The 134,628-nt window shown below is 46.6% G+C and overlaps 2 protein-coding genes across 18 annotated transcripts in view; one reads left to right on the plus strand and one right to left on the minus strand.

Annotated features, from left to right (window-relative positions):
* FHL1 (four and a half LIM domains 1) overlaps positions 1-54,313 on the plus strand; it is a 58,775-nt gene extending 4,462 nt beyond the window's left edge. The window contains exons 1-7 of one of the 6 annotated variants that reach the window (XM_073885675.1): positions 41,924-42,071; positions 49,493-49,674; positions 50,009-50,183; positions 50,803-50,972; positions 51,445-51,631; positions 52,210-52,409; positions 52,782-54,313. In XM_073885675.1, coding sequence (XP_073741776.1) covers positions 42,050-42,071; positions 49,493-49,674; positions 50,009-50,183; positions 50,803-50,972; positions 51,445-51,631; positions 52,210-52,409; positions 52,782-52,865 — 1,020 coding nt within the window. In that variant the 5' untranslated portion in view covers positions 41,924-42,049 and the 3' untranslated portion in view covers positions 52,866-54,313. Of the gene's footprint in view, positions 1-15,211; positions 15,286-41,724; positions 41,801-41,923; positions 42,072-46,954; positions 46,980-48,060; positions 48,210-49,492; positions 49,675-50,008; positions 50,184-50,802; positions 50,973-51,444; positions 51,632-52,209; positions 52,410-52,781 lie in introns of those variants that run through there. The other 5 variants (XM_025861557.2, XM_073885671.1, XM_073885672.1 and 2 more) reach the window with 5 other exon arrangements.
* Positions 54,314-58,024: 3,711 nt separating this feature from the next.
* Positions 58,025-118,864, minus strand: MAP7D3 (MAP7 domain containing 3). 12 transcript variants are annotated; one of them, XM_073885683.1, is made up of 20 exons: positions 118,735-118,864; positions 106,772-106,963; positions 86,285-86,383; positions 86,103-86,186; positions 84,860-85,023; positions 80,367-80,481; positions 79,743-79,847; positions 76,715-76,810; positions 75,085-75,210; positions 71,264-71,982; positions 70,363-70,490; positions 69,888-70,093; positions 67,934-68,063; positions 65,823-65,955; positions 64,711-64,815; positions 63,689-63,742; positions 62,342-62,429; positions 61,144-61,342; positions 60,226-60,275; positions 58,025-59,420 (listed from the first exon to the last, which is right to left on the minus strand). In XM_073885683.1, the coding sequence occupies exons 2-19, from the start codon at positions 106,806-106,808 to the stop codon at positions 60,263-60,265; spliced, it is 2,601 nt and encodes an 866-aa protein (XP_073741784.1). In that variant the 5' UTR covers positions 106,809-106,963; positions 118,735-118,864; the 3' UTR covers positions 58,025-59,420; positions 60,226-60,262. The 12 variants fall into 12 exon arrangements, with proteins under 12 accessions (XP_073741784.1, XP_073741788.1, XP_073741783.1 ...); XM_073885687.1 differs by lacking the exon at positions 86,285-86,383; XM_073885682.1 differs by lacking the exons at positions 106,772-106,963; positions 118,735-118,864 and adding an exon at positions 92,744-92,941 and having other exon boundaries at positions 69,888-70,090.
* Between the last annotated feature and the right edge of the window lie 15,764 nt (positions 118,865-134,628).

The raw sequence follows: 134,628 nt of genomic DNA on the forward strand, positions 1-134,628 counted from the left end.
AGGAACCAGGCTCAGAGAGGCAAAGTGACTTGCTTCAGGTCTTTCGGCTGGTCAGGGTTGGAAGCAGACATCAAAAATAAGATCATCTTACTCCTCAAGAAGTTCATGGTTTTTGAGCACAACGTCGTCGTACCATCTCCCTTGTGGCGTGCTCCATTCAAAATCTTACTTAACAACATTAAAATTACTACATGTCCTATATACCATTGAGCTTGCTTGAGAGTAATTAAAACCATGAACTTTAAATTTGATCATACTTGGAAGTAAGTGGCCAGGAGTAGGGGGAGAAAGGGAACTGACATTACTTGAAGGCCTGTTATAGTTCTAGAAAATACATTCATTGAATTTACACCCACTGTGTAATTTGATCCTCCCAGCAACTCTGCAAAGGAACGATGCGCATTTCACAGATGAGGTTAGGAAAGTAACTTGTCTTAAGATTGCACAATTAAGTGGGAGAGTTGGGATTTGAACGTAAGTCCCATGACTAAGCCCCGGTGCCTTGCTGCTTTCTTGAACGTAAGTCCCATGACTAAGCCCCGGTGCCTTGCTGCTTTCTAAATCTTGGGGTCGGTGTAGGGGGGTGAGTTGAGCGTGCTGCAGAAAGGTGAGTAACTGGTCCTGGATTAAAAAAAGACTTCAGAGGTAACGTGTCATAGGTGATGGATTATATTGAGGTAAAGAATGGGGAGGTGAATCACTGTCTTTTCCTCCACTGATGAGAATTGAGGTCAACAGGGAATTTGTTCTAGGGATCTACCCGAACTAAGCCTGTAATTGTCATTTTGGAGAACTTCATTTGCTCTCTTTGCTATCTTACTTGAATTTTTCACATACTGTTTTGATAACCATGACACTGGAAATTAGCTAATGGTGTTTATATTCTTTCTGCGGCTCACCTTCTACCTCTTAGGACTCTCTTGTAGAACTTAGTAATGACAGCATTTGGTTCTGTCATCTTTTTAAACAATTTAAACATTTGTTTTTGCTATGGAAGTTGTTTTTATAATAAACGTCATCAAACTCGTACTTGGGTTTTCCATATGAGGGGTGTGTTTTGTTTTGACAGCTAAATATTTATTTTAACTTTTGATGTGTTTTCGAACATAACGAGGAGAAATTAAAAAAAAAACAAAACAGCCCAATAACAATCATGTTTTGTCTGGCAAGCAGTTTTTTTTGTTTTTGTTTTTGTTTTTTGTGGGTAGAAGGAGGACTTCATGTTTCATTTCATTTACTTTAAATTGGAAAGGAATTTCAACCATGATTCTCAAGGGCCAGGGTGCTGGGGGGAAAAAAATGCAATGTTATTTAGATAAAATGCATGCTTTGATTTCCACATAGGTCTGGGAGCCATAGATTCTGATGATAATAATAATGTCATGATTCGGACTGCAGCAATCAGCCACTGGGGTGATCAGGCACTGGGTATGGGCATGCATCATGATACGGATTTTGTACCCTCCCCCTCATGATTTTAGAGTAGACTTGAGAAAGCTGATAAAACTTGCAAGAATGCACAAATCCTTTAAAAACTCCAACTTTTTCATGACAGTAGTGGTACTTTTTCATTGTAGGGAAGTTCAGAAAATACAGAAAAGCTTAAGAATAGAAAAATCAGTTATAACCTACCACCCATAGATTAGTGACTGTTTTTTTTTTTGTATTTCTTTTTAAAGGTGGATTTGAACGAGTGCACTGCAGAGAGTCCAACTTGCAAATGTAGCCTAAGTCATTTTTTAAGAATTTTACCAAAAGGTTTTTTGAGTTGCTATTGTATCTCTAGAGAGAAGTCATAGTCCTAAGGAGTGAAATGGGAACAGTGCTGTGGAGTTGGAGAACGATCACATACGCTCCTTAAAATTTCTCCTCCTCCAACTTGAGTGATAGAATTCCCACGCTAGAAAGGGCTGTCAGGACCCACTTCCCCTCCTTTTATGGATAAGTAAACTGAGGCTCACAGAGGTCGAGCATCTGCTTCCAGGTCATACAGTGTGTTAGTGTTGGAGTTCCCGTTTGAAGTGTTAGGTCTTCTGTACATGGGTAAGTTTTTATTTCCTAAATAAAAACTCTTTGCAGTCACGAACTTTTTGTTGGCCTGTCCCTCAAAAGAACAGACTTTTATGGTGGAAGTATGTTAACTATATTAAAGGATACCAAAAAGGCCAAGTATTTCCCAATTTCAGAAAATGATCAAAACAGTTGGGAGTAGGGGCACCCGGCCAGCTCAGTTGGTAGAGCCTGGGACTCTTGATTTTGGGGTTGTGAGTTCGAGCCCCATACTGTGCGTAGAGAGGACTTAAAAAAAATCTTTACCAAAAAAAAAAAAAAAATCAGCTGGGAGCATTACAGGAATTTGTCCTCTTGTTTGCTTTATTGAAATTGAAATTGAGTGTTAGTAGTGGGGAACCTCTTTAATGCGTCTAGCCCTCAGTTTAATTCCCCCCCGGCCTATGGAGCCAAGTACCAAGTACCTGTAGTCGCCAAGTACCAAGTACCTGTAGTCGCAGAAGTGAAAAATGACTTTATGAGAGTCTTCCCATGTGGTAGTCTGGAAGACCACAGGGCTATTGTTGCAGGAATTTTTTTTTTTTCCTTTATAAAGTGGGATGTCTGTTCAAATTGTGGGCAGGAAATTTTAAAGATGGCATCTGCTTCCAGACTTAGGTAGGAAGTTAACAAAATCGTAGCAAATGCTGCCTAACACAGGCCCCCAGAGTGGTGGTTGTAATGTGGCACCTCTGAAATCCGTCAGTAAGCTTCCCTCTCTTTCCTCCCCTACCCTTTCTTTCTTCCTGTAGCTCGCTCTCTCTGTGTCTCCTTGGTCTGTGTGTCTCTCACTCTTGGGGCCACTCCCCTTTCCGTCCGGCAGACTCTCCCCGTTTGCCTTTCCTGGGCTCAGCGTGTAGCCACATCGCCCCATTCATCCGACCCCACTTGCCAGTGTTAGGGTTACCCCACCCCCAGGCCGGGCAGGTATTTTCTGCCTGGCACGGCGGGGAAGCAGCTCTCCAGAGCAGGTGTGGGGTAAGGGGAGCTGACGTCCCTCGGTAGGGAAACGTCACCAGGAGACTAGAATTAAGCACACACTACGTATGGAGATCACGCGGGCTGCATAGACACAGAAACCCGCGAACACGACATCCTCCCTCGTCTACAGACAGGGCCCCGGCAAAGCTACAGTTACGTGAGATAATGAGTATGGATTGGATATTCATTGCCAAGGGCTTACCATTTGAACAAATGAGAAAATTGTACCCTTGCCTAGGGGTGTGTTCTTAAGTTGTTTTTACTCCTGTTCCTCATTATTGCCTGCTAATGAGTATGTGCATTGTCGGAGAGCAACCAGCTCTTCCTGGCGTCCTGGAGTACACCGTATTTCTCTTCCGAAAAGGGCTTTTCCTCTGTGTTTAAACCAGCGAGATTTGCTTGTGCTTCATTTTTGAACTGCCGTGGATCTAAAATGCATGGAAGATATACGTGCACTGGTTTTTAAATGCGGTGAAACCTAGAAAAAGAACACTCAGAATAAGTCTTTGTTGTCAGCACTTCAGTGCTAGTAGAATTCATATTTTATTTACCCACATAAAAACTCCCTGCGTCTTACGTATATTCCAAGCCAGAAACCGTTCCATATGCACCATAATCACAAGAATTTGTAACAGCCACAAGGGTTTAAATTTACTTTTCAATACTAAGAACATGATAGCTGGGAGTACACAGGTTTTATCGTCAAGGTGATATTTGATGAGAGGACAAAACTAAAGTTCTGTGTTTGATTGATTAAGACTTGTTGTTCACTTTCAGTTTTCGGGTGTGGATAAGACGGCTTGACTCGTGTCGCTTTGGAAATGTGTGATTCATTAGGAAGACACCGAGGATTGGTTTTATACATCATTCTTGTTTGTGAAACCCAGGCATAATCCATCACCTGCACTCTACGTGGCCAGGTGAAGGGAAGTAACAAGTGTCTCCTCCCCTCCCAGGTTCTAGAGACCAAAAAGTAGACACAGGCATACACATAGCAGCCATAAAGTCCAAACATTTCTTTTTTTTTTTTTTTTAAAGATTTTATTTATTTATTTGACAGAGAGTGAGCACAAGCAGGGGGAGTGGCAGGCAGAGGCAGAGGGAGAAGCAGGCTTCCCGCCGAGCAGGGAGCCCGATGCGGGGCTCGATGCCAGGACCCTGGGATCATGACCTGAGCTGAAGGCAGGCACTTCACCAACTGAGCCACCCAGGCGCCCCAAGTCCAAACATTTCTGCATCACTAAGCCATGCTAGTGGATTTAGAGATTTGAATTAACATGATTTTATGTTTTTCAACAGCTTCTAAGAAACAGCCTGTAAATAACTGTAGTTTCAAATACCTAAAATGATCAGTTCCTCAGCCAGGTAGCTTCTGGAAGCTAAGGGGACACCAAGTTCCTTGTCAGCGATTCTGCATCTCCAGATGCCAGGGTCAGTTCAAATTTTCAAATCCTGGACCTGGGAAGGAATTTTGCAATGTAGTAATAAGCACCCCTCACCACACGAAGGAAAGAAACCCAGCAGCCAAATATCTAATAGGAGGTGAACGTTTATACTTGCATCTACGGATAAAGCTGTCTGCCTTTGTTAGAGCCCCCCCCTTTTTTCCAGCTAGAGCCCCTTTTTTAATGTCAAATTTTCCCCTACTTTATTAAAGAATAATCAACAAATTGCATATGTCTAAAGGGTACCACATGATGATGTGGTGCACATGTACATTGTGGAATGATCGAGATAATTTAAAATCAACTTCATTGATTATCATTTATGGACGATAAAGTGCATCCACTTAAGGCATACAGTTTGATGAGTTTGGGCAGATGTATGCACCCATTAAACCAGTGCCACCATCAGGAGGTAGGATATTTTTATCACTCCCCCAAAACTTTCCTTGTGCTCCTTTGGCCTTACGTTCTCTCTGCCCCCATCCTCAGGCAAGCACTGATCTGCTTTGGTGTGAGAGCCACTTTGTAAGATCAGATTCCAGCCCAGAGAGAAACGATTCTGATAAAAACAGAAAAGTGGTCTATGTTCTTCGAAAGTAGTTACCATGAGCTGTCACATCCTCCAAGAACAGGACAAATAAAATAATTTGAATTTTGCTTCACACTTACAAAGTAAACATGAAAAAAAAGAGAGTAAATATTTTGCATCTCTCTCCATTTACACCTCTAGCTAGCGTATATACATAACCAGTATACAGGAATAAACAAACCCCATCCCTTGAGTCTTCCACAAGGTTTCAGAGGGCATGTTTTTGTGGGTGGAAGGCGTACCATCTTTCCGCGCTTAGGTGCAAAGCAAGCTTTTGATATGTTAAACGTTGCCTTCCCATTGACATATTGAGATGGAAGAATAATTAGGCAATTTCGGGGCCAGAGTACTGAGATGCAGTTTGTCCCCCTTCCTCCCTTCCCCCTTCGAAAACAGTCCACATCACTGTTCTCTGCATCTGGCTGTCCAGCTAGTGTCCATCTGTCGCTCCTGCATGCCACTGCATCTGCCCTGCCCGGTCTTCCGCTCCCCATTTTCTTCTTCCTTGTCTTTTCCGTCTCCTGATGCTCCTGCTCTCACACTGCTCTGCTTTCTCATGACAGAGCTGTTTTTATAAACCTCTCCAGACTGAGTTGCCAACAGACTGACTAATTCCAACATGTCAGCTATCATTTCGGAGGCTGTTTTTCTTACTTTTTGTTTTGTGGTCCAGTCATTTCTCCAGACTCCTTTCAAGTTTGAGGCCGTGCTGGAGGTTTGAGAGTGGTGAATGGTTGGTGTTCAGATAATCAGAGGTGAATGTGTTTGTGGACTATGGGAGGGACAAACTTTGAAACCATGAATCATTAAAAAGAAGCAAATGATTTACATTATAATCCTATGAAACTTCCCTTTACAAAGCTAAAGCAATTACAATTGTCTCGAGGTAAGGTAGGTGATTCATCGCTCCTCAGCATGTACTCTAAAGGGGAGAAAACCTTCAACGTTTGTCAAAATCCGTAGAATGCACAACACCAATGTAAACTATGGACTTTAAGGAATGATAAAGTGTGAATATTGGCTCATTGGTTATGACAAACGTGCTATGGTAATATAAAATATTAACCAAGGAAATCGGGAGGGAGGTGTTGAGGGAGATGGAAACTGTACTTTCTGCTCAATTTCCCTGCAAACCTAAAACTGCCCCCAAAATCTACTTAAAAACCCTTTAAGATTCAGAAATACAAAGACTATATCAGGCATATTTTTAATGTTAACTTGCAGGTAGAAGTGCAGTGTGTGTTTTTCAGTGCTAGTAACATAAGAGAAGTGCTTCTCCTGGAGTGATGTAACTGGTATCCTGGGCCCCCTCCCCCGCAAAGTGGAAGGGTGAGCTTCCAAGGGAGCGGCTCAGTTTTGCTGACCACTGGCTGGTTGCATAGTAGTTACTGGACAGGTCTGCATGAGCATTGGGTTGGGCCTTGCTTTGTCTGCCACCATTGGGACGTCATGCCATCTTTGTGTTGGAGAAGAGCCCTGGACTTAACATAATTCCCTGCCCTACAATCCCATGATCCCTTTTTTGACCCTGTACTTATGGTGTCATGAGCAACAGTGACGGTTGGTGAGCTCACGCGTCGTCTGAGCCAATATCCTGGCCAGAGTTGGATTGCTTTGGGCCAAAGGCTATCGCATGGCTTGTGGTAGCATAAGACCCAACACCAGAACCTCCATGCAGTTATTCACTGTGGCCAGCTCGCCAGGAAGCCCGGGTGAGAAGATTAGGGTTTTTAAGGTCTTACTGTAATTGGTTTCTGTATACTGAAACCGGGTGATTATTATGAGCAACTGCAAGTATGTGTTGCTTTCTTGAGTTGGCTGTAAAAACAGAACATTCTAGGGCCGCCTGGCCAGCTCGGTGGAGCATGCAACTCTTGCTCTCGGAGTCATGAATTTGAGCCCCATGCTGGGGATAGAGTTTACTTAAAAACTAAACCAAAACCACAGAACATTCTGTGGCAGGTGGTAGTAAGCAGAGGTCAGGGGATGGGTTCTGAGAGGGGCATTGAGACTGAGGGAGACTAGAAGAGAAACAACTGATAAGACATCCAGGATTAGAACATAAATGAAGGTGATCACCCAAGGAATGGATACCTCGGGGATGTGGTTGATCAAAGAATGTGTCCCATTGGGTCTGTGATTAGACCCAGAGTGAAAAACTCCAGAGTTGCCTGAAAAAATACGAATAAAGGGGACAGTTGGTTATAGAGCTCACCTATTTATTTTTTTTGTTTTTATTTTTATTTTTTAAAAGATATTTATTTGAGAGAGCGAGAATGAGAGAGAGAGAGAGAGAGAGAGAGAGAGAGCACATGAGAGGGGGGAGGGTCGGAGGGAGAAGCAGACTCCCCGCCGAGCAGGGAGCCCGATGCAGGACTCGATCCCGGGACTCCAGGATCATGACCTGAGCCGAAGGCAGTCGCCCAACCAACTGAGCCACCCGGGCACCCTAGAGCTCACCTATTTAAAACTTATTTTACGTATCAGAAGTAATTTTTTATGTATGGATCTGTTGTGTATACTTACCGTCACACTTGTTATTAGATAAACTTCTTTGTATTTTTTCTTGATGCCACCACGTGGTTTCACTGACCGACGATTCCTGTGCCCCTACCTCTGTTAGGCACAGAAATAAGCTCTCCCCTGAGTCACACAATCCATGTGGACGCTGGGGGAGTCCAGGTCAGCTGCCAAGATCACGGGTTACTCTCTACCAGTGGTGACCAAATCGAGGCACGGCCAGCGCACTCTTCGTGGTCACCCTCCCCGTGGATACCGTGGCCTGCAGCTGACTTGATGGTACAGAAATCCCTGGCTGTCGTAGATGTGGCAAAAGTGACCATCCAACCACATCGTTAATGTATTTGCCTCGTAGGTATAGACAGGCTTGGTGAGTCTCAAGGCCTCCAGTAGTCTTGCTCCTCCCCCTCAAACTGCAGGGGAAATAGCTGGAAGGGCCGGGCAGGTGCAGTGGCCGGGGCGTGCCGGGCACGCCTGTGACAACACCCTCTTGCCCCTTGCTGCTTGCCTGAGTGCCTTTCCCAGCCCTTTGGCCCCTCATCTCTTCCTTCCCCTCTGTCTGCTCTTCACCTGTAATTCCGTTCCTTGTGGATTTTCTGTTAAGGAACAAGGAGGACCTCAGCACAAAAGAGTTGGGGGACTGTTGGCCTAAGCATTCAAACTACGAGAGCAACGCCCTTCCCTAACGGTGGGGTTTTTTACTGCTCCACTGGACTGTGAGGTGGACGATGGATCCTAGGGGTACTTTGTAAGTGTTTTCTGACAACGCAGCTCAAAAGTGGAATTGCGTCCCCTTATAAAGTTCTCACTCCTTCCACTTTTAAAGCCCCTGCCATTTTTCTTTGTGTGTTTATTCTTGTCCCTGTAGCAGATTCCAGCAGAGTGCACGCTGATGTGGAGGATTTACTCTGTGGCTAATTGACTGGAGCAGGGCTGCCCATTTGCCCACGTGTGAGGGAACAGGTCACGGAGTGCCAGACCCAGCTTATAAAGTAGGAGCCAGAGAACGTCATAAAATGAAATCGGCAAATGTTTACTGAGCGCTTACTCTATGTGCAAGGCACTTGGCTAAGCTTGCTAGATGCTGTGGAGAGTTATTAAAAACAAAAGTGATCTCTTCAAGCAAGAAATTTCCATTCTAATTGGAGAAGTTGTTAGAGACACGGGAAGGGTGTGGTGGAGAGCCAAATGAAGTGTACCCACGATAGTTACTGTAGTATGTATACAGTACATATGTGTACTATTACTAATTTTAACTACTGACCACTATTCCTCCAGGTGGGGTTTTTGGACCATCAGCATCACCTGGGAGCTTGTTAGAAATGCAGATTCATGGGCCCACCCCAGACCTACTGAATCAGAAACACTGGGGATGGGGCCCAACACTTTGTGTTTGGACAACTCCCACTCCCCCTGGAGACCCTGATGCCCACTAAACTTTCACAGCTACAGGTTAGAGGAATTGGGGGTAGTGGTTCTCAAATTTGGTTACACATTAGATTCATCTGAGGGAATTTGGTTGGGGGGGGGCACCCAGCCGTCGCTAGTGGTTCTGGCTCTGCAGGTGCAGCCAGAATTTGAGAATCTCTGGTTTAAGGGGAGGGGGGCATGAGCCAAAGCACCTGTTCTTCTCCAGTGGTGACAAACCTTTTGGCCGGGAGTCCGCCAAAGCCAGAGTAGAGAATGGGGCAAGGTGAAAAGTGGGTCTGATGGGAAGGCCTTGAATTTCTTGCTAGAAATTTGGTCTTTAGATTATGATGGAGGAAGGTTTGGGAAGGGAGCGATGCATTCAAGGAGGTACATTTGAAAAATTATTCTGGCAGCTGTATGAAGAAGGGGGCATGTCTGATGAAGTGGTCCAGGTGTGAAGTGGTGATGGGCCAAATTAGGATCACGGACTTGGGATTGTAAGGAAGAGAAGGTCTGGAGGCTCTTTGGCAGGACAAACAGACATGACTGGGTGATGGTTTGTGGGAGTGAGGGCAGTATTAAAATGTCTTTGACCCAGTACTTCCTCTCAAACTTCTGAGAGAGCCAGCACTCTCTAGATGCTTCTATCAGAATTGTCACATTCTATGGATCTGTGCTCATCCTTTGAGTTAGGGAGCTGGTATTCCCCAGTGAGTTATGTAAAAATACAGAACTGTAGTCACCCAGAAAGCTACCCACAGTCATCATGGCAGGGGAAACAATCCTGTTTCTTAACGAAAGAATGCTTGGAGTTGTGGGAAAGTCGTAAACTTGGCAATGACTAATTCGAGCCTATCAGTCAATTAAGTGAATTTTTATTTTATCATTTGTTTTATTTGGGAGCTGTTGTAATAGTCATTGAAAGGACATCAATCTTCATATTTTTAAAACAAAACAAAAATACCATTGGACATTAGGGCAAAGGACAAGAATTTTAAGGTTTTACCTTTTGACTTTAGCAAATATTTGCCACTTCATTTTTCTTGCTGGATTTCGCCATTTGGTTTGTTTTGTTTTGCATTGTTCACATTTGTTCCTGATGCCTGATAATTTTAGTGTCCCCTTTTCTGTTATTGATGGCTTTTTTATTCTTAAGTATTCTTTTTTTTAAGATGTTATTTACTTGAGAGAGAGAGAGAGCACGAGCAGGGGGAGCAGCAGAGGGAGAGGGAGAAGCAGACTCCCCGCTGAGCAGGGAACCTGATGCAGGGCTGGAGCCCTGTGCAGGGCTCGATCCCACGACCCCAGGATCATGACCTGAGCCGAAGGCAGACGCTTAATGGCCCCATGGAAAGGGCTTCTTAGTGTTTATTTGGGTCATGGTGAGGGCACTGCTCACCTTTCCACCTTTTGTTGATTTATAGGTCATGCTATATCGGGAAGGAAAGGCACCTTTCCTTACCTAGTTTGGCAACCTATAAAAACAAATTCAATATTTTAAAGTGTTATGTGTATTTCAATGCAAGGTTTAAAAATGGCTCATCACTCTAACTTTGGTAAAGCTGTACACTTTTTAGTTTTCTGAAGGAACTGTAAAAATCTAGGGAAAAGATCTAGAGTGATCACAACTTTAAACGTGTAGTGTATCTAGTGGATATCTTTTAAAAATATAACCTGTCTTTTCTGAAACTGAATAAGGATCAAACCTTTCTCTTTCCAAATGGTGTAGAATAATGGTGAGCCCAGCCTAACGTGTAGACTTGTTGAATCACTGTGTTGTACACCTGAAACTAGTGTAACATTGTGTGTCCACTAGACTCAAAAAATAAAAATAAATTAATAGAAAAAAATAAATTAATGGAAATAAAAATAAAGTGGGGTGCCTGGGTGTCTCAGTTGGTTAAGCATCTGACTCTTTGATTACGGCTCAGGTCATGATCTCTCAGGGTCGTGAGATTGAGCCCCGCGGCGTGGCACCTGCTTAGGATTCTCACTCTCTTTCTCTCTGTAAAAAAAAACAACAAACCAGCTAGACATAGTTAAAAAAAAAATTAAAAAAAAATAAAGTTACAATAGTACTCCCCTACAACGGACTACCAGACAGCTATTTAAAAATGAGGCAGCTCTGTGTATACCAATATGGAATGATCTTCAAAATAAATTGATAAGTAAAACAAAGAAAAAATTGTGAAGAATATTATGATTATATCATATAAAATGAAGATTAGAAACTTGTGTGGAATAAATAAATGATATTCCAGAGTATGTTTTGTGATATACTCTATACTAAACCCTAATATAAAAACACAAAATTAGATTTTATTGCGTTTCTGTAACGTAATATCCTTTCGGCTTTTGTTTATTAAGTTAATATGTTGTTAAAGATCTGATGACGTTACAGATCTTAATTATGTTGAAATTACTACAAATGAGGCATCTTTCTTCTGTGTTTATTTTTACCAAGAAATTATTTTGCTGAATGACAGCCGGTTTATCAGTTCTGCTAAAGGAAACGAGCCCGTGGCCAGCTCATTTGTATTTATTGCATTTATGGTAACATTTAACATGTGTTTTGCACAGTGCAAATGCCAGTGTTTCTGACTACCGTAGTAGTGTGAGCACCTGAATAAAAGTAGGAAAAATGAGACGTCTGAGCTGCCCGTTGCCAGGCTAAGTGTACCTGATGAAGACGTTTGGGGTTCACCGCTCTTTGGTTTCTTAGGTAAGAGAGAATAGTCTGAAGAGCATGATTAAGGAATGGTTACCATGACAATCACGTTTCAGAGAATTTAGAGGAGACAATGAATCTGTGGGGCTCATCCGTTTTGATTGATTCAACTGGTCTTTCAGGTTCATTCAAACAGCTGCTGGCTCTGGATTTTCTTTTTCCACGTAATTCACCCAGTTGACTGGTGATCTGGGGATCGTTTAAGCTTGGCTGTCAGTAGTGATGGGGTCACCACTGTCTGTGACCCCGATAAACTATTGTTAAACCTGAAGGAGAATGATTACGTATGTTCAGTGTCACTAGAACATAGCTGCTGGCTTCTTCTGGAATCATATAAATGGTTTGCGTAATTTCACTTATTAATTTTGTCAGGGTGGGATGAGAGGAACGTGATTTATTTTAAAGCATGACTAACCCTAAAGTGTTTGGGTTTGACTTTGCTGTCATCACATTATACCCAGTGTGTTTGGCTGCCGTTGGGTTTTTATTCTTTGACTTGTGCACAGTCGTCAACACAATCTGTATGATGTCTGTTCAGAGGCACGGTCACACACCGCGGATCGGGAGGGGTACCCAACTCCCACCTGCCACGAGCGTCTTCATCTTCCCCTCCCCGACTCCATGTTCAGTGGGCCACACTAGCCCCGGCGGTAAAGTGAGGCGGAGATACAGATGCTGGTGGAATCTCAGTGCACGTTGTTATTGCCCTTGGCGGTCTAGTGCTTGATAGGGAAAGCACGAACTATGGCTCTGCTAACTCTGGGGGGGGGCGGGGGGGCCCATGGGGGACCCCAGTGTGAGAACTCTGCCTGCTCAGCCTTTGGGCCTTTCTCTTCTGCCCTCTGGAGGGTGTGTGGGGACATGACATGCAAGGATTCCCTACGGAAAGGAGAACCCGGGTCTTAGTGTGGTTGCTAGAAGCCGGGTCTTTTGCCCCTCCCCCACCCGCCTCTCGGAGCCTGAACTTGTAGAGGTTGGGGAGCAGACCGAGAAGGCAGGAAAAGGTCCTGGCAGGGTTGGGGTGTTAGGGAAGAAGCTCTTCCGCTTCTTTAAGCTCAGAACCGATTCCCCCGGGTAGAGCCCAGTGTGTATCAAATCCCATCTCCAGGAGAAATCCATTCCAGAAGGGGGAGTAGAATGAAATAGCGTATTAAGGCTGGTGTGGGATGGATTCGGGTTCGAAGTTTACATTGGGTTGAATCTGAACGGGGCGTATTTGGTGCCAGGTGTTTGTGGCAGTGCCTGAAATTGTTATCCGAATTTGATACCATTTTTATTTTTTTTAAAAGATTTTGTTTACTTATTTGACAGAGAGAGAGACACAGTGAGAGAGGGAACACAAGGCAGGGGGAGCGGGAGAGGGAGAAGCAGGCTTCCTGCGGAGCAGGGAGCCTGATGTGGGGCTCGATCTCGGGACCCTGGGATCACGACCTCAGCCGAAGGCAGACGCTGAACGACTGAGCCACCCAGGTGCCCCGAGTTTGATACCATTTTTAGGGTGCGCCTGCGATCCTGGGGGTGATCATGGCCTGTCTCCTGTTCAGCGCCCTGTCTGTGTGAGGCGCTGCCCTCCTGCCTGACAGCTGCTCTGTGAGATAGCTTCCCATTATGAGGCTCAGAGGTTGTACAGTGGCTGTGAGGCAGGGCCGGTGTTTGAGCCCAGGTGTGAACAGCTGTGCCATGCTGCATTCGCACCCCAGCATGAAAGGGTGTGGCACCTTCTAGACACAGTGAGTTCCGTGCGAATGGGTTGTGGGTAGTGGGAAAGGAGACGGGGCGAAGCCTTTTCTGTATATGTTTCCGTGCCCTGCTAAGTAGGGTCAGGAAAGAGAGGTGGGGTTTCTGGCCCTGCCCCCAAGACAAAGACACTTCAGGGTCCGTAGGATGGACGACACACGACCTGAAACAAGTAACACATATTCATATGACAGAATGTGAAAATGCCAGCTCTAGGTAAATAGAGGTGGGAAGGGGACTAGAAGGTGTTTCTTTGAAGTCCGTCCCTTTCAGACATTTGCTTTTGAAAGCTAGCTCTTGGGCTCTTGGCAGCAGATTGCCTTCCTCTGGCCTTCTGATCTGGGACCCAAGAACCTGTCCCTCTAATCAGCACCCTTGTCGGTCCTGAGTTGGGAAGGGTTATCTTCAGTGTGACAGTTGTCATTAAGATCTCTACACAGACGAACCCGTCGGCTTATTGAACTAACTGGACCAGCTACTGCTTTTCCAGCACGCAATGCTTTTAAAACTCTCTAGCCCCTGCTTGTTGGGTGAGCAACCCAGAAATGGTTGGTTGGGGGCGGGAGGTGGGCATTCATGAGCCTGGTTATAATCCATGGTTTATGTCTGCCCTGCCTTGTTCCATAGATACTTCTTTTTTAAAAAAAAGTAATTTTTATTTATTTTAGAGAAAGAGTGCAAGGGGAGGAGCAGAGGGAGAGGGAGAGAGAGCCCCGCGTCAGTCAGGCCCCCCCCCCCCGCCCCATATCGATCTCACAACCCAAGCCAAAACCAGGAATCGGAGGCTTAGCCAACTGCACCACCCAGACACCGCTCCACAGATACTTTCTGAGAGTCTCCTGTGTGTCCATCAGACACTGTTCCAGGCATGGAGATAGAGCAGGGAACAGAACAGATGGGGGGCCCTATGCTCAGGGAGCCATCTTTTCCTCGGTTCTCATTTGCTCATGTCCATTTCACAGTTGATGTAAAGGTGCTCTTGGTCTGTGTTTCAGGATTTCACGCGCCTCCTTTCGCCTTAGCCCCAGCCGGCCCTTATGGGGGGAGGGGCGGGGTAAGGCAGCGAGGTGCCTCTGTGGAGGGTGGCGTGTCAGGGGACTGTCTTTGCTTGGGTGATGGGAAAAGCACAGGGCACACCTGTTTCCTAGTGATGTGAGCCCTCCGCCCCTGGCCGGGATGAGCCTGCTCGCCTGCCCGCATCCTAATGCCATTGTTGATTGGAGATAACTTCAGTGGTCATGCAGCACCTCGTCTCCATGGCAACACCTCTAAATATTCCTCTGGTGACTTGTGTTCTACATTCTGCCTGGCTCCGAGCCCTCCTGTGGCAAAATATTCTAAAGATGTTAAAAGAGGGGGGAAAAAAAGGCTCAACTAATAAGTCTATTCTAAACGACTGAGTCATTTGTTTTGATTACCCGGGTGATTGCCAAATGTTAATTTAAAACTGAAATAGGCCATGAGCTCACTGTGCTAACAATGCTGAGTGTTTGAGCTAATACAGCCTGATAATGAGGGGGCCAGATCCACCGCCGGTGGGAATGTTAGATGATAAACAGACAGTGGGGAAATATGCGGAACGTCTTGGCGGTTTAACTTTGAGGGTTGTAAATACAAAGTAGAAGGTGTTAACTGTGAGGCATTTCAAAAGAAGTAGACTTTGGGGTGTTTTCTTTTTGTTTTTGTTTTCAGAATTTCTTTTCTTCTGAAAAGTTAACTTTGCATCTTGCTTCTCATTTTTTCCTGACTTAGGCGCATTGGAAGTTGTTGTCCACTGTGTCCAGCCCTTGCTGACTACATCCCAGTGTCCACACGTCCAGCGTGAGGTAAGTTTCACTGATTGTCACAAATTCGAACACCGATCTTCAGCCTTTCAATGGGTGATGTTGGGGTCGACACTGTAAAAAAAAAAAAAAAAAAAAGCTTTATTTGTATAGTAGACTGAAGAGGATTCATTTTAATTGATCCAACCAATATCCCTGCTTATCCTAAATATTAGCTCTCTGGGGAAGGTCTTTTCGAGGGGGGAGAAAAATCTCATTAGCTTTTAATTTGGGGGCACGAAAAGTGAATGTGCCAAGCACAAGAGAACTGTTAGAAGGTCTGCCTGAGAATCGAGAGGTGCTCATGCCCCAGCGTGGACAGTAGGGAGCAGGAAAGCTCCGCGGAGCAGTAGTGGCATCGAGGGAGGAGATTGCTGCCCAGGCGACCACGTGAGAGGGTCGGGCCGACCCAGTCGGCTGTCCGGGGCGCAAGGAGCCAAGGTGTGCGCTGGTCCTGTAAGATTGCAGGGTAGCAACGCCCGAGAGGGCTTCCGTGGGGCTCCGTCAGCGGGGGCCAGCACGTTGCTTGCAGATCGGAACCGAAGTTCAGAGCCTTGGGCGACCCTTTCACTTTAGCATATGTCCTCCTTCGTCTTCATTTAGCCCGCAGGGCTGACCTCGAACTCTGGGATGATTCAGGGTTACTGTGCTCTCCCGGAGAGGCGGGGCATTCACCTTTGCAAATCTCAAAGATGGTTCATCCAGGCCCAGCGTCAGGGGCCCTGGGCTTTCTGCTTTCTGGGCCCCAGCCTCCCCCACACGTTTGCAGGAGAGGAGGTGACATGTGCCAGCGCCAGACTACTCAGGATTTGCACTTTTCATCCATCCAAGGCTTGCTGCATTTTTGCTTTTGCCTCCCCGCCCCCCGGGCTCAGTCTCACATTCGATGTAGGGCGTTGATTTCAGTGAAGGTAGAGGCTCACGAGCTGGCCGTTGTTGTTTCCCTGACGCCGACTTGCTGTAGAATTCTTCACATGTTTTGAAATATATAGATATTCATACCTTAAAGGATAAAAAACGGAGGACAGATTTTTAGGACCGTTTAATCTGAATTTTGTCCGTTTCCTCAATTACATGGAAGCTGGCAGATCTTCCCAGGGCCCGGGGCTTCCAACTGGCCCAAAGACAAAAGCGCCAGCAGCTTCTCAGCCACGAGCATTCTCGACTCTGCCCTCCGAGGGTCTCGGCCCTGCTGTGGCTGTCGTCTGTAGCCTTTACCTAAAAGGGTAGTTTTCAGACTTTCGTTTTTATAATGATAGAAACCGGTCTTCAAATAAAATCTTAGGCCTTCCTCCAGTAGAGAACACCAGAGCAGAACCGTGACTCTCACCATCCTCTGAGGAGCCCGAGGGCAGCTGGGAGCATGGCGCTCTCTGTCTGAGGAGCAGACGGTGCAGCTCTGTGCCCCCCCCCCCCCCCACCAACAGCCCATGCCTCTCTTTTCCCGCAGCAACAGAGACTAGATTGTTTACGGAGGGCCACAGAAGGGCACAGCCCATCAACTTCGTTGGCCCTCTACAACTCCGATACACTTCATCAGAGAAAGCTTCCACAGAACCTGTGCGTGTTCTCAGAAGGAAACCTTTTCATTGGAGGCTTTTGAGTACATACTCGAAGCGGTTTTGTGATACTAAACCACCCTCGTGACATCTTTAATTTAACCAAAACTTAGCATCTGTGGGTTTCCTTTTAGAGCAGTGAGTTTTCTCTGGTGACTCGATGGAATCTGTTGAATGCTGTTTCCCTGTGGCGGGAATCTATAGGGCCTGACGGGAAGCAGTGCAGTGGTCACGATGCAGCTCTATCTTGTGACCTTCCTTCACTCCTCGTCCTGATTGGTTCATTCCCCCAGCCCTACTGAGTACGAGGCCAGGAGCGTAGGCCCACGTGAGAGGGTCGGGCCGACCCAGTCAGCTGTCCCGGGTGCAAGGAGCCAAGGTGTGCGCTGCCCCTGCAAGATCCCCTGCACGTGGGCCAAAGACAAAGAATACTGCATTTTGGTCTCACACTCTTCAAGTGTAGGCCATCCCTTGATGCTTTTCCTGTTTGCAGAGGGGGAAGCCAAAAGTTGATTTTCCTTTTTAATTAAATTGCCCAATATTGAGTAGGCCCGGATGGGTTCAGGGGGGCAGATCAAAGTCCCTGTCGCCAGTCTGCTCTCTGAGCCTGTGATTTATGCCACCTCCGGCGAGGCATGTGCAAATAATGAAGCATGCGAGCATAGTGCTGGGGACGCAGCTGTGCCTGGAACCCAAATGCCCCCAAAATGAAAGCAAATGTAAATTGCATATTCACACTACATTGTTTAAGTTTGCTCGGAACACTTGAATGGTTTAAGAAAATTGGAGTTTTGCAGTTTTCACGTGAGGATATTTTGTTTTTTAAATAATGAGTCCCAACTTATGTTTAATACAGCATTTGTCACAGGTCAGCCTAATCGTTCAAGAATTTGAAATTATTTCATTTGGCCACCTTTTAATTATGGAATTACTTGGAATGAAAACTTAAACCCAACGTAATTCTTTTTTTTTTTTAAACTTTTTATTTACGTATTCATTCGTTGATTCATTGATTCATTCACTCGTTGGTTCGTTGAAGTCATCTCTGCACCCAGCGTGGCGCTCGAACTCACAACCGCGAGATCAAGAGTTGCATACTCCTTTGCCTGAGCCAGCCAGGCGCCCCGAACCCAACATAATTGTTAACACACCCATGAGCTGGGTATTCTATGTATTTGTTTCTGTAGTAGTGACTATGTAGTGAATGAATTAAACATGTATTTCACATCTAGGAAATATTTGTATCACTGACATATGGTCACTTTCGTTATTGATTTGGCAGTGTGTAATATTCACAAAACAAAAATTTAAAATCTAGTAGTCAAAGTGGTTTGGTTTGTACCATTCATATTGATGTGACCTCTCTTCTTGGTGCACCAGCAAGTAAGCATGAAAACCAGCACAGATGGGTTACACAAGCTTAAAGAATTTGGAAATCATCAGTCTAGAGCCAAGGTCTCAAACTGGTGGGCTGAATCTGGCACACAGAGGTGTTCTTTTAAAATTTTAAGTGAATTGCCAGCATTTAAAAATTGAGAGATTTCACATGTTTTAAAAACCCAGACTTTGAGCTTCTTTTGAAATATCGGAAGATCTGGTAACATCGAGCCTGCATTCCTGTTGGGCAACACTCGGCGGCAGAGCCGAGTAGCTGCTGTGTCTTCAGATGGAAGGCGAGCTCTGAAATTTGCCGTAGCTCCCGCCACTCTCTTACCTCCTCGATCCCAAGGACAGGGGTCGGTGGCCGTTATCTGTGTGTTTTACTCATTTTTCAGACCTGCTTGGCTCTTAGAGGCATGTAAGCTTTCAACCTCCGGTCTAGATGAAGTTGAGGCTCCAGACGGAGAGCCATCCTTTCAAAGTATTAGCTTTTAATTTTCAGGTACATGATGTTGGGTGAGACTCATTTTAACTTAAGGGCATGCATTAAGAGGGCTGAGGATTAGGGCGCCTGGCTGGTTTGGTCAGTAGAGCGTGTGACTCTTAACCTTGGGGTTGTGAGTCCAAGCCCCACATGGGGTGTGGAGATGACTTCCCAAAAAAGGGTTGAGGGTAAACATTTGAGGAGAGAGCTACCTTCTGATGGTGTCTGATTAAGAAGGAGGAGCATTAACAGAGTTTGGGGGATTCCTGTGCTCTTTCCCCCAGCTTTTCTCAAACTTTCACACGTGGATTCTAACACGGGAGGTCTGGGGAAGGGCCTGAGATTGCCCAGTTCCAATAAGCACTGGATTGTACCACTGCTAGTCGGAGGACCCACGTCCCTTTGAATAGCAAAGGGACTCAAACCTAAAATCCTAAGAAAAAGCAGTCGTGCAGTGATGTTTCTACACATCTTTTTCTTTGGCCCTAGAAAGAGAAAGGAGGTCTTGGACAGGCTATTTGTGGTTGAATCTTCATAGGTAAACCTGAGTTCACTTCTAGTTCACTCCACCAGTAGGGTAAGTTTAGAAAGTCAGTTTTGTTTTGTTTTTTTTAAAGATTTATTTATTGGGGCACCTGCGTGGCTCAGTCGCTTCAGCGGCTGCCTTCGGCTCAGGTCGTGATCCCAGAGTCCCGGGACCGAGTCCTGCCTGTGGTCAGGCTCCCTGTTCCTGCTTCTCCCTCTGCTCCTCACCTTGCTCACTCTCAACTCTCTCGCTGTTTCTCAAATAAATAAATAGAAATCTTTTAAAGATTTATTTACTTGAGGTGTGGGGGGGAGAGGTAGGGAGGGGCAGAAGGAGAGGGAGAGAGAGAATCGCAAGCAGACTCCCCACTGAGTGTGGAGCCCAGTGCGGGGCTCGATCTCACAACTCTGAGATCATGACCCGAGCTGAAGTTAAGAGCTGGATGCTCAACCGACTGAGCCACCTAGGTGCCCCAAAAGTCCATTATTTTTAATACGACATAGCCATGTAAAAGATAAATTTTATTTTAAAACGTGCTTTAAATTAAGTACTTACAGTAAAATAGCTACACATGTTAAAGCTGGAGAACCACAAAGTGGGAATTAGAGCTGTGAATTTTGTAACTGTAGGAGAATATATTTGTGAGACGCTTAGGAAACTTAGAAATAAGATGACAGAAAACAGGACAGTTATCAAGTCCCTGGATAAATGATAACCTTGTAAGCTATAAAATGATAGAAGGTAGTCAGAAAGGAAGAGTATCAACAGACTCAAATATATAAAAATTTTCTGAGAGAGTGGATCTTCAGTGTTCTTAACCACCCACACAAGAAAGAGGAGCTCTGAGGTGGCAGATGTGTGAACTAACTTGATTGTGGTAATCAGCTCACAGTGTATACCTATGTCAAATCATCTTGTTGTTTACCTTCAGAAATATGTACAATTCTTGTTCATTAAACCTCAGGAAAGCTGGGGAAAATAATGAAAGGAAAACACACCAGGAAAAGTTTGTGGTGCATTTGATAAGATAGTTAATTTCCATATCATGCGCAGAGCTCATAAGAGGTTGTAAGGCCTGGCACTTGCCTGGCCGTTGGTAGTTGCTCCATAACTGTTGGTTGAATGAATTCTCCAGTAGGTAGAAGGGTAAAAGACACGCACGTTGTATCACAGAGTGAACAAATGCACGGAAAAATGTTCAGCCTCATTCGTATGCAAAGGAAAAATATTCAAATGTCACAAAGGTGTATTTTTCACCTATTAAGTCAATAAAAACAAAAGGAAAACCTAGAGCTCATATGGTTGGTTGCCTCGAAACTGAGAAACACTCACTGCTGGTAGCCCTGTAAGTTGGTAATAAGCCTTTTGGAACATTATTTGGCAGTTTATGGCCACAGTCCCAAAGATTGGTACCCCTTGGTCCAGTAATCCTGTTTTGGGCAATGCGTTCTAAGAAACAAATTGTTCTAAGAGAAGAGAATGAAAGCTGTATGTTACGGGTATTCATCACAGGGGTATTTGCATGGACAAAAAGTTTGAAAGAATTTACGTGTCCAACATTAGAGAAATGGTTTATGTACTCTAGAAGGATTCTTGGTTAAGCCATTAGGATACATCTGTGCAGTGGAATTCCGTGAATCTGCTCAAAATGATCATCTTGAGGCGTGCAGACGGATACGGAAGAATTGTGTAACACAGCCTTGCTAGAAAATGCACGATGTAAACTTGTTGATGTGCTGTGATGATGGCCTTGTGAAGAGCCGTGTGCATGCGGACAAGAGCGAGGGGTAACACTTCATTTGAGGTTTTTTCCGTATTACTCTCCTGTGGTTTGTACATTGTACCAGAAGTCTACGGCTCGCTTCGAGGTTGAGCTTCCTCGGCTTTCACCTCCTTCACTCGTGTCACAAGCCGTTGGTGTTGAGTGAATACCTGTGAGACTCTGAAACATGGTGAGGACGCCTGCCGAGAGCCTAGACCTGGGGTTCTGATGACAGGGTTCCTACTTGCTGCTTTGTCCCATCATCCTCCGCTTCTGGTTTTCTTCCCTTTTCCTTCTCTTCTCCCATTTTTCTTCTGTTTTCTGTGGTTGGTAGAGAGGCATCTTGGTGTCCCACGTGGTCGAGTGTAAATCTTTGCCCCTGAGCTTTTTTTTCTCCTTACTGGAGACGCAAGGGCAATGCCTAGTTCATCTTCTGGTGGCACTGAGCTAAGTGACAGAACTCGGCTCTGGTGTCCCGAGCCTCTGTACAGCGGCCCCTCCCCTCCAGCTGGGTTCCCTGTGTCAGATAGACTTGTTTCCCTGCCGTAAGTGTTCTTTTCTCCTTTAATTAGGTCAGTTACTTCGTGTCTGTTTTTCTTTTCTGACATGGTTTCCTCTGGCTTGAGCACCACATATTTTCCCCATATGTCATTGCCTCTGGAGCTTCATGTTGCAATCGTCGTTCAAGGGGAACAGAGAGCACATTACTTGGGGGGGGGGCGGGTAGCCCTTGACTCTGCCTGCCCTTTGCCTGCATGAGCATTCCTATTGCTTTTGGGCCCAGTTCTGTTTGGTTTTGTAGTCTTCCTCGTCAGTTATGTTTGGACTGAGAGATACTTAAGTAAAAATAATGGTAAGTCAGAGATCTGTCTGGCAAAGGTGCAGCCCATTTGTTAAGGTTACTGGTTTATTTACCTCCCCTGTCTCTATGGTGACTAAGTCCGGCGCTGGGATTTAATGGACTTAATTTTGACCTCTTGGACATGGCCTAGCTTTCCCAGCCTCTGATACAGAAGGAATTCATTTTCACTGGAGGAGAGAAACTGCCTCCCTTAGAGGAAGGGTCCTCACAGGATTCTTGAAAAGTGGGATCTCCAGTCTTGGATTCTTCAGCCGTCTTCGATCAGAGTTCGTATAGCACTTGTGAAGGAAGCTGAGAAGTCTTCTAGAGAAACACGCACGTGCACACAATATTACTGAAATCATTTTCTTTTCAGTGAAATAAAGTATTATGTAGTTAATGTGAAGGAACGGTCTGTAAGAACTTTTTATAAGAGAACCACTTGTAAGAATAGTCCATCGATGGGAAGGAACATTGACTGATTGGATGTTACATTTTTTTTATTTTTAAAACGTATCTTCTTTGGGCGCCTGGGTGGCTCAGTTGGTTAAGCGACTGCCTTCGGCTCAGGTCATGATCCTGGAGTCCCGGGATTGAGTCCCACATCGGGCTCCCTGCTCGGCGGGGAGTCTGCTTCTCCCTCGGCCCCTCCCCCCTCTCATGCTCTCTCTCTCTCTCTCTCTCTCTCTCTCATTCTCTCTCTCAAATAAATAAAATCTTTTAAAAAAAGTATCTTCTTTATCCATTACAGGATTATAAATTCACATACATATCAACCGTATTTCAGAGGTTTTTTTTTTAAGATTTTTATTTATTCATTTGCGAGAGAGACAGATAGAGAACAAGCAGGGGGAGAGGCAGAGGGAGAGGGAGAAGCAGACTCCCTGCTGAGCAAGGAGCCCGATGCGGGACTCGATCCCAGGACCCTGGGATCATGACCCGAGCCAAAGGCAGACGCTTAACCATCTGAGCCACCCAGGCGCCCTATATTTCAGAGTTTAAGCATATTAAACTGAGCCGCCGAAGTCCGTAATAAAGGTTGGGTTGGACAAGGATTCCCGTGGAAGAAGCCAGATTTGGACTGAAATTCAGGTCTAGTGTTCCACCTGTATCCACTTGATGTGACCTCCAGGGTAGCTGGTGTCAAGCCATCTTTGACTGAAGTTGGTTCAGACTTTGGTCTGCCCTGTTAAAACTTTGGATCCTCTCCCATATGATGCTTTGAGACTTAGAAGGATACCCCGGTTTTAGGAAGCTTAACGATTTATCCATAATCACGTCAGAGTGCTTTGCTTTACTTTATTTAAGGCTTGGGTATACTGTGTTAGTCTTTTCACGGAGAATGTACCTGTTTGCAGGTCCTTTCATCTTCTCTAGGAGCAAAGTCATATATGTGAATTTTCTTTAAAACCAAAGCAAAGGAGCCCATTGGTGACTAACAAGCATTGCGCGAAGGCCGAGGTGGGAGGTGACATGAGTGTGTTGCATCCTTATTCCTCAGTGAGATGTTAGGGTTCAGATCGGTCATCACATTCGGTTCAAGTCAAATAGGAACTTGTGAATACCTAATGTTTTTATTAAGATTTTTTAATGTCATAAAACTCCTTGGATGTGGAGGTTGTCTTACGACTTTCTCTGTCATCAGCTCGTCTATTAATAGGACAAAGACTTGAGGAGCCAGCAACAGATGCTCACCTGTAAAGGGATCCATACTTGGGAGATGAATGCTGGATAGTCACTCAAGTCCTGGGCTTGAAACTTCTCAGATTAAGGTCACCCCCAAATCATGTACATTTTTGTCGTGGTCAGTACAACAAGCCCAGCTGAGGTCAAAGCTTTTGCAGACCTCAAACCCTGAAGGCCGAAGCCCTTGACTTTTATCCTCCTTATTATCATTGTCACCATCATTCTCATCCTATCAGCCTTATGTGCGGAAAGCCCGGCATGGAGAACTGTGCTAATACTAGTCATAATTTATTTTATTATTTCTATAATTGTGAATATTTCCATTTTGTTTAAACAGCCCTAGGCATCGGATCAATTTAACTAAAAAGGATGAAATATCCAAAAAAATGTGTTTAGAATAGCCGCCTCCCTCTTCACTCTCCTGTCCTGTCAGCCAGATAAGCTTCACACTTCGCATCGCGTCTCTCCCAGAGGGGTATCCAGGTGGCGGGTGAACAGTCAGTTTCTGTAACACTTCTTCGCCTAAGAAGTCAGGCAGTGCTCCCTGGGGAGTTTGGTGAAAATCTGTGCTCTTTGTGAGTCTGTGGCCATCTCTTCAACCATGTGATGTGTGTACACGGTATGACCATTTTCATACATACATTCTTCAGGGCTGTGAATTAGTAATTTACATAAGACATACTTCCAGAAGCAGTGGAGCTTTCTCTGTGGATTCCGGTGATGGGTTTGTGTACCCAGTTGTCAGTGTACGTGTGGTAGGGGATTCGTCGTCCGTAGTGTCTTCCGCTCCCTAAAGTGGTTCAAATGCTCACGAACGGAGAAGGTGAGTTCCACTCTTGGTATTGGGCTCACGTGACAGGTTTGAACCCAGAGACAATACGGCATATGCTGCGTTCTTTTAGCCCTTCCTTCATGTTCCTAGCTGTGTCCTCCAAACCCTCGGGCCTTACAGACTTTACACAGGACCTTGCCCAGCTCCTGAGGGTGTGGGGACAATCGAAGGCCCAAAGAGAGTCAAGGATTTGGTTGGGGCTGCCATCTTGTAGGGTGGTTCCCCCTTAGCTGCGGTTCCGCTTTCTGGGGGTTTGCGTCACCTGCAGTCAGCCATGGTCTGGAAGCAGGTGATCCTCCTCCCGACGTAGCGTCAAGAAGATCAGAAGTAGCCTGATGCTACGTCAAGGTGCCTCCATCCTTCACTTCGCTTCCTCTCGTCACGGAGGCATCTCCCCTCACATGAGCCCCACGCGGAAGAAGAGTGCGCCACAATAAGATACGGAGAGAGGGACCGCGTTCGCATAACCTTTGTGACGGTACATCGTCCTAATCGGTCTATTTTATTGTTAGTTATTATCATTCGTCTCTTACTGTACCTAATTTACAAATGAAACTTTATCATCGGTGTGTATGTACAGGAAAAAACATAATCTGTGTCGGGATCGGTACTGTCCGCGGCTTCAGGCATCCACGGGGGTCTTGGAACAGATCCCCTGCGGGTGAGGGGGCACTGCTGTCCTCTGCTTTCCCCCAGGAAACTGGAAGCTCTTTGGGAGTGGAAATACTGTGTTTTCTCTGATGTCCTCCATATCAGCTGTGGATTCAGTGCTAGAGGCTTTGCCAGCAGTCACTGGAGAAACTGTTAATTGAATGAAGGGCATTTTATGAATTAGAAATCATACAGAGCATTACCATGTTATTGCTCAGGGACTGCCTCAGGATCATTGTTTGACTCCCTGTTCCTCTAATACCGGACATCATTGGAGCATGTTCTCGAATAGATCAGTCCCTCCTACCTCATTGTAACATGGCGTCATTGGTTTCCAACCCTTTGTTATGCAGTTTTTCAAATAGGCAGAAAAGTTGAAGCTATACAGGACATGTTCATATGCCCACCGCCCAGATTCTATGATTATGCATTTCACTGTGTTTGCTGTTTCACATCCATCCATGCGTTAGTCTGTCTTCATTTGTGGGTGCATTTCAGCATAAACTGCCAGCATCCATGTACTTCACCCCTAAACACTTCAGCGTGCATGTCATTATGTGGTTTTAATTTTGACCTTCTTAGAGCTGCTTTCAGATTTTTAAGGTTCTGGCGCTTGTGGTGGCAGTGGCTAAGAAGAGACGGTAAGCTGAATGTGAAATAAGCTCCCTTTTCAGACGCGGGTGGGTGTTTTTGTTGTCTAACGACAGCAAGCATACCAACCTATACGTATCACTGTGCCCCCTTCCCCCCACGTTACACGGTCACGTTACTTGTATTGTTGAGACTTGGAATGCCAGCCGAGGACCTGGAGTTGAGGGTCTCATTTATATGAGGAAAACTGGAGAATTGGGGTTGAGGATAGTGGGGCAGAAGGTTAGAGTTAGGTCCGACAAGAGTTGGGGAAGGAGGTTCAGAGCCAGGAATCGAGCAGTGCGTTACTTCTTACAAAGTCTAGGGAAGGCTCAGTGGCTGTGTATATTACCTGGGGAGCCATGGGTCTCGTAAACGCTAATAACAGTACAAGTACAGGGTCCTTCCGTTCCTTTTTTTTTCCCCCCCAAGATTTTATTTTTAAGTAATCTCTACTCCCATCATGCGGCTCAAACTCACAACCCCAAGATTAAGAGTCACACGCTCTAGCGATTGAGCCAGCCAAGCACCCCATGGGTCCCTCCGTTCCAGTGGTTTTCACGTTATATTCCATGGAATCCTAGAATTCATAGAAATGTTGCAGAGGTTTCACCAACATTGGAATTAGACTTTTCAAAGTGTATTGAACTATTTAAAAAAAAAAAAAACTGACATAAAGCAACAGACCTATTCAATGGTGTTTTGTAGTAAATTTTGACATACTGGAGAACACTTACTGGTTGACTTGGAAATAAGTAAAGGTTATTCATGTCAACTTAAAATAAAATTTTGGATAACACCTATCTGTCAACTATCAAAGCCAGGGTAATATTTCTGTGACAGGAATAAAGACAAAAAGGTCTTCAGCAAAACCATTCCACTAAAGCCATGGTGTTAAGGCATTGGCCTGAGAAAGCTGAAGTTACAGTTTGGTTTCCAGTTACCATGAGCGCTTAGCCATCTGTTATATTTAGATTTTTTTGTCTAGTACCTTTAGGAATCTGGAAACCAATGAGTATATGCTTTCAACTTGAAATGGCCATAAAAGGGGGAAAGGTAGTTAAGAGGCTGGAGGCTGGCTCCTGTGTCATTCCTCCGTTGGGGCCGTGTGAATGGATTGGGGAACCTTCTAAAAGGTCTCTCTCTTGGCCCATAGCTCAGACTGCTCAATCTAAGTCTGAAGATGTTTGTGTGCAGTATTGCAGTTTACGATGAGATTTTTCAGGGCTTCTTGGATTATGCCCGAAAAGCTTTACAATGGCTTTGGCAGATTCCTTTCAGATGGAGGCGGTGGTACTCACTGTCCTTTCGTTCTGGATTGTACCATGTTCTGTGCTTACCGTCTCAAATGCCTTTTGGAAGCCAGCACCTGCTTGTGTGTGGCTATGGTTGTGTTTTGAAATGTTTGCTTATCTATATTTTATTCCCCCCTAACATCTTACGATGAAGATTTTCAAGGTTGAAGTGATTTTGTGGTGCACACCTGTATCCCATCATTTGAGGCTGCCATTAACATTTTACTGTATTTGCTTGATCACAGTATCTACCCATTCCTCTGTCTATCCATAAATAATAAATAATACTCTTTTTGGATGCATTTCAAAGTAAATGCAGTAGATTTCACCAGTTAAGTAGCTTTATGTATTTTACACACTTGGAGTCTGGCTTTTTGAACACTACACAAAGGGGCATGTGTCGGCCTAGAGTCCTATGAAAGATGTAAAATAAATGCTCAGTTTTACTGGGAAAAAATTTAGAGACCTTATTTTTAAAAGTAACGGATTTTCTGGAATTCTGGCATGGTGTTGGAAAAGAATACTGGTGTATTTTTAAGTCTGAACTTTCTCGTGACTCAGATGTTACTGACCCCTGATAAAGAAGGGGGGTATCCTTGTAAATTTTGTTTTCATTGTTGAGACGGGAGCCAAATAACTTCCACCTCTTACAAAGAGGCAGGAAAAAAAAAATAAAAATGTTATAAACAGCGAGTGTTGGTCACTCCAACAAAATCTATTTTATTTGGAAAGCAGAGGGGAGCAGTTAACTGAGGACTGAATTGGTCTATGCTGGATCCGATCCCAAACCCTGGTGTCAAGGTGTTAAGTGCAAATTATTAAAAAACACTCTTGTTACAATTGGAGCAGTGAGACCGAGATGGAGATGAAAGATTTGAGTGTGTGGCTTTTGCCCCTATTTGTACGGAAAGCACTCTGCATTCTTGCAAACCTGTGTTGTTCTTCCCTTTATTCTCAGTCCCCAGAATCGTGTCCAGACGCTCTCCCTTGGCCCAGGGGGCTGACTGGGTGTATTTCCTTCTGGAAGTCTTCACTTGCGCTCTTGAGTTAGCTGGCAGATCCCTTAAAAGCGTTTCCAAGCAGCTTTTCCCACTCCCCAGCTCATCCTGTAGCTTCCACCCCGGTTCCGGCTGCTGTGGTCCCCATCTCTGACCTTCCACAAAAAGTTAGTGTAGATGAACGAAAAGTTAGGATAGAAGATCTTTGGGGTGAGGAGTAGGTGGGGGATGTGGGCGGAGAACTGGGTGATTAGGTACATTTTAAATGTGTCAATAGAACTTGACTAGGACCAAATTATGCGTAGGGAGTTGTACAGACTTTACCAAGCTCCTCAGACAGACACACTACCATTTCAAGCTCATAAAAACTCCTTGGCACCGGGCGCCTGGGTGGCTCAGTTGGTTAGGCAACTGCCTTCGGCTCAGGTCATGATCCTGGAGTCCCGGGATCGAGTCCCACATCGGGCTCCCTGCTCAGCAGGGAGTCTGCTTCTCCCTCTGACCCTCCCCCCTCTCATGTGTTCTCTCTGTCTCAAATAAATAAATAAAATCTTTAAAAAAAAAAAAAAAAACTCCTTGGCACCATAGAACAATATGTACTTTGGTCTCGGAAGAGACCGTTAGGTCACAGAGATTTTTATTCCTCTCTACCACTGACTTGCTCTTTGGTTTTTTGGTCTGTTTGTTTTGTAAGATTTTATTTATTTGACAGAGAGAGAGAAAGAGAGAGAGTGAGCACAAGCCGGCGACGGGGGGGGGGGGGGGGGGTGGTGGTGATGGCAGGTGGCAGAGGGACAGGGAGAAGCGGGCTCCCTGCTCACAGGACTCGATCCCGGGACCCCGGGATCATGACCTGAGCCAAAGGCGGACGCTTCACCGACTGAGCCGCCCGGGCGCCCCTGACTGGCTCATTGATCTCGGATTGTGACTGGCCTGTTTGGTGCTGGTGGCGTTGAGCACCGATACTGCAGCTGATGAACTGTCTGTGCTATGACAGAGCAGGTTACAACTGCATCTAGTTTTTGTTACAGCTCAGGCGCTTGAATTATTTCGTTAACATTTAGATACTATCACGAATCAGGGTTAATGTTTGGAAAGGGTCGTCCCAGGTACGAATACTTTATGTTCTGTCGTCCACGTGTATAGTACCATCTTAATTAAATATTCCCACAGATCCGTTTAGAAGGTACAATTTCTCCCTGCAAAACATATGTTTAAAACACATCGAAATTGATTAGACTGTGCACTTCTTGCTAGCAGGAAGGCAGACAGTTGTCTGGATTTATGATTAGGACAGGTGACAGGACTTGCGCTTCTATTCTTGGTTTGATCTCACCCCCTCACTTAAGGCAAGATGCTTAATCTTTTTAATGTGTCAGTTTATCCCTCTGTAACACCTGTAGCCTTCTTTCATGAAAACAGTACCTGGTTTTTATATATGACATTTGAGGATGTGATACAGTACGTGGCATGGAGGTTCAAATGACTCCGTAGAAATTATTTGTATGTTGAATGATGATCTTGACAAATTACTACTTACTACATTTAGAAAGTTACAACTCTGGAGGGAATTGATATTTGATATTGTTGTCCTGTGTGTTCTAAGTTACCATCATAACAGTAGGAAAATAAACCCTGTCTTGGCTGTGTTACAAAGGGATTAACTCACTTCTTCAAGTTGTTACTAAATCTCCAGCCCTTTCCACAACAGAAATAAAAAGTGCTCCTTGTTTTCTTTACTTTTTCCAGGATAGAAGTCTTCAGACTAACCTTGGGGTAATTTTTTCTGTTGTTGAGTGTTTTCCAAATGATTCTCTTTGTGGAGACGGAAGGGTAAACCATGTCAGAGACTGAAAGCAACTGAAGTTGCGCCCCTACAAGTGTGCAGAGGGGGAGGGTATGCCTTTGATTCGTAGATCAAAGCAAAGAGCCAAGATTATGTGGAGCTTGCCTATTACACATTTGTTCCCAGCTCCGTGTGTCTTTGCAGAGAATGAAATCAGAATGAAATACAAGAGGATTAAAGAGCTAGACTCTAAGTAAAAGTGAAATGCCCATATGACTACTTTCTAAATTCTCTATCCTGGGAAGCGTGGGCTAACGAGCGGGAGAATCTGTGTCACGGAGGTTGTCAGTCTCTTCCTGATGATCTGCTCCTAGATTTTATGGTGCGTAATAAATAGGTGTATGTTTTTCGTGAAACTCGTGGGGTGTGAATCAGGTGAAAACTTAGATCCACTTGAAAAATGAGGAGACACTACCTGCCTGGGTACAAAGCCTGATATATGTATGTATTTTTCTTTTCTTCGACAAATCTATCCTTTCAGCGTTCCTTTTCAGTTCGGACAGTACCAGGGCGCAGATGATGTAATTTGGTTCCTAAAACAACCCGATAGGGATAGCAGGACACGTATTAATGTCCCCATCGTATTGATGAGGAGGGAAAATGAACCGACGGAGCCAAGGATTCTCTCTGGGATTTCTGATTCCACATCTGTTGTTCGTTCCTTGAGTTAGAAAACAGTCTAAGTCCGCAAAACACTCCCTGGTCTTTTCATTAAATGAAAGCTGAAAGTTAATTTCACTTTTATACCCTTGTCTCTGTTTTTACAAAGTTAACTTGTAATTGGCTTTGCAGTGGCTGACTCCTGAATTAGGCTCTTCTCTGCCCACTTCCTTATCCAATATGATCATGTATATGGGCTTCGGCATTTATTTGTGACATTAAACAAGTAGACAGTTTGAAGTGAATTAAAATTAATTCGGTTTTGTGATTTTTATAATACTCCCGGTTTGCTGCACTGAGTTGCCATAACCCTGAGACTGAGGATCCCTGTTTGAACGTCTAACACAAATAGCTGGGAGGCACACTTCTGAATCGATTTGCATTTATTACACTGATTTATAAACTTCTGCCCTGTTTCCTGATCTCCAAAGAGTTAACTTGTCAAGTGTCTGCTGTGAGGTTGGAGTGCGGTGCTGGGGACATTTCTTTCTCTCGTTGGTCTCAGCTGGTAAGTCAGGGACGAAGAGAACACAAGTCACCTGGCCTGGGGTTAGTGATGTGACCTTGGAGAAAGAAGAGCCCATTTCAGGACTGACTGACTTTTGAGGCCACAGACCTCAAGCTGCTCTCCTGCTTTCAAGAAGGAACACTCACAGGGTTCATTTAAAACCCTGCTACAGAGAGAGTCCAAAAAATCCCTACCCGGTTTCTGTAACGAACGAGGATGGTGTTTTGTTTTCCCAGAATGCAGTTTGAAGGTCAGGCCTGTGAGTCAGAGCCGGGCACTCTGGTGGTGGTATGCACCAGGGACGCGTTCCCGGTCTAATCACCCGCCAGGCCTTGTGCCCGGCTCAGGCCGCTCCATTATAACCCCCAGCTGAAGCAGCCACCTTTTGTTTTTAAAAATAGATAAAGAGGAGAACGCGAACATTGGAAAATCAGATACCATATGTACTTTTATAGCTTTTCAGCCCAAAGACTTGATGAACACCAAGTGCCTCATCAGCGTTGGGACAGGGCCGGCCCCCCCCCCCCACCACGGCCAGCGCTGCGGCGCGGTGCGGCTCTGTGTGAGCGTACGTGTACATTGTCCGGATAAGTGTTCTACTCCCTTTCTTGTTTTGTAATTCACTGGCGAGGCATTGTGGTCTGGTGCAAAGAGCACTAAACTTGGAATCAAAAGCCACTTCCTGTCTGGGTAGCTTATTAACTCAGGGTAACCTTAGCATAGTTGGCATGGGATTTCCAGATGGCATCCTCTCTGCGTGGACAAAAATAATCGACCATTTCAGTAAGCTGTGGTGGGTGCCACCCGATCCACTCGAGAGACTTTCATCTTTTCCTTTTTCTCTCTTGCTCCCTTGCATCCCTTGTAAAGTCACAACTCTTTCGTGCATCCGACCCCTGCTGGGTGCGAGAGGAAAGCAATCTGATTAAATGAACTTACTACTTTTTTAAAAAATTTTTTATTGTTATGTTAATCACCATATATTACATCATTAGTTTTTGATGAACTTACTACTTTTATTACTTGGTTCCTGGTTTGTACTAACAGACCGGGAACAACTTAAGTGTCTGTCAGTAAGGGACTGATTAAGACAATTGTGGTATATCTACCCAGCTGAATACTATGTACCTTATGAACGCTTTATGCACTCATACGCAAAATTCTTGAAAATATATTAAGTCCAAAAGGCAAGGTGTAAAAAAGTATGTATAGTAAGTACATCACTACTATGTCTTTAAAAGGGGAAAAAGACAAAACATATACAGCTCCCTCTTTTCCGAGGCCCAGTATCTCTGGAAACATAAGAAGACACTGGTATTGCTGGTGACTGAGAGAGGGAAATGGGCATCCGGGGATGGGCAGGAGAAGATGATTTTTCACTATGTACTCTTTTGTCCCTTTTAAAAAAAACACTTTAATATTTAAAAAAATAAAGTAAATCCGTACACAAAACAGAATGTTCAGCAGCAGCATTACTCATAATAGTGAAAAAGTAGAAACAGCTCCTGTCCGTCAGCGGACGAGTGAATAAACAGGGTGTGGTATATCCACACAATGGAATATTATTCGGCGGTAAGATACAGCGAGGGGCCATACCTGCTACGACATGGCTGAAACTTGAAAAGAGCAGGCTTAATGAAAGGAAGGCAGGGGAAAAAAAAGGGGGGGGGAAGGAAGGAAGGAAGACAGGCACAAAAGATCACACACATCGTCTGATCGCGTTTCTATGAAGTGTCCAGAATCGGCAGCTCCACACACAGGAAGTAGATGAGTGGTTGCTGGGAGCCTGGAGGAAAGGGGGGTGGGCAGGGAGTGACTGCTGATGGGCACAGGGTGTCTTTCTTGATGATGAAAATGTTCTGGAATCAGGTGAGGGTGATGTTTGCGCAACTTTACGAAGATGCTAAAAACCACCGCCGTGTACTGTACACTTTGCAAGGGTAAATTTTGTGGTATGTAAATCGGACCTTCATATATAAACGGAAAAGCAACCTGGTGGAGTCACGAACATGGAAACTTGAAGAATCACTGTGAACATATGAAGCAGTGAACAACTTCCTTACGTTCCCACCTAAGAAATATTTCCATTGTAAAATATTTCACGTAGTGTCACTGATGACACCAGGGACCTTCTTATTATCCTTTAGCTACTTTCCCCGACACTCGCCCGTGATCTCATTTCATTGGGGAATATTGGTGACCCAGATGAAGGAAGCCCTGATCCATGTAAAGGACTTGCGGTACGTGGGATCGAGGTGTTGTGGCTAGAGGCCTTCCCCGGTCCCTGCCCCTGGGACAGAAGGCCACGGCAGCTTTGAAAGGAGCCTCAGGGAATCGTGTGGGCAAGTCTGCCCTCTCTCCCCTGATAACTGGTCCCAGAGGGGCCCCCTGTCTCTGTCCTGCCTCCCTGCTCCCAGGAGCCGCCCCTTTTCCCTTTCTTGTACCCTCCTGGGTTGAGCTGAGTCACAGCATTTAAGGAGCCCTTCCTAAAAGGACGGGAGACCGGTGGGCCTGACAAACATAGTTCCTCTTCCCTCTCGTCGCACACCCTTCCCACACCCTTCACAGGTGCTGTGGCACTGCCGACTGTCCCCCAGCAGGACAGTTCCCATCATGGCAGCTGGCCCGTCCGTGGGGTCGGGCAGGTAACAGTGTTGTGTCAGTGTTCCCAACTCCGGGTGCTTAAACCCGAATTCCTCTTGGGGTGGGCATGGGAGGTTGACCACAACGTCTTTGGTCAGGAGCGGGGTAGGCGATGTGTCTTTCAGTTCCGCCAGCCCCTGAGACCTCGGGCCTTACTGTGCTCACTCCAAGCCAAGTCTCCCCACACACCAGCTTACCTCAGGTTGGCTGCTGAGCCCTTCCTCTGAGTGACCTAGTAAGATAGGTGGGGGTTTTTTTTAAAGATTTTATTTACTTATTTTAGAGCCAGGGAGCACGAGTGGGGAGAGGGGCAGAGGGAGAGGGAAAGGGAGAGACTCTGAAGTGGACTCCCCACTGAGTGTGGAGCCCGATGGGGGGCTCGATCCCACGACCCTGAGGCCATGACCTGAGCCAAAACCAAGAGTCAAACACTTAAACTGACTGAGCCCCCCAGGCGCCCCTAAGACAGGTCTTTGAGACCCATGCCCTTGGCATTCATTCAGAATTAATTCACATAATACATACAGAACTAAGCTATGTTATGGCCAGAGCTTACTGTTTCTGATGGTATAGGTAGCCTCTTCTCGTTGTTGATCTCCATGGGCCAACTTAAGATCAGAGATGCGATCCGTGGGTGGCCTGCCTCATTAAGTAGTCCCGTCAAAGCAAGCTTTTATTGGTTGTGTTGGAAAGTCCAGTCGTCCATTGGGGTCACTGGGCCCTTACTTGGTTGGAGGGATGCAGGGAAAATCCCTCCCCACCCCAAGTCCGAGCAGGTGACCTAGATGTAGGGGGTCTTTTATTTTCACTAGAGGATCAAGAGAGCAGGCTTGTTCTCCCTAGGTGTCTGTCATCTCTTCCTAGACCCTCCATGTCCATGCAGGATATACCGCTCTGTCGTCTGGGGTGTCGTGCCTGCCAGAGGCTGATAGCACTGAGTCCCTAGGACATTTAGAATTGTCCTCGTGGGGATGTCTCACGCCCGTAACCCTTACAGTTTGGGCTCTCACTTCTTTTTCACATGTCCTCTGTGAAGCGGTAAGCTCGAAAAGAAATTTTTCTTTTGCAGGCATCTGCTGCTCGGGAATCCTCACTTGCAGAGTATAATTGAATAAATAGCAATATATCGTGCTTACAACAACCCTATTAACATAGGTGCTCCTGTCATGGCCATTGTACAGAGGGGCAGACTGAGTCACAGAGAAGTTAAGTAGAATTTGCTGGCACACAGCCAGTAAGCGGTGGAGACAGGATTCGATTCTGGACATTTTGGCTCCGGAGTCTGTGCCCTTAGCCACTACTACACTGTTCCCCTGAAACTTGAGAAGATAGGTAGAGCCCTATGAAACTCCAGGCAAATCCCATGTTTGTCTTAGAACGATGTTAGTTGTTCAGACAATCTCATATAAGAATTAAGACTTGACTTTCTTTCACGGAAGCCCTCAAGAGTCCTTATGGCCCAGTCTACACCATTTGATCTGCAAGCCATCGAAGGAGGTGGAATCCTTGCCCTGGGCCCCTGGTTTCCTTCTCCACACCTGAGACTGGCTAGGCTCCTCTACACTTGGTCCACATTCGCGTATTTGTCTTCTTTAATGATCACGCTGCTGGAAAATGAACAAGAAAGGTTGGGATTTGAGGTAAATGTGTGGTAGTCTTTCCAAGTGCGTGACCTCTGGTGGCTTCTGCCACTGTCGCTGCAGACTCCTTGTCGTGTTCTATTTGCCGGACTTTGTGTTCCCGTCATTCTATTCACGTACCCGCTGCCTGGCATGGCGAGCGCATTGCTTGACTTCAAGAGCTTTGGAACCACTCACTCGTGCTCCTTCTGTGTCAGCTGTTGTAGGTGGGCCCCTTTGCTCCTCCCTCAGCCTGGAACTCCCCTCTCTTGGCTCTCCATCAGCTGCTCCGTCCCGGTCGCCTCAGCTGAAGTGTCTGCTCCCTGATGAGACTCCTGCCGTAGCATGAGAGAACCTGCAAACTGTTCCGCCTGCAAATCATACAGCCGTCCCTGAGCCTGGAGGTCTGTGACCCAGACACCTAGCCTCTGCCGATGACTCTCTGAAGTCAAGGGACCGTAAACTGCATTCCCAAGTTTTGACACTGGCGTGACTGAGCAGCCTGATGTGGTGCAGGGGACCAGGGCATCGGGGGCCTGGACGCTCAGGTTCTAGATCTGGAGCTGCTGCTAAGTCCGTGAGGCAGGTCATGCCCCATCTCTGGGCTTTAGTTTTCCTGCCTGTCAAAGGGCGTGCCTGAGCCAGGTCATTTCCAAGTCTTTGTGAGGGTGGCATCGCGCACAGACCCCGCCTGCTGGACTCTGTCCTCACCGTGCGCAGACTGACAGAGAAAACAAGCTACCCTTTGGGGCGGTAAGGTCATGGCGGGCCACCCACAGGATGACACTGGCCTTTGCCCTGGTCTTGCTGTGGCGTTTTCACGGTCTAAGGCCTGTCCTTGCGCACAGGGTAGCTCTTACCACAGAAAGCAGTTCATGTTTGCTCCCTCAGACGTGAATCACTGGGGTCCACCACCCTCCTGGGTCTGCCTGTGGGTGTGTGCTTCGAATCGGGGTTGCGACGCTGCTCAGGCAGCCAGATCATGGCCCTCGGGAAACCCGGCAGGGGGGGACCAAGTGAGGCTTTCGCCCTGATGGCCTTCGAATCCTCCAGAAACCTAGATTGCCCTCTCTCAGTCAAGGCGGTTGCCTAACAAAATGTGGACTTCCTTCCTGAGTGACCCCCAGATCCCTGCTTCATCTCCTTCCTCCTGTGCTCCCATTGCCACTCTGTACCCCATGATCAAACCCCGCAGAGCCACTCAAAAGGGTTTCTGACCTTTGCCCTGAATTCCAGGGCCCCACCAATGACTGATAAGGTAGCATAATAATTACAGTCTTTTGGTAGATGAAGGCAGGATATATGTTACTAGGTGAGGTCTCCCGTCAGGAAGCAGGGCTCATGAGGTCCTGTGAGGACACCTGTGGTCAAGGGAGTCGATCCCAGTTAGCAGCATTAAGAATGAAGAGATGGGAGCTTATTCGAGGTCCTGTTCTTTCCTGTTGTGGATATTAATCAGCTGGGTAAATTAGAGACTAGGGTCACGGAATGTTTAGCCCTGGAGCATCTATCAGAGGCTTGAAATGTCCCTAACAGGTGGCCTCGGTGAATGCCAGGACTTAGCATGATTGAAAGGGTGTTTTGAGTCATGGCACATGGCAACATGGAAATAAAACAGATATATCACAAGTGGGTGGTAGAAATAGACTGGAAGAGAATTTTAACACCTAAAATATGACAAAGATTTATCCCTGCTAGCTTCTCAGTTTCATGAAACATTTTATTTTCATCTGATCTGAGATTCTGCATTCACGTTACATATTTCCTTCTAAAACTTTTCTGGTTTCTGTTTGTTTGCTTCTGTCATCTTCCTGTTTATTTACTCTTTTAAGTGTCACTTCATTTTTTTTTTTTTTTTTTTAAATCTGAGGTCATCGTAGTGGCTTACTTTGAAAATCATTTGTTCAGCATTGTCTCGATGGCGATTTCTAGTCAGAGGCCCATAAAAATATCTATAAGATGTGGTTGGGATCATTCCTACATCTTGGCGAGGGTCTAGGAGGGGCAGATCCTGGGGGCAGGAGACATTGAAAACTTCCTAATCCTAGAATGACATTTTCAAAAATCAGATGGCGCAGGCCGTGGCACGTGTTGCAGTTCATCTCCAAGTGAGGATTACCAGGAAACCGTGTTAGCCCTGCTTGGTTAATTGTGAGGGGGACAGGTCTTCTCTGGCGTGATGAACATTTTCGAGGTGCTTGGCTCTGTACAAGGTCATCTTCCACTGCCTGTAGCTTGCCCCGTTGGTGGCAGGCCTTCCCCTTTCCCCGGGCTCCCCTCTTCCTTTGCCCTGCAGTTCAGGGAGCCTTTGGGGAGGCACAGTTCTGGGGGTTTGCTTTCATTTGGATCTTGTATGATGAAGTCGCCCCCCCCCATGTGGTTCTTGGCGGGAAGGGGACTCCCTCCTTTTACTCCTTGACACGTTTGCCCCGAATTGTGACATTTAAGCGCAGTGACTTCGCAAAATCTGACTTGTCAGTAAGAAAAAGTCCTCTTCCCACCCTAAAGACTGACAGGAACGTGAGATGGCTGAAGCTGTACTGGGCCTTCCCTGGCAAGAGCACACAGGACGGAGATACTCCGGAGAGCCCGACATGGAGTCCCATCATATCATAGTGCATGACTAGATGCCTGAAGCCAGCGGTTGGAGTCGCTCAGTAAAATCGTTGGCGGAGGGCCTAGTGGCCCGACAGAGTTCTCTGGAGGAAGAAACCCGTTACGGTGCTTTCATTAGCGGTGGGCAAGGGGGGACAAAGGCGGATGTGAGAAATGGCTAGGACGGAACCACCGGTGTCTGCGCAGACTCCATCCCACGTGGTTATCAGGCTCTGGCCTCTGGCGGTCATCGGCTGAATAAGTTTTCAACCATTTGGAAATTTCTCTGGTCAAAGGAAACTATAGGGAAAGGGAGGAGGGCGCCCACCAGCCAGGCTGCGGGATGAGGAAGCTCCCGCGGTGTTGGACCACCCGGATCACCGAACTGGAGGTGCCAGGGGTGTGGTGTCCCCGAGGGAGAGGGCGGGGTCGGGCTGCCCCGGGGGAAATGCCCACAAACTTGACTCCCCCAGCACCTCACGGGCAGGCCCATGTCTCTCTCGACGCAGCAACTCGGATCATCCCCTTTATTAAAGGGGGCAAGCCATGGACCTCTCAGAAGAACCTCCTCAGAACGTCCCAGGCACAGTGCCGCTGTTCCTCATGCCAGCTCTGCCTCCCAGCCCCGACGCCCCGGGTTGCCCTGACCGCCGCGCACCCTGCCCTCCGAGGGCCCCTGCCCGCCCGCATCCCTCGTAGCGCTTCTTCGTCTTCCCGGGCCCATCGCCTCGGCTGCAGCCGTCCACCCGGCCCTCCCTCGCGCCCCATCATCGGGCCAGCGGTACCCTTCCAGGCTATCTCCCTGCCTCCAGGCTCCCGTGCTCCGAGGCTCCTTACCCCCCTCCCCGACCCCTTCTTCGGGCCCGCCCTCGCCCGGCCCTGCCCCCTGCCCCGCCCGGCCGCAGCCCTCCTGGTGCCTCGGGCGCAGGCCCCGCGCGCTCCCGCTCTGCTCACACCGTGCCTCCTCTTCCCCGTCCTTCAGGGACCGGGCCCCAGGTCCTCACATCTACCACGTCTTTTCTGAGCCCCCACGCAGAGCTCGGCCTGTGCTAAGTCTCGGGGCCTCCCTCATGTCTGGGAGAGGGGGGGTGGCCGCCGTGCCCTGCCTCGCGCTGACAGTGACCGGTGCACTTGGGAGAAAGGACTGCCTCGTGCACTTTGTGACCAGAAAGAGGTCTTGCGCCTCATAGTAGGACATCCGTTGGGTGTTTGCCTTGTGAAGTACATGAGGGGAGGGGGTGGTGGTATCTGCAGGTGGAGCCGCAGTGTAGGCCACAGCTTAAACTGCAGAGTAGTTGGAAGACAAAAGCGTACAGACAGATAACCTCTGAAGTGAGTGGTTCTCAGAGGATCGCATGCAAGAGGCGGCTTAGGGGTTTTGAGGCCTAAGGCTCACTGAACAACCGTCCTGAGCCCGCCGGAGCGTGAGAGGATAGAAGGCCCGGAACGTGGCCTTCGGACAGTAAAGAGCCCCCAGCCCCAGCAACAGTAGATGAAGGTGCTTTGTAAACACCCCAGTGACTAATAAGGAGATTATTAAACATCACACTGTTAACGTGTGACGCAGTCGCCTTGGAGGCTAAGGAAAGCAGCGACTATGCTGGAGCCTGCTAAGTGACTGCCAAGCTTTGCGAAGCCCTGGCCCCAGGCCGGGCAGAGTTAGCAGCCGTCCTTAGGAGAAGCTGTTCGTCACCTCACCAAGGAAGGGCCTTTCCTGTTTTGGTTTCGTGGAAGCTGTGGTTCCGACTCGAGGCCCCCGGCGGCGGGGACACCTGTCGGCGCAGGCAGCGCTCGTGCTTCCCGAGGGTTGGGAAGGAAGGTGGGCTTCAGCCGGCGGGGGCCGGGGGGCTCCCGCGCACCCCAGCTTGTCCTCGGCCGCTAACTACTTACGGGTCAGAAAGAAACTCTCTGGTTTGTGTGTGTTCTCTTGTGTTTCGAACAAAAGAGATTTCTGTTTGTTTGCTAGCTTGGTGAGGCTGTCAGTCCGTGCTCGGTTGGGACTTGGCGGAGCGCCCACAGAGCTACCGCACTTGCCCTGATGCGGGGCTTGAGGCCAGAACCGGCTTCCCCGGGAAAGCTCTGCCTCAGGACGCACCTCGCTAACATCGAGCTTCCCGCTCGTAGAGGTTAATCATCTGCTACGACACGCGCGTGTCCGCCAGGCGACACATGGCCCTTTATATCAGGGCACCACGTTGTCCCAAGCGGCCAGTCTCCCTGCAGTGTGTCGTCAGGCTGCTGAGAAAGGGGCTGTGGCGTGTTGGGGGGCAAGGGGCCACCCCCCTTCTCCCAGGCTGATTCCTGGACCCAACACGTGATAAATTTGCCTGCCACCTCCCAGCTTTTGTCATTCTGGCATTTTCCAGCTAACTAGGACTTAGAGCTTCAGCTGTCTTTTAGAATAACTTTTTCAGGGGCCGCCTGGGTGGCTCAGTCGGTTAAGCGTCTGACTCTTGGTTTTGGCTCAGGTGCTGATCTCAGGGTCTTTCAGATCGAGCCCCATGTCGGGCTCTGGGCTCAGCGGGGAGGCTGCTTGAGACTCTCTTTCCCCCTCTTCCCCTGCCCCTCCCCCTGCTCATGTGCACTCTTCTCTCCTTTTTTTAAAAGACTTATTTATTTGAGAGAAAGACACCATGAGCGAGGGGAGGAGCTGAGGGGGAGAGAGAGAGAGAGAGAGAGAGAGAGAGAGAGAGAGAGAGAGAGAGACAGCAGACTCCCTGGGGAGTGCAGAGCCCACCGCGGGGCCCGATCTCACGACCCTGAGATGACAACCTGCGCCGAAACGGAGAGTCGGTCGCTTAACCGACTGCGCCACCCAGGCGCCCCAAGGATAACCTTTCCATTAAACACCTGAAGAGCGTAAGAATCATAAAACTCATTCATTCACGTATCCATGAAGCATTTCTGGCTCGGCTGCTGTGGGCTGGGAAGAGGAAGACAAGTAGAGCCCAGCCCGGCCCCCAGCCTGCTAGGGGAGGCACAGAACTGCACTGAATCCGCTGACATGCGCTAGACAGAGCAGCGTCTATGAGGTACCGAGCCCAGGGCCTGTCCGTGAGTGAAGGTCGGATGCCTTCCTTGACGTTCAGTGGCCAAAGACACTTTCTGGGTTCCAGGTGGGACTGTGTTTTGACTTTATATGAGGCTTGCTGAACACTTTTTGCTTCTTTTAATTTGTTTTTCAGCAGACAGTTAGTATATGGGGAATACATTGGGGAAGCGGATAGAAAGTGGGGACGGGGAGCACGGTTGCAGTTTTAAATAGGACAGTCCAGTGAGACGTCCCTGGAAGTGACTTGGAGCAAAGCCTGGAAGGAAGCAGAGGAGCACCTGCGAGAGGCTCCATGCTGGGGGAACGGGTGTTGGGGCCCGAGGTGGGGCGTGTCTGGAGGGCGCCGAGGCCTGCAGGGAGGCCAGGGGGAGGCCAGAGTGAAGGGCGCAAGGGGGGCGGGGATAAGGGCAGAGAAGGAACCGGCACGCGGTTCTGGAGGGACTTCCAGGCCATCCTCCAGCGGTTACAACATGTGAGGTTACCCTCTTCATTTTCCCCCATATATTTACTTTTGTCGTCGCTGACACTGAAAAGCAGGAGGTTTCATTTGTGGGACAAAGTATTTTCCTTGTGTACGTGGCGGGTGCACACGCGTCTGTCTCTCGTCTGTGTGGCTAGAATCGCTCTTTCACTGTCTTGCTGGTGTCTGGTACATACCAAGGAGGGCATGGGCAATGCTGCTGATCTCTGTATTCCTGGCGTCTAATGCCTTCTAATTACACTGGTTAACGTGTGTCTGTCTCTTATAGTTGTTTCTATCATTAGCAGCCCCAAAATGAGTTCTTCCTAGGGCCCGGTGCAAGCTGTTTAGGCATACAAAGTGGATTAATAAGGGTGGCTCAGCGTTAAGCTATGCCAGAGCCGAGTCCAAATTTTATTCCGGTACAGGGATGACTTTCTCTGTGGCCTCTCTGGCTGTGGAGCTAATTTGGAGGCTGAGTAGCTCCACAGGTATTTATATGTAGTGTTTGGTATTTTTACTGGGTCCTATTCTTCTCCCTTGGATCACCTAAAATGGTTAAGAATTTTCTAGCGGGATTAAGGTTGTGATCTCTGGGGAGGGGTGGGCCATCTGCTCTCGGTTATTTTTGTGTTAGCCGCTTCCCCTTAAATGTATGTTCACAAATGAGCCACAGCCTTATCGGCTGGGGTCGAGGGAAGACGGGTCTAGGTGCTGCTCCCGAACTTGGTCTCTGAGCCATGGCTTCCCACAGACACTCAGGTAAAGCTTCCTATTCTTTATCTTCTGTCGAGCACAGTTTTGTTGGGGCAGTGAATCTGTCACTCGACTAAAAGATACTTTTTGATGAAATGATTTTAGGCTTGTCTAGAGAGTAAGTCAGTCCTAGCTCATCTCCGCTCTGGCCTGGCTTTCTATAGAAGTGCCGTTTCAGAGACAAAAGTCAGCGTGTGTGTGTGTGTTTTATTTTTTTAATCTAAACTTAACGACTGTAGTTTACATTTTTCAGGACGTCCTGTGAAATTGCAAGAGATTGTGTGAGGAAAGACTTTGCGGGGCTGGGGGGTAGCAATTCCTTGTTATTTGTAAGATAACGAATGTTGATCTTGACTGCTTTAAATCGAATCTAAGGTGTGTAGGCAAGGGCAGCTGAATGTGGAGCCGGAGGGAGAAAGCCCGTAATGACTCCCCACATCTTCCCCCTTCCTGAGCAGTGTGGTGAGTCCTGCCGCAGAGAGGCAGCTCTGATCCTTTTTGATGTGGCAGGTTTAGGGATTGTTCTTAGCAGAAAAGGGGCCAACATTTCAGAATCTCCAGACCGTCTTGACCATGAGAGTCGTCGTCTTGTTTTGTAACCTGGCGTGAAGGCAGCCCACTGGCCGTGGACAGACAGCCGTGGAACAGGGTGAAAGGACTGAAGGAGGCCATCCTCCCCGGAAAGCCTGGCGCGCTGAAGTCACCCTGCTTGCCTGTCTCTCCTCCAGAGCCAGGAATGTCGCTCTGGCTCTTTTCGCCTTCTGGCTGAGTAGCGGTCCCCTCTCTCAGAAACAGGCACTTTGTCCTGTCTCCCAGCTTTCAGATTACGGGACAAAGTAATTTTTGGTGGCAGTCTTCTAAAGAAAAGTGATTCTCGAAAACTTACAGTTGCCCATCAAAATTTCTTTTCTTTTCTTTTCTAAAGATTTTATTTATTGACTCGAGAGAGAGAGAGCACAGAGGAAGAGGGATAAGCAGGCTCTCCTCTGAGCGGGGAGCCTGATGTGGGGACTCTCTTCCACGGCCCCCGGGATCCCGAGCTGAGCCGAAGGCAGGCACTTAACCACTTACCGACTGAGCCACGCAGGTGCCCCTCCCATCAAAATCTAAATAATGAGAATACTTTGGGAAATTTCTCCTCGGGTGTTTTAAAACAAATGTGCTGCAATGCATTCTGTGCTTTAATGAATTAATATGCAATGTCTTTCTTGTCCCCAAATGTGGGAGAGCTGTCTGTCCGCCCCCCCACCCTACCCCACCCCCAGGAGCCATTTTACAAACCTGGTACCACATGCCTGAGATCGTGATAGTCAACATACACATTCTCTGGGGGCAGGCAAACTAGTCAGCTGTACCGGTTGTTCCAATGGACCTTGAACGTGTGTTAACTGGTAGAGTAACTCCCCATTTTGTTTACTAATTAAGTGACAGATTAGGGAAATACATTTAAAAGGTGACCTGTTTACAACATACCCAACCTCTGGTTTTACTTTGCACCAAATCCAGACATGGTTCTTGCTTGTATAAATCTGGAGACCATAACCGTGACTAAATTAGATTATTGACACCTTTTAGATGATTTTTAAAGCCAGGGGCTATCATTTTGTATTGCATTAAGCTTATAGGTCTGTGAAAGCAGATGAGAGAGAAGTCCCCACAAGAAGAAAAATGCACGTTGCCCTGAAATGGACTAATTAGAGGTTCGGATCATTGGATCAGGATCCATTTTTAGTGGCCATCCCTAGACCGAGAGGACATTTCAAGGACAAGAATTTATACTTTTGTTATTGAACACTTTCAGTCTGCAAAATTATGTAGATTCGGTTCCTTTACCCTTTACCCTTGGCCTTGCAAGTGGAGGGCCAGGCTGGGGGTGTGGATGGGGAGGGAAGTAAGACCATTTGGCCTGTTATATAGCCATTAGTTCCCTTCGCCTGCCACTGCCCCGTGGCTCACACACACCCAGCAGTCTTTTTTTGGGCGGGGGGGGGGGGCAGGGATAGAAAATGACATGGTGGGGTGAGCGAGTAATCAAACCGGGTTAGGTTCTTAAAACAACTGAAAAATGGCAGTCAGAAGATTTGGTCAAGCGTGAAACTTGAGCGCTGTGTACTTCTAATGACCACCCAACGGCCGCCAACGACTGTACCACAACTAGGAAAACTAAGAACCTATGTTCTGTGGCTGCCTTGTTCGCCTGTGAGAAAGATGGAAGGTGCTCTCCTAATACGCGCAACCTCAAGAAAAGCTTCGCGTCTGGACGAAATAGGACCGGGATTAGAACTTGGCCTGGTGGAAGTTCAGTGGCACATAACTGTTTGTTGAATAACCTCTCTCCCACCCTCCTGTTGCCAGATAGAATCTAAACCTGCATCTCCGTGACCCAAAAGAGATTTATGGGTTTTTCTCTAAATGTACAAGCGAAGTTGCAAATAGCATTGAATCATTTCGTACGTGTTCTGTTTTTAAGGGAAAAAAACACTTTCTGATTTTCTATGAAATTCTCTGAAAGACTGCTTTTCAGCCATGACTCACGAACTCCGTCTCGTTGCAGCAAGTTAGGTATTTATCCCCAGATGTCTGACGACACCTCCAGGTGCCTTGGCATGTCTGCCGCACAAGCGTCCTATTCATCGGCTAAGGCTTCGCTCCACTTGTTGAATGTTCTCAGTAAAGCAATATACCCTTTCTTTGGAAGCCAATATTTATACATGGGGTGACTAACGGACTGGTATGTTGGACTTCGCAATTAACAGACCAGAAAGAACCCGATTTTTCCCCCGCTCTGGGATGCAGTTCATCGTTTACACGGTACGTTATGCCACTCAGGGAAAGCACGTCGAAGAATGTTCCTTTGCCCTAGTATTCACTGTTTCCTTAAATCTTCCAATTTTGAGCCTCTCGGGCATAAGGGGGCAAATGGACATTAGCAAGAACTACGTGAGAAAATCCATATAAAAACAAAAGCAAAGTTATTGAGTACAAATTGAGTCTTCTCTAATGAGACGTTTCTCCGATGTGTACGTGATGACATCAAAGCCAAAACTTCTTTTTGAGATACTGAGGTTTATGTAGGCACCTCTTAGCATGTTGGATGTAGTTCAGGAATTTTCTGAAAGAGGAAGCTTACTTGCTGAGTGAGGAATGATGTGTCTTTTGAAGCAGGCACGGCAAGAAAGTCAGTCTACCATCTTGGAATCCATCTCTAAAATGCGATCAGCCAGTCACATTTCCAGCCACGTTTGAACCCCCTACATCTCTAAAGAACTGAGGGTCGGACATCGGTCCCTTAGGGGGGCAGGAGCTGTGCCCCGGTTTTTAAAAACAAATATTTGTTATAAAATGCTTTGAACGAAAGAGGTTTTAGGAGCTTAGTGGCGGCGACTTACCTCCCCCCGCCCATCTGCCCATCCACAGCCCCAGTGTGTGACTAGTGGACACGAGGCAGGCAGGGCCCCTGGGACTCCTGGGGTATTTGCAGACTTCTGTGCTAGAGAAACCTCATTCCTGCCTCCGGGATGCGGGTCACACCTCGGAGGCTAAGATCAGTCCCAGAGCTGCTCTGGGCGGGCAGAGGGCTGCAAGGGAGGGAAGTCGCTTTGTATCCAGTGCCCCGTGTGGTGACTGATGAGGCGCCCTTTCCCAGATAACGGCGGCAGGTCCGGGGAAGCAGATCTGGAAGTTTGGGGGGGTTAGAAGGCTTCGGGTTTCAGGTCCTTAGAACAGGGTAAGGGGATAAGGAAAAAAAAAAAAGCATCCCCTAAGAGATAAATGCCTTAAGTGTATGCTAATTCAGTAAGATTAAGGAGAGCCCCGAAGAAGAGGTAAAAAGGGTAGCTTCATTTCTCTCCGTTCTGTGATTTCTAACAAAGGGAGGCACCAAGCGTTTCTGGTGAAGTCCGAGTTTCCCTGTGGCTCGTTTTCGTGGAGCCCCCACACCAGAGCGCTGGCTTTGTCTTTGAGGAACCTCTGTGTGTCGCAGCATTGTCACCGGTGGGCTGCTTTCTCAGGGTCGTTAGCTGCTCCGAAGCTGAGCAGCAACAGGATGTCTTGCTTCACGTGGAGTTTTGACACGGGAGCGGTCTCGTCAGCAGGAATGTTCCACGGCAGCTTCCTCCCGAGCATGCTGCCGTGAAGGCTCGAAACCGTTTGGGACCCAGGAGTCCTAAGTTTAGAAAAACATGAGGTAAGCCAATTCAGGTTATCCGGAGCTCTTCATTGGAATCGTTGCAAAAAAACAAAAAAAAAAAAACAAAAAAAACAAAAAACCCCCTAAAGTTCATGAATTTGACATCGGCATTGTTAACATGCTTTAAGTGTTTCCAGCCTGTTTACTTATTAGGCAATAAAAGCCAATGTTCCTAGAAGTGCCTGTTTTGTCTTGACAAATAAGTGTTTCCACACACGCGCGCACGCGCGCGCGCACACACACATGAAAAAGGCTTGAGTCAACTGTGGAAACCAGCTCTAAGAGGATATGCCCTTTGAAATCTGGCCATGTGGGTGCAGACTCTGGGTTTAAGTGGGCAGCGCAGGGGGATAGAAGATGACCCTGGGTTTTCATGCTACAGAAAGAAAAAGTAATAATGCCTAAAAGCCAGGACTCGAAAACTCGAAGACGTGGGACTCTCCACAGCGGCACCATTAATTCGGGGTGACTTGTTAAATCTTCCTTTGGCTCGGTTCAGGACCCCGTCCTAAAGGGACCAGAGCGTGGTGAGCACCGGCATTGACAGGACTCCATTTGCAACACACTCTGGGGCTGGCGTGTTCATCTGGTGAGCCGTGGATTATTTCACCAGCTCACGCATAGAAACTCTGAACGAGTCATGTTCTAGAACCATGAAAGTAACCAGGGAAGAACTTGGCATTGGTCCACGGATGGATGGTTTTAAAGTGAGAAGGGCTTGGCAGGTGAGATCTCTCTGGTACCGTGAACCCATAGTGGTTTTCCTTCTCCCCGAAGCCCGGAATACCTGAGCGGACCGCCCTGTGCTTTCTTGCTGGTGGTTGTCTGTTCGACGGTGAACCTGCATTCGGGCCGTAAAGCCAGGACTCCCCGACAGAGCACGAGACGGGGGGACCCCTGTCAGGCGGAGCTCTGCATGGTGCTTTCGCGTAGAAACATTTGGAGGCCATTTCCTCTTCGGAAGACGTCAAAAGAGTGATAGGAAAAGGAGTGAGGCTCCAAGTTTGATTCTAAATAGAGACTTTGGTGAGGGAGGAGGAGGCATGTGCCAGTGTGGTCCGGGAAGATGGTCTCTGAAGGGCTAAGGCAGCCATGACTACTGGCCACGCAGGAAGCCAGTGCTGTCTAATCTTACAGATGCTGATTTCCTGCCAAATGGCCTTTAGGAGCCACTGATAATCTAATTTCCTGGCATTTACTGTTACTGGAGATTTGGTTGGTTTCTCTACTCAGCTCTTAACAAGAAAGCAGATCTTTGTTGAGGGCACAATTTCCATATGGAAAAGCTCGTAAGACGAGGATTTTCTGTGCCATGTGAAAGAGCAGCAAGAATGAATGAAGGAGAGTGATTTTCAGCCGCTCTCCCTGTGAGGGGCACTTTTTTCTGTCTGCACAGAGGCCAATGGCTCTTTAAAAGCTGCCTTCGGTAAACAGTGTGCCGTTCAAGGAGGTAGACCTTGGTCTCAACTGTGTCTCTACTTTTCCTCTCTAACCCGATTACGTAAAGGAACATCCCGGTTTTGTTTTTGGGGAGAAAGTGCCACTAAGGACCATTCTCTGGTCTCGATGACCCTCTGAACTGTGGCACAACTGTGTCAGGCAACTGTCTTTGCCCAAGAATGCCACCCACTCGCTTTCAGTCGTTCACTCCCTGGGGATGAGGCGGTCTGTGCAAGGGCCGGCCTGAGCAGGGGCTGCAGCTGGCCCAGAACATTCTGCCCATCCATGGTGTGATCCACTTTGTTTGGAGGCCAGCTTCCGAAATGCACCCAGTTCTGAGTGAGAGTTCACCAGCCCTGGCCGAGGCGGGCTCGGAGACGCAGGGTGTGGTTTCCTTAGCTCACTCTCTGCTATTTGGTTGTCTGTGGCAACGGGATCCAAACAACTCGGACATGTGTTTGTATAAAAAAAACCGGGAATGGGACCCAAAGTGGGAGTCTAGTAGAAGAGCCGCGGTGAGTACTGGGCAGCTGTTCGTTTGTTTCTGGATTTTGCTGGGATATTTGCTAGCACAATAACTGTGTGGGTGGTTGGAGAAAATTCTCTCCATTCTCGTGTTTCCTGTGCAAATTAAATAATTGCTATCTACTTTACCCACGTATGGTTCTTTTTCGGGGGGAGCGGGGAAGGTTAGCGTATGTTTCAAGAAGTTGGGAGCTAATACAAACTCACAGTTGGTACCTTTTTGGTGGCAGGAGGAACAGAGTGCCTTAGCCGTGCTTGTGATTGCAGACGTGTGGTCTGGAGTCTGGGGCAGGGAGGGTGTGGGGGGCCGGGGGACAAGGGAAGTTGTTCCATATGAAGACAGTGGAAGGGGTTCTTGGAATGATCACGCTCAACGCTTTTTAAAAGCCTTTCTCTCTCAGCCGCAGCGTACTTTCATGTTGCAATTTTTAAAACCGCAGATGTCCCAAGTCAGTAACACTTTGTTGACTCTCGAGCCTCACTTGCTCAAACAAAGGGGGGGGGGCGCCTTGATTTGGTGTGTCACAGAACGGCACGTCACGGTGACAAGCGTTCACGGTATGGATGGAGAACGCGGCCTCTCTGGGGCGATGGCTCGGGCCTCGGGTCCGGGACCTATGTTGGGCGGAACTCTTTAGGATCCATTTGGGATTGAAAAGTGTTCTGCCAGATTTGCAGGATTAGATGCGGGCATCTTGAACCGATCCATAAGGATTGCTCACGTGGCCCACGGGGAACTGACGCCTGCAGAGAGGAGGGAGCCGGGTCTGGGAGGAAGAGCCCGAGGCTGGCAGGGCCGCGGGGAGCTGAGCAGCGGCTGCAGGCGCCGCCGCCCGCTGCCTCCTCCCCGGGCTGCTGAGCAGCTTGGCTCCTGGGAGCTGCCGCTGGCGCCGCGCCCAAGCCCTGCGTCCCTTGCCCTGAAAGCCCCTCTCTCTCGCCTCATTGCTCGAAGCCACCACACCTTTGCAGAAGCCCCGACCCGCTTGTCCCCTGCCCCCCAGCAGGACTTTCTCCCATGTCCCCGGGGACCCACTGGCCACGGACTCTGGCCCCGGGCAGGAAGGGAGCTGTTTCTTCCCAGGCTCCCAGTGAAGGACGTGCGGTCGCGGCGCCCGTGGCCAGCCAGGCTCGGGCGGCAGCTGGGACCCGGCCTCCAGGCCCTGGTGGCACCGCGCAACTGTGTCCCCCCCCCCCGGAGCCCCGGCGGCAGTGGGGGGGGGCCCCCCCCCCGCCCCACGGGGGCTCATTTGCGCTGCCCGCTTTGCCCCCGCAGGTCCCTCCAGCTACAAGGTGGGCACCATGACCGAGAAGTTCGACTGCCACTACTGCAGGGACTCCCTGCAGGGCAAGAAGTACGTGCAGAAGGATGGCCACCACTGCTGCCTGAAGTGCTTCGACAAGTTCTGCGCCAACACCTGTGTGGAGTGCCGGAAGCCCATCGGTGCGGACTCCAAGGTAACGCGGCCGGCAGGGGTGTGGCAGTGAGGGGGTGGAGGCCCTGGCTTCCCCCGCTAGTCCCCGGCTCTCCCCGCCCCCCTCCCCAGTCTGAGGGTCTCCAGGGGCCCTCGCTCGGGGGGGGGGGGCCCTTCTCGGCGTCGCTCACGTGACTCACAAGAACATTCCCCACACGGCGTCCCAGGTGTGAGGGACCGTGTGCTCGCAGCAGTCCGCCCCTGGGATCTCGGGCTTGATCTTGGGCTTGACGGGACCTGGGAGGGCCCGCGCCCCCCCCCCCCCCCCCCCCGCAGCGTCTCCCCCAGCGGCCCGTCCCCTTCTGCTTGGTCTCCAGGAGGTGCACTACAAGAACCGCTACTGGCATGAGACCTGCTTCCGCTGTGCCAAGTGCCTTCACCCCTTGGCCAATGAGACCTTTGTGGCCAAGGACAACAAGATCCTGTGCAACAAGTGCACCACTCGGGAGGACTCCCCCAAGTGCAAGGGGTGCTTCAAGCCGATCGTGGCAGGTAGTGTCCCCTCTCCCCCCCCCGCCCCACCCCCGGGCAGCCAGGGAGGAGGCCCCAAGGGCGGAGAGGGTGCCGGGGGCGCGCGGTGGTGGGGTGATGCTGCTGCGAGCCGCGCTTAGGTTTTAGCGTATATATGCACGCATATATATACACGTATATCTGCGTACACATATATGCTCGCACACACGCACACACTCGGCAGCTAAAGAACACTGGAGAGAGCGGTCTGTGGCAAGAGAAAGAAGTGAAAAGTATGTAGCGCTTTCTCATTTGGGTAGAGTGAGTGAGCAAAGCATGCGACCTCCTCAGGGTGGAATTCTGGGCCAGGTCAGGTCCGCCAAGGCCGTGGGGGGCGGGGCGGGGCTTCAGGCATCGAATCCTGGAACACCACCGCCAGGGTCCCCCCCCCCCCGACGGAAGCTGGGTCGGCAGCACCCCAGTAGGACGGTGGAGAGAGGCCCCCCGCGGGGAGGGTCTTTGGAAGCGTGAGGCCAACAACTGCAGGGCCTGCATTCCCTCCCCTCTGGAGGGCCCGGGCGGGGGGGAGTGGATGCAGCCCCCCCTGCAGGGCACCGTCAGTGGGGCTATTGGTCCTGCTTTCCCCCCCCCCACACCGCAGGAGATCAAAACGTGGAGTACAAGAAGACCGTCTGGCACAAAGACTGCTTCACTTGCAGCAACTGCAAGCAAGTCATCGGGACTGGAAGCTTCTTCCCTAAAGGGGAGGACTTCTACTGCGTGACTTGCCACGAGACCAAATTTGCCAAGCATTGCGTGAAGTGCAACAAGGTACGTTGTCAAGGGAGTTCTGCGCTGACTGTTGTTTCTAGAAGTGTTGGACAGTTTGCAGAGCACTTGCACACACACTGTCCCGTTCCATCCTCATGACAGCCCTGCGACGTAGGAATTCCTATTCTCGGGTTGCAGATGAGGAGACCGTGGCAGGAGAAAGCCGCGCCCGGGCCGCATCCGGCCGTCCAGGGGGGCGCGCTCACTCCGGAGGCGCGGGTGGCCCCGGCTCTAGAGGCCTGCCTCCGCCTCCTAGTTGCCCTGCGGGACCTCACGCAGGGGCTCGCCTTCTCTGAGCCTCGGTGTCTTCATCTGTAACTCGGGGCTCCTAATCGCCCCTGCCTCCCATGGCCGTTGTGGCGATGAAATGAGATAATGTATACCAAAGCGCCCAGCACAGTGCCTGGCACATAGTACGCATTCAACAAAATGGTTGTTGAATCTGAATCCGGTGCTACGCTCCCTGGTCTAGGCCATCACATCTGGAGGAATCACTTACCAGGATCAGCCCTGGCATGCCGAGTGCTTTGTGTGTGTTACCTGCTCTAAGAAGCTGGCTGGGCAGCGCTTCACCGCTGTGGAGGACCAGTACTACTGCGTGGATTGCTACAAGAACTTTGTGGCCAAGAAGTGTGCTGGATGCAAGAACCCCATCACTGGTAGGCTAAAGAGTCCTTGCTAAGTCTGCCAGGCTAGGTCTTGCGCATGTAACCATCTCTCATTCTCCTACGTCGTCGGTTTCATCCACAAAGGCCCCAGAGAATGTCCTCTCCCCCTGCCATTGTGGTCCCGAAGGCCCCCCGGGGGCCCCCCGATAGTTCGGATTCTCCCTCAGGCCAGCTTAGCCTTTGCCATACAGAACACCTCCTGACTACTGCTGACTAACTAACGACGCTGCCGGAGTTCACGAGCCTGAGACCCACGGCCACGGCCACGGGCAGGCAGGCACCGCACGTGCGCGCACGCGCGGGGAGGGGAGCGGTGGGGGGGGGGTCGGGCGGGGCAGGGAGAGGATGGTGGGGGTGGGGGGTGGGACTTGGGGGGAGGAGGGGCGAGGGGAGGCTGGCGAGCGGCAGGCTAGCTCAGCGGTAGCTGCGATCAGAAGCAGAGCTAATCACTTCATTCCTCATCTCGCGGCCGCGATCCACGTGCCCTGGGCCCTTTCCCTGCCTCCAATTTTCCCATCTCCCCGGGGAGCCTTGAAATGTACATTTGAGAAGACTTTTGCCATCCTCAGGGAAAAGGACTGTGTCAAGAGTGAGCCACCCAGTCTCTAAAGCTAGGAAGCCCCCAGTGTGCCACGGGAAACGCTTGCCTCTCACCCTGTTTCCCAGCGCCAACCTCCGGGGCAGGCATCCGGGTGGAGAGAGGACTTGTCCCTCGTGGGTGGTGGTTCTTTATAGAAAAAATCGAAGCTTAGCAGCTCCTCGAGGCCCGGTAAGTGCACACCCCACGAACAGCCCAAGTTTGCCTCCTGGTGGCCACTTTGATGCCATGGCCCTGACCTAAATCAAAGAAACTGGTTATGCTGGGAGGTCGGTGCGCGTCACAGGGGCGATAGCCGTGGCAGGGGCGTGCGGGCTCGTGGCCGAGCTCTGGCATCTTCTGGGGTCCTGGAGAGCCGGAGCAGGGTGGCGGTGTGTGGGGGGGGCTGGTGCGTGGAGGTTTGGGGGGGGCGGCACCGGGCCGATGTGGGCCCCCCCGCCACCCCCCCGCGTGCTTGTCGGCTCCGTGAACGGGCCAGGCGGCGGCCTGCCTCCCGCCCGGGGCCCACTCAGCCGGCTCTTCTGTGTGCTCTCGTCTCCGCAGGGTTTGGTAAAGGCTCCAGTGTGGTGGCCTATGAAGGACAATCCTGGCACGACTACTGCTTCCACTGCAAAAAATGCTCCGTGAATCTGGCCAACAAGCGCTTTGTTTTCCACGAGGAGCAAGTGTACTGCCCCGACTGTGCCAAAAAGCTGTAAAGTGACAGGGGCTCCTGTCCTGTACAATGGAATTGAGTCTTGTTCTCCGCGTCCTCCCCACCCCTGGGGCCAGAGCGGCCTCTCCCCTCCGGAGCGCTCCTCCTGCCGCTGCCCCCATTTCACGGTGTCCCTCCCCGGAGGGCGCCTGTCACCGCGACCGCACTAGGGTGTAGCCGCCCGCTTCGGTTCCCCCACCCCCGGTGCCGTGAGGACACCCGCGCGTAGCTAGAGCCGCTCTTCTGCATGCTTGTCCTAGCGCCGGCCCGCGCCGGCCACGTAGCTGCTTAGGGATGCGAGCGAGACGCCACGGTGCGGGACCCCCGCTGAGCTGCGTCTCGCGACTCAGCCGGGACCCGCCACGTCCCCCCCCCCCCTCCCCGGGGACCCACCGCGTCCCCGGGACCCGCGACAGTTGCAGCGGTTGCCCACGACTTCCGTGAGCAGAAAGCGAGCTTACCGAAATGCATGGTTGAACTTCCGCATCAGGATCTCCCTTCGGTTCTTTTGTGCTTTCAAACGACTAACACGAATTTCCAGAAAGTTAACATTTGAACTTTAGCTGTAAGTCCCTCTAAACTGACCTCCCCCCCCACCCCGCCCCAGTACTAACCTCCATTTCCCCCGTGTGGCGTGTTTTCTGAACGTTCCTACTTTCAAGCGTGGAACGTGCAGGCGATTTGCAAAGTGCAGGCCGACCCGAGAGAAGGAGCCTGTTTCACAGGAACATTGTCACAGCAAATCCTTCTGGAAGCTTAACAAAACTAACCCAGCTGCCCTTTCTCTGTTTTGTTTTGTTGTTTTTTTTAATGATTTTGTTTTAATGAATAGTAACATAGTTTATGGGTTTGGAGACTTGCATGTCGATATTTTCGCCCCCTCAAACGTTCCTGCAGTTTTGAAATTCATCCTACAAACACTCGAGAGGGGTAGCTGAGCAGGCGCCAGGACGGCCACTGACACAATAGGATGTTTCCGAACAGTGACGAGTTGAATCCCTTGTAACACGGTAGCTGCCTGCTCTTGGTCCCTGTCGGTGAACAGGCCCGCCCAGTCCCTCCTCTTGTGACTCTTAGGACTGTCCCTCAGAGCTTAGCTGGACCTCTGGGGGAGCGGCGACCACCCTCACGGGCGGAACCGGAGCCGCACGTAGCGCTTCCCTGAGCTGCAGGCTCCCCTCCTTCCTGTACTCTCATCGACATTGTTATAGGACATAGTATAATGAGACAGTATCACGAGTCAACACGTAATGCCAGTGCATATGAACATTCTCGTAGGAGTGGTTAGCAAAGCCGATGCCTCATTTCTACGTTTTGTCATTCGCTATTATCCTCTAACGTTTCAGTGTATCCTTACAGAAATAAAGCAGCATATAAATAACTCGCCTGGCCTTTCACTTCTGCCGCCGGGGTTGCCCTCAGGGGACACGACTCATCCCAGAACCCCAATGATGGTTTTCCTCCCTCCAAGCACGGACTCAGTGCAGTTGCACAGAACAGAGGAATTCTAAGCAAGATAAAACCTGTAAGAGCACTTGGATCCAGTTAAAAACAACAAAAACCCACTCTGACCCAAAATAAGCATTTGGCAGATGCTCACATCCCTTAAAAAGGGCATCGGTTTTCTTTGGCTGGGGGCCGGGGGTGGGGGATGGGGGGTGGGGGGGGTGGGAAGGGAATGGCCGCTGGAGGGTGTAAGAGGATCACAGGCCCCATTTGGTCGGCTGCCCCTTCGCTGTGCCCTCCGGAGTGCGGATCCGCTGCTGTCAACCGCTGCGGCGCCCGCCCCCCGGGGGGGGGGGGGGGGGGGCCGCCGGGAGAAACTCGCTCCCCCTGGTGGCCAGCCCGGGGAGAGGGCGACGGTCTGAGGAGCATCGGGGCCACAGGGCAGGGGACCCTTTGGTGCTAACGTGGACCTGACCGTGTTAGCAGGCAATCAAAACCCGTCAGCAAGAAACCATGGGCATTTTTGTGAACAGGTGACATCCCCTTGTGTCTGTCTCCCTAGAGAAACGAGCAGTTAAAACCACAAAAAATGTCTGGTCCTCAGGCCCCAAGGGAGCAGGGGTGGGGTGGGGAGTTGGGGCGGCACCCCTTTGCTTCCCAAGGGAGCTGGCTGGCTTACAGAGATGGCAAGGGACAGAGCCCAGAGGGGACAAGCCTGGGATGGAGCGGGGACTTCCTTCAGGCCTCCTCCTCACTGAGCTGGTGCTTGCCCCCCACCCCAGTCCCTACTGCCCCCATCTGCCCTAGATTCTACGCTCATCCTCCACCCTGTGTCACCCTTCAGCCTTCCGATCCCACGAGGCCTGCAAGACTCCAGCCCACTACAGGCCGGGGGTCTGCTGCGAAAACACTGCACCACGACCACAGCTATGGGCGCCGCACGAGCCCGGCCCGCGGCCTGGCCAGCTCGGCCTTGCCTTCCCCGGCCCAGCACACGCCCCTGGCCTCCTGGCAGGCTGGGGGGAAACAGGTCTGGCTCGATAGCGAACCCTCACAGCCCCCGCTGATGGCACTCTCGCCCCGTTTTCCAGATGGGAATGCGGAAGGCCTGAGAGGTCTGCCGGGGGCCATTGAGACCAGGCATCGCCATAGGAATGGTGAGCCCCCGTGGCAGAGGCAGTGTGGGCCGCATCACAATGAGGAAACCATCAGGTCCCTGCCCAGTACTCAGTCTGCAGAGTGACTAAGACACGGGAGGAAGGCGGGGCGATTTCTAGTTAGCAACTTTGCCTCAGAGAACCCTGCTCTCCCTGGTGATTACGGGGGTCAGAATATCAAGAACGTCCCTACCTGTGGTGCACAGGGTGGGTCCTGGAGCGGACGGCCTGGGGTCAAATCCCAGCTGCTCGGCCCCTCACTATGCCCCCCGAGACCACAGGCAAGCTTACCTGACCCCTCGGAGCTGCCTCCCTCGCCTGTAAGAGGAGACAGAATTCCAACCTCCCAGAATCACATGCAGATCACATAGTAGGAGCGCTTAGCAGGGTGACTGTCACCCAGGAAAAGCACTCGATAAATGTTGGCAAATTTACTTGTACCTCCAGCACCAAAGGCAGTCTGTTACCTGCCATGCAAGCCACAGGACCCTTCCCACTTGCGAAGCAAGATGGGGTGTTGGCTTTACGGTCAGACTTGAATTTGAGCATCAGCCCTGCTTCTTCCTAGTTGTACGAGGTTGAATGAGTGCCAATCTGCACCAATCTGTGTCCTCCTAGGTAAAAATGAATACCCACCCTCACAGGGCCTTAAAAGATGACTAATAATATAATCCCTGGCACATGGCACGTGTAAATTAACTACAATTATTGCGAGACTTGGGGAACCCCTGGACACACCCATCCAGGAACACTGCAACAGCAAGGCGGCCTCTTCCAGGGCCTGCTTTGACAAACCAGGCCTGCATGGCCCCGGGGGCCGGGGCGGGGGACCCAACAGGGCCACCACCGGGAATGGGCCCCTGATGGAATGTGGCGTCCAGCCTGCCTCCAGGCTTTGGCTTCTTCGCACAAACTCCTGGGGCACTTTCTGCCTCACCTCCTGATCTGGCTCTCGCCACAGGGAGGGATTCCTCGGGACTAAAAGGGGACTCCAAGATGATAGCACAGTCGCGTGAAAACGCAAGCCAAGGGGCGCCTGGGTGGCTCAGTCGGTGAAGCTGTCTGCCTTCTGCTCAGGTCATGATCCTGGGGTCCTGGGATAGAGCCCCGCGTCGAGCCCCCTGCTCTGCGGGGAGCCCGCTTCTCCCTTTGCCTCTCCCTCCGGCTTGTGCTCTCTCGCTCTCAAATAAATACTTAAAAAAAGAAAGAAAGAAAGAAAACGCAAGTCAAGTCCCAGAGCAAACTCCCTGCCCCCTCAGCGAAGACTCAGGACTTGCAGTCCCTGCGTGGCATATGCAGTCCCTGCGTGGCATAGCGCTCGGCGGCGGCGGCGGCGGCCCGGGGGTGGGGCCGTCCCAAGGCTTCCTACCTGCCCGAGATGACGCAGGGGCAGGAAACGGGCTCACACGCGGAACCCACTGGCAGAAGCTAGGGACCTGTCCCTCAGGGGCAGGGACCCCGAGAGACTGCCCAGAGAGGAAGGAACACGTGAGGCAACCAAGGTGTCCTGTACCCCCACCAGGTTCAAGGGCACCGGCCCAGGGAGAGGAGGGGGCTCGGCCAGCGTGCACCACCTGGGAGCTGTGGGCGCGTTGCGGGTGGTGTGCGCGCCCCGGGGCGTCCCGGGTGGGCAGCCGCAGCAGCTGGACCAACAACGTGGAAGGCCAGGTGGGGCCGGGTGCCGCTGTTCTCCTCGGCACCAGACCCCAAAGACGGGATAAACGGGGACCTCGTCCGACGAAAACCAAACCGAGCAGAACAGAGCATGTCTCCCATGTCTCCGGGTGGGTCACTAAACATCTGCGGTAGGTCAGAACATGGGGTTTAGCCACGCACGGGAAAGGGGAGGTCAGGAAGAGATGTGCGCATTAACAGCCCCGGCACCGCCTGAGCGCACGCGCAGTTCTCCTCCATGCCAGGCGCCAAGAGTGAGGCGCCTAAACGGTCTGGGGAGAGTGTGGGGAGTGACTGCTTAAAGGGGACGGGTGTTTTGAGGGTGATGAAAATGTTCTGGAACCAGATACAGGTGGTGAATGTGAATTTCACCAGAGTTAAACAGATACTTTTTAAAAAAGCTTTGTCAAAGATTTTTTTTTTTAATTTACTTAGAACACGCGAGCTGGGGGGAGGGACGGGGGGACGCGGGGCTGGATCCCAGGAGCCCGGGATCATGACCTGAGCCGAAGGCAGACGCTTCACTGACGGCGCCACCCAGGCGCCCAACAGAAAAATACTTTACAATCACCGGCCTCCGGGAGAAGAGCCACGGCTGGCAAGGCTAACAAGCACCGAAACGGGCACAGAATGCCAAGGCTCGCACCTCCGCGCCACATCACCGGGAGCTGGGGGGGGGGGGCAGCGGAGGATCTGCTCGCCTCCCACTGAACTTGCCACTTGCCTCCATTCAAAGCCTGGTTACCTATTACGGTCACCTTTACACCACCAGCAGTAAGCAGTACATGTTTTGTGATTAGAATGAAAAAGAAAACTTGCTTTATCTGCAAAGTTTATTTCACAGAGCACACATACAAATGCGGGTGTAACAGTGTTCCAACATGTGACATTTGTGCAGAAGAATACCAGAAACTCATTTGTCAGGATGATTGTCTCTGCCTTCTATACGGAAGAGCTAGTGTATAAAAACAGTTTTCAAATCTAAGGCACCAAGCTCTAATCCACAACAATGGTACAGTCCTTTGAATGGCCAAGAACTAAGGGATCAGAAAGAATTCCTTCCTTTACTAATCCAAGGCTGGTGGCTAGAAAGGAACATAAGCCTGCTTGAAACTCGTTGTGATTCACCAGAAAACCCATTAGGAATAGGAGTTTGTGCATTCAAGTTTTAGTCGATGGTGTGTATAAGCAGAATTTGACGGATTTCAGGAAACCTATCCTGTGTGTGTGCGCATGCATGCAAACGTGTGTGCGCAGATGTGTATGCACATGCATACGTGCGTACACGTGTGTGTGCGTGTGTGTGCACACCTATCACGGGGACCAAAGAATGGCACTGCTTCTGTGCTCACTCGCAGCCAGTGGCTAGGGAAAGGCAAGCAGCTCTGGGCCCGCATCCCAAGGCTGAGTGGGCACCAAAGCACAGGCCTGGTGGGCACAAGGACCCAAAGACGACACGCTGCCAACAACTAGGGGAATGACATGTGCCCCACCAGACAGCAGCCAAACACCGCTTTAGGTACAATAAAAACACCGCACATTTTTGGAAATAAACCCCCAAGGTGCACTTCAAAAAAGTAACACTGATGAGCACAGCAGGTGCTAACACTGTCCCAAGAGCACACTTCCTAGGACCTGGAGCATTTGGGGGTGCCAGGGCCTGTGCACTCGGGTGATGGCAGAGTTAAAAACAAACAATACATAATGGTAACATGTGACGTACTGTATCTTGCAACCTCCTGTTTATGAGAAACAAGCCAGGAGAGCTCTTGTGAGCAATCCTGAGTCCCTCGCACACCCCATACGGCCTCTACGAGATCGAACGTCCGTTCTGAAATGCTTAAGTAATGTAACTGGTTAAATAGGATAAGCAGTATTTTAAGAGAAAAAAATTCCTCCTCAGGTTAGAAACTCAAGAGTGACCACTTCTGGGTGCACTCACACACCCCGGCTGGAAAACAAGAACGAGACAGTGGAGGTTTTTACAGGAAAACAAAAATGACTCTTTACTCAGAGCCCTTGCTGTTGGCAAGAGTCAAGATGGTAACATGCTTCTGAGATATACATTAAGGTGTCTGTCTGATGTTTTCCCTGTTTTTGATGGTCATTTTGGTAGTCAGGTTCAAGTCAGAGGCAGAAAAATTAGGGGGTCTGGAAGTTGAGATCCAAAGTAGATGAATTCTCTTCTGGGCTGCGCGAAGTTGAACATATCTGACTGGAGGGAAAAAAGAAAAAGAACAGTAGAGAAGATGCTGGTCTTACTGCCACTGGGCCCCAGCCTCTCTTCGCGGTGGGTCCGGGACCTTCGGCAACGGCCCCCCCTCTCCTCGACCCAATGTTGCTGACACACTGGTGCCCCCAGGACCCCAGCCCCCAAACAGGCCCAAGCTGCCTCTCCATTTCAAAGAAAGCTTCTTAAAAGAAAGAAAAGCAAAGGCCTTTTGGTTTTGGAAAGTCAGGCTGAGAGACTTAAGTCCAAAGGGCTGACTAACCCTGTGCCCTAAACGATTATCTGCATGCTAGAAAGCAGTTGGTGGATCAGGGGGGCTGACGAGAACCTACTCTGTGTATCTGGTAGGAAACGCAGGGCATCAAAACTAGAATCAAGTCATTTACTCTCTCAAAACCAACTTAATGGAAGACCCTTTGATACCAACCTAGCCTTCAGACTCACCACCGTCTCCCTACTTGCCTCAAAGTTACAGGGTGCCAAGAAGGCCCTGGAAGCGCCATAAGCAGGAGGGTTCATGGCCAACTGCCTTTCAAGCAAGGTAAAAACAGGAGGAGGCCTTACCCGATGGAGCAGGAACAGATTTGCTTTTCTTGTTGTGTAAAGGCAACGGGGGACTCTGGTGGAATGTCATGGAACCTTTCAGATGGTATTTTCGGCTATCAGGAGGGATACTGGACATAAGGGACTCTGCCTCATTTCTGATGTCAATAATTTTGTCACAGATCCACTCCTGTGCCTCTGGATATAAACTCTTGGAGGGTCCCACGGTGTTACAGGTTTCACTTGCCTTTCTGGTTTTTGCTGCTCGGCTGGTCATTCTTTAGATGGACGAGCTGGAAAGAGATGCCTGGGTTAGAATCCTGACTATCCCAAGACCAAGGTTGTGTCCTGAAAGAAGCTTTATCCTTAAATGAAGGGTAAGGAACTTCTCCTTCAGAATCCTAGCATGGGAAGGCAGGAAGGGAGCCTGGAGACCACAGAACACACTGGTTTCCAAATTGTGTCCTGCCAAGTCCCAGGGTTCAGCAAACACTAAGCAAGGCCAGGAGCAGCTGAGCACGCAGGGCTCCAGAAGCCCCGTCCCCATTTCACGCAGATCCGGGACTCAGGCAGAACCGTGGAGGGAGAACGGACACGGCTCTCACCGCTCCAGCCCATCACTGCGCCTCTCGGCCCCTCATGTTCCCGTGGGCCTTGGAGGTTCATGTCTTTTTAAGCAACCCCCAGGGAGCCTTCCTAAGAACCTATTCCTACTCTTCCGACCTAACTTCTGACCCTCAGTTTCCCCGTATGTAAAATGACATCCATACTGAAGTCAGAGTTGCAGTGAGCATCAGAATAGGCAACATCAAACACCGGGTATGCAGCAGTCACTCAATGCCCCCCACCCCAGGTTTTATGAGCAAACACACACCAGCGGGCACAAAAGCACAGCTCAGAGCCGGTGTCTGCGGTTTGGGTGTGGGCTCCGCCCTACCACCACGGCACGTGCTGGGCACATAAGGCCCGTCATCTCTCCGCGCCTCAGTTTCCTCATCTGTAAAAGTGAAGATGACAGCCCGTACCTAGTAAGGCTGCTGTGGGGTCAGTTTACTTCTGGAAGTACTTGACGCAGTGCTTGGTGCAAACTAAGAGCTCAGTCAATAATCTCGTATATGACTCCCACCAAGTTTATTCTGATAAACTTGCTGGGTGACTCACCTGGTACCCTTTGCCTGAGCCAAAGGGTCTTTCGCACTTTTTTGTCTGAAGTTTTTCATGTCGCCATTAAAAAATGTTTTTGTCTCTCTATGGACTTGGCCAGAAGTGGCGTCTAAAAACACCAGCTTGGGAGTGTTCTTCTTCATGTTTTTAAAATGTGTTTTGAGTTTTGTGGATGAATCCATGCCATTTATAAAGGCTTGGAAAACAAAAGGAAGAAGATTAAAACGGGAGTTTTGACAACGAAGGCAACAGAGGCGAAGGCTGGGATGGTGGTGGGCCAGGGCACAGCGGCCGCCCACAGGCAGGGAGGGCCGTGCAGCGGGATGGTTGGGGTGCAGGGTGCTGCCCAGCGCACGGGCCTGCTCCGGCCTCAAAGCACAAAGGGGCCACCTCTGAGGAACCTGCCCTCCTTCCTCTGCCAGGCAAGAGCGGTAGCCAGACGGCAGCGGGCAGCGGGCTGCTTCCCCCTCCTCCCGCCTCTTCTCTTTTAGCCTTGATTCTAGTTGCTGCGTCCTGCCTGCACCTGGCCCTGCTCCGCCTGCTCTGTTCTCGCCGCGTCTGGGCCAACCAGCCGGCGGCCACTGTGATGTCACTGTGTGCTCCTCCGTTTCGCCACGGGCTCCCTCGAGGAGAGGTCCCCTCCCCTCTGTACCCTTGCTGCCCCAGTAGAGGGCCTGGCTTGCATGTTCGTTTCCGTTTGTGGGGTAAAGAGTGCCTCGTACTGCTGCCATAGAGCGGTTCCTACCCAGGGGGGACTCGGCCAGGCATTTCGGACAGCTGTGACGGTTCTCTCAGGGAGGTGGGAAGCGGCAGTCCGCCTGTGGTCGGTCATGAGTGCCGTACAAGGCCGGGAGCCAGGACGTGCTCGTAGGCCTCACATCCGGGTAAGAGCTACTACCTACAGCCTAACAGCACAAGCTGTACAAGAGTAACGGTCGCCACCACGGCGGGCTTTCCCGAGAGTTGTCTATGCGTCAGGTACTGTTCTTAGCACGACATGGATCAGCCCACTGCAATCTCGTGCTACCCTAGGAGGACCACATTCGCTTCCCCTTTTTCAGGTAGGAAAACTGAGTACAGAGAGGTTCAGTACGTTGCCCAAAGCCACACAGCTCAGAAGCAGAGGAGCCCCTAGATGAACCCGGACAGTCCAACTCCCACATGGTGACTAACAGAGCTCCAAAGGCAAGCCAACCTGATGGATGCAGGTCATCAAAGGAACCGCTGTCACTTTCGTCCGCCTCGCCCTCCTCGTCCGTGTTATCAACAACCGGTTCTGCAGCCTAGGGCAGGAAAGGAGGTCATGACTACATCTAACAGTCCATCAGCCGGACTCGGCTATTTCAAAGAGAACAGGTTTCATGCTGGATTCATGGCTATTTTTCATCATTTCAATTAAAAGGTAAAAAAATCTAACCCCTTGGGCCCCAAGACTACAGGGGACAGAACAGGTGGCCCTGGCTGCGTCTTTCAGTTAGGGAAAGACACTCAAGAATGAAAGACTTCCCCGAGTGGGAGCCACGGTTGGCATGGGCCCTCTGCCTGCTCAGAGTCCGAACTAAGCCAACATAGGGCCAACTGATGGAACGGCTGAAAAAAAAAAATTCTTGGCTGCCTCTTGAGGGGAAACTCGTCAGGCCAGCAGGCTAAATGATCTTTCAGATGGTGACTCGCTGCATTTTCCAGAAATGACATTTGTAATTCTAAATTGTCATGATATGAATGACCACACTGGGGAACTGAAAAGAGCTAAAATACCAGTCTGGTAGCACAAAGGGTAAAGGGCACAGAATTTGGAGGGAAAAGGCCTTAGAGGCATGCGATGCCTCAAAAGACAGGATGCTGGGGTAAGCAAATACTTGTGAGATCGACCCCAAAAAGCACTTACCATAAAGGAAAAAAACTGCTCAATTTGATTTCATGAAAATGAACTTCTGTTCATCACAAGGCATTATAATGAGAGTATGAGGCAAACTACAGCAACACCATTACGCACGTACAGGGCCCGTAAGCAGAGGAGGTAAAAACTACCCATCAGTAAGAAGGAGGCCAGCCACCAAACAGAAACATGGACGAAGGGCTTGACAAGGCACTTCACCAAAGCAGATCTCCAAATGGCCAAAAAGCAGATGAAAAGGCACTTGAGTTCATTAATCATCAAAAACTACTGATCAACTCGGTAGTGTGCAAATGAAGAACTGTGCGACAGCAGACCGCGCGTTAAGACAGGCCGCGAGCTGGCAGAAGACAGATGCAGCACACACAAGCAAGGAAGTGGTAGCGTCCGGAACAGCTGAAGAACCACGAGGGAGTGAGAGAAAGTATCAACCCAAAGGCTTTGGCCACAGACCCGAACAAGCGTCTCCCACAAGAAAAAAACAGGACAGCTAATTAAGGATAGAATGTGCTCCACCTCTTTCATAATCAGGGACATGCAAGCGAGATGCTTGAGTTACCACCAGACTGGCAAAAATGGCAAAGTCGGCAAGAAGGTGAAGCGACAGGATTTCTTACGCACTGCTGGTGGGGACACACAGACTACCTTTGAGGCATTTGAATCTGTCTTTCTCGTCCGCTTCATAATTTCCTCAATTCTCTATTTAAAGGAAAATAAAAATTCAAACATGAATACAGATGAAAAAAAAAAACAAAACCAGCGGTCCCGAAGAAGTTGATTACTTCCATTTTCCACAAGCAGATGCATCAGAACTGCTCCCAAGCCACCGATTTCACCACCTTGAGACCTCAGGGCGGCTGCCGCGGTCCTCCCAATCCCAGGGTCAGTCATCCAGAAAACACCTGGAGGGGTAGCAGCTACCCTAGCCACCTTAACCCCGAAATCCAATTACCTTTCACTCCTAATTTTGTAGACTTAGAAATTCATGACTTAAAAGAACATACTATTGCAAACCAGTTAAGACTTTTTAACGTTTTAGTCTGAACAGACCATGACTGAAGCAGATATTAATGAAAAGAATGCACCCCAGTGATGCGACATTGTCAGAAGTCTGTGGCTGCAAAGAGCGCACACACACAGGAGGGAAAGAATTTTCTCCTTGGCGCACACCTGGCCTCCTCAGGGTGACTTATCTCCCAACAGAGAGGCCCTGCAGCCTGGACTAGGGCCTCCTCTGACCCCAGACGAGCCAAATGAGTTGCACAAAGTGAGGTCCCACCTTACAAACGGCCTGCACCTCGGCCTTTGAGAGAAGCCTGCACCTGCTGCTCCCTCCCACTCAGTTGCTGCAGTTTCCAGCCCAGTCCAGAAGAAACTAACTTCTACCAACCACTCCCATGACCGGAGTGATTCTGTTCAAAGGAGCTTTGTTCCCAGGGGTTTGTGATATTGAGGCGTCACAGTACTGGTCACCAGTGGTCCGTGATGGACAGGTGAGGTCAATAAGAGGAGAGACCCTTCTACGTAGGAAGGGTGAGATCCTTCCAAGTGGGAAAACCCCCAGAGGCTAGCACACCACTTACTTGTGACTTTGAAGAACACGTTTTAAAATCATGTGCCCAACATTATATTCGAAACGAACCAAACTCCCAAAACAGAAAGAGTACCTTTTTTCTCTCTAATCTCTCCTGCAAATTCTGTAACATAATTCTCTCCTGTTCCTTCTTGCGTTTGTCAGCCTCCTCCTGAGCTTTTATTTTGGCGGCCCCTTTCTAGAAAATTTGCATAAAAATACCACTTACTGTCAATATATGAGTGATAACTGAGAACAACAGCTGAAAAAGTTAAATAAAGGTTATCCAACATAAAAGAATGTAACCTTCTGATTGACAGTACCTATACACACGACATTTGTAAATTCTCAGTTTTCAAAGCATTAGCTAAAAATGCACAAAACCAGGCTAACCATCGTCTTGAGGATTTAGAAGCCATGCCAGTCCCCTCCAGGACCTCAGGGTCACCATTCCAGCACAGGGGTTATCAGGCCACTACAGTTCCAAAGTCAGGGATTATGTAGCTATCCATTAACACAGCAACAGGGGCCAAAAGTCTTACACCTTTCAAAAGCACTGAGAGGATCCTTAAAGGTAGCTTCCTGAGGAATGCAAATGCACACAACCATTTATGCGACATACAACTGATTTTATTAAGTGATACACTAAAACTGGAATATTAAGTAGGCTGTGTTAGTGATTCAAGCTGAGTGGAGTCTGAGCTCAGTTTGTGGATTTATTTACCAGATGATCTGAATGTGCATGGGTGAGACAGTCTTACTGAGGAACTGGAGGACTTAAACTTTTAGAGGCATTTGTAATTTTTATCGTCCCTGTCCAGGGGGTATGTGGGCTGCAGCTGTGAGCATCACCAAAGAGCGCAGGACTGGGAAAACTCACACAGGACATTTAATCTGTGTGAGCAATGTGACTTCCTGAAACCAAGCTGCAATGTTGTTTATGTAGACAAAATAAAAAACTACTAATTTATAATTCTCAGCTTTCTGCTTCTGTTTCACTTGGAAAATATTCTAGGATTTTGCCAAGGGTGGCTGGCCATGACCTGCAGCAGCACTAGGTAGCAGCTAGACTATAATGGAAAACTGCAGCCAGAGAAGGCTGCATCTGTTCACCATCTTTCTTGGAGAAACAGATTTTTGCCTTGGGTTTCAAATGAATTTTAGAATCTGGTTCTCAACCCCTGATAAAGTAGAGAGCCAGCAAACCTGTAGTAGCACTTGCTGGTCTTCTGGATCTGGACATCCTTTCTTTATTTCCTTCTGTTGTTGCCCTTCTTCCAGTTTCAAAAATTCTTCTTGTTGGCCTTCCACAGCTTTCTCTGCTACGTCCTTCACTTTGCTAATGACACAGCACATTTAAACAGCTCTTAGTATTTGTCTCAGTCTCTACCATATACAGCTTGCAGCAGTACGTGCATTTTTTTAAGTCATCTCTCCGTCTAACATGGGGCTCGAATTCCCGACCCCAAGATCAAGAATCGCGTGCTCCACCAACTGAGGCAGCCAGGTGCCCCGTACATGCATTTTTTTTTTTAAAGATTTTTATTTATCTGAGAGCGAGAAAGCGAGATTCACTTATTTTAGAGAGAGAGAAAGAGTGCACCGCACACGTGCGCACATGAGTGGAGGGAGGGACAGAGGGAGGAGGAGAGAGAGAATCTCAAGCAGGCTCCATGCTCAGCACGAAGCCCAATGCGAGGCTGAGATCTGACCTGAGCTGAAACCAAGAGTCAGATGCTTAACCAACTGAGCCACCCAGGTGCCCCTGTACGTGCATTTTTATAGTGAAACTGCTTATATACAGGAACACAACTTATACTTACACCAGACTCACTTGACATTTTCTATGTTACTGCACAGAATTTACACAATTTCACCTTTTTATATTTTTAAGATTTTATTTATTTAGGGGCACCTGGGTGGCTCAGTTGGTTAAGCGTCTGCCTTTGGCCCAGGTCATGATCTGGGAGTCCCGGGGTCGAGCCCCACATTGGGCTCCCTGCTCAGCGGAGAGTCTGCTTCTCCCTCTGACCCTCTCTCCTCTCGTGCTAACTCTCCCCTCTCAAATAAAATCTCAAAAGATTTATTTTAGAGTGCACATGCACCTGTGCAAGTGGGAGGCAGAGGGAGAGGGAAAGAAGCAGACTCCCCGCTGAGCCTGAAGCAGGGCTCAACTTGGGGCTTGATGCAGGGCCTGATCCCATGACCCTGAGATCATGACCCAAGCTGAAACCAAGAGTCAAGACGCTCAACCGACTGAGCCACCTAGGCACCCCAATGTTACCCTTTTTAAACGCGGGAAACTAGCTCTTGGTAGTAGAAAAGGATTTTTATCAATTAGTGGGCTACTCTGCATTTTCAAAAGAGAGGAAAAAATGGCACTCCTTAACTGTTAAACACATGGGGCCCCCAAAAGGCCTCATTATACACATGTTCACACCCAATCTCACACATGATAATTTAAAGGAGGGTCCGGTGGTGCCCAGAGGGAAGCCCATCCACAGTGACCAGTATGCAGGGCTTTTAAAATGTTAAATGAGCTGTTTACACGAAGCAATGAATGATGTTCTTCAAGTTAACATGTTATTTTTGCTATTCACAACATCCCCTTCTTTCTTCCAAACCCATATAAAGTGTACTGAAAGCATGTGACTGCATTTCAAACACTTAATACTTCAAAACAAACTCGGGCCTGTAGTTATTCGGTGCAGGAAGTGAACAGAAGTTTATATTCCAGAGCTCTAAATCAAGTGAGCTTCAAGACTGAGGGTCAAGAAACCTTGAGATGGAGTTAGAATGAACCCAAGTGTACATGAGGTTTGCTGCCCACAGGCAAGCCTTCTGGCAAGGACTGATGAGGCTGAGGTGTCACAGAAGTCACTGGAAAGCACCCCTAGCAAACCATGAGGAAGTACACTTTCCAGGTTTACAAATTCTGAAGTTACAAAAGACTTCTGAAACAAAGAAAGGGGCTGACCCCAGTGAATGCCAACAGAAAGAGCCTGGCACGATCACTCGGGTGTGCCTGCTGAGATATGGGGCCCTGACCCAAGTGCTGGCCTCCTTATGCATCTTTTCGCACAATGCATGGCTACCACAGACGACTACACCCTCTCTCTACAGACCAGCGTCCTCTCTGCTGGAGATGGTCCCCACATTTGTTTCGAAGGCAACAAGTCATTTCTGATTCACACTGAAGAAAAAGTCAGTTACTCTTTGATTATCTATAGTACATCTAACCTGAAGGTACATTTTGACTTTCAAAATCTGGGCCCCAGGCAAGACTGAGTATATAGGAAGAGTGGGTTTGTGCTGACCTTTGCCCCCTTTCCTTTTGTATTCTTTCTTCTTTATCTCTTCGTTCACGAGCAAGCCGTCGTTTTTCTGCCAAAATTTTTGTTGCTTCCTTGGCATTCATAGTCCCTGGTGTACTTTTATTACAAGACTCTAGTAGAAATTAACACATAGAACAGTTAGCTTAGGGAACTTAACACCCTTGAGTCCAATAAAGAGATGCAAGACAACCAAAACATTAAAAACCCAAACAATATGCACACGGTCTATAATTTATAAATAACTAGCAATCTAGAAGTAACAGGTTTGGTTCAAAACCCCAACCCCACTCCCAATAACAGAATTAGTAGTTTGTCTCTTTTTAACAACTACTTGCTCCAAAATGAAATAATGTACTCCCACTCTGGCTTAGCCGTTTTGAGAGATATCTGACTAAACTGACCTTATGGGGAAAAGGATTAAGATACACTGAATATAGAGGAAGACAAACTTATGAAGTAGAGAAAGTCTATATGAAGTACATAAAGTATACAAAGTCTATATGAAAGTATACAAATACCTGACTAAACAAAATATCCAGCATGCGTTTTGAAATTTGTGCATAATTTTTACTAAATAATTACTATTTAGATGAACACTGGTAACAGTATATTGTATCTGATTGATCATATAGTGGCTAACTACATAACCAAAGAAACTAAGACATTCAGTAAAATAAGGTGACCACATGGAGGCAGACTGTAATTATTTCAGTCCAAATGATGACTATTTTAGATAAACCACATATGACAAGGATCTTAAGACATCAGGAATGAATAATTTATAATAAAAAGATTATTCCTGTGATTAAAAAAATCACTGTGAAAATCCTTCAAAAAGAAAAATTTATTAGTGTATTTAAAATGTTATGGCCTTGGGGCGCCTGGGTGGCTCAGTCGGTTAAGCGTCTGCCTTCGGCTCAGGTCATGATCCCAGGGTCCTGGGATCGAGCCCCACATGGGGCTCCCTGCTTGGAGGGAAGCCTGCTTCTCCCTCTCCCGCTCCCCCTGCTTGTGTTCCCTCTCTTACTGTCTCTCTCTCTCTGTCAAATAAATAAATAAAATCTTAAAAAAAAAAAAAATAAAAAAAATAAAAATAAAAATAAAATGTTATGGCCTTGGGGCACCTGGGTGACTCAGTTGGTTGGGCATCTGCCTTTGGCTCAGGTCATGATCCCGGGGTCCTAGGATCAAGCCCCGCATCGGGCTCCCTGCTCGGCGGGGAGCCTGCTTCTCTCTCCCCTTCTCTGTGTGTGTGTGTGCTCTCTCTTTCTCTAGTTCTCATTCTCTCTCAAATAAATAAATAAAATCTTTAAAAGAAAAATAAAAGAAAAAATGTTATGGCCTTTGTATGGAAATGACCGTCAGCTCTCAATGGACACCTGCTCAGCCACAAATGACCAGATGTGCTCTCTCCAAGTATGGACAGCACCTTAGGGCCATTCACGGAACCATCCACTATCAGAGCTGGAAGGGACCCCAGGGATAACCTAGAGCAATGAGCTCATCCAACCAGTACTTTTTTGTTTTTTAAGGTTATTTATTTGAGGGGAGGGGGCAGGGGAAAAGAGAGAATCCCAAGCAAACTCCATGCCGAGCACAGAGCCTGACACGGGGCTCAATCTCACGACCCTGAGATCACGACCAGAGCCCAAACCAAGAGTCAGATGCTTAACTGACTGTGCCACCCAGGTGCCCCCCAACCAGTACTTTTAACATCAGTTCCAAAAATGGATTTCCCAAAACAACAAGGGGGTGGGGGTAAGAAGCTCTGGCAAGGAAAAGTAAACAGTGTGCCAATGACTGGTTAAATTCTCTTTATCAAAAGAAGGCTCGCTCCCTAACGTCCTCAGAATTGGGGAATAAAACAAAGTCGACCATTCCCAAACTACCTTAAGATTTTCCCTGTTGCCAAAATAAACTTAGTAAAGGAGCTTACCTTCACAGACCAGCTGCTTTTGGCTCACAGCCTCAGAGCTGTTAGCAGCTTTAGGCACTCCTTCTCTTTTCTTTCCAAAAGTACCTAATGCATTTTGTGCCAACAGGCTACGCTGAACAGGGATTATTTTATAGGAAAGAGGAGACTGTGACTGTTTTGACATGACAGGTGACGGTGATGGGGGACGATTCTTTTGCATTTGCCTGCTGGGAAAAAGTAACCGTTAATGGGGGAAACCTGATATGGTTTTGTAATAGGTATGTGCTAATTAAGTTTATAATGTGCCATTTCATTAAATATCATGTCTTGATATTATGAGATACTATTTTAGGATGGGGTAAATCCATTTTTAAAGGTTTTTTCCTCTTTATATTTACATTGTGATGTATACTACATTATTTCAGTTGTGAAACACTGATGTAAAATTTATCCTGGTAAAATACCTATGAGGAACAGGTGCAAAAAAGCCACTTACTTAACAGTGACGGGGGAAGGCGGGCGCCGCCCACTCACAGAAGAAGACGGCCATTTGTAACAGGGTATGTGCGACACCGGGCGCTTCTTGGTAGCGGGCTTTGAGGCCTGTTTGTCCAGCTCTGATTTCTGAGCAGAGCAAGATCATCAGATTAAGAAATGAGCATTTACTTTACTACAGCTGGCTTTTAGACAAAAATACCCTGAATATAATACAATTAGAGCTCCTTAAACTCCCCATTTTCTTTTCAAGCATGAGAATTAGGTACAGATATATTCTTCTCGACTAACTATTCAGATTACAAAATTCAAGGTCACAGAAATAATTATCGTAAAACATCTTTCACTTCAAAACCTAATTCTATTTCTAAATCCTGATTAAGAGGTTTGCAATATTTCTCAAAAAAACTTTTCTTGGGGCGCCTGGGTGGCTCAGTTGGTTGGGCGACTGCCTTCGGCTCGGGTCATGATCCTGGAGTCCCGGGATCGAGTCCCACATCGGGCTCCCTGCTCGGCGGGGAGTCTGCTTCTCCCTCTGGCCCTTTCCCCTCTCGTGCTCTCTCTCTACCTCATTCTCTCTCTCAAATAAATAAATAAAATCTTTAAAAAAAAAAAAAAAACTTTTCTTCACAGTTTACAAACAGTTCAAATAACAGTTACTCCCTGCTACTAAAAATGACCTAATATTCCAGCTTTGAGGGGAAACTATACAACAAATATCACAGAATTTTAAATGAAGTTAAGTTATCCTATTTTATTAATTTTATGACAGAATGCTATAAATATTAACAAGTTGCTTATGTTGTGAAACCTGACCTATCATGACCTACACAACTAAATATACAGATATTAATAGAAAATTAAACAAATTAAAATTTGTTAATAAAGGGCACTTGACAAACCTGTGGAGAGTCGTTCACTTTCACCTGGGAAGATGTTTCCGTGCCCACCTCGGGGAATGCCTCGGGGGACGCTTCCACACCCTCTTTGGGGAGTGCTTTCACACTGGCCTCAGGCGATGCTCCCACCGTGGTCTCAGGTGACAGGCCCACACTAGCCTTGGGAGCCGCTTCCACGCTGGCTTCCACACTGGCCTCAGATGACACTCGCATGCTCACATCGGGGGATGCATCCATGCTCACCTCAGGAGACGAGTCCAGGCTCACCTCAGGGGATGGGTCCGCGCTCACCTCGGGGGACGGGTCCACGCTCGCCTCGGGAGACGACAGGTCCGCGCTCGCCTCGGGAGACGACGGGTCCGCGCTCGCCTCGGGGGACGACACGTCCACGCTCACTTCAGATGATATTTCCATGCTCTCAGGGAGTGCTTCCATACCTGCTTCACATGATGCTTCCATGCTCCCCTCAGAGGACCCTTCTGTGCTCACCTTGGGGGTGGCTTCCACATTCACCTCGGGGGTCGCTTCCACTCTCGCCTCGGGGGCCACTTCCACGCTCGCCGCGGGGGCCGCTTCCACACTCACATGGGGGGCCACTTCCACCTTCTCCTGGGGAGGCCCTGCCACTGCTGCCTTGCGAAGCACTGTGGTATTCTTCAATTCGTCACTGCTATGGCTACGCAAGGGCATGTTTATATACTGGATTAAAGTACTGTGGGTGCCTGTGGGTGAATGAGGACAGAATGAAATTGCATACATGCAGAAACTGGACAAGACAGAAATGCACCACGTAACAGTATAAGAACAGGAAGAGAAAAAAGAGAGACTATGTTCATTAGTAAGTTGCAGGAATTACCCACAGCACAGAGGCGTTTAGTGAAAAGGAACCCAGACAAGGGACAGAAGCATCTCGAAGTCGGTTACTTCAGAAGCGCCACCATTAAGAGGTGTTGTGAAAGCAACAATCCACTACAGATGAAAAGAGGATGCTTCTCCAAAGTTGATGTTTGCAATAAGCCAGTTCTCTTTTAATCATACTATGGTTTTGAATGATTTTCATAACACAAGATATTCAATACTTTTAAAAAGTAATCTAGAACAACTTCACCAGGGCCAGAGATCTTACCATTTCAAGTGATTATGTAAGAAACTCCATATATGGCTATTTTAATGTTAAAAAAAAAAAAGAGCACTTTCTCACCCATACTAAAAACTATAATGAGACATTAATCAGAATGGGCTAGATTTTCAAGGTCTCTTCCATCTTTAACAATCTAAATATTTTTTGCCTAATAAATGGATAAAAAAGGTAATACTTAGTACCAGCAGAGGAGGAAAGAAAGTGATAGTACCAATGTTGGGAACCAGGCAGCCCCACACTGCTGGTGGGGTGTGGATCTGTATATGCTCCTGGTAGGAGGGATTGGGGCAATAAGGCATCAAAAGCCATTAAAAGGACATATTCTTTGTTCCCACAATTTTACTTCCAGATCTATTCTTAGGAAAAAATCAGACATGAAAACATATGTAATAAGGTTACTTATAGCATTATTGATGATACTGAAGCAAAACTATAATCCAAATATTCAACAGGAAATTTAGAAAATACTAAGGCAGTCATTCACAGTAATAATACACAATTTCTAGACATAGAAAATGGTTTTAAAAGATTTGAGAGAGTGCCTGCACACACGGGGGAGGGGCAGAAGGAGAGGGACAAGGAGACTCCCTGCTGAGCGGGGAGCCCGATGCGGGGCTGGATCCCAGGACCCAGAGATCATGACCTGAGCCGAAGGCAGACGCTTAACCAACTGAGCCACCCAGGCGCCCCCAGAAAAATGGTATATATTTAGACAAAAGCAGATCAAAAAAACAAAAACAGGTTACAATCCCATTTTGTGAAGAAAACATATAAACAAAATATTCAGTTACCAGTGAGTTACTGGGATAATAATAAATTACATTTAAAATTTTTTCTACACTAAATATTTATTGCTTGCATAATAAAGAAAAGTAAGTATTTTTTAAAGTATTTGGTGGTAGCTTTTTTAAGACTTGGTAAATTTGTCACCTCCTCTTTAAATCTGGGTGGTAAACTTTTACATGATCTCATCAAATAATCAAAATAGAACAAATTACCAAAGACTGACTACTCATGAATAAACAATCTGACTGACTTAAACGTTATTTTTTAGTCCCCCCCACTTTTGGTGGAAAATGTATTTTATTTACATATCTGTATGTACCTAAACAGTCACATTATTTAACACTGACAATCTGTGCTACAAAAAACATATTAAGTATAGGTATAGAAATTTAAGATAAAATATTACATTTTAGATGGAAGTAACAGATTATTAAACAAGAATGAAAGTTAATACAAGAAATATCTTACAGGTGGGCGCCTGGGTGGCTCAGTTGGTTAAGCGACTGCCTTCGGCTCAGGTCATGATCCTGGAGTCCTGGGATCGAGTCCCGCATTGGGCTCCCTGCTCAGCAGGGAGTCTGCTTCTCCCTCTGACCCAACCCCCTCTCATGCTCTCTCTCATTCTCTCTCTCAAATAAATAAAATCTTTAAAAAAAAAAAAAAAAGAAATATCTTACAGGAGACCGGGGAAAGACTGGCAGAAAATAATCTGACATACATATAACAGGGCAAAAACAAAGTCAGGAATCTGAACCAAAACAAGTAAAGCTGCACTACCAGAAAGTCTATGATATAGCACTGTAATTTATTTTACTAATCATATGAATATTAACAGAAGAAAAAATAAAAGAATAAAGGTGGTGGGATAAATTCTGGAAAGAAAAAAGTGGAAGAAAAAAGACAAAGAATGATGGGAATGGGGCATTTGAGCTCTCCACTACTGAGGACTTCTTACTACCCACAGGCATGTCTAACACTCTATGTGATCTCTAAGTGAGAAAATCCACATAAGCCTGAAGATGGGTTTTATTTTACTAGCTATTAATAAAAAGCTGAAGAGCAGCTCAATGTCATTCTTCCGCATTTTAGGGAAAAAAAGGGTGGAGTAGGAAACTTTCTCCCTTGATATTATAAAAATTTTTGATACTCTTAACATCCAGTACCTTTTACTGGATGGCACACTGAAGCACAGGTCAAGAAACCCATAGATCTTTAAACATTTAGGGCTGAGGGTGCCTGGGTGGCTCAGTTGGTTAAGCGACTGCCTTCGGCTCAGGTCATGATCCTGGAGTCCCGGGATCGAGTCCCGCATCGGGCTTCCTGCTCAGCGGGGAGTCAGCCTCTCCCTCTGACCCTCTTCCCTCTCGTGCTTTCTCTCATTCTCTCTCTCTCTCTCAAATAAATAAAATCTTTAAAAAAAAATAAAATAAACATTTAGGGCTGAGGCACATGGATGGCTCAGTCGGTTGAGCATCCAACTCTTGGTTTCAGCTCAGGTGATGATCTCAGGGTCCTGGGATCAAGTCCCGCGTGGGGCTCCCTGCTCCACGGGGAGCCTGCTTCTCCCTCTCCCTCTGCCACTCCCCCTGCTTGTGCTCTCTCTCAAATAAATAAATAAAATCTTAAAAAAAGTCTTTCAAAAAATCATTTAAAAATTTAACAACCACCACACAACTACCTTATCTCATCCTAGCAATTAACTATCACCCAGATAACTAATCTACCACGCTAGAAGGCATAAAATAAATATGCAACATAAAATGTTGGGTATAATCAGTCATCTGGAAACTACTGCTTCAAATTATTTTTATGCCTTACTGCAACAAATCAAATGACATAACCTGCTTTTTCAGTGCAAATACTAACACTTTCAGGCTTTCTGCCTTGTGCCTGTTACCTGGAGTATCTTTCCCAGGGACTGACAAGGAAGCAGCACTTTTGCTCCTGGCTATTGATGCTTTTGTAGGGACAAGTAGGCGAGTGATTAAATCATTCTCCCGAAGACTGGTACACGAGTGTCGAGCTAAATGAGAACAAACAAAAAAGATTCAAGTTGAGGTCTCACAAATAAATGCAAAGCAAGAAAAAGCAATGTGAACTGCTGCAAATGAAAATTTCCCCAGCCTAAAAGTAGAAGCTACGAAAGCAACATATATATATATATAATATATATATATATAATGTGACTGAACACCGCCACTGGATCAGACTGCCTTGCTAGGGAAGAGAGCACCTGAAGTAAGGGTCAAAGACCCTGGCATACACAATAACCCCAGTGAAGAAATCTAGGTAACATATCTGACGAAGTCCTATCCAATGTATAGTCTCTACAGAGGAATTCACATATGGAGAAAGAAGTTGTATGTGACGAAACAACTTTGGCGTGGATTTCTACAGATATGCCACTGACAGTCAAAGTGGTCAAGTTCATTACCAAAAGCTCCAAGGGACTGACTGAATTCTTTTGTTAAAAGTGCATCTTGTAAATACCTTGCTCCAAAAGTTTTTATGTTCCTAACGATCCCTGTGACAATGGCATTTGTTATAATAGGATCTGACCTGACTCAACAAACTGGAAAGTATTCTGTAAGTGAATGGTTTGGTATAAAACAAAAAGCAACAGTCCTGTTTGACAGAGAAAAGTTGTGGGGGGAAGGTGTTAGAAAGAAACTTCTTTAAATAAAGAAGTACTTCAAGGGGCACCTGGGTGGCTCAGTCGGTTAAGCATCTGCCTTCGGCTCAGGTCATGATCTCAGAATCCTGGAATCGAGCCCCGTGTCGGGCTACCTGATCAGCAGGGCGTCTGCTTCTCCCTCTCCCTCTGCCCCTCCACCCCTGCTCATGTGCACTCTCTCAAATAAATAAATAAAATCTTTAAAAAAAGAAAAAGTACTTCAGTAATAAGTATGAAATTTTGTGTATAATAATCAGCAGTGAAAACATGCACAAAGGTTAGATGTGGGTAATGCTATGAAGCAACACAGCAAAGCTCTGAAGTTCAAATTATGGTCAATAACTTAAGACCTTCTAAACACTAACTGATGAAATGTTTGAAGAGAATCAAGTCCTCCAGCACAAATCTTTATCTATACCAACACTCTGGGATCTAGTCCCTCAGCTTCATTACAGACTTCTTGCTCAGATGACAGCAGAATTACGTATTTCATTTAAGGACAGACTCTTGGCTTCAGCCAAGTAAGTATGGCATCAAAGGACATTTTTTAGTTAAAGAAGGGATATTCTGGCTTCGAATTTTAGGAACGACTTCTCAAGCAACCAATGTTGACATAGATCCTTTTTTTCTGAGAGAGAAAGACAGAAAACACGGGGGTAGGGAGGTGCAGGGAGAGAAAATCTTAAGCAAGCTCCAAGCTCAGCATGGAGCCCAACTCGGGACTCTATCTCCCAGCCGAGATCATGACCTGAGCTGAAATCAGGAGTCGGAGCTCAACTGACTGAGCTACACAGGCACCCCAACAGATCTCTTTTAAACCACTATTTAAGACTGGTACTTAGAAATAACTAACCAGTTGGTTTTTCTTCTACTTGTACACTGTCTGCAGGTGTCTGCAGTTTGTTAGATCTTCTATTCAAGGATGAGCTTCTCTTCTTTTCTATTTTTTCTGGAGATCAAAGGCAAAGGAATATTATTTTTTTAACAAATTATTTAAATATATTATTTCAGGAGTGAGTCACTCCTCTTTTCAAACATTTTTTATCTTCTCTACTCTTGATTGTAAAAATTTAAATTTCAAATCTTATGTAGATTCTACATCCCCAAACTTAAAACTAGTTTACTCTTTATCTGGAAAATAAAATTAATTAGGAAAAAAAACAGTTAAAAATTAAGAGGACAATGTCTAATACTACCTGACAAGATCAACATTCCCAAATTGGGAATATACAACCTTTAATTTTGGACACAATCCATGACATCTATTACTAAAGTAACGTATACTTTAGTTATAATGGTTATTATTTTAAACAAAAATGATCATTAACTTTTGGCACAGATGGCACAATTTTAGCAAACTAATGAAAAACACGGTTTGTGTAGACACTTTGCCACTTCACTTGAAATACTCTGGCCCAGGATACTGAGGAGTGTCTACTTAAAGAATAACTTCTCTTTTGGGAACCTGTAAATTAAATTGGGGACCTGTACATATTGACAACATAGCACCATTTGAAAATTCCTGAATTGACAATGTAATTGAACAGCATGAACCAGAGGTATAATCATTTCAATCATGTGATTAAATCACACATCCTTTATTTTCATACTGCACGTAATGACAAGATAGTGTGAACTGTTATTATGAGTCAGCAATGAGCAGAAGAAAAATAGACAATTTGAATAAGCCAAGCTTTAAAACAGGGCTACTTAAAATATTACAGGTTATTAGACTATGAACTTCATTTGAGTGTGAAATGTTCATCTCTCTGGATCAAACAGGTTTCATTTCAATTGGCAGAGATTTTACAAAGGTAAGCCACCACCAATACGGATTTTATTTTCCCTGACATCATTAATTACAACATTCACTGTTTCAGAGTGTGCAATATACTGTACCTGTAGGTTATTTCACAAAGTATCTTCCACACATACCTTCTCGTATTAAAAACTAGTAAAAAAATCATTTAAAAAGTTACTTGGAATTGCTCTTTCAGTGTAATTTAACTAATTATTATCCTAAAAGTAATCACCTGTTCCTCCTCTTTACAAGTCTCATTAATACAGCATGAGGCCTATTAATAAAAGCATACTAGCATTTGCTCATTATATTAAAAACGTCATACACATCTGTGGAAGAAATATTTGCTAACTCCTCAAAGCAATTAAGATAGTGAAACAGAGTGAATGCTTGTGAAACAAATAATATATATCAAAATGAATGTATATACATATATAAAATGAAAGTATATAAATACAACATTACAATGAATGCTATCTAATTTTTCTAAAGGATTGAACTGGTGAACAATAAATTAATTTCATTATATGACAAGGAAGGTGCTAGAGAAAACCTTCCCACATTAACCTACAAATGAATCCAGGCTACACATAAGTGCTCTGGGAAAGCCTATCGAGGGTTAGGGTGGTAAGTGGATCAACTTCTGTTAGACCACTAAAAGAAAAATGTGATAACCCCAGATGGGGGGGCTCCCTGCTCAGTGGGGAGTCTGCTTCTCCCTCTCCCTTTGCCCCTCCCCCCACTTGTGCCCTATCACCCTCCCGCTTGCTCTCAAATAAAATCTTTAAAAAAAGATTTTTAAATTCAAACCGTAATTACATGTCTTTTTGTTTTCAATTCACAAGGCACTAAAGTGGGAATAATGTGGAATATGTTTGCTGTGTCTTCTTCCTGCCAAGATCACTTCTGTTTTTGCCTCTGGAAAGGATTTTTTTTTTAATTCATTGATGGGTATGGTTGCCTAATTCATTTCAATTATCAGTGGGATGCACCATGCACAACAAGCCAGAAATGGTCACTGACAGTCAGGTGAAGGATTTTTTTTAAAAAGGAACACTAATTAAAAGGGCAAACACCAGAAGCAAAAGGCATGAGGTAGTCATAGTAGATAGTCTCTTTTTCTTTTAAAGAACACCACATTAGCGGGGCACCTGGGTGGCTCAGTCGTTAAGCGCCTGCCTTCAGCTCAGGTCATGATCCCAGGGTCCTGGGATCGAGCCCCACATCGGGCTCCCTGCTCGGTGGGGGGCCTGCTTCACCCTCTCCCACTCCCCCTGCTTGTGTTCCTTCTCTCACTGTGTCTCTCCCTGTCAAATAAATAAAATCTTAAAAAAAAAAAAGGAACACCACATTAGCACTACTAAGAGTCGTAAAGTGGAGGTCAGCAATGCTTTGCTCATTAAACATGGGTACCACTTTATTTGCTTTGGAGGAAAACACAGGCTTATTATTGAAATGTGCAATTTCAACATCATGATCCATCTATCAAATGACCAAAATATAAACCATAAACAAGCATGACAGAGTAAAGAGCACTGAATTTCTTGAGGTCTTAACTCTAAAGCCAGGAAGGTAATTACACTTGCCTGTCACCTTTACAAGGTTGTCATGAATAAACAAGTATGACATATGTGAAGCAGATCAACCTGTCCACTGCTGTATATATGCTAACATTTTCCTTAAATGAGGTGATATTCGTGAAACTTAATGGAAACTGAATGACCAGGCTAGCTACTCTCTAGGAAAAAGGATTTCATTTACTGGTTAGGTAGACTATGAATCACTTTTATAAGAAGTTATTGTGCCAGGTAATGGCAATGTCTTTTGTTTCAGTTTGGGCTACCTGAACTCAACAAACCCCTCTGATGATTCATATGCAAATTATGAAACAAGGATTAATACCGATGAAAATAACAAAATAGTAATGACCATCTCTATCTACTACAAAACAAGGTGGTGCTCTTCTGAAATAAATCTAAATGTTCCACAATCTAAAGGATAAGTGGTACTGTGAAAAGATGTAAAAAGAATTTATTTCATTGGTTTAAAATTCAGCAGAATACATGAAATAACTACTTACTCTTAGCAACAGAATTCTGAAGACCTGCAGATGACACAGACATTTGTTTGTGTAAACCAGAAGTCTCTTGTTCAAGTTTTTCAGTCGATACAGAACGTGTATTAGCTGAGAAAAGATATAATATTTACTGTACTCATACTTAAAGAAAGCATCATTAGCTGAAACAAAGTACGTTCATGATGTAGTTCTATGGAGTATGAGCATTAATTAGGTGCACAACGTTCACTGTCATTCCTTACAAATAATATAAATTTGAGTTTTATGAAACTGTAGAATTCTGTCCATTTATAGGAAAATTTAGAGTACCCTCAATAGTAAATGGGGCAGACCTATTTTTAAAATATGCATTGGATAAAGCTGTATAAAGCTTAATCATTTTTACAGAGATTACAAATTTAAATGGTGAGATTTTGGATATACTGGATAAAATGATAATAAAATTTCTTTTGCAGTTTTACATGACACAAATTTAAACATAAATTTACTGTGCACACCACACACATGGCAGCATTTTCACTTAAGATACAAAGCTCAAAACCTTGTTGTAAATGCAACCTTGCAGCAATAGCCAATATCTAAATATGAACATGAATGAACTTGAGGTTAAACAGTGGTATTAATTACCAGTTTTGGTTTCTGGGTTCGTGGATGTAGAGCCTTCCCATGACCATCTTTTTTGACGATGATCAACGCGGTTGCTCCGTTCCAACGTCCGATAGAGAACAGCTTTAAATCTCTCCTATTTAAAATAAATGCCAACAAATTTTTACATATTCATTATATTGGTTAGTATAATTTAGATCTGTGGATTAGAAAACCAACCCATTACCAAATTTTTGTATCAAGCAAAATTTGGGGGGGGGCAATCAGGTAATAGTTAAAAATGAAGACCAAAAAAATAAATAAATAATCGAAGACCATATTTCTGGTATCAATCAATGTCAATGCTTCTCTTAAATAACAGGCTTTAATCCTGTGGATATGAAGTGAGGAACAAACTGTGCTTCCCTCTGCTTATATCATTAGGAAATTAATTAATGCATTAATTCATTAATTTATCTGACAGAGAGAGAGAATGCGCACAAGCAAGGGGAGTGGCAGGCAGAGGGAGAAGGAGAAGCAGGGAGCCCGATGCAAGCCTCAATCCCAGGGCCCTGGGATCACGACCAGAGCCAAGCAGATGCTTAACCAACGGAGCCACCCAGGTGCCCCTGTGGTATGTTTTTTAAAATACACCTTAAGGGGCGCCTGGGTGGTGCAGTCAGTTAAGCGTCCAACTCTTGATCTTGCCTCAGGTCATGATCTCAGGATCATGGGATGGAGCCCCACACTGGGCTCTGCGCTCTACATGGAGTCTGTTTGGGATTCTGTCTCCCTCTCTCTGCCCCTCCCCCTGCTCTCTCTCTAAATAAATAAAATCTTTAAAAAATAAAATGAAATACACCTTAAATTCTCTGTAGCATCAGGCAGGGAAAAAAATAAACTAACATACACATAAGTGAAATCTATGCCAGAATCATCTATAATACCCATGTTTGTAACACCTTAAATTCTAGTGATAATAAAGTTTAAAAGAAAGATAATCGGTGTGCCTGCCTTGACCGCAACATTTTTTTTTTTTAAGATTTTTATTTATTTAACAGAGAGAGAGAGAGCACAAGTAGTCAGAGCGGCAGACGGAGGGAGAGGGAGAAGCAGGCTCTCCGCCGAGCAGGGAGCCCGATGCGGGGCTCGATCCCAGGACCCTGGGATCATGACCTGAGCCGAAGGCAGCCGCTTAACCGTCTGAGCCACCCAGGCGCCCCAGCAACTTTATTTTTTTTAAGTTTTCTTTATTTAAGTCATCTCTGCACCCAACGTGGGACTCCAACTCAGAAGATCAAGAGTGTCCGGCTAGCTCTTCTGACTGAGCCAGCCAGGTGCCCCTTGACCTCAACTTTAATTGCAAGGGGTCAGGATGATAGCTATTCAACTGTAAACACCACACTGTGGCAAAACAGCCCCATCACCAGAAAGAGGCATGCCTGGTTTTCCTTTCTGATATTTCAAGTCCTTGTGCTGTAACAGACAGCGGACTATACTCAGGTAAGCAAATCAACTGCAGGGCCAGGAGGCTTTCTATTCTTCCCTGACAACGACCATCATCCTCACAATGCCCCCACCATTTCTCTGAGGGAAAAGATAAACATACTAGGAAAATGGAGAGTCATCCAGGTCCTCTGAGGAGAAAAGCAACTGCAATTCTTAAAATAAAATGTATCTAATGGCAATATTTTACAATTATATTTTTTAACAGAAAATAAGTTGCTCAAATTACTGAAAACCCAGAAAGTGTCATAAAGACTGAAAACAATGATTCATCTTGCGTTACTGAAACATTTCTGATTCGTAAGAACCCTATCCCCTTGCTTCCAAATGCACTGGCCCTCTGTGCTCTCAGGTTCCTCTAGCACCTGTGGCTCCTCCAGGTCTCCTGTCCACACCCCCCGCTCCTCGGTACCACTCCTGCTCTAAGGAATCATTCTCTACGCGCAGGCTGCTCAGTGTCCCACGGACCCTTCCTGCTCTGCCGGGGACCACCCCGCCCCACCACACTGGTTTTGTGAGGCTGATTCTCTTTTGCCCCTTTTCTCCCTGTCCCTCTGCTGCTTTTCTCCCACCACACCTCTGGCTCCCTCAGCCTCTGCAGTGCTGTTTTATCACATTTTCTCTGGGATCTCTCTCAGGTTCCTCTCTCTAAGACTGTCTTTTTTTCTCTCGGTCCCTGGGAGTCTCTCTCCTCCAGGGACACTGTGCAGTGTTCTGTTTTACGTTCTTTCAGTCTCTTAGTTCAAATCTATTTCTGGCCTTCATTCTCTTCACCACAGAAGTAAGTTAAGGAGCTCTTTCACAGAGGAAGATGGCAAGTGATAGAAATTCTGAACGAGGGGCGCCTGGGTGGCTCAGTTGGTTAAGCGACTGCCTTCGGCTCAGGTCATGATCCTGGAGTCCTGGGATCGAGTCCCGCATTGGGCTCCCTGCTCGGCAGGGAGTCTGCTTCTCCCTCTGACCCTCTTCCCTCTCGTGCTCTCTCTCTCTCATTCTCTCTCTCTCAAATAAATAAATAAAAATCTTTAAAATAGGGGCGCCTGGGTGGCTCAGTCGTTGGGCGTCTGCCTTTGGCTCTGGTCATGGTCCCAGGGTCCTGGGATCGGGCCCCGCATCGGGCTCCCTGCTCCGCGGGAAGCCTGCTTCTCCCTCTCCCACTCCCACTCCCCCTGCTTGTGTTCCCTCTCTCGCTGTCTCTCTCTGTCAAATAAATAAATAAAATCTTTTAATAAAAAAAAAAATCTTTAAAATAAAAAAAAAGAAAATCTATTTAAAAAAAAAATTCTGAACGAGAGTTCATCAAATACTGGAATATGAAAAAACAGCATAAACAACCATAGAAAAAGGTAGAGAAAGAGAGAGAAGTGATAGTGGACCATGGGTGGGGAAGAAATGGCATGGGCATGGGATCTTCCTAGAATAAGGAAGATCCACAGACGAGGCAGGGGCTGGGGGTGAGGTGAGTGAGAGCAACTGTGTGCACAAGGAGAAAGAGTGAGCCCCACAGAGAAGAAGCCTCATGGGGACAAATGACAACAAAAAGAAAAGACAGAAAAAGAAAATTTAAAATTAGAGCAACAGGGGCGCCTGGGTGGCTCAGCCAGTTTTAAGTGTCTGACTCTTGGTTTCAGCTTAGGTCATGACCTCATGGATCCTGAGATCCAGCCCTGTATTGGGCTCCACACTTGGCAGGGAATCTGCTTGGGGAGTCTCTCCCTCTGCCCCTCCCCCAACTCGTGCTGCTTGCTCTCTTGCGCACTCTCTCTCTCAAATAGGTGAATCTTTAAAAAAAAAAAAGAGCGGGCGCCTGGGTGGCTCAGTTGGTTAAGCGACTGCCTTCAGCTCAGGTCATGATCCTGGAGTCCTGGGATCGAGTCCCGCATCAGGCTCCCTGCTCAGCGGGGAGTCTGCTTCTCCCTCTGACCCTCTTCCTTCTCGTGCTCTCTATCTCTCATTCTCTCTCTCTCAAATAAATAAATAAAATCTTTAAAAAAAAAAAAAATTAAAAAAAATTAAAAAAAAAAAAAGAGCAACAGAAGAAAAGAGGGAGAGATAAAAACACATATACTGAGAGAATAGGCAGAAAGCCCAAAGATGGGCGGGGGGGGGGGGGAGGGAGAGAGAGAGAGAGAGAGAGAAGCAAAAACAAAGAAGAAGGAAGAGTAAGGCGCCTCAGGCTAAAAAAGGTCACAGTCGGCCCCGTCGGCCCCGGAGTACCAGAAGACAGACTAAGACTTAGGGACACCTGAGAATCACTGGAATAAAGCCAAAGAGAGAATGTCAGGAAGAAAGAGAATGGTGTCCCAGAGAGCATGGCAGATTCACAAGGAGTCAAGGATCCACAGAGTGAAGTAGTGGAATGACCTACAGGAGAAAACTCTGGTGTCAGAGAGCGTCAGAACAAGACAAGCAGCCTTTCAATGCCCAAGCACGGACACTAAAAGACAAACAGACTGAAGAGGAACAGAAGGGGAAAGAGAGGGCATCATGAAGGCAGTGACTCATACCAACAGAGTGCCAGACACCAAGAGAGTCCAGGAAGGTAAAGAGAGAGGCAGGGCCCCAGCACAGCAGGGAGGAAGAGCGTGCCAGGCAGAAAGGCAGGGGAAGGAAGCCGGATGGGAGAGCAAGCACCGTCATCTGACTGGCCTGCACTCAAGTCAGAGAAGCCCCTGTGAGAAGTAAGATGGGGGCCTATCGATGGGTCCGTGAACATGAGGGCGCTGGTATAGAGCTCAGAGCAAACCCTGGGCTGCGACACCAGGGGGCCACACCCCGGAGCGGGGAAGGGCTCTCTTCCGGGGCCCGTGAGGCTCCTCTTTAGCTCAGCTGGCAGGTCGAAACTCAGGGATCTGAGAGGACAGGGACAAGAGGCTCTACTGCTGAAAGAAAGAAGAGAGAACTGGGGCTGGGTCTTTTGGCGCGAAGCGGGGCGCAGGAAAGGCAGTAAAAGGCTAAGAAAAAAGTATTCCAGTGCCAGGCTACACCGCGTAGCATCTGATTAACAGGCTAGGAAACATGTACTGTACCCTTTCTTCCTGTAATTTTTGTTTCCTTTTTTCTTCGGCGGATATTCTCCGCTGCTCATCCTTTTCTTTTTGTTCTCTCAGTTTCCGTTGCTTCTCTTCCATCTGTTTTTCATACTGGATCCTGGACTTTCTTTCTTTTTCAAGCAGTTGTGTTTCCTTATTAGCTGAAAAATTCCAAATACATCTGAGGTGTAAGAGCCAAGAAAATATTTAAGTTTTCCACAATCCTCAAAGTTAATGCATCTCCTTCTCTTTCTTAAAAAGAACATGACCTATGCTAAGAACAGACGATTACATTATATAAGTGAATGAGAATGGCCACTAAAGAATCATTTGCACTGCGTGTTCATTTAACTCCAGAGAACAGAGATGGCTTAGATGACCCTCATATCCTGTCCAAACGAAAATTCCAAATTAAAAACAAAGATTTTCTTTCATGTGATATTTCCGCTGATTTGAGCTGAAGTTAAACCCCACCAGATTAACACGCTAAATACATTAAAATAAGAATTAAAAAGAAAACACATGGCCAGAATGTTCTTTTTCTCCTTCTACTAGGAAACTTCTTTCAAAGGCCTCATCTATGCAGACCATATTTAAGCACGCCAGTTTTACACTCACGGAGTTAAGACACCACACTTGGAACAGCATGATATTTTCCTATGTCAAAATTCCCCTCACTAAAGCCTGCAGAGCATCTATGCAGTTCTAAAATAGTCTCCTGAAGAGCTCCAGGAAGAAATAACCCCTCACCAAAACAAAGACAAATGATATCCATCTGAATAAAGCTGAGCACAAGTTTTGTCAAGGGATTTCAAAGGCCAGCGAAAAATGGGTAGTAGTTGAGAAAAGCATTCTCCTGAGGTGTAAAAAGATTATTCTTTTAGATCCTAATTTACACTTGAGAAGCCTATGTTAGGATTATTAGCAACTTCATTTTCCTTTTTAGAGGCATTTTTATTGAAACCCCATTCTGCTTGTTTCTACAAATGCTGAAATGTTCATACCTTAGTTTTCAGAAAATTAGAGCTAACAGAAACTACTACTTCAAAAATTAAACTAATCAAGTATTTTTCATAGGCCTTATCTTAGTATAATTATTGAATCCAATATAATACATCCTAGAAAAAATGTAATCTGTGATATAAACGGACCAAGAAAAGTAGATAAAATCATTTTGAAAATACGTAACCTTGACAGAAAACTTATTCATTCCGATTTTTTTAAAAAGTCTAAAATATACCTTCTTGCTGTCTTGTCTTCTCCTCTCTACGCTCCTTTGCCAACCTCTGCTTCACAACACTTTTAAGCACGGACCCATCTATTACTAAAAACAAAAAAGGAAAATATAGTAAAGCATTAACAGATCCAATTTTAATGACATGACACTCTGACATCTATCAAAAAACATTCTAGAAATTACACCTGGTTTAAAAGCTGATCTTATATTTGCAGACTGAGATGGAAGAGAGCAGAAACCACTCTGACTCCGTCTTTCTTCAGCAATGGCTTGCGCAGCAGCAACTAGAATACAGGGAGATAAAGGGAAGGGATGAGATACTATGAATACAAACAGCTAATACAAGGGGAGGCAAAACTCCAGCAATCATCCTTGATGATACAGGATAGCATCTCTCATCTAGAAGACAAAATCATGACAGATTAATCCAGGTCAACAACAAAGCCATATTGAGTTCCTGTGATGTTCAACAACAGTTGAAGAAAAAATTAAAGCTGTTTATCGTGGATGTGCCAGCCTATCTGTGGACTTAAGAGTTGTTAGTGGGAGTGGCAGCACAAGCTTGTGGATGAGTAGGAGCTAATGATTAACAGCTTTCAAAAAGGCCTCAGACAAGACATTACACCAAGTACTAGAAAAACTGAACCGGGACAGAGTTGGAAAAACTGTTTTACCATAAACTGAGAATTTAGAAAAGACTTGGTGTTTACGGATCTGAATTTGGAAGCAGAAGTGTCAACAGTGAGATCCTCAAGAGCTTGGGCCCAATATTATAAAGTACATTTATAAATTACCTAGATGTGGGGTTTTCTTCACCTAAGTTGCTTTAAAGATATTAGCAAAGCCTGCCTTTCCCCACCCCCAGTCTCTGGGGTGGAGGTCCAGGCATTTCCAGTTGCTAAAAGCTCTATTCTAATGCAGGGAAAGTGGAGAAGCACTCAAGGAATTTCCATTGAAACAGTATTATTCTAGGTAGAAAAATGTCAGGCAAACAAAGATAAATTTACACATGCCTTGTAAAACAGGCCCAAAAGTGGTAAATAAACTTCAATAAAGGTGAAATACAAGATTAGGGGAGCACAATTTGAGGGAGAGTAAGAAAAACAAATGCCAGGATGACACACACACACCAATTATTATAGGGGATTCCTGAGCCCTTTAATTCCATTTATGGCTGTATCTAAAATGCCCCACAATGTTGGGAATCTTCAGGAAGGATCTGGAGATTAACACTGAAAACTCTCCTCTACCTTTGTGAAAGCACAGGAAATATGCCCCTGTGATACTGCACACAATTCTGTTTTCTATATATCAGGAAAAAATATAACAGTTGAAGATGGGCAGTTAAAATAATTAAAGGAACAGAGTAGCTGTCATTGTCATTAAAGAATGAAAGGACTCTGAGATGTTCCTTGCCACTGAGGAAAGATATCTGGGAGTCATTTTACAGTCATTTTACCTTGAAAGTGATGTCATAATTGCTGCCATAGGGACCACTATTTCCAAAAGGGAAAAAGGAATTTTTTTTTTTTTACCCCAGAGACCTAACAGCTCAGATAATCCATGATTTAGCTAAATTTGAAGATTAGACTCTTCTCAGCTTCCTTCGACTACCAGCAATTTTGTGGACCACAGATTATCCTCTGAATTTGCATACTAGTATATTAGGAACAATTCTTAAATATAGTCTATAAATTAATTAATCCCTCCTACACTCTCTCCCACTTGTGACATCTCTATGTGAGCACAGAAAAAAACAGTTGGTTTTGCACATTCCGTTTTCCTGCTTAGAAGTCCCAAAGAAAGTTCATATTTTGGCACAAATTACCTGACCATAAGGACAGTTTCTCTCGAAAGGTAGAATTTTACCATATTTAAAGATCTTATTAAAGAGCAGTAACCTCAGAATTAGCTGTGGTAGGAATAATGAACTAAATAATTTAAAGGTTAATGTGGTAATAATATCAAGTCTGATTTTTAGGACTTCATAGAACTTCATATCCAAATTCCCACTGGCAAGAAATACATTCACCAAAAGGACAGGCTCTAGAAGTTATTTAAAATGTCCAGGCAATGGTTGAAAGGCTTTATGTCTGAACTTAACAGAGTATTTTATTCAACTCCGTTGAATGAAGGAATTCACTTACCATTCATTTTAAAGCTACAGTAAGGTACAGTTTAAGTATACTACAGTTATTTCTGTAGTTCCTATACTAATTCTGAGTCCCAAATTAAAGTTAAAAGTTACCTTTTGCAGGGCGCCTGGGTGGCTCAGGTCATGATCTCAGGGCCCTGGGATGGAGCCCTGCATCCATCCTCCATCCCGCTCCCCGCTCAGCGGGGAGTCTGCTTCTCCCTCTCCCTCTGTACCCGCCCAGTCATGTTCTCTCTCTCTCTCTCTCTCTCAAATAAATAAAATCTTAAAGAAAAGTTACCTTTTGCCAGTAAGTTAAGAAAATGCATAGTTTATTACTAAAACGGAAATATGAACCTTAATCTATATTTATGGTACTTTCCTAAAAATTGCTATAACAAATAATGTATATCACCTCACCATTTACGAAATTCTTTTCATTTGTATGACTTCATTAAATTCTAACAATCCTATATTTTTTATAGATAAGGAAAACTGAAGCTAAACATTACTTTCCCAGATCACACAGGTAGTAACTGGTAAAGCCAGACCTTGATTCAATTGTAGATTAAGAAACAACTTTCTTATCAAGGACCAGACTGTACAAAAACCACATTAACCTTTATACGACTTAGTTCTCTATTCCCACCTCTGCTACTTCTTTTTTTTTTTTTTTTAAGATTTTATTTATTTATTCAGAAGAGACAGAGAGAGAGAGGCAGAGGGAGAAGCAGGCTCCTTGCTGAGCAGGGAGCACGATGCGGGACTCGATCCCAGGACGCTGGGATCATGACCTGAGGTGAAGGCAGACGCTCAACCATCTGAGCCACCCAGGCGCCCCCCACCTCTGCTACTTCTAAGGTTACTTCTGTTTTCCCTCCTAGGAGGGGAAAATTAATTAAAAACTCAATCATCCTGGATATCTAGCCCAATAAAGGCCTCAGAATCAAATGAACCAAAAATAGGCACCACTAAAGATGCCAAAGTTAAAGAATGCTTTACATTAGATTTTTTTTTAAAAGATGTCATTGAAATTTTGAGGCTTCTTTTGGACATAAAGCATTTTAGCTCATTACCAACTTCAATATAGTGGAAATTTCTGCTTCTCTCTGCCACCCCCTCCCCCAATATGCCCTGGATCTGTGTCACCGGGGCAAGCTAAACACAACAAAGGAAGAACACTTTTCCGTGACAACTAGTTCAAGTATGGTAATAATCTTCCTAAAGCTGCACAATCACTTCAAAATGCTTAATCCCATGAGATGCCAATGATACTCATCCCAATATTTATTCAGCAATTCTATGTTGTCTGCCACAGCTGTTGCTCTTGATATCATCACTCAGAATTCAACATAACATCTGTAGCCCCATTTCACCATGACCTTTCTTCCCCAAGATCCTTTCTTCTGTAGTCATTAGAAATATCAGATCACATAAACTAGTATTTTTATTAGGTAGCAAAGGGCGTAGATTGCAAAAAATGACTGAAAGGTTGTTGTTGTTGTTTTTTAAATAGAATGGCTACCATTGTGGCAGAGAACCACTATACTATGAAACTAATTGTTACAGATTAACAGATTTAGTGCTACTCACTGTGATTTGGAAAACAGAATAAGCAGCTGCAATTGCCACAAACTCCTATCATGGGCTCCTGCTGGATATAGTGCACTGGGGGGGGTCTAGCAGTAGACTGTTCCAGGAGCTCAATACCTGACCCCCCCTTCCCACAGCTGCTGGCTCTGTCCTAATCCACTCTCATTCAAAGCTGAGCAGTTGAGAGTGGCGTAGTCCCTGGCAGATCCATTCCACCCATACCAAGGATCTCTCCTCATGGCATTAGGACAGTCATTAGGCAAGGAAGAGGGTGGGAAAATATTTTTTTAAAAAAAGGAAATCAAAGATATCTGCAATTAGGGGCCCACAAAAATAAGGCAGATTCACGTAGTTTTGCCTAGAACAGCAACAAAGTCATAGGGCTGAAAGAGATTTCCTAAAGATCCCTAGAACCAATCCAAAGATGGCATGTCTTGGGGCACCTGGCTGGCTCAGTCAGAAGAGCACGAGGCTCTTAATCTCTGGGTCCTGTGTTTGAGCCCTATAGTGGGTACAGAGATCACTAAAAAATAAATTTAAGACAAAACAAAAAACTCCTCAAAGACAGCATGTCTTAAAGTAAATTACAGACAGTTTCCTACCATTCAGAGCTGTCTACAGTGGAATGGCTACTTGGAAAACTGTGAAGCTATTAGAATACACATTCAAGTTGTAGAAGCTGCCCAGGATTTTATAGCTGGGACTCTGGGTGCTGCACTTGAGAACCTTAAGGTTTCTCCAGCTCTAAAATTCTATAATGATCTGACTCAATCTTAGTAGCTTTTTCTGTATTTGTTTAAAGTATTCTGAGTAACTTACCCTAAACTTAGAAATTACTTGAGCATTTAGAAAAACAAAAAAGGTGACAAGTCAGTGGCAAAGTTTCTTATGCTCATCAGGTTGAAACATTCACATAAGTTATCTTAAAACAATCATGTATAAAAATATAAAACACATGTTTTGTTAAAAGAAGTGTATTTTGGGACACCTGGGTGGCTCAGTCAGTTAAGTGTCTGCCTTCCGCTCAGGTCATGATCTCAGGGTCCTGGGAACGAGCCCCACATCGGGCTCCCTGCTCGGCGGGGAGTCACTTCTCCCTCTCCCTCTGCTTCGCACCCACCCCCCTCCCCCCTCATGCTCCCACCCTCCCCCTTTCAAGTAAATAAAAATTTCTAAAAAGTCTGTTTCTTCAGTATGCTACAATCTTAGCACAGTGCTATGCACAGAAAACATAATTCAATTAAGGTACATAATTCTTGCACCTGAGAAGTTATTTGTTCAGGGACAATGTTTTAACTCTTGGAGCCAGGCTCCCAGCAGGAAATAAAATTTACCAGATTAACAGATTCAGGGCTACTCATGGTTATTTGGATAAGAGAATAAAAAGCAACTGTCACAGTGGCATTTCATTTGCCACAAAGTGGCAAAACATTTCAATGACTCCTTGTCCCCTTCAGGAAAACGCTGAGACCATGAGGGCAAATCTAGTTAAAGCTGGTACTCTGTGAAAAGTCTAACATATAACATGTGATGTTTTCAATTCCTGATAGGAAATGGGCAACAAGGAGTCAATTAGGGTTCTGGGTTAAGCCCTTTTTGCATGACTAAGTTTTTGGCTTGAAATACTGTGAATCCAATCAACTGTCTCATACAAGATTTTAAAATACTTCACAACATTGAATACCCAAAAATGCTTGGGAGGGGGGTTATCCACAATGTTGGTTACTTTAAATCACTGAAATAAACCAATGGCGGAGAGCCTTAGGTGTCGACAAAACAATAAAACAATCCGAATTTACTGCAAACTCTTGACTCTCTAGGTAAAGATGAAAGTGTATTTGCTTCTGATACGTTGGGGAGTTGATTCGAAGTAATCTGAAATAACACAAAGCCTCCCCATTCGCAGCCAATTTTTCAACTGCAAATGAAAAAATCCCTAAGGATTTCAATAAGATCACTTAAGATCGTCTTATTCTCAAGTTCATAGTACTAGGAAACTAGCCTGAGAACAGCAAGTAAGTTCTCAAAAGCGAGAAATACCATTTCCTTCAGCTAGCAGAGCAGTCTCCTGGGCTAAGCCATGCGTTGCCAAATCTTATAAAATTAACGATTTTAGGGGGGAAAACATTTTGGCGTTGGGACCAGTTTAGAAGAAAGCACAATGAAGTGCTGCTTCCCGTTCACTGCAGCCTAGGGTCTGCAAGATGTCCCACGGAAGGTGACATCTTGGCGAAGTCATGTGCTACAGCAGGCAAATCAGGAGCAGCGGAGAGGCAAGTTTCTTCCAACTTTCAAAGCAACAGCCCCCCAGGGCTCCGTCCTCACCGGACACCGACCGGGAGGGTGCGGCAGATTAAGCCCTTGGGAGAGGCAAGGACTGCGACCGTGGGAGAGGATGCGAGCGCGAGCGCCCCGCGCAGAGGGAAAACTCCCGGCTCTCGGAGCCTCGAAGGGCTGCCCCCGCGCGCGCGGGGTCTGGGCGGGCGCCCGCACATCCCGGGCTGTGGCGCGTCAGTTCGGCGGCTGCGCGGGCGTCCACCGCCCCCCCCCCAACGGCAGGCGGAGCTCGGGACCGTCCGCGGGGTCCGGGGTCCCAGGCCCTTCCACCACCAGCGCCCGTTAGTTCCCTCGCGCCCCGCCCGCGGGGTTCCGCCGGTGGCGGCGACCGTTGGGCCGTCGGCCGCGGGACTTCGGCCGTCGGTGCTGCCGGCCGGCCGTCCCCCCCCCGCCCCACAACGGTTCTCCCTCCCGTCCAGGGGAACTCCGGGGCGGGTGAGGAGAGGACCGGACGGCGCGAGGCCACGCCGGAGTAAAAGTTTTCTGGCGCCCTCCGCGCCGCTCCAACGGTCCCCGGGGCTGCGAGAAGCCCGCCTCCCGCGCGGGCCCGAGTTCCCCCGGGAGCCGCCAGGCCGCTCACCCATCCGTTCGCGCATCCCCCTCAGGGATGTGCTGCCGCCGGCGCCGGGACGCTCCGCCATCTTCCGAGCAGCCGCGTCTGCAACCGCTGGTGGCGCTGGAGGCCCAGTGCGCAGGCTCCGGCGCGGCCGTCTGGCCGGCTTCGGCCGCGGCGCCGGGGGGGCGGGGGGCGGGGCGCGGCCCGCAGAGCCGCCGCGCCCGCCTGGGACCCGCAAACTCTGCCGCGCTGCTCCCTGCGCACCACGTCCTGACCGGCTGGGCAGGGACCTCCTGGTCTAAAGAAACCCTCTCGTACGTTCCATGCTCTCCTCGCAACCCTGTGCGGGGAGCCAGCCAATCATCAGCCGGCTTGGCCCTCCAACATTCCTTTTTTCCTTTCATCCCGTCTGCATAGGAACGCGGTTAACATTCCTTCCTTTCCTCATTTGTTCCTTCGTTCCTTTAGGGAGCATTATACTGAGTGCCTCCTGGGTGCGCTTGTATCCGGAGTTTGCTAGTCTTTGAAACACTACAGAATGACCCAAGTTAGGGGGAAGAGGCCCGAAGACAGGTTGCGGAGGGCCGGGGAGAGGTTCCTGTGAGGTGCTAGGGGCTCAATCAAGAGTAGAGCCTTTCTTTAAAGTGTTGCAAAATAGGGGCGCCTGGGTGGCTCAGTCGTTGAGCGTCTGCCTTCGGCTCAGGTTATGATCCCAGGGTCCTGGGATCGAGCCCCGCGTGGGGCTCGCTGCTTGGCGGGAAGCCCGCTCCTCCCTCTCCCACTCTCGCGTGCTTGTGTTCCCTCTCTTACTGTGTCTCTCTGTCAAATAAATAAATAAAAATATAGTGTTGCAAAACAAATCATGACAGGTTAGGTCTCAAAGTTGCATGAATTATCTCTAGGGTGTTTGTGGGTCTTTACAGTGAAGGAGAGGGCTTACTGACATTAATCTCTCTAGGTTTTGGAGGAGGCCCTTCAAGATTGCAGAATGTTTTTCCCATTCACAAGGAAAAACTTAATTTGCCTGGTGCACGTTTGAGGGGCAGACATCACTTCCTGGGTGCTCGCCTGTAAAAGGTTGAGTCACCCCTGTTATTAGTGTGGTGTGGCACATGGTTGTAGGAAGCAGTTTATGATGGGGCTGTAGGTATGGGGCAGGAGGCCACTTGTGGGACACGCACTTTGATGAGCCCTCTGTATCTCAAAATTACATGGGAGCTGTAGGGCGCCTGGGTGGCTCAGTTGGTTAAGCGACTGCCTTCGGCTCAGGTCATGATCCTGGAGTCCCGGGATCGAGTCCCACATTGGGCTCCCTGCTCAGCGGGGAGTCTGCTTCTCCCTCTGACCCTCTTCCCTCTCGTGCTCTCCATCTCTCATTCTCTCTCAAATAAATAAATAAAATCTTTAAAAAAAAATTACATGGGAGCTGTAAAATGGAAGAAGCTAATAACAGCAAACGTTTATTGACTCTTGCCATGTGCCAGGCACTGTTCTAACTGCATTACCTATATTCATTCTTTTAATCCCCCTACTACCTGACAAAGTAGGCACAATTATCACTCCCATCTCATAGATAAGGAAATTAAAGCAGAGAGAAGTTAAATTATTCACCGTCACACTGTTACTATCAGAACTGGAATTTGAACCCAAAATGTCTGACCAGTAGTCTCCATGTGCTTAGCCTTAAGCGATACTGTTTCATGAAAGTTGGAGATTCATATATATATAGTTCATAAATGATTAGCATCCAGAATGCATAAAGATCTAAAAATACATAAGGAAAAGACAACCTCCAAGAGGTGAGCAAAAGGCATAAACAGGTCTCCCACGGGAGAGAAATCACAAATGACCAATAAACATAAAAAATGCTCAAACTCTTTAGCAGTTGAGAGAATACAAATGAAACCCACAAGACATCATGTTACACCTACAGATTTAGCAAATTTAATGAGTGGACAGTAAGTGTTGGTGAGGTTGTAGATTAATACTGGGGATGGAGAAAAAAAATACTGGGGGTGGATGTGGGGGAGTGAGGGGATTCCGTGGGAGTCGGGGGGGGGGTTGAGGGGGGGGGAGGTGGGAGTGGGGGGAGAAGGAAGTCTGGCATTATAAAGTACCCAAAGCCCTGCTCCTATGTGTATGCAGAGACCAATGTTTTGCATGATGCACATGATGGTAGCCATGACTGTGAATATGAAACACATGTGATTAAGGCGCCAGCAAAGCAGATACACATAAATTCAGCTTTGATGAATTTATCTGGAACTTCACAAACGGACAATCTATGAAAAATGCAACATCACCTTTATGGTTTCTTTCTTTTTTTTTAGATTTTATTTATTTACCTGAGAGAGAGGGAGAGCGTACAAGCAGGGGGAGCAGCAGAGGGAGAGGGAGAGGCAGGCTCCCCACTGAGCAGGGAGCCCAACTCTGGGCTGGATCCCGGGACCCCGAGATCATGACCTGAGCCAAAGGCAGATGCTTAACTGACTGAGCTACCCAGGCGCTCCATCTTTATGGTTTCTTGCAAAAATGTTCAAAATGTTGAACCCATTGTGAGATGTTGAACCCATCTAATAATGAGGAAAATTCAGACAAATCCAGACTGTGGCATATTCTATGAAACAACTGGCCTGGATGCTTCAAAATGTTAATGTCATGAAAGATTAAAAACATCAGAGAGTGTTCTGGATCAGAGGAGACTAAAGAGACCAAGCGCGAAGCATGGTCCTTGATTAGAAACTAGATTAAAGGGCGCCTGGGTGGCTCAGTCAGTCAGTTAAGCATTTACCTTCAGCTCAGGTCATGATCCTTGGGTCCTGGGATGGAGCCCTGAGTCAGCTCCCGCTTCTCCCTCTGCCTGCTACTCCCCCTGCTTGTGCTCTCTCTCTCTCTCTCTCTCAAACAAATAAAACCTTAAAAAAAAAAGAAAAGAAACTAGATTTAAAAAATAGCTTTAAAGAGCATTGATTATTGGGGCTACGAGGAAAATTTGAATATGAACCATGTATTAAATAATATTGTATTAAGGTCAAATTTCTTGGGCGTGAGAATGATACTGTGGAAAATGTCCTTTTTCTTAAGAAATCAATGCTGGGGCGCCCGGGTGGCTCAGTTGGTTAAGCGACTGCCTTCGGCTCAGGTCATGATCCTGGAGTCCCGGGATCGAGTCCCGCATCGGGCTTCCTGCTCAGCAGGGAGTCTGCTTCTCCCTCTGACCCTCTTCCCTCTCCTGCTTTCTATCTCTCATTCTCTCTCTCTCTCAAATAAATAAATAAAATCTTTAAAAAAAAAAAGAAATCAATGCTGAAGAGTTTAGGGGCAAAGTATTTTAAGGTCTGAAACTGTCAAGCAGTTCAGAGGGAAAAAACAGCAAGTATCACAGAATGTTAAAAATCGGTGAATTATCTAGATGTTTGTTTTACTATTCTTTCAACTCTTCTGTGGGTTTGAAATTTTTCAAAACCAGAAGTTGGAGAATTTTTTTTAATCTAGAAAGTGTGGCTTCAGCTGACCTGTAAACACCACCACTTTGAGTAAAATAAAATTGATTTTGAAAGTACATACGGGGAAGCGCCCTCCATGATCTTTTCAGCCTTTAGAGCCTTTAAAGGCCTTAATCCCACCCAGGTGTAAGGGGAGTGGGGAGGAGGGGTAGTAAGAGGTTTACAAAAAAACAAGCATGGGCAGTGTTTGCTGGGAGCTGGGTGAGTAATTAAAATGTGTTCCAAGAGCTCAGAGGGATGAAAAATCACTTCTGGTTGGGGTGTTCAGAGAAGACTTCATAAAGAATTGGCACTTATTTCTGGACCTGAAGACCAAAAGAGAACAATCACTTCTTCATCCCAGCCCATGGGAGCTGAGTGAGGAGATGGGCCTATCTGTGGCCAGATCTTCCCATTTGGAAATCTGGATTTTAATGTGAAATCTCTTATTGTAAAAATGATGACAACGTTAAAAGTTTTGGAAAACACGTCGCAAGGCAAATAAAATGGTCGGCTATCTCATCAGTGGCCAACTTTCCTAACTGTCTCCTTTTCTATGTTTGAATAAAAACCCGAACAAGGTCCATACACGGCATTGATAGGCCTTTTAAAAGCTCTTTGAATCTACAGATAACGTGAAGTTTAGCATTCATTTGTTCATTCCATAGGCGGAGTCACTCAAACTGGTAGGTACCTGAGAGGGAAGGAGCCCCGCCCTCCATTGATTCTATGCTGATTATTAGACATCAGGGCCCCGCCTTAGAGATTTCCTTGGGACTAGGGCAGCTCCCTAAGGAGCCCCCATGACACTGTATATTTCTCAGAAAAATATTGGAACTAAAGGCTGTCAGCTTGGGTAGAGTGAGTCTGTTCTGGAGCCAACCCAGACTCAGCTGGAAAGGAACCCAGGCGGCTCCTCTCCTCCTGTGTTTGGAAAGCGTATGTTCCCCAGTGAGCAAAAAAGAACTGGAATCCTGCTCACTTTTTTCCCCACTTGGTTATTTTTTCCCCTTAAACCTGACACCAGCAGGAAGAACATTTCAGAAACCACAGGCACAATAGGTCTAGGATTTATCACATTTTTTTTTCTATCAAATGGTGACGTTTTTAAAAGTGGAATTCACGTGTGTTATAAACACTCGGTGGACTGACCGAGTCTAACAAATTTGCATAGAAACTGCCACCACCACAGCACTGTACTGTGATTTTAAAGCTCCACAGCCATGAGATGGCTCTCCTCTCCATCCCTGAACTACCTGTCAGATTCCTCCATCAGGCACACAGTGGAAGCAGGGATCCGGTTTTGAGTTCCTTGGCATCTCATTTCTGACTCTTACCTCCCATCTGTTACAGCTTGGCCATGACACCGAGGGGATGGTGGGGGGGGGGGAGTAAGGTTTCATTCTGGACTCATCTCTTGCCAAATCTACTCACATTTTCCTTTCTTTCCTCAAATCTGCACTTTTCTTCCCTCCTAAGTTACAGGCTTACCTCAGGCTCTGGTCATTTCTCAAAGCTTTCCCAGCTCTGGAATTCCCACCTCAGCAGCACCCTCCCCCGACCCATGCCATGACCCTTCACAGCCATCCCCCCCCATCCCCCTTTCTCTTTGCCTGGAGAACCAGGGTGGCCTTGCTCTCCGTACCCTCTCCTTCTTAGGGAGTCCCCGGCCCTTCCTGGGGTGGTCTGGAGGGCTGATTGATCATCATGGCCTGAGCTCACCAGGGTGGGGGCAGTGAGCTTCCGGGGACAGGAAGAAGAGGCCACCACCGCCAGTTTGGAGGGAAATTCAGACAAACCTCAGAGGGGAAAGCGTGTGGTGGCAGTGGTGGCCCTCTGCTTGGAGCAGTAGGTGAGTCTTGGACACTTAGGGTAGACAGTAAGAGCTGTCATTTATCCCATGCCTACCCAACGGCAGGCGCAGTGCTGAAGGCTTTGCATGGATCCCTTCACATAATCCTCACTGTAATTTTGAGATAGCTTCTGTTCTCATCCTCATTTTACAGATGAAGAACGGCACGGGGACGTTGACTAACCTGCCTATCCATGGTTAGTGCAGCCAGCAAGGCTCAGAGCCAGGACTCAAGCCCACGTACGTCTAGTAAGCCTTCTGCTGTGTCTCCCGGTTTACTAGGTGATGATCTCCAATCCACTCTTAACTCCTAACCCATGTCTTCTGCTTGGTCATTGATCCAGTCCCCCCACTCAGGCACCTGAGCCTTTTCAAAGCTGCACTTTCTATAGTTGGCAGTCTTCCTACAACTACATCTTCCAACCCAAGTGTCTGTAGCTGTCTCTTAAGCCTTTAATAGAATTGACGCAGGGCGCCTGGGCAGCAGAGTTGGTTAGGCCTCTGACTCTTGGTTTCAGGTCAGGTTGTGATCTCGGGATCCTGTGATCAAGCCCCGCCCCTGTCAGGTGTCAGCCTCTGTGCCCAGCACGCAGAGCCTGCTTAAGTTTCTCTCTCCCTCTCCCTCTGCCCCTCCCTGCCACAGGCTCTCTCTCTAAAATAAATAAATCATTAAAAAATTTTGACTCAAGCTCTTGAATAAGAAACCATTGTATATGGGTGTTTAATATAGGTCTTGCAGTGGAAATCAATAGGAATCTTAAACAGCGTTCCTCTAGAAAGGCTCAGCAGAGTCAATAAATGAATGCTGAGTACTCAGGACTGGATTCAAAATGCACGTGTTAAAAAAAAATGCACGTGTAAAGGGAAAGGTGCCCCATCTATTGTAGTCTATCCTGCAATGAATGTTGGTTGAATGAATGAGAGCGAGTACTAAAAGCCTCTACAGTACTGGAGGAAGAAATGAAAATATTTTGGATGGCCACCAGGGGGTTGAAAAGGTCTAGACTTAAAATTATTAAAGGGCAAGAAAATGTCCTCATTTTTTCCCCCTTAACTTCAAATAAAGTAGAGCAAACATGGGCTGGGCCTTCTCATTCTAAATATGGGCCTGTAATATAAAGGAAGCTTCAGAGGATGCCAAAAAGCATAAAATATCAAGGAATGTCCTTTACAGGCACTTCGGAATTTCTAATAGAGCTAAAATCGGTGAAATCCAGATGGGAGAAAAATGAGAAGAAAAGAGGAGTTGGGATAGTTTGTTAAAACACAGATTGCTGAGCCTCATTCCCAGAGTTTCTGATTCTTTAAGTGTTATTAGTTGTATAACATATACCTCTAAGGAAATACATCAAATAACGTCCAGTGTGATGTCAAGTACACCTGAGTACTTAATGTTATTTCACTTTGATGATGATAAATCTGAAAAATTCTAATACAGACCTAGTGTCTCCTAGTTCCTGATACTTAACCTTTTTTTTTTAGACTGAGGGCAGGCAGATGCTTTGCCCTAGAGTGCATTGAAAGCCAAGGTATTGTCATGGCAACGCCTGGAAGTGTCACACAGGGAAGAGCATCACAGTGGAGGGAGGGGCACCACACACAGGGAGGCGTGGCCGGGATGCCGGAGGGCATTTTGTACCACAGTTCCCTATGCCAGTCTCTGATACAACACACAACACCCTCGGTTTTCCTTCTCTTTCCCTCCACCCCACAGCACAGTGCACGCACATATGCACCTACATTTTAAAAGGAGCTGGTTGGATGACGGAGGGGAGAAACATCCAGGTCACACACAGCAAGTGAAATGCAAAAGAAACTCCTCTCTTGGAGAGAGAGACTGACAGAGAAACAGACATTTCCCAGGGAACTCTGGTCAGATTTAGGGTAGATCCTGTCCGTTTACCCACTACACTCAGCCCCTAGTTTATCATGCAGTAAGCTCATGCCTCTGCAGCAGAGGGAATGGTTTGTTGCTTTGGGTTTGATCTAGAAGTTTGAAATGTGGATAGAAGGAATCTCATCCATATTTATATATTACACTTCATTAATCATGAAGTTTTATCTGGGACTGCATACTGTTCTAAAAACTCCTTAGGTCAGGGCGCCTGGGTGGCTCAGTCGTTAAGCGTCTGCCTTCGGCTCAGGTCATGGTCCGGGGTCTAGGGATCGAGTCCCGCATCGGGCTCCCCGCTCGGCGGAGAGCCTGCTTCTCCCCCTACCACTCTCCCTGCTTGTGTTCCCTCTCTCGCTGTCTCTCTCTCTCTGTCAAATAAATAAATAAAATCTTAAAAAAATAAAAAATAAATTAAAAAAATAAAAACTCCTTAGGTCTTTAAGACTTTGAGACTCAGGGCACCTGGCTGGCCCAGTCTGTAGAGCATGTGACTCTCAATCTCAGAGTTGTGAGTTCAAGCCTCACTTTGGGGGTAGAGTTTACTTAAAAAAGAATTAATAAAACCGTCGTCAGTTTTTGTCAGTCGGTTAAGCGTCCGACTCTTGATTTCGGCTCGGGTCATGATCTCAGGGTCGTGAGATCAAGCCCCGTGTTGGGCTCCTCACTGGGTGTGGAACCTGTTTAAGATTCTCTCCCTCCCTCTCCCCCTCCTCTCTCTCCCTCTCTAAAAAAAAATTCCATCCTTATTCTGGCTCTTCTTTTGTTTTTTTTTTTTTAAGATTTTATTTATTTATTTGACAGAGAGAGAGAGAGAGAGAGACAGTGAGAGAGAGAACACAGCAGGGGGAGTGGGAGAGGGAGAAGCAGGCTTCCCGCTGAGCAGGGAGCCCGACACGGGGCTCGATCCCAGGACCCTGGGACCATGGCCTGAGCCGAAGGCAGATGCTTAACGACTGAGCCACCTAGGCGCCCCTATTCTGGCTCTTCTTAAGAATGTCCCTTTGCAGGAGTCAGGGCGGCGGGGCGGGGGGGTAGGGGCTGGCTCTCCCAGTCTCGAGCATGCAACTCTTGATCTTGGGGATATGGGCTCGAGCCCAACATTGGGTGTAGAAATTACTTAAAAATTTCCCTTTGCAAAACTCAATTGTTTGTCAATGGGCTGATACAGTGGTAGTGGAAAGCCTACACTGTAAAGCCCATTTTTTTTTAAGATTTTATTTATTTATTTCAGAGAGAGAGAATGAGAGATAGAGAGCACGAGAGGGAAGAGGGTCAGAGGGAGAAGCAGACTCCCCGCCGAGCAGGGAGCCCGATGCGGGACCCGATCCCGGGACTCCGGGATCATGACGCGAGCCGAAGGCAGTCGCTTAACCAACTGAGCCACCCAGGCGCCAAGCCCATTTTTTCTTGAGGGCCAACTTGCAGATCTATTTAGAGAATATGTACTTTCAGAAAGAAAAAAACAAAACAAAACAAAACGGGCCTGAGAGTACAAGGGAAACTTGTGTGCACACTCCTCAGGCCACGTGGGTCTAGCAGAATGCACACTTGGCCAGCCAAGAGCCCAGGCAAGTTTCACCAATGGGTTCTCATCCATGTGTGCGGCTGGGGTGAAGGACTCAGCAACACAGAGCAAAACTCAGGGTCAGAATTGCCCAACAGCCAGCCCCTCAAGGCCCGAGGAGTGTTTTCAGAGAAGACTCTCGGGGTGGATGAGGCGGAGAAGAGAAAGCGCAGGTTATCTCTGAGGCCAATGGGTAAACAGACCATCGTTCTCTGCTCTCATGAAAGACACACACCCTTGATTTTGCTTTTCTGTAGTTTCTAGATATTACTGTCGAGACAGCCACAGAAGGTAAGAACTGGGGACGACCGGCAAGGCCACGGAGTTTAGTCCTTCACTTCGACTCCAGCCCCCATAGCTGGAACCCTAGCTAATGCTCCCTTCCCTGCGCACACGTGAAAGGCTGTCCAGATAATCTTTTGGAAGAAAAAAAAGATGAGAATTGCTGATCTGGTGCTGGGAACCATTATGTAATCCAGCTGGAATTTGCCCCATATCCTCCCAATGAAACAGAAAAGGGACACGGGAGAGAAAGAGACTGAGATACAGCTACGCTGGCAAAGGCGTGCTTAAAAGGATGTTGAGCCACCATGATTTTTGTGAGGGGTCCAGTGAGTTGGGCCCTGTCTGCTGTGCTGGACTCAAGTCTCATTACTTCCTCCCGGGAACTCTTCTCTGCAGCAGCAGAACCAGGCAAACACCTTGATTCTTGGGCGCCTCTTCACTCTCCCCCCACCTCGCAGAGGTACGATTCAGATTCAGGATAATCTGATTCCAGAGTTCTCGAGCTTTCCAGAGGCAGGAGGAGTCAGAGCAAGAGAGAGCCCCTAAAAACAGTGCCTGGCAGCCTATGCCAAGGGCAAAAGGAGTAGCAACATCGAATCACTCTTTGAGTCTGGGAGTGGGCATGGGAATGGGGGAGATGGCCAAGCACCCGCGAAGCCTGAGAGGCTTCCCGGAAGAAGTCGCTCTTACAACCAAGGCTGTATAAATGGTTGCTACTTATTGGATGGTAAATTCTTACATGTGGTATCCTCAGAACTCTGCACGGTGTTCTGTAGAGGGTTTGTGCTGTTATTGATGGTATTTATTATCATGCCTGGGGGTGATTAATTCAACTGAAACATACCCAGGAGGAACTAACTAGTTCTTTCTCTGGGAGGAGGAGGGTATGTGCCAAATCCTGGTTCCTTCTGGATGTGTGTATCCCGGGATACTGTAGCTGAGCCTGACTTCAGAAGGAAGGTGTGAGAAATACAGCACTGATTTCAATTTTAGTTTTGTAGAAATATTTGGGAAGCCTGCTTGGTGGTGTTTTCATGATTAAAAATGACCCAGTGCGTGAGCTTGACAGGAACATGGGCCACAGCAGGCCTGACATATGCTTTTTCCCATCTCCATATGTTTCATTTATATCTTAATCCACAGCCTGCTGGTAAGATAGCACTTCGGGGACCACTGTCAGTTGGTCTCATGCTATTTTCCTAGCCTATGGTATTCACACATCCTCCACTAGGAGCTGGAATTTGGCCCTGGGCCTGTGGAATTGCCATAGGGCTGACTGCAGGGAAAAGAATATTCAAAATGTGAAATGAATTTGTTCAAATGTGAGTCAGGGATGTGTTCAGTCTGTTTATAGAAGGAGGAAATGACATTTGAAGAAAATTGGTTCTGGGAGAAATGCTGTCATTATATAAGCTTTCAAAATTTAGTAACCGACTGGCTAGGAGAGTAACAGATTGGCTAACTTGTGAAGTACCCAAACATGCCCTTTACCCATTACGGTGTGGTGGCCTGGTTCCCAGTCCTGCCACTTAAAGACTATTCGACCCTGAGTCTAAGTTTCTGCATCTGTAAAATGAGAATAATAACAGTTGCTTAAAATGTTTTGTTGACAGGGTGCCTGGGTGGCTCAGTTGGGTAAGTGTCTGCCTTTGACTCAGGTCATGATCCTGGGGTCCTGGGATCGAGCCCGCGTTGGGCTCCCTGCTCAACGAGGAGTCTGTTTCTCCCTCTCTCTCTGACCGTCGCCCCCCACTTGTGCTCTCTCAAATAAATAAAAAAAATCTTTTAGAAAACCTGTTTTGTTGATAGAAAGGATCAGGTGCAGTTCTCAGTATGAGCTCAATATAAAATAGTAGTAGTAACAATAGCTAACATTTTGGAGGCACGTATCACATGCCAGGCCTGAGTTACATGCTTTTTTCACATTGTCTCACTTATTGTTGACAATTAGGTTACAAGACCAATAGAATTACCCCCTAAAATGCCCAATACCATTAGTAATGACAAAACAGCACACAACTCAGATTGGAATAGATTAATTCCACACTCTCTAATCCTGCCTATTCGCCCCCACACCTTCCGATACCGAGTTTTCACTTGTGGCTGGAGGGCTGGAGATGTTTCACAAAGCAGTAGGATAATAAAGACAGGAGACCAAGAGAACAAGCATTTTGGAGCTCAAACGCTGGAAGAGGGTTTTGCAGTCAGAGACAAGAGGTGGTCAGGTCTTCACAAAAAGAATAACTGTGTGCAACTAACAAAGAGGCTTGTTTGGGGGGAAACAAACATGGGAATCGTTCACACACTTGAAATCTTGTAATAAACCAGAAGAGCCACTACCCTTTGCTTCACTGCTCCTCACCCTCCCTCCTTCTCTGCTTTCCTCAGCTGTAGGGGAGGGGAGGCCTTTTTCAGAAGGGAACAGGGTCGGGTCTATTCCCTTGAGGTGGCTTGCAGTCACAGACCCCATCCCCCACCCTCAGGTACATCTCCTCGTGGGGAAGGCACAAGGAAAGAGCAGATAGAGCCCAAACATGTAGTTTGCAGCCACTAGGATGCTGGCACTCCCCTCATTTCTTCCCAATGGACATGGTCTTATTAGATCTTGCAAGAACAGTTCTCTTAAGAGAAAGGCAAAGAGGGAAGCACACGGGCCTTGAAGAACCTCAGGTCTGTTGGGGTTAAGCCAGGTCACATGACTAAACACACCCCTCCGCCCATCCCAGAAGGACAGCTTGCACTTGCAGGACAGACACATGGTGTCTCTTTCATGACAAGATTATTTTAATACTAACTGAAACCAAAGCAGGTTCAAATTTCCCTTTGGCCTTGGGGATGTCACAGCACAGAATTTCAACATTTTTCACTTACACTGTCGCTGCATTGTTCCAAATTTTTTCTGAGTACATTTCCCCCTCCCCCCCAATCTCTGCCAATTCTCTGGGTGTGGGAGAAAGGAAGCGCTTTCAGTCTGGTCTCCAAAAGTCGTGGAAATATGAATGACAGTAATACGACATTTGGAATTGTGTATTGTTTTAAAATAGGAAAGTCAGTTATATTTTTCTCCGGTGGCCATACTTTTCAAAACAACAAGTTAAGGAACACTTTGGGGTGAGCATTCTGAGCTGGGATTCCTCAGAAGCACCAGAGAGAGAAAAACTTAAATGATGGCTTATTTGATAGCTCAAAGGCACTCGATTTTGAGAGCTTGAGATTTAAACCTTAGTCAGCTTCCTCTATTTTACAAAGGAAACAATTTAGAGGGAGCGACTTGTCCAAGGTCACATGGCTAGTAAATGGCAGAGTCATATGTTTTAAAGTCCCATTTTCAAAACTGTGTTATACACAATCCAATCCCAGCAGGGGGCCTTTTTGTGTGTGGAAATTGACAAGATGATTAGTTGCCATGAATATTAAATGAGATAAGGTCTGTAAAGCGGGGAGCATAGTAGCTGCACAAAACTGAATGAACGTGTTCTAGGCACTACACATTTTCCTTCCTTTATATTCACGTCCACGTATATTTTAGGTTTACATGGTTGTAATGTTTGTGTCTCTACCACATTGTGATCTCCTTTTTTCACTTAACACAGCCCGCATACTTACGATTTTGATGTCTGAAGAATGTTCCATCTGGTCGGTAGACTCCACTTTTTTTAGACACTTTACCATTATTGAACATTTGGGTTGTTTTCAGTTTTTCACCATTATAAATAGTGGGACTTGGAACAATCTTACATAGCTTACCGCCCTCCCACCCCTGTACCCCTTTTGGGGTTGTTTCCTTGGAATATGTTCTCAAAAATGGAATGAGACAGAGAAAGAGCTCTCAAACCAGATTGCTCTCCAGAGAAATACTACCAGTTTACTGTGTTTGTGTGTCACCAGTCACGGGTGGCTATATTATTGCAAAAAAAAAAAAAAAAAAAGTGGTTTAACTGTTCTGTCTAGGCATAGAAAAGGAACTTGGGGATTCTTGCCTGAAACTTCCTTTCCCACCCCCCCCACCCCTGTACCCTTGGCAGTAATCATGCTTTCCTGGCCTTTTTCTGACTTCCTCCCCCTGCTCAGGGTCTTGGAGCAGAAGTGACGGTGCTAATACAGAACAGGATGAACAGTTTCTGTACTAAAATCTAACAAAAGCCTTACATGGAGTGTGACTATCCCAAGGGCTTCACCAAATCAAATGCTGGAGATTCACTTGTGAATTTCCATCACAAACAAAATGGCGATTTGGGTTTTGAAGAAAAGCCTGCCATTTCAGAAAGAAAAATCTAACTGTGGCTCTATGTATCTGTGGGCTTGAATTCAAACATTCAGCCCACTGGGCTTGGGGGGTGCCTGTTCTGACTTCTGTCACTTACAAATTGTCACTGATTTAATAACAGTAAGTTACATTTTTGAGTGTCAAGGCCCTTTGCCTCCATGCAGCATCTCATTTAATCCTCACAACCATCCTTGGAGTGAACACTATTATCATCCCCATTTTATGGATGAGGAAATACGAATTTAGAAAGATGATTTAACTTGCCCAGAGTCACACAGCTAGGAACTGCCTGAGCTGTGATATGAACTCAGGTCTGTTTGACTCCAAGACCTTCGTGCTTCCTCTTGTCTTGCCTCTCCCACTCTCATTTAAGATATGGTGACTTATCTGACACGTTGACTCCAGTGTTGTTTCAAGGATCAAATGAGACCAGAATCCCCAAGTGCTTTGTAAAGAGTAGACTAAACATCGTACAGATGGGTAGGCATTTTGTCAGTGTCAGCCCATTATTATCACTCGGATTTAAGTTAGCTGAGGTGACTCTATAGGATTCTACACCAGGCCACATCACTTAGCAGGGCCCTAGGCTTTCTGGAGAGACCTGGTGGTTTCTATCCTAAGAATAATTTCTGTGAAGTGGGTCCCTGATTAGAGTTAGCCGATGTTCCCCTATGATGGGGCTCTACAGAGGAAGATGAAACTCACCTGAATTGATGTTCTTGTTCTTGATGGCTTTTTCCATGTTTCAGAAAGTGTTCAATGAACTAGGCAGGACATGGTACTCAGAGATTCATTTTCTGAGCAAGCTGGGCTCTCTACCGCAGGTCTTATTGTTGTGGGCGAGTGATGATGTTAAGGGATAATAATGGAAGGAGCCTCTGTCTCTCACTTGTTTTCCTAAGGAAGAGACCTGGAATTAGACACATTTCACCTTCATACCGAATCAGAGACTGCTGGGAGACTGTTAGCTTTGAAAGAGGCCTTGAATATCCTCTCCTCATTCCTGATTTCCTGAGGATGGCTTTACTGCTTTTGTTAAAAAATGCATGTGTACGTAGTATGTTGTATCAGACTCTGTCACGTGCCTCTCTGTCCCTTACTCACATGGTCTCTAACTCTTTTTTTTTTTTTTTTTTTATTTCCTGAAGTCATCTCTACCCCCAGTGTGTGGCTTCAAAACTCATAACCCCGAGATCGAGAGTCGCATGCTTCACTGACTGAGCCAGACAGGTGCCCCTGGTCCCCTGGTCTCTAATTCTTGTAAAATCCTAGGAAGTGGATACTGTCATTATGGCCTTATTACAGATGAGGAACTCCAGGCCCAGATAGGTTAACCAATCTGCCTCAATGCGCACAGTTGCTAAATGAAACCTTTGGGCATATTTACCTCCCCAAAGAAGGAAAGTGGAAGAGACTGGGATGCAGAGTTAAGAGACTGGAGCTCTTCCCACTCTGCCACTTCATCCACCCGTATGATGTTGGCCAGAGCCGTTTCATCCTCTGCAAGGTGAAGCTTCCTACTCCGTTCTGGCTTTGGTTCTTTTATGGCTTTTTCCCCCCCCTGAAACCTGTATCATTTACAATTACTAGTTGTTCAGGAAAATAAAAATAGAAATAGAAACAAACAGTATGGCGATGCTCCCAAATCAAACATGAGACGATAGAGATCCTCATGCTAGGGACAATAGACCCTTTTTCTCTTTGGCAAAGCTAAGTGTTGCTGCCACCTAGTGAGGAAAAGGAGCATGGCCTCCGGGCAAGGTCTGGTCCTTCTGTGGTGGCCTAGGGAAAAACTAGCAGAAATCATTCAATTGACCAGATGATTTATGGGATTTCACAGTTAAACCTTATGTTGTTTCTGCAAGCCCACCTCTCCCTTTATCTAAAATGAGGTTAGGAGACGGGCGCCTGGGTGGCTCAGTCACCACCAACTCTTGATTTCGGCTCAGGTTATGATCTTGGGGTCCTGTGATGGAGCCCCGCTAGCAGCTGCGTGCGGGGCATGGATCCTGTTTAAGATTCTCTCTCCCTCTCCCTCTGCTCCTTCTCAGTCTCTCTCTCAAAAAAGATTAGCTTTAAAAACAAATAAATAAAGTGAGGTTAGGAGAAGAGCTTCTCTGGGTGGTATTATTAAGTACAAGTGACCCATCTCTGGCCTCCTTCAAATGTGCCTATACTGTTTCCCATATCCCCCTCCCACCTGTAATCCTAGAACCCTAGGTCTGAGCAGGAAAGAACCATCCTCAGAGAATTTCTACGGCAACCCATTTCATAGTACAGAGAACGAGTGTTTTGGACCGAGGTCACACAGGTAGTTAACGTAGGCAGCGGTGACAGTAGACTGGTCCCAGAATTCCGGAAGGTGGTCTGATAAAATCCACCCAAAATGGATGAGATTAAATTATTTGCAAAATCACCTTCCCAAGAGAATAGCTCCCAGGCCTGGAGCAAGGTTTGGAGATGTAATCAATGATATTTACATATTTAAAGAAAGCCTGAGTAGTTCCGGTGGGGAAGAGAGGGTGGTCAGGCCGGAAACCCCCACCCCCGCCAGGAGCCTTCGCTTACCCGAGCTTTAAGCTCAACGGGGTGCTCGGTGCTGAAGGAAGTGCTCCCCGGGACTCCCTGAGGCCCCCAGCCCAGGAATCTCAGTTTCCGGAGAGACATTTCCCACCCTTGGGGGCGTGCCCAGGGCCCCAAGTGTAATCTTAGCTTTCCCCTCTGCCTCCCGGAAAGAGTTCTCAGAAGCGAGAACGAAAGCAATGGTTCTTGCAGGCTAACCTGCCGCTGCTAGAATGTATTTTAAGCAGTCAAAAGTTTTTAGTGCGATTGTAATGAATCACTTGCAGCAAACTCACGGTGCCCACTTGAGGGGATTTAAAGTTCTTTGCACAATCAACAATCTTTAATAAGAAGACTAAAATGGCTGACGTCACCAAGGGCATCCATTGTGAGTCAGGGGCGTTGCATTGTCTGCCATTTACATCTGACAACAGCCCAATGAGGTAATAATTGTTGTGATCCTCATTTTAAGCTGAGGCTGAGAGCAGCGTACCCAGAGCCCCAGCAGCTCCCCTTGACGTGCTCAGTCCTTGATCACTACCCTGTACCTCCTCCTCCTTGCCAGCTCGGCCTCCCGGATGCGCGAGGACGGGAAGCAGGAGATGCGCGTGTGCACTCTGGCTAGCGGACACGCACATTTCCAACTCGCGGAGAGGAGGCTGCCCTCGCCAGCCCACCCGCCCCGGACCCCACCCGAGACGAGTGCCAGGGTACTCTGGTGATACAGCCTCCCCTTGGGGAACTGATCCACCGGTTTGGTAGGCTAGTTGCCTGTAGGGGGAGAGATTACCTCGGGAAAACATTTTCCCTAATTTACAACAAATGTTTGCTGGGCGCGGGCGGAGGGGGAGACAGACTGTAGGAGGACAGGTGACTAATTAAGGGGAAGAATTTTTGATTATCTGTTGTTTCAGTTTATCAGAGCAATTGCTTCTCTCTCTTAACGTGGATAATTAAGAATTGACTGCGTAGTTAAGTGATTCAAACCTTCCTGGCTCACATAAAATTCTCTTCGGTAATAAACAAGCACGCACAGAATTATTCGCTGAAAGGGACTGACTTCCTTCCAGTGTTTGTTGTCAGATATAATCCTGTCCTCCTCCCATTAAATTATCAATTAGGTGAAGAGCTTCCTTAAACAAGAACATCTATCTATCATCCATCTCTCTATTACATATACACATATACACATCTCTGTAATTTGATAATTTGTACTGTTGTACATCTCTCGCCCCACCTCTCCCCACACTTTGGACTTTTGTTGGTTCCTTGGGCTAAGGATACATACTAAGGCTTAGATAACGTTTTATGCTGTCTCTCTATAGTTTTTCTAAGGCTGAGAATAATAAAGGGCATTTGGAAAATGTGAACAGGAAACAGTTGAACACAAGCTGAGAATGCTGTTAAAAAGAGGAAGTGAGTGGGGGACTAAAGGAAACTTTGTGTTCATCAAAAAAGAAAAAGACTTTTTTTTTTTTTTTAAGGAAGCCTTGCCTCTCATGCCTAGGCCCCATGCGCCAAGTCTGGACTACAAGCAGAATTTTCAGCTGTTCCCTGAAATAAGCCCAAGGTATACGACCACAAATTGCCCTCCCGGGGTTGAGATTATGTCTCATATTTCATTAAATTCCCCCCCATTGTCTGGCCTAGTTTTACATGTTTTAGCTACTCAATAAATATTGAATGAGTCAAAATGCAATCAGGTTCCAGGCTTCAAGAATTAAGTTGCTTTTTTTCTTGTTAAGCAGCAAAAGAAATGAGGAACTAGAGAGACTTGATTTCAGAGTGTGAAGGGGAGGCTGTAAAGATAATGTTCTCATCTCATTTTATATGAATCATAACTGTAATAATGCAGCCAGCCAGGGCATGGGCAGCTCTTCAGCAGCTGGTTACAGCCACCTTCCAATCCAGCTGTCTATCTGTAGGGTACAATTCACGGAAACAACTGTTTAATTAAAAAGAGAAAACTGCCTCTGTGTGTGTGTGTGTGTGTGTGTGTGTGTGTGTGTGTGTGTGTGTTTAATCCCGAGAAGCTAGAATTGAAAAGAATTTTTAGTATTGAAAAGCGTTTTTAGGGGTGCCTTGGTGGCTCGGTCATTAAGAGTCTACCTTCGGCTCAGGTCATGATCCCAGGATCCTGGGATCGAGCCCCGCATCGGGCTCCCTGCTCGGCGGGAAGCCTCCTTCTCCCTCTCCCACTCTCCCTGCTTGTGTTCCCTCTCTTGCTGTGTCTCTCTCTGTCAAGTAAATAAATAAAATCTTAAAAAAAAAAAAAAGAAAAGCATTTTTAGAATTAGGACAATTCTCACTACCAGAAGTCTGTGTTCACTTACATGGTGTGGTGTGAGAAGTTCCCAAGGACACCCCTTTGTCTCCCTAGCGCCCCCATGCCTTCCTCCTACAGCTCGTGACAGCTACTTAAAATCCCCAGCAGGGAGGTAAGATCTTGTCTCTCGGTGGCCTCTGCTGAAATCATGCATTTGGGAAGAAGAGGGTAGAAGCCACCTGAAATCTTGGCATGAAGCAATTATTATGTGCCAGGCATAATGCTGGCAAACACGCATATGAAAAGATGCTCAACCTCATTAGTCATGAGGGAAATGCAAATTAAAGCCACGGTGAGACACCACTGCATACCAGATCAGGATGGTTAAAATAGAGACAAAGCAAAAACAAAACTGATACTATCAAAATGCTGGCGGGGATGCAGATTATTTGGACCCCTCGAATATTGCTGTTAGAGGAGAGATCTTCAAGGAGAGCAAGATGAAAATGTGTACTAATTTGGTCTCTTGTCTAGAATGGACCTTTCCTTGGCAGCGGCTAAAATAAAGTATTGTTACAAGCAGGTCCTGACCGGGGCATTAGCTAAAAACAGTAGTGGCCATGTATTAGGTAGGGACTAAATCATTCCAGAGTAAAATGAAGAACTCTGGAGAAACAATTTTAACTAAGTTCCTGGTCTCAGCCTGAAGCCTGCTCCAAAGACGGGGAGTTTCATATTCTTTCTGTTAGGATTATGTATTTCTGGAAACCTATTTTTTTTAAGATTTTATTTCTAAGTAATCTCTACACCCAACAAGGGGTTCGAACCCACAACCCCGAGATCAAGAGTTTCCTTCCCCACTGACTGAGCCAGCTGGGTGCCCCTGGAAACCTTTTTTTTTTTTTTTTTTCCTAAAGTAAGCTCTATACCCAACGTGGGGCTTGAATTCACCACCCCTAGATCAAGAGTCGCATGCTCTACCAACTAAGCCAGCCAGGCGCCCCTCTGGAAACCTAATTTCCACCATTGAGAGAATACGCGTCTCCTTTCAACTTTAAGAAATTGATCACTTCTGTAGATTGCTTTTCTTAGGGAAAAGTTTGTGGAATGGGGGCGGTGGTGGGAGGAAGGGAAAAAGGGACAGAGGGAGAGACCTTGTGATCCGCTGGCGTAACTCTCCTTCTGCAGAGCTTCTGGGCGCCAGGTCCAGTTCAGTGCCCCCTCTAATGATTGCCTCCTGCAGCCTTTTAGCCCTCAGGTTTATATACAGATTTACTCTGTCCCAAATGAGTCCCAGCAACCTGAGCTTCCTAGGATTGGTGACCCTTGGAAACCATTTCCTGATAAGGGGCTGCACGTGGCCCCAGGATTTACTGTACCTATCTCAATCAATACTAATTACTTCCCCCGCATTAACGGCTTCTGCTTTCAGCAAGAATAAGGCGCCTCCCCAGTTCTGCCATTTCCCTGACAACTATAAATTGCAGTCAAGGTTACGCTCTTATCTCCCCTGGACTCAAATCACCCTCCTGGCTCGGGAGCTCGGGGCAGCTTTCTAGACAGATGTTGCCATGGTTCTGTTTGCCTGACTACCTGCCAATTTGGTTAATGTAGGTAAATACACTTATGCTCTCTGCCTTTTACCTCTGGAGGGGACCTGTCTGGAGTTAATTGAAATAGAGAACGCCAAATAATCTGAATAAATATACATTGTGTTACACAGGGCAACTAAATCAAGCCGAAGAGTAATCTAAAGTGGTAACTACTGGAGAGAAGCGAGAGTCTGTGTTGTTATTACGTGCCTGAATTGCTCATGTGGAGGTCGTTTTCCTGGACTAGAAAACGACCAACGATTGTGCAGTCAGTGGGATTGCCAGTTGCCTGATTTCATTCCGGTTAGGTTGGCCAAATACCTTCGACCAGAAAACAATCCATCTGACCGTGATCATTTCTAATTGTTCTGACAGAATTGATTGAGGATTTTTTCACCCATGGAAACAGACTTGTTTTTGTATGGTTTTGATATTTAGGAATTTGAAGCCCTTTTCCTCTATAAATGATTCAAAGTTTCCATTCTTTTTCTTTTTTAAATTTTTAAATTTTTTATTATTTTAAAAAAGATTTTATTTATTTATTTGTCAGAGGGAGAGCACAAGCAGGGGGAGCGGCAGGCAGAGGGAGAGCAGGGAGCCGGATGTGGGGCTCGATCCCAGGGCCCTGGGATCATGACCTGAGCCGAAGGCAGACGCTTAACCCACTGAGTCACCCAGGTATCCCAAAGGTTCCATTCTTTGTCTTAGATAAAACACACATCGGTCTGAAGGCTGAACGTTGATAATATGTTGCCTATTACTTGTATAATTGAATCACTAAACACTCCGGAAAGGACCTTCCTCTTTGCCCCAAGTCCTGCAGCATCTTGGGAGTGACTTTCATATCTATTATCTCTCTCCATCTAGAACACTCTGACTCCCAGCATCTCCTAGCACTTACAGGCGCTCAATAAATATTTCTCTGCCTAGCACAGTGCCTGATGGGGCTCCGCGCTGGGCTGAATGGGACAGTTAGAATAGAAGACAGCTGCCCTACCCTTCCCTCACTTTCTTTTTTTTTCTTTAAGATTTTATTTATTTATTCATGAGAGACAGACAGAGAGAGAGAGAGAGAGAGAGAGGCAGAGGGAGAAGCAGGCTCCCCACTGAGCAGGGAGCCCGATGCGGAACTCGATTCCAGGACCCTGGGATCATGACCTGAGCTGAAGGCAGACGCTTAACCATCTGAGCCACCCAGGCGCCCCTCCCTCACTTTCTGTAGGCAGAACGCAACCTCCAAATAGTTGATGTAAACTAAGCTGGCCAGGTGGATTTACAAGAGTTGGGGGGGGGGATGGGGGAGGAAGCAAATGGCACGCTCAGGGTAGCCTGGACTGGCCTAGACTGGCCTATACTGGGAAGATGGGGGTTGTTAGTATGAGTGGGGCTGGACCTGCACGATTTAGTGCCTCCTGTTACTCCTCGAAGCCTCATGGGCGATGGGCAGGAGGCTGTGCTCAACAGCAAACTGAAGGGAAAAGGTGCAGGAAATCAGAAAGCAGTCAGTGAGCATCATTAGAATGAGCTAGTCATAATCATAATAACTGCCATTTACCAAGTTCCAGGCCCCATGCTCCATACTTTCCCATACATTATCTCATATCTTGCTCATAATGAGCCTGTGAGAGAGATATTATCTCCATTTCGTGCTGTGGAAACTAGGACTCCCGTTGGTACAGAGCTTGGCGGTGTTCCCATGGAAGTCCAGGGCACTCTAACCCTGGTCTTTCTGAGTTCAGAGCCAGAACTCCCTTTTAAACACTGTACTATTAGCCGGAAGAAGAGTCTAGAAACATGCAGAGCCTCCTGTGAGTGGGGGGGGGGGAGGGTCCAAAGTAGCTTCCAGGGTGCACTTTGATCGGTTGCTAGAGAGCCCGACTGAAGAGAGAGATTTGTTGCCCACTGGGCAGGGGACCTGTGGGAGCTGGATTTGGCCTGAGCCACTGACTAGGCTGGAAGCGGGGTAGGACCAGGAAGGATGAGACCAGTAACAATTAAAGGGAGCTATCCAGCACCTAGGAGAGCTCCGGGCTGGCTTCTCTTCCGTGGGAGCAAAGTTGGACCTGGCAATGCTGTTGGTCCTCCCGTTTGCCCAAAGAGCTCCCCCAGGTCAAGCAATGTGTTCAGCGATGTGACAGGGTGGCATGCAGAAGTGGGAGCTGGGTGTTAAGGAGATGAACTGCACGCCAGACTTCTAAGTTGTAGCCTAGCTACGTCCCCGAACCCAGACCCTGCCCTGAATTCTCGAGCGGTGGAACAGTAGTGACAGCTGTGAAAACAGGCAGCCTTGCTCAACTTGGCATTGAGTTATAGAGCACATCGTCATTATGGAGGGAATCAGAAACATCTGTCTTTCCTGGCCCTTATTTAACTTATTCTACTTAGGAAGCCTCGCCATGTTCCCACTCGGTAACTACTGTAAATGATGCAAAAGAGGAGTGAGAGACAGAGACAGAAAGAGGGAGAGAGAATTAATTTACCACTGGGTGAAATGAAAATGTACTGAAGTGTAATGGAATTTCATTAACTTCGGAAATGATGATGAATGCTGTCCAAATAATTCTTACTAATGCATAATTCACGGCTGAAAATAGAGCCAAACTCTCCTAAAAAGCACATCCATTTATGCCCCCAAATTAATTTGGTGTGTTATTCAGGATGGTTGACAGGATAAAAGATCTACTATGAAATGTAATCATCTATTAAGATTGGGAATCTATGAGTCTTTCTAGTTTAGTAGATGAGGGGAGCTGATAACAAGTGGCATCTTAAGAGGCAGACACCCACAGTCCTCATTCTCATAATTTGAATCTCCCCAAAGACATAATTTCAGACATAACCACGGAGAAGTTAGGATGAGCTTTGAGATCTCCATAGCAACCACGACCCAGTTCATATATATATCCCAAAAGGAAATTAAAATCCCTTTCAACAGATTCAAATGGGGTCAGGAAAAGGCTCATACCTTTCCTGACTGGCAATGTTTTTTACATTATATGTTTCTATAGTATATAAATTATATAGATCATATGTTATATACATTTACATATAATTACGCGGAAAAGGTTTAAAAATTACTTTCCCATTTTGTGTAATACTGTCTTTCCTATTCCACAAACTCTCAGCGACATTTATCACTTAATGTCTCAAGACATAATAATCCCTTCATTAAAACCCACTTATGCTTTTTGTATACTCAAGAGAGAGGTAATGGGGGAGAGACCTTTTCACCTTTAGATCTAACACAAACCCCCACTGTGGTTGGCAGAGAGAGACCATTATTAAGTAGGAGGGTAGCTATTGGCCTAGCTTCCACCAATGGGAAGGCGTAGCTTCAGAGGCCAGTCAACACCTCACAATGGAGGCGTCATGACTCCTCGCCACCTTCAGCCAATTAGAGAGAACCTTGGTCAGACATATGAATAGTAATGTCAGGATGACTTCTGGAACACTGTGAATTCCTTCCCCAGGGTGAATTGTACTGTGTGGGGGTGGAGGTGTCACGGGGGGACCACTACCTTCTAAGGTCACCCCTATGTGTCTAAATGGCCGAGCCTTATGATTTGAGGTGCTGGGGCGATAAAGAGTACATTGGTTGCTGATACAGGGTAGCTGATTCAGGAGGCAGCCGCCATTGAGCAGCATCCACCAATGGGAAGCCTTAGTTTGTAGGACGATCAACATTTCACAATGGAGGCTCCTCCCCACCATGGGTCCCTCAGCCACTCAGAGAGTACCTAGTTGCTGACATACGAATAATGATATCAGGGATGACTAATGCTACCTTCTCAGGTCTTTCTCCTAAGATGAGGTCTAGCGGGTAGAAGTGAATGTATCATGGGGCCTACTACCTTCCAAGGCCACCCCTATTCCTCTTAATGGCTTGACCCTATGATTTGGAATGCGCGGGTGGTAAATGAGCGTATTGGCTGCTGATACTGAGGATGTGATTAAGTAGGAGGCAGTCATTGGCCAGCTTCCACCAATGGGAGACCTCAGAGGGGCCATGGGTGCCTCACAATGGAGGCATCATGACTCCTCCCCTCTCCCCCCTCAGCCACTCAGAGAGCACCTTGTGCTGACATATGAGTAGTGATGTCACCAATGACTTAAGCTACCTTCTACTCATTCCCCTAGAGTTGGGTTTAGTGTGAAGATGGAATTGTTATGGGGGGGGGGGACATTCACTTCTAGGGCCATCCCTATTTACCCTAATGACCCTAGGCTGTGATATGGGTATTGAGGTGGGAATCAAGTGCATTGGCTGCTGATACTGAGGATGTGATTAAGTAGGAGGCAGCCATTGGGCCAGCTTCCACCAATGGGAGACCTTAGTTTGAGAGATTGACAACACCTCACAATAGAGGCATCATCTGCCCCTACATGGGTCCTTTAGCCAACCAGAGAGCACCTTGTATTGACATGTGAATAGTGATGTCAGGGACGTCAGGGACGACTTCTGCTACCCTCTCAAGTCCTTTTCCTAGGACGAGATCTGGCACGTAGAAGTGGATGCGTCATGGGGGACTACTACCTTCCAAGGCCACCCCTATTGCTCCTAATGACCTACCATAAGGAGTGCTGCAATTAAAATCGAGCCCATTGGCTGCTGACATAGAGGTCTTGGTTAAGCAGGATGCAGCTATTGGGCCACCTTCCACCAATCAGAGACCTTACTTTGCAAGGCCATTAATGGAGGCATCACGACTGCCCCCCCCCCCCCCCGCCCATGTGAATAGTGAAGTCAGGAGGACCAATGCTACCCTCTATTCCTACCCCTAGAGCAGGATTCAGTGTATGAGGTGGAAATGTAGTGGCAGAGGAACACTGCCTTCTAGGGTCATCCCTATTCCCCTTAACAGTCTTACCCTATGATATGGGCGCTGAGGTGGGAGTCAAGCACATTGGCTGCTGATACTGAGGATGTGATTAAGTAGGGGGCAGCCATTGAGCCAGCTTCCACCAGTGGGAGTCCTTAGTTTGTTAGGTCATCAACGCCTCACAATGGAGGCATCATGGTTCCTCCCCTTCCCTCTCCCACCGTCCTCCATGGGTCCCACAGCTCTTCTGACAAAATCTGGTGCTGACGTGTGAATAGTGATGTCAAGGATGATTAATGCTGCACTGTATTCCTTCCCCTAGAGCAGGATTCAGTGTGTGAGGTGGAAATGTTAAAGTTGGGGCGGGAAGCACTAGCTTCTAGGGCCATCTTTATTCCTTTTAACAGTCCTACCCTATGATATGGGTGCTTTAGTGGGAATCAAGCCCACTGGTTGCTGTTACAGAGTATGTGATTATGTAGGAGGCAGCCATTGGCCAGCTTCCACCAATGGGAGTCCTTAGTTTGTTAGATCATCAACACTTCACAATGGAGGCATCATGGCTCCTTCCTCCCCTGGGTCCCTCAGCCCCTCTAGAGAGCACCTTGTGCTCACATATGAATAATAATGTCAGGAAATGTATCTCTCCCTCCGAACAGCTTCCCTTGTGGGCAAAAGTGCAAATAAAGAGAGCCACTATCAACTAAGAGATCCCTGAAGTCTTTCCCGCCCTGGTATCTCCACCCAGTATCCCTGCTGCTTTTCTGTGGTGTCATAGACTCCTTACATGACAGTAACCAGGTAACCCTTGTTGAAGATATTCGTCTCTGCCTGTTCCCATACCTAGGGATTTACGTGGAGACAACTCATTTACCTTATAAGTCCCACATATTTTCTAAGGTGTATCTCAGTTTTTCACACCTCAGAGCCTTTGGAAACTGCTGTGCCCTTGCCAAGGAGCCCAGTCCTGCTCCTTAGCAGGCTTTCAGGACCCCATGTGGCTTGCTTGGTCCCCTCCACCACCCCGGCCCCCTCCCAAGGCTCCTCCCACCATCTCTGCTCTAGGCGCACAGGTATCAGGGCTCGCCCCTGGCCTGAAATGCCTGTTACTTCATCTTCACCCATATGAGTGCTACTTACCCTTCCAAGTCCAGGTTCACCTCTCCTTCGAAGCCCTCTCCCCTCTGATTGAAATGCTCCCTTTTGCTGTGAGTTTGAGCTGACCCTCGGTGTCAGAACTGGATCTTTAACTAGCTTAGCTGCTTAGTACCTTTATCCCTCGGCCCTCTATCTCTTTCTTTAAAATTTGTTTAGATTGCTATACTGGAAAAAAAGAAAAAGATTGCTATACCAAATGAGTCCTACTGGCTCCATGTACCCCACCTGCCGCACCCCTCATTACCTTGTTCTTCTGATGGGACTGCTCACCTGGTAGGTGGGTAGATGCTGGTCGTTCTCTGGATCCGAGCCTTCCCTCCACAAAGGTGGGTTCCAGACGTCTTCATCTAGGCTCTCTCCAGTGTCTGAGCTATCCCGGGGAGTCAGCCTGTATTTATACCCAGGCCCCACCCAGACTGCTCTATTGTGTGCTAATCACCCCACTAGGACCCGGCCTGCACTATGACATAGGTGGACCAGGACTAGGTTGTAGATGGATATATTTCAATGACCGAATACTTTTCAAGGTAGAGGGAACATAGTTATGTTATAAGCACAAAGACTGATACAATAACCTTCCCACAAACTTGTTCAGAATTCTGGATTCACAATCCTACCTGTTCTTCTGTTCATAAAGAGTGTAAACAGGCATCGGGGCTGCTGCCTTACAAGCTCCTGACACTCATCAGAGGCCTATTGCTTATTTCAGTCTTTCATCAGCCCCAATAGCCAAGCCACATCCCCCTTGCTTCAGAGCTATACCAGCAGTAGCTAAATGTGAAACCTCAGCTAGGTCAGTTCTAGTTAAACCTAATGGTTCTTCATGCTTTTGTACTAAAAAAGCCCTCTTGTAGGGGCGCCTGGGTGGCTTGGTCGCTAAGTGTCTGCCTTCGGCTCAGGTCATGATCCCGGGGTGCCGGGATCGAGCCCCGCGTTGGGCTCCCCGCTCTGCGGGAAGCCTGCTTCTCCCTCTCCCACTCTCCCTGCTTGTGTTCCCTCTCTCGCTGTGTCTCTCTCTGTCAAATAGATAAAATCTTTTTTTAAAAAAAAAAAAGCCCTCTTGTATTAAATTAAAAAAACGATGGTCACTTGGGGGCGCCTGGGTGGCTCAGTCGGTTAAGGGACTGACTCTTTTTTTTTTTTTTAAAGATTTTATTTATTTATTTGAGAGAGAATGAGAGATAGAGAGCACGAGAGGGAAGAGGGTCAGAGGGAGGAAGCAGACTCCCCGCTGAGCAGGGAGCCCAATGTGGGACTCGATCCCGGGACTCCAGGATCATGACCTGAGCCGAAGGCAGTCGCTTAACCAACTGAGCCACCCAGGCGCCCAGGGACTGACTCTTGATTTCTGCTCAGGTCATGATCTCAGGATCTTGAGATCAAGCCCTGCATCAGGCTCTGCGCTGGGTGTGGGGCCTGCTTAAGATTCTCTCTTCCCTTCTCCCTCTACCCCTCCACCCCTGCTTGTGCATGCTCTGTCTCTCTCTCTCAAAAACAAAAAATCAAAAACAATGCTCACTACTTTTCAGCTTGTTACCTACCTCCCATAAGGTGTTGTTTTCTCCTTTGGACACCACTGTCCCATTGCTGCAACACTATTAACCCAGCCTCCTTCCTTTGCCTGAAAAAGGAAATCCCGAAACTGCTTGTCTGTGTTAAAAACAAAAACAAAAACAAAACAACAACAAGCAACTACCCATACAGTGCACAGACCTTCGAGAGACTCCCGATTTCACTGTGCTTGCTAATTGTTCATACATGAAAAGCAAAAACCCAAAATTGACAAACAGGGTGTGCTATCACAGACTTAAATTTACTCTTAAAATATAAACTTACCACAGAAATTAAATAAGTTCTGATGACTTAATTGGTGGTCTTTGCCTAGATTGACCAAATGCCAAGAGATGAAGGAATATTTATATTGATAGCACATGGTTTTAGGTTAATCTGACTTCAAAATGCTTTGAAACAAAGAGGTTTGCTGACCTTGACAGAAACACCTGTAAAAATGGACCAAGTCAAGAACTTTTAGATGCTGTTAATGTAAGGAAATAGCTATAATAAAAAGGAAGTGCAATTCAAAGTGCAAGGACCCAGAATCTTCTAAGAAAATCTTAGCTGGCCACTATGCTAGACAAGTAGATTTGGCCCAGATAATTGCTCCTGTGATCACTCAGAAAGGAGAAGACTTTGGAGGAATTAATAGATTCTTCTGAGATTGTTGTTAACCCTCAGAGACAGATTGTCATTAACTGTTGTTAACTGCCAGAAAGAAGCCTTTAATTTGGAAAAAAGATACCTGGGAAATACTTGAAAGCTCATTGCATAAAGAGAATATTTGGCACTTGTCAGTGTGGCTACTTGGTAGTGCCAAATCCTTTCAAATCGATTTTAGCAAGAATTCTTCATGATATTATCCACAATAGCGGAGATAAATTGGCCATGATATTACATTACTATCGGTGGGGTAATTTTAGAGGTATTGTCAAAATGTTTCCAAAACATGCCCTACCAGCTAACAACCCAATCCTGGTTAAATTGTAAAGTGGGACATGGACAGGAACCAAATCCTGGAGGGCCCTTTGAACACCTCCAAATAGACTTTATACAAATGTCTCCTCAATAGGCTGGAAATAAGTCTGGTTATTGTTTGTTTTCATGGTGGGTTAAAGCTTTTCCTGTCACACGGTATAGCCCTGTATTCGTGTGCTAGGGCTGTGTACTCAAGTACCACACACTGGGTAGCTTACATAACAGACATTGGTTGTCTCACTGTTCTGAAGGCAAGAAGTCCGAAATCAAGATGAAGGCAGGGTTGGTTTCTTCTTTTTTATTGATTGGCTGATTGATAGAAGTCAGCTCTATGCCCATTGTTGGGCTTGAACTCACGTTGTTTCTCCTGAGGCTGTGAGGGAAGGGTCCATTCCAGGCCTCTCTCCTTGACTTGCAGCTGGCTGCCTTTCCCTATGTTTTCTCACATCAATTTCCCTGTTTCTGTGTCTAAGTCTCTCCTTTCTGTAAGGACAGTAGTCATAGCGGATTAGGGCCCACCCTGATGACCTCATTTTAACTTAGCTAATTATATCTGCAAAGGCCCTGTCTCCAAATAAGATCACATTCTGAGGTCCTGGGGGTTAGGACTTCAACATATGAATTTTGGGGGCACACAATTCAATACATAACAAGCCCTAAATCTGGCAAAATAAAGTGCTGATTTCATTTTTTCCCAATCTGGGGCATTCCAACTTTTCTCTCCGGTGACAGGGAAACTCACTTCCCAGCACTGTTAGTAAGGAGCTCTGTAAATGTCTCCCTTTTACCCGGAAACTCCACTGTCCTTATCGTCCAGAGTCCTCATAAAAAGTAAAGAGAATTAATGGAACTCCAATGTAAAACTAGCAAAGCTCTCAGAAACCTTAACACTTTTACGGCTTAAGGTATTACCTTCAGCTTTAATGTCTGTAAGGTCAGCACCCTCTGGGACCCACAAATTACCTCATGAATTAATAAGGATTAATGAAATAATAAGCCCTATATGTTTGGGAATTTCACCCCCTCCCCAGCCCTGGAGTCTACCCTATTACAAGCAGATATGATTAGTTCATGCGAGACATTCATACAATACCTCTGGCTTTATCACCGACAGGTGCAAGCCACATTTCCAAATATCTACCTAAACAGCCTCTGCATGCTCTACAAGCTGGATATTTTGTCTTCTGGAAAAGACTGCAGAAAAACTGCTCTTGAGACTTCACAGAAAGGACCTTATCGGGTCCTGTTAGCCGCTGTCATAGCAGTGGAGATCCAAGGTATTGATCCTTGGGTTCATGGTTTCCAACTCAAAAGATGTATGTCACTTCATCCTGATTACCAAGCATCCATTCTACTCCAAAGACCTTCAGCTTTGGATTCCTGGGAATCCTCCAGAAGCTGCTGACTTCAGAGGTGGATAGCTTCTGCCCAAGATGACAGAACAAGATGAATTTTCTGATTCTCCAACACTCTTTTTGTTCTTTTACTCTCCCACTAACCTTGCTTACTATTCCACTTCGATACCCTCCTAGAACGCTCATGTGACATCCCTTGTCTCCATCTGATTATTTTTGCCTCCTTATGTCTCTTAAGAAAAAACCCAAACTCTCTTATGTGTTTTTTTTCTGTAACCACTGCCCTGAATTTAACTGACTGCTGGATCTGTTACCCCCTGCCTATCCCTGCGGACAAAAATGTAATAGCTATTCCTTTAAACACCTCAGGAGGTAGGCTCCCTTTTACAGGTTATTTCTGGCACTTGTTTCCCTCCCAGTGTTAACCCTGACCTTTGGTCTTATAAAAATTGGACCTTAACCTCACATCAACAAGATGCTTCTGTGAAGTCCTTAGGATCTTATCAGCAAATCCTAGTCAATCAGGAGTAGGCACTGATATTGGGGATCTTCCGGATGGAAAGGTCTGTTCTTTTTTTGTTTTTTTTTTTTTTAAGATTTTATTTATTTATTTGACAGGGCAAGATACAGCAAGAGAAGGTACACAAGCAGGGGGAGGGGGAGAGGGAGAAGCAGGCTTCCCGCCGAGCAGGGAGCCTGATGCGGGGCTTGATCCCAGGACCCTGGGATCATGACCTGAGCCGAAGGCAGACGAAGGCAGACGCTTAATGACTGAGCCACCCAAGCATCCCTGGAAAGGTCTGTTCTTTTCAACCTACTTTGCAAGAACTGTTTAACTCCACTAAAGGGTTTTGTCCATCTCGAGAGACACAAATTGGCTTACTCCCATTGTAGTAAATAATAATTATATATATATTTTTACATTTTATTTATTTATTTGACAAAGAGAGAGTACAAGCAGGGGGAGCAGCAGAGGGAGAGGGAGAAGCGGGCTCCTGGCTAAGCAGGGAGCCCGATGCGGGACTCAATCCTAGGACCCTGGGATCACGACCTGAGCTGAAGGCACGTGCTTAACAGACTGAGCCACGCAGGCGCCCCAGTAGTTATATTTCTAATACAAGCTGTGCTCCACTAGAGTGCTGCTTTTGTACGGATATCATTCCTATACCTTGGGAAGGACACCCAGAAGCCTCACACATGAGGCAAACGCAGGTTATTCAAGAGAACTTGTAAGAGGGATAGCTGATTCCCTCTTTATGCCTACACTCTGAGCTGCAGTTCCATAAGGGGGGGTAGTACAACTAGATAGGTGGGCCCAAACTTGTCTCTGCCATTAACAGAAATCATAAACGACACACTTCTGCTCTGGAAGCCCAACAGACTCTTCTGAATTCATTAGCTGGTGTTGTCACAGATGATCACCTAGCCTTTGATTTCCTCTTAGCCAGCCAAGGGAGAGTTCGTACTATAGCAAATATCACTTGTTACATTTATGTAAACAATACAGGGCAAACAGAAGAGTTTGTGACAAAGCTAAAGGAAAAAAGCCACCTTCTAGTCTAACACAGACTTGATTGGATTCTGGGACATGTTTTCATTAGCTGGGTTTCATAATCTAGGCCCCTGACTTCAAGACCTATTACTGATATTTCCTTTGGATAATTGCTTATGTTACATTGGCTGATGCAAACACCCCAGTCTTTTTATATTGACTTCTTACTGTGCAGTCATTTTCATCTCAGAGAATGCAACAGTTCATCCCGCAGCAAGCAGGAGAGACTAACCCCAGCCCAACTACAGACTGAGTTTTCTAGATCTAGATAGCCACCCTGATCAGCAGTAGGGAAATCTGGGTATCATGGAGTAATGTCCTGTAGCTGGGCTTCATCTGTCTTTGGCCAAGAGAGAAAGAAAAGCAGCCCCTGTCATCCAGGCCGTGGTCTGATGCTCACAGCGAGGCCTGAGTGTTGGTACAAGCTGGCTCGGTACTCACAGCTAGACTACGTTATTCTCCCGTTAGACATAAACAATCTTAGAGAACACCAGTGTCAGCCAAGGTTACTCTAAGACCACGATAGAGTAAGATCAAACAAGGCTGCTTCACAATTTTGTCTAAGTGTAGACAAAAACAGGATCAGCCTGTAGCCCATAAAATGCCAAATATCTCCCCCTCCTGGCTAATGTGAGTGACTGCTGCCTCTCTAGGAATTAAGGTAAAGGAGCCCCTCTTGATCCTCAGTTCTGCTTTCTACAGTTTGTTACCCATGGTCAACCACAGTCGAGAAGAAGCAGCTGATCCTCCTGATGAATCATGAGAAGGTCCCCAGTAGCCTGACGCTGCGTCACAGCGCCTACGTCATTCACCTCATGGTGTCTCATCGCTACGTATTTTTTATTTTAAGATTTAATTTATTTATTTGGCAGAGAGAGAGACAGCGAGAGAGGGAACACAAGCAGGGGGAGGGGGAGAGGGAGAAGCAGGCTTTCCGCGGAGCAGGGAGCCCGATGCGGGGCTCGGTCCCAGGACCCTGGGATCATGACCTGAGCTGAAGGCAGACGCTTAACCATTGAGCCACCCAGGCGCCCCTCATCACTACGCATTTAATCATCTCACATCGTCACAAGAAGGAGGGTGAGTACAGGACAATAAGATATTTTGAGAGAGAGAGAGAGAGACCACATTCACAGACCTTTTATTACAGTATACTGTCATCATTGTTCTATTTTATTATTAGTTATGTTGTTCATCTCTTCCCATGCCCAATATATAAATTAAACATTATCATAGATATATATATCTATAGAAACAAACATAGTCTATGTAGGGTTCAGTACTATCCATGGTTTCAGGCATCCATTGGAGGTCTTGGAAGGGATCCCCTGTGGGTCAGAGGGGACAACTATAGCTTTATCCTCACTGTAGTGGGTTCTCTCTGTAGATTAGACTTACTGAGATACTCAGCCATGGAATTGTCCCCACTTTCTGACAGCACCTAATCTAAAGCAAAACCCTACCTCCTTATACCATCCCCAAATTACCCAACCAAAGCCCAAATCCTGTCAGAAATCTTTCCTCTGTCTTGCTGAGATGCCTCATGGTTCCTCCACAACGTGTACTCTCCCTTGTTGCAACAAGTAATAAACTCAACTTGTTCAAATACAGATGTGTTCCTAGTGGCCTTTGACTGGAGGGTGCTGAACACTGGAGAACTTTGATGGGACCTAAGAGCTGCTAATGAGACTCATCTCCAAAAACACTGAGGGAAACGTTTCAGGAAGCTAGACCTTTACAGGAGGGTGATCTTAAGTTATCTTACACAGTTTTCCAGCTGACATAAAGGGTGTGACCGACTTGGATGTTCACAGCTCACTGTCAGATAACAAGAAAAAGAAGAAAAAAGAAGATCTGGAGGGCACAGGGGCACCTGGCTGGCTGAGTCATGAAGCTCATGAGCCTGGGGTCATGTGTTCAAGCCCCATGTTGGGTGTAGAGGTTACATTAAAAAATTTTATGGAAGATTTGGAGGCCACTAAGGGAAAGGGTTTGTCCTTATAGAAGCCTCAAAACTCAATTGATTTGAGTTTCCTAGTTAACTAAGCCTGTCTCCCTCTTCCCTGTGCCCCAGGTTCCTTTGAGTTCTGGCCTACCCATATCCCCAGGGCAGTCTGAGCAGGCCTCTGCTCTCCTGGGAATCCTACCACTGTTAAGCCTTAAGGATGCCAGCCTTGGGGCTTCACTTATATCAACAGGGCCAATCATTATCCTTGATACATTAGGACAAAAAGAACCTGAAAACGTGATTTTATCTCTCCTAGGAGTCCAGAAACGTGGCACCAAAGGAGAGGAATTCTTGTCCCACAATGGCTTGAATGATAATTTCTACCTGGGATGGGATGCAGGGGGAAGGAATGGCTCAGGGAAGACTTCACAGAAGAAAAGAAAATAACTGTGTCAAGTCTTGAAGGATGAGTAGAAAATCTTCAGGCAGCCAAGGCATGGGGGAGGACAGGCTGTGAAAAGAATATTCTAGACAAAGGGAACAACATTTGCAAAAGCACAGAAGAATGAAAGAGAATGGGACATTTGGGGAATTCTAAATGGTTCACTATAGGCAAAGCATCAGATTTGAGAAAGGGGAGCAGTAAGGGATGGAGAGGAAGAAGTCCATAAGGACCAGGCTGTGGAAGGGCTTTCTCTGCAATGCCATGCTTTTTTTTTTTTTTTTTTTTTTTAATTTTAGTTCCACTATGGTTGGCAGAATTCAAAGGAGCCAAAGTCTCTATGTCAAAATCCCAATCCCCACTGTGACAATATTTGGAGGCCTTTGGGAGGTCATTAGGGTGAAGCTCTTCTGAATAGGATTAGACCCCCCAGGAGCTCCCTCATTCCTTCTGCCATGTATGGACACAGCAAGAAATGGCCATCTACGAGCCATAAGGTGGGCCCTCACCAGACATTGAATTGGCCAGTGTCTTGATCTTGCACACCCAGTCTCTAGAACCGTGAGAAATAAATGTCTGTTGTTTATAAGTTACCCTGTCTTCGGTGTTTTGTTACAGGAGCCCCAAAAGACTAAGACAAGGAGGAACAGGATATTGACGCAGACCCTAAGTATTTTCCCGTAGATCACCTCTGAATTACAAGTGGAAAAATTATAACTTTTCAGTGGAGGAATCTGGTGAATGTCACCTTAACCAACTGATCAAAGTTAGCATCTTCAATCATGGGACAGAGTGACATCATGTGTGTCCTAACGTGATGCCCTGAGGACACAACATCACTTCTGTGCTCTTCCTGCCAGAAATACATAACCGGAACTAGGAGGAAAGATTAGACAAACCCAAATTAAGGGATGTTTTGTAAAATGGCTGGCCCGTACACTTCAAAAATGTTGACATCATGAAAGTCAAGGTAAGTCGAAGAATATTTCCAGATTAAAGGAGACTAAAACATAATGACAGCTAAAAGCAGCTGGTCATCCTTGATTGCTCCTGGATCAGAGGAGAAGACTGCAATGGACGGTATTAGTGAGACAGTAGATAAATGTTAATATGGACCATAGAGGAGATGAGATTACATCAAGGTAAATTGCCCAATTTTGATAATTATACTATGGTTATGTAAGAAGCACTTTTTGTTCTTAGGAAAATGCCAACCGAGGTGTTTGGGGTAAAGGGGCACCATAGCTCCAATTTACTCTTAAGTGTTTCTTTTTTTAAAAAAAGATTTTTATTTTCAAGTCATCTCCACCCCCAATGTGGGGCTCAAACTCACAACCTCGAGATCAAGTATCCCATGCTCCACCGCTTAAGTGTTTCAGAAAATAAATGTAAAGAGAGATGATCAGGCAAATGTGGCAAAATGTTAACAATTGCAATTTTCTTACAGCTTTCTTCTGCAAGTTTGATGTCATTTCCAAGTCATAAGTTTTGAAAAACTCTGCAAGGGTGGCTCTCCCTTTCTCCAGAGTAAAGCCAAAATTCTGAAAATGGCCCACCAGAGCCTATGTGTGCATGATTTGGCTCTCCAGTATGTCTCTCCTCTCACTGTGGTCCCCTTACTTTGTTCTTTGCCTGGCACACTGACCTCAGCCTGTTTCTAGAACATCTGAACATAAATTTTTTTTTAAAGATTTTTTTTATTTATTTATTGAGAGAGAGAGAGAATGGTAGAGAGAGAGCATGAGAGGGAAGAAGGTCAGAGGGAGAGGCAGACTCCCCGCTGAGCAGGGAGCCCGATGCGGGATTCGATCCCGGGACTCCAGGATCATGACCTGAGCCAAAGGCAGTCGCTTAACTGACTGAGCCACCCAGGCACCCCTGAACATAAATCTTATGAGGAGAGTTATCTGTTTTGTTTACTGCCGAATCCCCAGCATCTTAGACTCATCAAATGTTCTTGACTAAATGAATACTTGTTGAGGTTGAAAAATAAATTTATTATGTACCATGCAGTATTCTAAGTGCTTTACATGTATTGTCTCATTTATACCGTAGAAAACACTAGACGTGCCTGGGTGCCCGGGTGGCTCAGTTGGTTAAGCGACTGCCTTCGGCTCAGGTCATGATCCTGGAGTCCCGGGATCGAGTCCCGCATCGGGCTCCCTGCTCAGCGGGGAGTCTGCTTCTCCCTCGGACCCTCCCCCCTCTCATGTGCTCTCTCTTTCTCTCTCATTCTCTCTCTCTCAAATAAATAAATAAATAAATAAATAAATAAATCTTTAAAAAAAACGCTAGACATGGATGCTATCATCATCATCATCATCATTATCCCCATTTTGCAGATGAAGAAGTTGAGGCAGTGAGCTAAGAGGGAGCCCAAGCAGTCTGGCTTCAGAGTCTTTTTTACTAACTATGCTGCCGTGCTGCCTCTCTTGTGGTACAGTCCCTCCCTTTTATGTCGTGTTTAAAAGCGTGCACATTTAGGTGATGTCTAAAAATGTGTTGTTAAAGGCTGCCCACATAGGTAGCAAATGTATGAAGTTATGATGGAAATGACAACTAGCAGGAAGTCGGTTGGATGGGAGTGTTTAAGGCGGCAGGCAGACCTAATCAAAATTGCCCTTGAAAATCATTTAGCAAGTCCCCAGCACAGATGATGTTTCCCCCTAGCATTGGACCCTTTCATTATTTCTATGGTTGAGACCCAAACTCAATGGCTGATTTGCGGTTGGGGGCCATGTTGCACGGAAATCGCCCGACTCTCGGTTGGCCTGGTGGGATGCTCACACCAGGAAGGGAAGAGGGAATGATGATAGCATGGACCTTCACCAGATTAAAGGTCTCTTCTAGTGTCAGAAACAGGGACAGAGGCTCAATAAGCTCAGCTATCTCTCTCTGTGGGAGGACAAGCAAATCAGCAGAGCCCCATGAGCTCTCTAGAACTTCGAGTTTCCGGGATGGCTCATCACATCCCGTGACAACCTTTTCTGGTGTTTATCAACTCCTATCAGCAGTAATGACTTACTTATGTTTAACTCATATCTCCCACTACAATTTCAGCCCATTTCCTATTACTCTGTAGATACAGAGAACAGATGGTCAACTTTCTCCTTCTAACCTTCCAGAAAATGGAAGATACCCATTGAAACCCTCCCTCCTCAGGTGGCATTTTTGTCCCTGACCAAAGACTTCCAGCCTCTTCATTTTTCTGCATGTTTCATTTTTCAGTCAGTTATTTCATTTGCACTACTTCGGGTTTTTTTTTTTTTAATGAACTCTACTCCCAATGTGGGGCTTGAACCCATGACCCCTGACTGAGCCAGCCGGGTGCCCCACACTACATTGGATTTTTTTTTTTAAGTAACATATGCAAATGATGAAACTTTTTTTTAAAAGTAACATCTGCAAATGATGAAACTTCTAGCTGAACAAAAACATATGCAGAGAAAATTAAGTTTCCCTCCCAACCAAACCCCTCTCAGTCTCTTCTCATCGGGGTCTCCTCCCACAGAATTTTCTTAACATATCCAAGAACATATGAATATAGTCTCCTCTAAATTCTTTTTCAATTCAACAAATATGCATGAAGCATCTACTATGTGCCAGGCACTGTGCCAACTCCTGGGGCAGGGCATGAGGAGAAAAGAGATGTGCTTCCCTGTCCTCAGCAAGTGCATGCTTTAGTCATGTATTCAGTGAGCACTCTCTGTGCTGGGCAGTGTGTGTGAGCCACTGAATGACATGGAGCTCTGTCCTTCCAGAGCTCACAGTGTTATGGCGGTGGGGGAAGAAGACCGGCGAGCGGACCTGGTGTGAAATAGAAGCCAATGCCAAGGAAACGTGAAGATGACCCTTGGCCATTGCCCCACACCCCCTTGTAAGCTGTGTGGGCCACGTAGGGAGCAGGTCACAAAAGCTCAGCCTTGCACACAGTGGGAGGAGAAAACAGTGGTGTTCTAGGCAGGAGCAGTGTCCCAGGGACCCCGGCCAGGCCCTGGGCTCAGCCCTTTACACCCACTGTCTCCCGTAATCTTCCCAGGGATATGAGGTGAGTGCCATTAGCCACAGTTTACAAATGAGGACCCTGGGGGCTCCCGAGAGGTTAAGGAACCGGCCCTGTATCACACAACCGAGAATCAAACTTTAGTCTACCTTTCTGGAAAGGCTGGGCTCTCAACCACCACACCAGTCACAGTTTCTGGGCTTGGAGATGAATAATGGATAATTCTGCCACACTCCCTCCTTCCCCTTTCCCCCTGTGGAGAGCCACTGGCCTACAGATAACAGGTTGACTCAGTTCGTTATTAGACTGAATTTGTCCATTTAAGATGTGAGATGGAGGGGAAAATGCGTGAGCCTGGGAACCAGGAGTCCTCAGTCCTAACTCCTGTTCTCATAATCTCTGTGACCTTGAGCAACTCACTGTACCCTCTGAACATAGAGTCCTGACCTTGGAAACACAGAGGCTGGCGGGGATCATCCCTGGATGCTCAATGGGATTTGATGCTATTTCCATCATTCCAAAGGGTTATAATGACACCTTCTGGGGCAAAAACTACATCCCCCTCTTGCAAATGACACAAAACCAGTTCTGTAAATCGATTTTCAAAGCAACTTGAAGAATGGATCTGCAGTGGGGATACAAAGGTGGCTCCATCTCACTTGATGGCATGAGACATGATCATGCTGACCCTTCCTTGGCCCCTGAGTTTTGCTCATAGTTCTGAACACTCTGCCCCATCCCCGTGTCCTCAGTAAAGTGAAATGAGCCTTAGTTAAGTGTGCAAGTACTGGTTTAATATACCCAATTTAATTAAAGTGATAATCAACTAGCAACTGCAGATAATCCTTAGTGAACACCCTCAAATTAATGGGTTATTGCAGGCATGTAATAACCGGAGAACTTTGCTCGGGCTGATTTCCTGCTCGGGAGAGCAGCCCCATGACGTACCATAAGCCACAGAAAGAGGATCTGCCCTGGTCAATAAGCCCCATAAAGCTAAGAGCAGAGAGGCTGGGTTGATCCAGGAAAAAAAAAACAAAAAACAAAAAAACCAGTGACTGAGGCATAGCCAGTGGATGAGGAGCCTTCCTGCGTTTTGCTCGTTCCATTTCACACCAAGCATAGGCGTTTGGAGACCAGATCCGGTCGTTCGTAGAGCAAATTCCTCTGGACCCCATAGGGACACGGGGTGGGAAGTTACAGGAATCCAGCTCTCAGGTAAGTGTCTTTCTTCCTTCCTTCTATGCTCCCTTCTTTCTGCCCTACGTCCCTCTTTCCTTCCTTCTCTCCCTTCTTTCTTCTTGCCTTTACATTTTTTTAAACGACGAAAGAAACACATATTCCTCACAAAAGAACCAAGTTGCATATGATTGTATGAGGCATAAAACAAAAGTCCTTACTCTCTACCCTTTCTTTCTCTCCTTCTCTTCTTTTCCTCCTTCTCTTCTTTCTTCCATTTTGTAAAAATTATAAAAGTAATGCATACGCAGTACAAAATACTCAAACGGTACCGAACGGTATTGGCTGTAGAGGAAACCTATTTAGTATGCGTTCTTCCGTCCTGTCTTGTCCACTTCCTCTCTCCCCTCCCTCCCTTCCTGTCTCCTTTCCTTCAATTTTAAAAAAAAATTGCGTAGGTAACGGATGATAATCACAAAAAGAACCAGGCAGTACAGAATTGTCGGTATACAAAGGAGTGTCCTCGGTGCCCATCCCCCACCTTCTCATACCTGATGGACATACAGACTTACCTGATTCCTTTTAATGGCTGCATAGTATTCTGTAGTGTGTCCCGTGAGTTATTTATTGGGTGCCGGGTAAGTTTCTGAAACATACGTTGGAATTGTTATAGAAGTTTAGAGGAAATGCAAGAAAGATATAAATTGGATTGTTTGCTACTGAAAATTCCATTTTATAGATAGCAATCATATCCATTTCTATAGCACTTTAGACTTTGAAAATTGCCTTTAAAATATCACCTCATTTGATCCTCTTCCATAGCAGCTCTGGGAAATAGGCAGATTATTATCTCCATTTTTACAGATAAGGAAACTGAGGCCCAGGGAAATGAAAGAACAGAAATATGATCTCACAGCTGGTTATGGATTCTCAGTCTGGCCCTCCTACAGCACTGTAAATTTAAGCTGAATTTCATCTTACAACTCATAAAAGATTTAGACATCACCTACTTCTAAGCTTGTAGTTTAGAAAATCCGTCCAAGTCATACAAATTCCATTATTATTCTAATGAGAATGGCAGTCGACTGCTTGGTAAATATGAAGAGCGGTATTAATGGCTGGCGCTCGGAGCGAGCCCAAGATTCATTTGGTTTCCTAATTGGCTCCTGTTACATTCAATGTAAAGCGAGTCTATTCACTCCAAATCCCACTTAGAAGTGGTAAGAAATACAATATGTTGCATTATCCTATAGGAAAAGAAATGTTTAAATCAGTAGTAAATCATTCAGAAGTGCATTTTATTTAAAATCAGAAAAGGCCCATCAGCACCCTACGTCCAAGCTTCTGTAATACGGTTCTGTAAGATTCATAGTTTTAACACCGTTTTGGCTGGAGAAAAAGGGATCTCCAGTGTATTTCTCAAATAAGCAGCTTTAATTACACTTTAAAAAATTACTTATTTATATTTTTAGAGAGAGTGAGTGGAGGGAGGGGCAGAGGGAAAGAATCTCAAACAGACTCCCTCGAGATGTGGGGCTCGATCTCACAACCCCGAGATCATAACCTGAGCCGAAACCAAGAGTCGGATGCTTAAGTGACTGAGCCACCCAGGAGCCCCTAATTACACTTTTTATTTTATTTTGTTTTATTTATCTATTTATTTATGTATTTTTAAAGATTTTATTTATTTATTTGAGAGAGAGAGAGAACGAGGGGGGTGAGGGGCAGAGGGAGAAGCAGGCTCCCCGCTGAGCAGGGAGCCCAACCCGGGGCTCAATCCCCCGACCCCGAGATCATGACCTGAGCCAAAGGCAGATACTTAACCACTGAGCCACCCAGGCGCCCCCCTAATTACACATTTTATTTTATTTTATTTTTTTTTTCTTAAATTTATTTATTCATGACAGAGAGAGAGAGAGAGAGAGAGAGAGAGAGAGAGAGAGGCAGAGGGAGAAGCAGGCTCCCAAGGAGCAGGGAGCCCGATGCGGGACCCGATCCCAGGACTCTGGGATCCTGACCTGAGCTGAAGGCAGACGCTTAACCACCTGAGCCACCCAGGCGCCCCCTAATTACACATTTTAAAGGAGAAATCTGGGTAAATGTAAGGAGATGATCAGGTTTCTCTAAGCAGATCTGCTTTAAAAATAGAAATGATTTGATGAGTTACTTTTGCCAATAAACTCTTCTTGCATGGTGCTGTCTTCAAAATGTTTAGGATCATTATATTTGCAGGTTGTTGGGTTGAAGTTGTGTGCATTAAGTTTGAATGCATTCCATTTTGTAATTATGCATTCAATGTTTGTCTTCCCCTCTGGGCTAACTTGTCTTCCCAGCACTGTACTCCCCGTGTGTGTGTGTGTGTGTGTGTGTGTGTGTGTGTAACACAGGGTAGGGCACATGTAGGCACTCGGTGAAGTTTGTTGGAAGGATGGGCACATAAATCAATCCATGAGGTTTCAGCAAGGCTGCATAACTCAGGCAAGCATCAATATTGCAGCTGGTGGGCATGGCTTTAAGCAATAGGAAAAAGCCTGGCGTTGGATGGGAAGAAGTGTGGTCATATATACTTAGAAACTGTTTGTTCTGAATCTCAGCTGGGTATATTTCTGACTTTTTGAACACAGGTTTACACAACGGAAGAACACATCACATGTCAGAGGCTTTATGGATTGATTCTCATGTTGAGTTTTATCTTTCTCTCAGGTAAGAAAATGGATTCTTATGATTTCTTTCAATGTCTCATACACAGTAGGTTACAGAAATAAACCATTTGAAAAGTTGTGGGACCGCCTCTCAACAGCTTCCTTGTGATCAATATGGCTGTAGGACAGGTTGAAACTTCAGTAAACGAATCCATCCATTCACTTAGGATTGTCTAAGACTGATAGAAAACTGGCCTCAAGGGGATAGTTGTTTGGACTACTGTCTTTGACCTTCCTTCCTTCCTTCCTTCCTTCCTTTCTTTCTTTCTTTCTTTCTTTCTTTCTTTCTTTCTTTCTTTCTTTCTTTCTTTCTTTCTTTCTTTTTCTTTCTTTTTCTTTCTTTCTTTCTTTCTTTCTTTCTTTCTTTCTTTCTTTCTTTCTTTCTTTCTTTCTTTCTTTCTTTCTTTCTTTCTTTCTTTCTTTCTTTCTTTCTCTTTCTTTCTTTCTTTCT

This window comes from Callorhinus ursinus, unplaced genomic scaffold (genome assembly GCF_003265705.2).
Source record: "Callorhinus ursinus isolate GAN/ISIS: 27379988/994484 unplaced genomic scaffold, GSC_fseal_2.0 scaffold64, whole genome shotgun sequence".
NCBI classification, from domain to species: domain Eukaryota; kingdom Metazoa; phylum Chordata; class Mammalia; order Carnivora; family Otariidae; genus Callorhinus; species Callorhinus ursinus.

Bases quoted from the DNA above. Each gene is read 5' to 3' on its own strand.
- MAP7D3 (XM_073885681.1), bottom strand. From the start codon at position 92,804: ATGGCGGAGCGTCCCGGCGCCGGCGGCAGCACATCCCTGAGGGGGATG. The intron at 85,024-86,102 runs GTATATTTTAGA...GGAATTTTTCAG, and splicing joins GAAGACAAGACAGCAAGAAG to CTAATAAGGAAACACAACTG. The intron at 80,482-84,859 runs GTACAGTACATG...TATTTTAAATAG, and splicing joins AAAAATTACAGGAAGAAAGG to GAGAGATTTAAAGCTGTTCT.